The sequence below is a fragment of the Myotis daubentonii genome, chromosome 20 (genome assembly GCF_963259705.1).
Source record: "Myotis daubentonii chromosome 20, mMyoDau2.1, whole genome shotgun sequence".
Taxonomy (NCBI): domain Eukaryota; kingdom Metazoa; phylum Chordata; class Mammalia; order Chiroptera; family Vespertilionidae; genus Myotis; species Myotis daubentonii.
The window spans coordinates 746,841-883,885 of NC_081859.1; the positions used below are offsets into that span (position 1 = coordinate 746,841).

A 137,045-nucleotide genomic window follows, 5' to 3' on the forward strand; every position below is an offset into this window, starting at 1 on the left:
AGAAACAGACTCCATTGCGTGAACAGTGCGGCCTAAGACAGGGGAGGGAGGCGACTGCACCGCAGCAGCCAAGACTGGAGGGGACGGGGGGGTGGGGTGGGGGGGCTCCTGCCTCATCACCAGACACCTCGTCCCAGAGAAACAGAGGGTCCACAGGGGGTGACCGGAGGGCCTGGCGTCGGCCTTCGGGGAACCGAGGGGTGATGTCATCGCAAGGGCTTTGGCCCCACGGTCCTCGGGTCCCGGCCCCCCCTCTGAAAGGCCGGGTTCCGGAACTCTGAGGCGGAGTCGTAGCACGCGTCTTTGTCCCCTCCCCTCGAGCCCGCGCGCAGGGAAAAACGGTCGGCACACTTCCAAACAGAACGGGGTATACGTAGGAGCTCATCTCCCCCAGGGACCCACCAGCTAGACTCTGCGAGTTTGGAAAGATACCACCATCCCTTTCTATAAAGGATTTTATTTTATCGCCATGGCTGACGCCTTCCGGATCCAAGCCCTGGTGTGGGGAAAAGGAGCCGTGTGGGGACTTAGTTCCCGGTGCTGTCCCTTCATCGTGCCGAACTCTGTCCGGGAGCCGAGCACGGCGAGAGAGGGGGCCTCTCTGGGGTCCCAAAGCCCTGCACCTGTCAGCTGCCCTGGGGAAGGGGGCTCTGGCCAGGTCCTCAGGCCCAGCAGTGCCCTTCAGAACTCACATGAGGGCTCAGAGTGGACACACACTCCACCCAGCTGGCTGACGAGCCCTGCCCTGAGCCGGCAGGGACCCATTTCAGGGCCCCGCAAGCTTCCTGGGAAGGTGGTATTCAACGAGGAGAGAGGTAAACACTCTCCTAACTCCCTCCCGCAAAGCAGCACACGCCCCTTTCCTTCCCGTGTTAAATGCCAGGAGACACACACACACACACACACACACACACACAAGGCAGCACGAGAAAGGGGACTCGGGAATGAATGTTAATGTCAGAATGATCACCCAGGGCCCTGGCCGGTGTGGCTCAGTGGACAGAGCGTCGGCCTGCGGACCGAAGGGTCCCGGGTTCGACTCCGGTCCAGGGCACGTCCCTCGGTCACAGGCTCGATTCCCCCGGCCCCAGTCAGGATGTGTGCGTGCGGGAGGCAACCAATCGGCGTGTCTCTCTCACATCGATGTTTCTCTCTCTCTCTGTCTCTCCCCCTCCCTTCCGCTCTCTCTAAAAAAATCAATGGGAAAGTATCCTTGGGTGAGGATTAAGGAAAAAAAAAAAAAGCAAGTCCAGCCCTGACCGGTGTGGCTCAGTGGACAGAGCGTCGGCCTGCGGACTGAAGGGTCCCGGGTTCGATTCCGGCCAAGGGCATGTGCCTTGGTTGCGGGCACATCCCCAGTGGCGGGATGTGCAGGAGGCAGCTGATCGATGTTTCTAACTCTCTATCCCTCTCCCTTCCTGTCTGTAAAAAATCCATAAAATATATATATTTAAAAAAGAAAAAAGCAAGTGCACTCACTCCTGTGAGCACTTTCTTCGTAAAACATTCTCCAGACCCGGCCACTGAGAAAACCAGCCGGGCCCGGCACTGGGCGGACCGTCCACACCGTGTTCATTTCCCACGGCACCGCCTCCCTGCAGCCTCGGCATTTTGATGGGTGTCCTCACGCGGAGGCCCCACCGTCTCCCAGTTTACCCTCCGCTCTGCCAGGCCCAGGCCGAGCGGACACGCACACACGGACCCTCACCGTGGGGGGGCGGGGACCAGGTGGCGGCCCCACAGGCCCCCGATCGGGTTGACTGAGGACTCGTGAAGATATAAAGTTGATGCAGCCCGGCCGCCGTGGCTCAGCGGCTGAGCGTCGACCTATGAGCCCGGAGGTCCGGGTTCGAGTCCCGCTCAGGGCACAGGCCCGGGTGGCGGGCTCCATCCCCAGAGGGGGGCCTGCAGGAGGCAGCCGATCCACGATGCTCTCTCATCATTGATGTTTCTCTCTCTCCCTCTCCCTTCCTCTCTGAAATCCATTTTTAAAAATATATTTGAAAAAGGAAAAAGACAGTGGTACGAGGGCTCAGAGACAGGGATGAGCACCGTAGAGCTGCCACAGGGCACAGGTGAGTCGAGATACCTCACGGAGCCTCAGGAGACAGGCAACAGCGACAGCAAAGGGCTCCTGTGACACACACACATGTACACGCATGTACATGCATGCACACACATGCACACACACACAGACATCGGGTCCCATGCTGGCCTCCAATCACCGGGTGTTTTATTGTTAATGCCCAGGCAGGTTCGAGACACAGATACACTGAACAGAACACGTTGGTCGTCTTCGTCCGGGAGGGCCAGGAGCTGTGCGGAGGGGCCCCCCCTCAGCCCCCGCCTCCCCGGACGGTGGCCGTCCCGGATGGAGCCATGTGGTCTGCGAGCCAGCTTTGGTGAGGACGGGAGCCGGGGTGCTGGAGGAGGGGAGAGCACAGATACCAGTCTCAGGGGGGCTCGATTCTCCTGAAGGGCCTGGAGGGGGTTCGTGTGTGAGAACGTAGCGGTGGGACCCCGTGTTTGTTTCTGGAGGGGTCCCGGCAGTCTCCACCGAGAAGCAGGTGCGTGGGCAGCCAGGGGCGCTCAGGTGTTCTGTTCCAGGAGCCCCGGGTGAGCGTCCTGGGGGATATAGCACCAGGAGGAGGCTGCACGTCCACGCTGGCCACGCGGCTCCTTGGGGAGACGACCAGCCCCCCAGCGAGGAGTTGGGGTGCAGGACTGTAAACAGGTCCGGAGGGAACAGACTCTCGGGAGGGAGTGGTGGAGACCTGGGTAAAGACAGCAGCCGACTGAGAGCGGGGGGCAGGGGGTGCACCCAGGAACGGAGACGAAAAGTTGGAACACGAGAGGCCTCGGGCATCCGCCGGCCGAGGATCCGAGTGATGAACCGCACGGTGGTCCCCCGGGGAGACCGGGGTCCCTCTGGGGGGCGGGTTCTGAGGCAGCTGGAACCGAGGAAGGCTTCTCCCTTCCCGTTTCTCAAGGCGCCAGTAACACCCCCGGGAGAAGGCACTGGCTGGGCAGCACCAGGAGATGGAGGGAAGGGCTCTGCCCGCCCCCGACGGAGGTGGCGCCGTCAGTCGGAGCCCGGCCAGGGGACTGGAGCTGGGACGGCGTTCAGAGGAGGCCCAGGTGCCCAGGAGGCCGGTCTGGTCTTCGCTTCCTCCCCGATGGGATCTTCCGGGCCCCGGGGGCCTCCCGGTTCCACAGAGCAGGGGCCTTAAGGCAGCGACGTCAGCACCATCCCCGGCCAAGCAGCCCGTCCGGCCGCAGAACCGCACGCGCCACGGCCGGGCTGGTGGGGGGTCCCCGGGTGTCTTTACAGATGGAGGACCGGGCAGCGACCGTCTCCGCACGGAGGACCCCGACGCCCCTGGGGGCACCTGGGCAGGTGGCAGCAGACACGTCCTGGGGGACCCGCCTGGGGCTCCGCCTGCACCGAAATGAAAATACTCCGACGTTTAGATTCAGAGGCACCGACGCCTCGCGGGGAGGCAGAGGACCCGGCCCGGGGGGCTGTGGATTCCGAGACTGTGGTCTTGTGCGCGGGAAGGTGGAGAGCGGGCGCGTGGGCCCGAGGAGCCCCCGATGCGACGGCCTCGCCAGACCCTCGGCCTGCACGTGGGCCCACGGGAAGCAGAGCGCCCCCCGCGTGCGCACCAGAGAGAAGATCCCTAGCCCTTGAGGCCCATGGCAGCGGATCCGGGCTCCCCTCTGGTCTTCCGCTGACCCTGAAGGTCCAGGGGTGAGGGGACGTGCCCAGGTCCCGTCTTCCTTTAAAACTGCTCGGCGAGGGCGCGTTGGATGAGTGAAGGAGACGGCCCGGCCTCCAGCGCAGAGGCGGCCCAAGGCGGATCCCTCTGTGGGAGCGCCTCCCGTGGGCGTCCGGTCGCATGAGCCCTCGCCCCGCGCAGAGTGACGGCCGGCGAGGGAGGTGGGTTCCGCCAGTCGAAGCGGCCGCCACCGGGGCCGAGCGGAGGGGCCCGGGGTCCTGGCTTCCGGGCGTCCACGGTGAAGCCGTCAGGATGGGGGGTCGCATTCTCGTGCCGCCGGCCGGCCGCCGAGCAGCCCACCTTCCTCTCCTCCGAGGTCTGTGAACCGGGAGCCCCCGGGAGCCCGAGGCCGGAGCAGGGCAGGCGCCTGGCCGGTGGTCAGCCGCTCCGAAGGAAACCCGCCCGGGGCAGCAGCCCGAGGAGCGTCCGGTGAGCAGATGGGAAAGAAAAAGCAACGGCCAACAAACCAAAAGGAGAAAAGGAAAATAAATAGGCAAACGGGAGGGAGAAAAATCCAAACAAAACCAAAAACTAAAAACTAAAAAAAGTAGGGTTTATTGGTGCTCGTGTGCGTGAAAGGAGAGGGCTCGGGACCGAGCGCCGCCTGTCTCCGAAGGCTGTGATGTCACGGTGGGAGGCTGTGAGGTCACGGTGGGAGGCTGTGATGTCACGGTGGGAGGCTGTGAGGTCATGATGGGGGGGGCGGGTCTGGCGGCTTCTGAGCCCTGGCACCTGCTTCTCTCTCCAGCTTCCTCTTTGCCATTTTTTTTTTTTTTTAAAAAACCTTTTACAGATCGACTTAAACATTTTTTTTTTAAACCACATGCTTCTTTTTCTGGGCTCCAGCCAGATCTCGGGAGGTGGGGCGGGGGGAGCGTTGGCAGTGGCGATGGGTCCGGAGGGGTGTTCCGGGGTCCCGGGGGCGCCGCCTCCTGGATGTCCCCGTGGGACCGTCTTTCTCAGAGATGCTCTCGAGAATCGCGTGGGCTTGGCGGACGCGTCTGCCGTCGTCCGAACCGTCCCCAGCGAGCCCAGGGGTCCCTCACTGAGACGGGGAACGAGGGGGAAAGACCCGGCGTCATCCTCTCGTCTTTTCCCCAAAGTCACGAGAGGAGGCCGGCGAAGGAATGCTGGGGACACGCGTCCCCCGACGCCGCCAGCCGGTCCTTGCCGTAAGTTCTCAAAGGTGCAGCACCGAGGAACCCTCCGCCTTCCCGTGCCTCCGCCCCCTCCAGGGGGCTCTCCACGGAGAGCCATGGCTGGGGGCGGGGAGGGCGGAGGGGTGCGCAGGGAGCCGCTGCCAGCGTCCGTCCTGCCGTTTGCCCGTCCGTCCGACCGTCCGTCCGGGGTGACAGGGCCCGCGGGGCCCTCAGAGCGTGGCCTGGAGGTTGGGGTCCAGGATGGTCTCTCGATCCGGAGACTCGATGTAGTTGGCAGCCTCCTGCAGCTTCAGCAGCATGGCCATCTGAGAGGGGCAGAGAGAGGGACTCGTGAGGGCGGGGACGCCGTCCCGCCCAGAGAAGGGGGTGGAAAAAGTCTCCACGTTGCCCCGGCCGGGGTGGCTCGGTTGGTTGGGCGCCGACCTATGAACCAGGAGGTCACGGTTCGATTCCCGGTCAGGGCACAGGCCCGGCGACCCCTGCACCAAAGGGTGGCCGGTTCGGTTCTGGGTCCGGGCTTATGCCGGGGTGCAGGCTCAGGCCCGTACCCCCCAGGGCCCCGCCCATCCTGCCCCCTGCCGCCCTCCGCCCTCAGGGAACGCGGGGAGGTGTCCATCCTGCCACTCTCTCTCGCTCTGACCTCAGGATGCTCCCCACTCACCAGAGGGTCCGACTCCAGAGAACTTGGGGTGCAGTCTTTGACCGTCCTGTCCTCGGGGGGCGAGGCGATGCTGTGAGGGCCCACGGTGGGCGGGGGCAGGTGGTACAGCTTGGACTGGTCCTGCTGGGCGGAGGGCCAGGGGAGCGTGTCCCGGACCCACTCCACCGGGTCCTCCCAGGCGGCTTTCTGTCCGTGGACCTGGGGAGGAGGGGAAGGGGGGGCGGGGAGAGGGACCCCCGGATCAGAGGCGCGGCCACGCAGTCTCCCGGCGCGGCCGGTCCTGCCCCGGATGCACGCCCTGAGCTCCGACGCCATGGAATTTTCTCCGCGTTCCCCAACCAGGAAGGAGGTGGGTGCGACTCGGTAAAACCGTTTTGCCGGACAAATCGGCAGGTGGCATCAGGACCGAACACGCGCAAACCTTACGACCCCAGAATTGTACTTTCCAAGAAGGAAACTCTTTCGCTTCAGAAATAAACGCCTTTACATTGTTTTGGATTTTGTCCGGCCGGCGCGGCTCAGGGGTTGAGCGTCGACCTGTGAGCCCGGAGGTCGCGATTCGATTCCCGGTCAGGGCACAGGCCCGGGTTGCGGGCTCCATCCCCCAGTAGGGGGCGTGCAGGAGGCAGCTGATCCATGATTTTCTCTCATCACGGATATTTCTATCTCTCCCTCTCCCTTCCTCTCTGACATCCATAAAGATCTATATTTTAAAAAAGAGAAAAAAAGGAGAATTTCTGCCGCCCTGGGAGGGGACGGCCTGAGCCCGGGCGGGGCGGGGCCGCGGGCAGGGCTCACCTTGAGGCCGTCCTTGGCCCCCTCCTGCAGGTAGGGGATGATGGAGTTGTTCCACAGGTCGATGAACCAGGTCCGGAAGTCCTCGATGCCGATGGGGCAGGACAGGAAGAAGCAGGGGCCTAGGAGAAGCGGGGGGCTTGGAGGGGCCGAGCGCCTGGCCGTCCCGGCGCCCGCCTCTCTGACGCCCTCACACCGGGCCGGGGACAAGGGGCGTTCCAGGGGGGCCTTTCTGAGGCTGCTCCAGAGCGGGGGGGGGGGGGGGGGGGGGCACGGAGGGCTCGGCCGGCTCTCTCCTGGACCCTCCCAGGCCGGGCCGGGTGAGGGAGTGAGGGGGTGAGGGAGCCCTGAAATCCCCAGGACGTCCCTCCCGTGTCCCATCCGTCCTGGGGGACACAGAGGGAGGGGCTCGGCGTTCCGAAGGCTGGCGGATTCACCCAGAGCACGGGGCTAACCGAGCTAGGACCGCTCAAGCGACTCGGAGGTTCTAGTCTGAAGGTTGTCACATTGCCGCCGCCGCGGCCGCTGTGATGCCCAAGACCCCAGGCAGGCCCAGCTGGGCGTGGCTCAGGGGTTGAGCACCGGCCCAGGAACCGGGAGGTCACGGGTTCGATTCCCCGTCAGGGCACATGCCGGGCTGTGGGCTCGATGCCCAGTGGGGGGCGGGCAGGAGGCAGCCGGTCCATGATTCTCTCTCATCATGGATGTTTCTCTCTCCCTTCCTCTCTGAAATCAATAAAGATACGTTTAAAAAAAGAAAGGGCCCGGGAAAAAGGGGAGCTCCTCACAGGGGGCCTGGCGGGGAGGGGAGCCATAGCTGCTGCCCCGGGAGGTGGGGAAGGGGGAGGGGGGAGAGGGATGAGAGAGGGGAGGGAGAGGGAGGGGGAGGGGGAAAGGGAGGGGAATGGGGAGAGGAATGGGGAGGGGAGGGAGAAGGGGGAGGGCGGAAAGTGATGGGGGAGGGGGAGAGGGAGGGGAGAGGGGAGGGGGAGCGCACCGATGAGGAAGTCGGACGTGCTGTGCTTCTCCAGGAAGGTGTGCAGGTGGTACCAGAGCTTGGGCACCCAGTCCAGCACCCGCAGCAGCTCCTCCTTGTTGGCGTTGACGTCGCTGTCCGACTCCAGCAGCTTCCGCCGCAGGTAGCGCACCAGGAAGCCGTTGGCCGGCTCCACGTTGTTGGAGAAGGTCAGCATCCTGCGGCCGGCCGGGGGCAGCGGTCAGAGCGGCCCCGGGGGCGCCGTGGGGTCGGGTCCGTCCCCTGCCGGCCTGTCCCTCCCGCGAGTGCCCTCCTGGCTTCGTCTCGGGGCACAGAGGGGTCAGCTGACCTCGGGGCAGCGGTCATGGGCAGGCGGAGCTGGTTCTCCGGCCAGGGACCCTCCTCGGACAACCGGCCGAGCGGGGGTGCGGGCAGAGGGCCCGAACCTGCTGCGTCTCCGAGTTTTGTAATCCCTCCCCCTCCCCTCCTCCTTCCCCTCCCATCATCTCCTCTCCCCTCCCCCAGGGCCCACGTCGGGGCCCCCCCGATTCCCTCTTCCCAGCCCAGACGGCCCTAGACGGCTCTCAGGCCATGTCCTGGGACGGAACGAGTGTATCGACTCGGGGGCCCCACGCTCACCTGAAGCTCAGGTGGAGGCCGTGATTGGGGGTCATTTTCACCGGCTGATTCGTGGTCCCGATGATGTAGGGACTGAGGGGGAGAGAGAGCGCGTGAAAGGATGTGCTGAGAGGCGTGGGGATGCGTGCGGCCGGCCGTGGGCACTGCCCGAGGAGAGGCATGGGCTGCCCGGCCCCGCCCCCGCCCCCGGCCCCGCCCCCTGCTCACCACTTGTGGTACTTGCAGGTGAGCGCCCCGTTGACCAGCTCGCTGATGGAGCCGGCCTCGCTCAGGTCGTCCAGCAGGATCACCAGGGGCACGTCGCCCACCCCCGTGTCCCGGTCTATCTGGTTGGCCAGGTTAGAGAGATAGAGCTGCAGATCCTGAAACAGCAGGGGCCAGAGGGCAGAGGGCAGGGGTCAGCACTCAGGAGCCTCGGCCTCAGCCAGGGGGCCCGGGGGAGGCTGTGTTAGCCCTGGACCTCCCTGGACCCCAGGCCCCCCGACATCTGACGTGTGGCTGCAGACGCAGGGACAGCGACGGGAAGTGGGGGTTCATGGGTTGGCACCGGACTGGCCTCCCCCCTCCCGAGGGAGAAACAGGATCGGGGCGGGGCCCCATCCTCAGCTAATGCCCAGCCCTTCCTCCCAGAAAGCCCAGGGCCAGCGAGCTACACGGAGGAGAGGGGGAGGGAGGGAAGGGAAGGATGCGGTGGAAATGGGGGGTGTGGCTCGAGGAGCCGGACAGGCAAGGGGAGTGTGTGGGGGGGACGGAGTCTGGAAAGAGAGGTTTAGCCCAGCCGGCAGGCGAGGCTCAGGGGTTGAGCGTAGACCTAGGAACCAGGAGGTCAGGGTTCGACTCCCGGTCAGGGCACAGGCCCGGGTTGCGGGCTCCATCCCCAGTGTGGGGCGTGCAGGAGGCAGCCGATCCATGCTTCTCTCTCATCATTAATGCTTCTATCTCTCTCTTTCCCTCTCCCTTCCTCTCTGGAATCAATAAAAATTTAAAAAGAAAAAGAGGTCTAGAACAGGGGTTGGGACAGGGAGGGGGCAGGAGGAGGAAGACTGAGGCAGAAGTGGGAAGGGGTTGGAGACAGAGGGAAGGGGCCCCGACAAGGGGGGAGGGGGGCGGGTGCAGGAGAGGCGGGCGGGGCAGAGGGAAGGGACCCCCCAACAAGGGAGGAGGGGGGCGGGTGCAGGAGAGGCGGGCGGGGCAGAGGGAAGGGACCCCCCAACAAGGGAGGAGGGGGGGCGGGTGCAGGAGAGGCGGGCGGGGCAGAGGGAAGGGACCCCCCCAACAAGGGAGGAGGGGTGGCGGGTGCAGGAGAGGCGGGCGGGGCAGAGGGAAGGGACCTCCCAACAAGGGAGGAGGGGGGGCGGGTGCAGGAGAGGCGGGCGGGGCAGAGGGAAGGGACCCCCCAACAAGGTGGGAGGGGGGCGGGTGCAGGAGAGGCGGGCGGGGCAGAGGGAAGGGACCCCCCTGACAAGGGAGGAGGGGGATGGAGGGCAGGGCCCACCTTGCAGGACAGCTGGTGCATGTTGAAGGTGCTGACGATGCCCTCGGTGACCTCGCGGCCGGAGCGCTCCACCAGGTACTCGGCCAGCCGGTTGGTCAGGTAGGTCTTGCCGGTGCCGCTGGGACCCGAGAGGACCAGGCGCCGGTGCTTGAGCAGGAGGCTGACGTAGTGCTGCATCATGGGCTTGGGGATCAGCGTCTCGAACACCAGGCTGTCCACGCACTTCTCCTTGAGACCTGGGCGGGCCCCACCGCGTGAGTCTCGGAGGGGGGGGCCCGGGGCGTCTCCCTCCGCATCCGGGAGCCCACGGGACCCCAGAGCTCCGGGCCACGCGCCCCGGGCTCCACAGGAGGCCCCTAACCCTGACCCAGGGCTGACGGCTGGGTGGTGTTTTTAGGGACCCAGCCTCACGGGCTGTGAGCTCCGGGTCCTGGGTGGACTGGGCAGAAATTTCCCTGGGAACCCGGCTGGTGTGGCTCAGTGGTTGAGCATCAACCTAGGAACCAGGAGGTCACGGTTCGATTCCTGGTCAGGGCACAGGCCCGGGTTGTGGGCTCCATCCCCAGTAGAGGGTGTGCAGGAGGCAGGCAGTCTATCATTCTCTCTCATCACTGATGTTTCTCTCTCTCCCCCTCCCCTCCCTTCCGCTCTGAAATCAATAAAAACATATTTTTAGAAATGTATGTATTTTCCATCCGGGTTAGTTGCACCCCAGGGTGCCTGCCCGAGGCCCTGGAGGGCGGACTGCACCGAGATCCCCAGCGATCGCTGCTGAAGGAACACACGGGGGTGGGCTAACCGACCCGCCTCCCCGTCCGTCCCGCCTCCCCGTCCGTCCCGCCGCAGCCACGGGCGAGGCTGACCTTTGAGGGAGACCGAGATGTTATTGACCCCTCGGCGGCAGGGCGGCATCTCGGGGGGCTCGGCGTCCAGCACCCGCTTCACGTGGCTGATGCTGTAGCCCTGGATGGACTCGGTGCTGAGCCCCAGGGTGGAGGCTGGGTCCATCTTAGAAATATAGTCCTGGCCGCCGAGGGGGAAGGAGGCGGCGGTGAGGCACGGAGGGGAGACAACACACACGGCCACGCAGGAGAAACAGCAACGTCGGGGCGGACACGGGAGACGGAGAGGGAGGGGTGGGTTCCCACTCAGCATGTCCCCAGGAGGGAGCCAAGCTCCCAGGCTCCCCCTCCCCCAGCACGAGCACCCCCTTTACCTGGAACACCTGAAAGACGGCCTCGTCCAGCATCTTCCAGTCGACCTTCCCGCTGACCTTGCTGCACCCCAGGAAGAACTCCTGCTGCTTCAAGTCCTGTGGTGCCAACCAACGCAGAAGTCCGTGAGCCTCGGGAAGGTGACCCCAAGGACAGGGAGCCCCAGACCACCCTCGGGCGTGGACGGCTCCGGTTTTGGGGGTGAGGAGGGGAGGCCAGGTTTTCTCGGAAAAGGATGGGTGTCGCCGGCCCGGCGCCCGAGGCTCTTACCCCGCGGATGATGTGCTGCGGCGGCATCCTCACCACCACCCGCAGCGTGGCCTCCTCCTTGGCGCCGCAGGTGCTGATGCCGTCCATCGGGGACAGGTCTGCGGGCAGCGAGCGGGGCCGTTGGTGCCAGGGGCACCCCAGGCTCTCCTGAGCCGCCTCCCAGACACCCTCCTTCCCACCTGACTCTTTATTTTTAAAAATATAGTTTTTATGGCCCCGGCCAGTTGGGCTCAGTGGATAGCACGTCGGCCTGCGGACGGAGGGTCCCTGGTTCGATTCCGGTCAAGGAATGTATGTTTTATTTTATTTTTTAAAAATATTTATTTTATTGATTTTTTACAGAGAGGAAGGGAGAGGGATAGAGAGTTAGAAACATCGATGAGAGAGAAACATCGATCAGCTGCGGCCTGCACACCCCCTACTGAGTACATGCCCTTGACTGGAATCGAACCCGGGACCCTCGAGTCCACAGGCCAACGCTCTATCCATTGAGCCAAACCAGTTAGGACAAGGAATTTATATTTTAAAATATATATTTTTTATTGATTTCAGAGAGGAAGGGAGAGGGAGAGAGAGAGAGAGAAACATTCATGATGAGAGAGAATCCTTCATCGGCTGCCTCCTGCATGACCGCCCCCAAACTGGGGATCCAGCCCACAACCCGGGCATGTGACCCTGACCGGAATCGAACCGTGATCTCCTGGTTCATAGGTCGACGCTCAACCACTGAGCCAGGCCGGCCGGGCTCACAGAGAGGAACGGGGCGCCCACCCCAAACAGTTAACGAGGCCCTTGTGTCTCGGGGCGCAGGCTGCGTGGTGTGGGCCGCCCCCTTCCCTTCTCCAGGGGACAGGGCTCCTCCCAGCCGTACCTGTGTCCGCGAGGCTCGGGCTGAAGGAGTGGGTGAGCGCCAGGCCCAGCGAGCGGCGAGGGGACGAGAGGGCGGACGACCCAGGGACCTGCCCTGGCGTGGACCCCGACGAGGGGCCCGGGGCGACCTTCAGCCGGTCGTTCTCGGCCTTGAGCAGGTCCACCTCCAGCTGCGGCCAGAAGAGACGGGGTCGGGGCCGGGGCCGGACGGAGCGGCCGAGCCCCCGGCCGGCGCCGCCACCGCCGCCCGCACTGACCTGCATGTTGTGCATGGTCTCCCGGAGCTGGTCCAGCTGGTGGGCCGAGTTCAGGGCCTCCAGGCGGATGTCCGTCAGCTTCATCTCCTTCTCCCACAGCTCCGAGCGCAGCTCCGACACCTCTTTCTTCTCCGGCTCCTCCTCCTCGCCGGCGAGGAACAGCCTGGTGTGGGGGGCCGTGTGCACGGGGCCCCTGCGAGAAGCGAGCGAGCGTCAGTCTGGCCGGCGTGGCTCAGGGGTTGAGCCTCGACCTATGAGCCGGGAGGTCAGGGTTCGATTCCCGCTCAGGGCACAGGCCCGGGTGGCGGACTCGATCCCCAGTGTGGGGCGTGCAGGATGCAGCCGATCCGTGATTCTCTCGCATCACCGAGGTTTCTATCTCTCTCTCCCTCTTGCTTCCTCTCTCAAATCAATAAAAATATATTTAGAAAATAACAATGAACCCTAGTTGGTTTGGCTCAATGGATAGAGCATCAGCCTGCGGACCAAAGGGTCCCGGGTTCGATTCCGGTCAAGGGCGTGTACCTTGGTTACGGGCACATCCCCAGTAGGGGGCGTGCAGGAGGCAGCTGATCGAAGTCTCTCTCACATCGATGTTTCTCTCCTTCTCTCCGTCTCTCCCTCTCCCTTCCACTCTCTCTGAGATTCAATGGAGAAATGTCCACGGGTGAGGACACAGTTACCGGGTAACTGAGAGCGTGGCTGGTGGTCAGCAGTGCCAGGGAAGGGCCCGGGCAGAGGTCTTCGGGGGGCACCGCGGGCCCAGGGTCTGCTGGGCTGACGGCCAGCTCTGGCGGGGGTTCACGCAGGCGGGGGGCCGGGGCCAGCACTCACTCGGGGGCGTCGCCGCCCGCGGAGGACGAGGCGGAGGACTTGATGGAGGGCGAGGCGGTCTCGGTGGCCCCGTGCTGCAGTTTGGGGGACGAGGGGGCGGAGGAGTCGGGGGTGGCGATCTCCTCGATGTCCGAGTAGGAGGACGCGGACTTGGGGCCCTTCTTGATGCTGAAGGCTTTGTTGAAGGAACTCCGAAGCTAGAAGAGAGCAGAGCCGGGCAGAGGGAGGTGAGGGCTCCGGGAGCAGGGAGACCACGGAGCGCGGGGCGGTCGGGGCGTCGGAGACGGAGGGTCCCCCGGGCCGGCCCCGCTGCTGCCACCGGCACCCCCTCTCCAGGGCTTTGCTCGACTCACGGGACCTGAGCAGAGGGGCCTAGAAATCAGGGCTGAGCCCTGGCCGGGGTGGCTCCATGGACAGAGCGCCAGCCCACGGACTGGAGGGTCCTGGGTTTGATCCCCGGTTCAGGGCGCCTGCCCGGGTTGGGGGCTCGGTCCCCAGGGGAGGGCTCGGTCCCAGCCCACATGCATCCTCTCCCTTCCTCTCTGAAATCAATAAAAAATATATATATATTTTTTTTTAAAAAGGAAGAAAGCAATCAGGGCTGAGATATAGTGGGGGGTCTGGCTGGCGGCTGTGGCGGACGGGGGAAATTCATGGGACTTCTCTTGCCCCTGGGGGAGCTGGGAGGGACAGGGACGCCCCCAGGGCCACAGGGGACAGCCCACGGCAACCCAGCCGCCGCCGTCTGCAGAGACCACTGCCTGTGCCACCCGGCCTCGCTCCCTGGGGCCGGGGTCCAGCTCTGACCAGGCGCAGCGGACCAGAATCTATACACCTGTCAGCCCGAAACTGCCCAGGTGGTTCTGTGGACACGGACAGAACAGGGGTGTCCACAGACGTTTTCTTTAACGTCTCTGTGCTCAGCACAGCATGGACTGGGAGCCACCCGGTCAGGGCTCTCTACCGTCCCCGCTCACAGCCCCCGGAGTAAGGGACGCTTCCCGGCCTCTCCTCGCAGCACGGGGGACGCTGTCCTGGGACCACAGCGTGGGGGGTCTCGGGTGGCGATCAGAGCGTGGGGGCTGGGGTGTGAGCTCGAGGGGCCAACCAGGGTCCTGCGGTCCCACACCCGCTCACATGCATCCACACGCATGCACACCACACGGGGACACGGATGGAAGGGTGGGCGGCGAGACGGAGTGAAGGGGGGGTCGGAGGCCGGGGGATGAGAGTAGACCAGACCTTTGGGACAGTGAGAAGAGGAATCTGCCCTGGCTGGTGTGGCTCAGTGGATAGAGCGTCAGCCTGCAGACCGAAGGGTCCCGGGTTCGATTCCCGGTCGGGGCACGTGCCCGGGTTGCGGGCTCTATCCCCAGTGTGGGGCATGCAGGAGGCAGCCGATCCATGATGCTCTCTCATCATGGATGTTTCTCTCTCTCCCTCTCCCTTCCTCTCTGAAATCAATAGAAATATATTTAAAAAACACACACACTCACACACAACAAAAACAAGAAAGATCGCTTTCAGGGCAGGAGTCCGTTTGATGGATGCTGTGACCAGGGGCAGACGGGGTCGGGGGACAGAACGGGACCGTGACCTTCCCATGGGCCCCTCCTCTTGCTGGGGATTGCGGGGGGATGGGGGGGCAGCTGTGGCCGGACCATGCAGTGGGGGGAGCCGGGAGCTCGGGGGGATGGTCACGGTTAGTTTTACGAGCGGCCGGTCGGTCTTTGGGGGGCAGAGCTGCCGTGGAAATGGGGGGGGCATGGCGCAGGAAAGAGAAGACAGGGGAGGAGGGGGGAACCACGTCTCTTACCTCATAGACCTGGAAAAAAATGGGGATTGAAGTCAGCGTTTGGAAGGGGGGGGAGAGAGAAGAAGCAACACTTAATCACGTGTCCCGCACGGCAGGTCCCTGCCTGCCCCACACAGAGGTCTGGGGGCCAGTCCTACGGACCCGGGCCGCGAGCTGGGAGCCCGCACAGGGGGCCCCCTCCCGACCGCCGGCCGCGGGGGACGGGACGGTCAGCCACGGGCCGTGGAGGGTCACCCGGGGGGGATGAAACCCGGCCCTCTCTGGGCCCGGTGGCTTTGGAAGGAATCGGAAAGTTCCACCGACACCTCTCCGAGAAGCAGAGGACGTGGTCCCGGGAGCATGTGTAGGGCGTCCCAAAATTCACGCCAGATTTGAATTCTGCGCGAGCATTAACAACAACAAAAATAAAAGCCTAATTTTACTCGGTTGATTGGATCAGATTCTCATCTCTGTGGCCCTTTGATGTCAATCCCTTCCATTGGATCAGCGTCACCAAGGACCAATGATGGCCCAGGAGCAGGGACAAGGAAGACCGACGAAGACCGCGGCTTTGCGTCTGTGCCAGCAAAGCCGTGGAGGCCACGGACCCGCGGTGCGAGTCCATACATAACCCTAGACTGTGTCCTTTATGAATCAATAAAAGATGTACAATTGTTCATGATAAACCTGTGTTTTCTATCCAAATTACTTCCTGCGTGAATTTTGGGACGCCCTATAGCATGAATGGCTCTGTTCGGGATCCTTCCCTCCACACCGTGGCCGGAGGGGGGCGGGGACCCCAGGGCACCCCTTCTGCCGACAAACACCTGAGCTGACCCGTGAGGAGAGCCCGGGAAGCAGGCCGGAGGGGCGGCCTCGGGACACGTGGGGAAGGACCGGGAAGGAGTTAGCACAGTGGTCGGCAAACTCATCAGCCCACAGAGCCAAATATCAACAGTACGGCGACTGAAATCTCTTTTGAGAGCCAAGTTTTTTTAAACGTCAACTCTATAGGTAGGTTTAACCTTGTTATGAACTTAGTTAGGGTGCTCCTAAGCTGGCCTTTGCTAAAAACGTCCTCCATCTGACGGAGGTACGATCGCTGAGGCCGACCCCTTCCAGCTCTCCCATCCACACTCGTCTTGTACACTTGTTTCGTCCGTCTCCTTCCCGAAAACCGACTTCGGCGCACGGGCCACGAAGTTTCACCCGCGCCCGCACGTGGTGTTTTGTGGAAGAGCCTCACTCGAGGGGCCAAAGAGCCGCCCGTGGCTCGCGAGCCGCGGTTTGCCGACCACTGAGTTAGCAGAACCCGCTTGGAGCAGGCGTGGCGATCCAGGGGACCGTGTCCCGGTGACTCCTGGGAGGGCCCGCGCCCTGGCTGAGGGGGAGGGGAGGTGGCGCCAGGCTCTACCCGTCTCGGTGCCCCAGCCCCCAGCCCCCCGACCCTTCACCCACCCAGCTCTTCTTCTTCTTCTTCTTGGCGTCGGCGTCCTTGCCGCTGCCGATGCTCGAGTGGCTGGTGATGCTGTTGAGGCTGGAGATGCTGTCGGAGGAGTTCTGCCGCTTGATCCGCAGCTCTGGGGGCGGGGACGAGGGGGGCACGGACAGGCTGGGTCACAGACGTGGGGCGCAGGCAAGGCGGGGCCGGAGGTGGGGGAGAGGGAACCGCCCAACCCCCGGGCCCACATAGTCCCGTCCGGGTCACGCTTTTTGTTGTTGCTGGTGAACCCTCACCAGGGGTAATTTCCCATCGATTTTTAGGGAGAGTGGAAGAGAGAGGGACGGACAGAAACATGGATGTGAGAGACACACCGATGGGTTGCCTCCTGCACGTGCCCCGTCCAGGGCCCTTCCTCTCACCTCTCCCAGCCCCCCCCCCCCCGCCCCCCGGCCTGGGGCTGGCTCTCCTACCTTTGGGCGTGGTCTCCGAGGCGTTGAGGGCTCCCTGGATGACTGCCTGGGCCTCTGAGTTCTTCTTCTTCAGGAAGTCAATGGTTTCTCGCAGATCCAGCAACTCGGTGTCCTGAGAGAGACATGGAACAGTGTCGTTGGCTGGGATCAGAGCACCTACTGTGTGCTAGGTGATAGGATGGGCACCTGCTGTGTGTCAGGTGATAGGATGGACACCTACTGTGTGCCAGGCGGTAGGAGGGGCACCTACTATGTGCTAGGTGATAGGATGGACACCTACTGTGTGCCAGGCGGTAGGAGGGGCACCTACTATGTGCTAGGTGATAGGATGGACACCTACTGTGTGCCAGGCGGTAGGAGGGGCACCTACTATGTGCTAGGTGATAGGATGGACACCTACTGTATACCAGGCGGTAGGAGGGGTACGTACTATGTGCTAGGTGATAGGATGGACACCTACTATGTGCCGGGTGACAGGATGGGCACCTACTGTGTGCCAGGTGATAGGATGGACACCTACTGTATACCAGGCGGTAGGATGGGCACCTACTATGTGCTGGGTGATAGGACGGGCACCTACTGTGTGCCGGGTGATAGGATGGGCACCTACTATGTGCCGGGTGACAGGATGGGCACCTACTGTGTGCCAGGTGATAGGATGGACACCTACTGTATACCAGGCGGTAGGAGGGGTACCTACTGTGTGCTGGGTGGTAGGAGGGGTACCTACTATGTGCCGGGTGATAGGATGGGCACCTACTATGTGCCGGGTGACAGGATGGGCACCTACTGTGTGCCAGGTGATAGGATGGACACCTACTGTATACCAGGTGGTAGGATGGGCACCTACTATGTGCTGGGTGATAGGAGGGGCACCTACTATGTGCTGGGTGGCAGGAGGGGCACCTACTATGTGCTGGGTGGGAGGATGGGCACAGGTGTTCTATCAGTCGTGCCACAGAGAATGGGGAATCGGGGTGGCTTTATTAAGGGGCAGGCTGAGCATTCAGGGTGACAGAGGGAGAACCGGGCACGGGGCGCTCGGCCCCTCACCTTCTCCTCGGCCGTCTCCGCCAGGTGCCGCAGGCGGGAAGTCATGTTCACCAGGCTCTGCTCGAACGCCGCCACCAGGTTCGCCTGGAACAAGGACACAGGGGGCCCTAAGGCTTGAGGGTGGGATGGGGGTGGGGGGTGGGGGAGATTGACAGGGACGGAGTTTAGCGGATCTCCCGTCTCAGAGCTGACACGCTTCTTGGGGGCTTTGAAATAGAGATCTCCCTGAACGGATGAGGCCCACTCAGACTCCTTCTGGGGGGAACCAGCTTCTTTTTTGTTAAATTTTTTATTTTTATTGATTACAGAGAGGAAGGGAGAGAGATAGAAACATCCATGATGAGAGAGAACCACAGATCGGCTGCCTCCTGCATGCCCCACACTGGGGATGGAGCCCGCAACCTGGGCCTGTGCCCCGACCGGGAATCGAACCCTGACCTCCTGGTTCACAGGTCGACGCTCAACCCCTGAGCCACGCCGGCCGGGCTCCTGACGGGAGCCGAGGAACCGCCCCGGGGGCCTGGCATCACGCCTCCCGCCTGAGGACAGGGCCACGACCTCAGCAAGCCTCGGCCTCGAAAATGCAGAACCTGTGCTGTCTGGGCTTTTGGCTTGTTTCGTTTTAAGCCGAAGGGAACTTCCAGTTCCAGGAGAAATCGGCCCCTGAATTCACATCCTTGGCCCCCGCCCAGCCCGACAGCCGATGGCGGGCAGCCCGCGGCCAGTGAGAACACCACTGTTCTCTCCCGGGCGCCTCCCCCGCCAGCGTCTCCCGGCCGTGAACCTCCTGGGCTGAGCAGGCCCTGACCCCGCTGCCGCCTGGGTGCAGGGAGGGACGAGAGGCTTCTCATACAGATCACAACCGTGTAAGTTCCCACGAGCAGAAAAAAGCACTTAATCCGAGCTTCAAGCAAAGCATGTACAACAGCTCCATCGAGGGCTCGGGCTGCCCGGCCGGCGTGGCTCAGTGGGTGAGCATCGACCTGTGAACCAGGAGGTCAGGGTTCGATCCCTGGTCGGGGCACGTGCCCAGGTTGCGGGCTCCATCCCCAGTGTGGGGCGTGCAGGAGGCAGCTGATCCATGATTCTCATCATTGATGTTCCTCTTCCTCTCTCTCTCTCTCTCTCTCTCTCTCTCTCTCTCTCTCTCCTCCCTCCCTCTCTCTGAAATCCATAAAACATATATTTTTAAAAATAAATAAGTGGAAGACTTGGGAATCAGAGAAGAAAGAGAGCGGCCAGTGTGTGAAGGGACGGCTGTTGAAAAAAAAAACACAAAAAAACGGGAAACACGGAAGGTCCCGGTGAGGGGTCTCCTCCCCGACTCGGAGGCGAGAGCCGGGGCCGACAGCTGTGCTCCCCGGGGAGGAAGGCGAGAGGAAGCAGAGACACGGCCCCTCCCGGGCGAGGAGCGCTTGGATCGCTCCCCGGATCCGGCTCAGCTGGTGTTTACAGCTTTGGGGGAAAATGAGTCTTATGTTCTCAGCTCGGCCACGCGGGACAAGCGACGGCAGCCTGGCCAGGGCGGGCGGCCTCGTTTCTCCCCGTCTCCCGGGGTGGGGGGGCCAGGTCTGAAGAAACAAGACGGTGCTCGCCTGGCCCGGCCGGCGGGGCTCAGTGGGCTGAGCTTCGACTCAGGAACCAGGAGGTCACGGTTCGATTCCCCGTCAGGGCTCAAGCCCGGGTTACGGGCTCCATCCCCAGGGTGGGGCGTGCAGGAGGCAGCCGATCCATGATTCTCGCTCATCATTGATGTTTCTCTCTCTCTCCCTTCCTCTCTGAAATCAGTAAAAAAAAAATATTTAAAAAACCCCGAAGACAGTCTCTACTGATTCCTGCCCATGGCCGATGGCTTGGCTGTGCCCAGCTCCACCCAGAACCGCTGAGAACAACCCTTGTTCTTTCTCTGGGGAGTTCAAGGCCATCGGGCATGAACCCCTCCACAGGTACCGCTTAGCCGGGGGGCAGAACGGTTCTCAATAAAAGTTGAGACTTCGAGCTGGGGGGCCGAGCCCCAAGCCTGGTCTGCTCCCTTGGCGTCCAAGCCCCGGGCATGCTCAGGAAACCACATCCCCCCGCCCGCCCCCCGGCCCGGGCCGGGCCCCACTCACGTTGGCGGAGAGCTGTGACGTCAGGGTGGCCACCTTCTCCTGCGAGGACTCCAGCTCCCGGCGGAGCTTGCGGATTTGCTGTGAGAAGGAGGAGAGAGACAGCTTAGGCGGCGGGACGGGGAGGCCCGGGGGACGTGCCGTGGAGGGTGTCGGCGAGCGGGACGAGGCTGGGCGCCCTACCTCGGACTGCATCCTCTCCTCAGCCTGGAGAAGGGAGCGTGGAGGAGGGGGAGGGAGAGAGAGAGAGAGAGAGAGAGAGAGAGAGCAGGTTACCCGGAGCTGAGCAGGTTATGCGGCCGGCGGGAACGCGGAGAAGCAAGGCCTGAGGTCCAAAGGGGCCGAGACGGCTCCCAGGCCCTGGCCCGACTCGGGGCTTAGATCGGGGGTTTCTCTAAGGTTCGCGTGCAGCCAGCTCCGTGGGGGCCCAGAAGCAGGGAGGACCCTGGCTGACTGGGACTCACCCTCTCTGACCCCAACGGGAAGTCAGAGCCCAGACCAGGGGCAGAGGAATGCAAGGATGGAGGTGCCGTGAGAGCCCAGGGCATTGCACACGCAGCCAACTGCGCACACGCGGTCAACTGCACACACACAGACAAGCGCACACACGTGGTCAAGCGCGCACACACAGACAAGCGCACACACCGTCAAGTGCACACACGGTCAAGTGCACATGAGGTGAAGTGCAGACACGTAGTCAATTGCACACACAGTCAAGTACACACGTGGTTAAGTAAGTGCAGACACGCGGTCAACTGCACACACACAGACAAGTGCACACGTGGTCAAGTGCACAGGGGGGGCTCTGGAATGCACCTGGGGACCCCCGTCACCGCCCCACAAATGCCTCCCCCTCCCCGAGGTGCGGAGCGGGCTCTAGGACCAGGGGCTCTCCAGCCTCAGAGCAGGCGGTAGGGGTGCTGGGTGCTTGCAGGCCAGACAGACCCTGAGCTCCCAGGCACCAAAGCTCCCAGCCCGGGCTCCCCCCCAGGTGCCCAGGCTGCAGGGGGGACGAGGGAGGAAGGAGGAGACGGGGTGCTCTTACCGAGGAGTATGTGGAGGAGGCGCTGGACGCCAGGGACAGCACGGAGCCGTGAACTGGAAGAGAAAAGAATGGGGTGTTAACACAGGCCTCGGGGGCCAGTCAGGGGACCCCGGGAGGAGCCCTGAGGCGGGAGCTGGTACTGACAGGCAGGCACCTGGAGCCGACAGAAAGAATAGAACTGGGACCCGGCTGGAACCAGAGCCCAGAGCCGGTTGGGTCTGCTGAGCAGGGCGGCCTCCTCCTGCACTGACACTGCCCTGGGGGTGGACCCTGGCTCGGCCGGGTCCGAGGGGCGCCGGGGCCCAGGAGGGAAATGGGGTGTTCGCGGGCAGGTGCCCAACGGAGCCGCACCGAGCAACCCTGCTGCCTGCCCGCGCCTCCACTTAGCACGGGGTTCGTGCTAGAATCCCGGGACCACTCGACGAAAAACCGGCCGGCGTGGCTCAGTGGTTGAGCGTTGACCTAGGAACCAGGAGGTCAGGGTTCGATTCCTGATCAGGGCACAGGCCCGGGCTGGGGGCTCGATCCCCAGTGGGGGGGCGTGCAGGAGGCGGCCAATCCGTGATTCTCTCTCATCGTTGATTTTCTCTCTCTCTCCCTCTCCCTTCCTCTCTGAAATCAATATAAGCACATTAAATAAAAATAAAATCAAAAGAGAAACGTCTGGTGCAAAAGCCTTAGAGAGAACTCGTGCGTGTCTTCAAGCCACGAAGGCGCGGCCAGCCCCCAGGAGCCTGGCCCGCTCCCCCGCGGAGCCTGAACCTGGGCCTCATACCATGGCAACCGCATCCTGCCTGACGCAGACACAGAGCATCCTTGGGAGAGGCTCGCGCTGCCTGGCTCCTCCCTACGCGCTGCCCCGTGACCCCGCGTGACCTCGCGGACTCCGGAGCCCGTCCACGCTCACTCCCCTCCCCAGCCCCAAGGTTTCTGGGCCCCCAGACCCTTCTCAGGGGCCGGGAGGAGGCGCTGAGATGGCCCCGTGCGATGGGCTGTGAGTCATGTGGGTGGGGCAGCCGTGTGGGCGGTGGTGGCGGGTGGCGGGTGGCGGGTGAGGGCCCAGCGGAGCCGGGATGAGCGTGAACCGCGCCGCGTGAAGTCTCACCGTCGTCCGCGGGGTCTCGGAAGGATCCCGACCGGATCATGCCCTTGGGTCTCTCGGCCAGGGACAGGGTGCTCCCCGTTTGGGAACCGCTGTACAGCTCGAAGGCGGCCTCGTGGGTGGGGATGCTGTTCGAGCGGGTGATTCTTGGCGTGGTGGCCGCCGAGGGGCTCACTGGAAGGACAGAGGGGGGGCGGGAGGGGGCAGGAGAAGAGGCAGGGTCACCGGCGCTCAGGGCCTCGGATGGGACGCCAGGGGCGGGAGGAGGGCGGGGGAGGCGGGAGGTGGGGTATGCAGGCCAGCAAGGGGGGTGGGGCTGGGGGGCACGGGCCCTAACGGACGAGGACCCTGCTGTCTGTGGTCACGGGGGACGGCGTTTCCCTTGGGCAGCCTGGCCCGGGGGTGTCACGTAGGCTGGGGGCCTGGCGCTTGTCCCGAAACCTTCACATCCCGTGGATGTGCCCAGACACAGGGACGCTGTTCACTAAAACACACAGGGGGGCGGGCCCGGCCGGCGTGGCTCAGGGGCTGAGCATCCACCTATGAACCAGGAGGCCACGGTTCGATTCCCCGTCAGGGCACAGGCTCGGGTGGCGGGCTCCATCCCCACCAGTAGTGGGTGTGCAGGAGGCAGCCAGTCCATGATTCTCTCACCATGGATGTTTCTCTCTCTCTCCCCCTCTCCCTTCCCCTGAAAAACGAAACAAAACAAAACAAAACAAACAAAAAAACACAGGCGGCTGCAAGGACGGAGACCAGACCAAGAAGACTCGGATCTGAGAGATGCAAAGAGCCGGCTGCAGAAGGGGCTCAGCCAGGGGGGCCGTGGGGGCGACCGGACGGGGCCTCGGACTCTCCCTGCGAAGGCCTAGGTCACCTTCACGCTCAAGCGGCCAGAAGCCTGGCCTCCCTGCCCAGCATCCCCGCGAGACGTCGCCCGAGGGAGCAGGTGCACGTCAGGGCGGGTGGGGCCTGCTCCCGGCTGCCCCTGCTCGGGCCACAGCCTCAGGGCTCACCCCACATGGAGCCCCCTGCCCACCCCCTCGGGTCCTCCTGTGCCCCCTGCAGGTGGATGGCCGCCCCTGCACAGGGATCCACGCACAGTGGGACTGCACATCGCACAGTAGGACTACACATCGCCTGACCCCGCGACTGCAAACTGATGGCTGCCCAGCCCCGCCCCTCAGCCAGCAGCGTAAACCCAGTTTCCCTGTGTGGCCCCAGGTGCAGACGGAACACGAGCCGACCCGGCCCTGCAGGGGTCATCCTGCCCCATCTCTGAATCAGAACCCTTCCTTCTTGCCCGGCCGGCATGATTCAGTGGCTGAGCGTTGACCTATGAACCAGGACAGTGGTCGGCAAACTGCGGCCTGGCAAACCATGGCTTGTGAGCCACATGCGGCTCTTTGGCCCCTTGAGTGCGGCTCTTCCACAAAAAATACCGGCTTCTGCGCATGGGCCACGAAGTTTCAATCGCACTGTACGTGTGCGCCCGCACGGGGTATTGGTGGAAGAGCCACACTCAAGGAGCCAAAGAGCCGCATGTGGCTCGAGAGCCGCGGTTTGCCGACCACGGAATTAGGAGGTCATGGTTCGATTCCCCATCAGGGTGCATACCCGTGTTGCCGGCTCGACCCCCAGTGGGGGGCGTGCAGGAGGCAGCCGATCGATGCTTCTCTCATCATTGATGTTTCTCTCTCCCTCTCCCTCTCCCTTCCTCTCTGACATCAATAAAAATATATTTTTTTTTTTAAAAAAGAGAATCAATCCTTCCTTCTTGCCTGGCTTCGGAAAGGGGTGGCCGGCAGGGGTCAGAGGCTATGCCCTCAGGGCAGGGACGGTGCTGGGCCAGCCCAGGCGGGGAGGGACGCTGGGCTTCTCCGGGTTTGGAGGCAGAGCCCGTCCTTGGCCGTCAGCCGGCCGTCCCTCCTTCCTCCCTGCAGCCCAGGGATGACACCTGGGCGTGGGCTCCGCCCTGGCGGTGGCCGCCACACGGGGGTCTGCGGCTTCCCCTGCCTTCGTTCAGGCCCCGAAGCTACGAGGGTGCACAGCGCCTGCCCGCCTGCTGGTCAGAATCTTACAGACTTCGTCTCCGTCTCATTTTGGGTGAGTAGACTCAGGCACCTCGTGGCGACCCGCCCCCCCTGCCCCCCCCCGTGCCGGGTGCGAGGCTGCGACACTGACCGACGTTGGCGAGCTGGCCCTTGGCGCTGAGGGACAGGGGCAGCGCGGGAGGCGACGGCAGCTCGGCCTGGTCCTCGGGCTCGGGCAGCCCCCCGATGGTGTGGGAGTGTCTCCTCTCCTTGGGCTCCTCCTGGGACTGGAGCTGGTACCTGTCGGGCGGACGAGGCAGCGGGACTCGGTTCGGGCGACGGCAAACCGGGGTCGGGGGGGCTGGCGTGGAGGCCCCGAGGCAGGATGAGGGGACAGGGGAGCAGGGAGGGGCCCCGAGGAGGGAACCACAGCGGGGGTGACTGGGCGAGCTCCGCAGGCCCTCAGGAGCCCAGGGCGTGGGGGGCAGGCGGCAGAGTTACCTGAGCCCCTTCTTGGGCAGCGTGTTCCGATCCCGCTGGCCACTGTGGAGGAAAAGCAAGAGAAGCGTGTGGGCCCCTCGGAGAGGCCTGAGTCCGGGGCCCTGGGTTCGAGGGACTTGATCGCAGACAATCAGGCTGTCGGCCCCACTATCTCCACAAACGATGGAAGACGCCCCCCGCCCCCAACACCCCAGCTGAGAAATTCATCTCAACTGTTCAATGCTTTCCCCTGATCGGAAAGCAGGGTGTGGGAGCTACGGAGAAGGTCACGCTATGGCAGATGAAACCAGGCCATGATGTCATAGAAATGATGTCATAGAAATGATGTCATAGAAAGCAAAGGATTTCTGGTGACAGGTCAAGCTAGCTATGTGATTTTTTTTTTTTTGTAAAGAAAAGGAGGAGGCAGGGGGAGAGAGGGAGGGAGGGGAAGAGGGAGGTAACAACGGGAGAGACACACATCGATTGGCTGCCTCCCGCATGGGTCCCGGGGAAACGGCGACCGAGGCACGTGCCCTTGACCGGGAATCGAACCCACGACCCTTCAGTCCCCGTGCCGAGACTCTAACCCTGACCGACACCCGACAGGGCTCGCGAGGCGATCTGAGTTAAGTCATCCGAGGTCTGAGTGCACCGGTCTCCCTCTCGATAAGACACTCATTTAAAAACCAAACAGCGTCCTTCCTATTTCACGGATTGGGGAAGCAGGTGACATTACTTGATGTCGGTTAAAAACACACACATTCCAGCCGGGGCAGCGTGGCTCAGTGGTTGAGCGTCAACCTAGGAACCAGGAGGTCACGGTTCCATTCCCGGTCAGGGCACAGGCCCGGGTTGCAGGCTCGATCCCCAGTGAGGGGTGTGCAGGAGGCAGCCGATCCATGATCCTCTCTCATCCTTGATGCTTCTAACTCTCTCTGCCTCCCCCTTCTTCTCTGAAATCAGTACAAATATATTAAAAAAAAAAATTGAAAGTGGCCAAGTGGCCAGCGTCCCGGAGACCTCCCCGCGGACAGCTGGGACTCAGGACGGATTCAGACCGAGCTCTGCCCCTGTCCACCCACCTGTCCACCTGCCCGGCACGGGGGCTCCCGCTCCAGGCCAGCTCCTCCGCCTCCTCCTCCTCCGGGGGCGCGGCCGGGGGCACGGCCGGGGCGGGGCTGGGGGCGCCGCTGGCGAAGGCGCCAGGCAGGCTCATGGGCATCTGAAGGGACTCCATGCTCCTGTGCAGGCCGGAGAGTTTGGGGTACATGCGGGCCTCCTTGGGGACGCTGAAGGCGCTCATGAGCTCCAGGCCCTGGGAGAAGCTGGCGGAGTTGATGTTGAGGATGGGGGCCGGGCTGGGGGTGAAGCAGGATGGGAGGGGGCCCCCGGCGGCCGCGCTGGCCGCGTGCAGCTCCGGGAGCTTCGGGGCGAGGGTGTCGCCGGCCGGCGGCAGGTCCAGGCTGTTGGAGTTGACCTTGTCGAGGTTGGCCAGCGAGGGCGGCTTGACAAAGCTCTTCACGGCGGCCCTGAGGCGGGAAGACGAAAACGGAGTGTTTAGCAAAAAGGAGTCAGAGAAGCCAGAGGCGGACAAGATCCTGGGGAACAAGTCCCCGTCCGGTTTCCTTCCTTTCTGGCTTCGTGCTGAGTCCGGGGGCTTAGCCCAGCGACAGAGGCCGGAAGGAACCCTGGTATCCGGCTTGGGATCCCCTCGAGTCCTATTTTTCCTTTTTTAAGTATATTTTTATTGACTTCAGAGGAAGGGAGAAGGAGAGAAACATCCATGATGAGAGAAATTCATGGGTCGGCTGCCTCCTGCACGCCCCCCACTGGGGATCGAGCCCGCAACCCGGGCCTGTGCCCTGACCGGGAATCGAACTGTGACCTCCCGGTTCCTGGGTGGACGCTCAGCCCGAGCCACACCGGCCAGGCTCCTTCGAGTCTTAGAGTGGGGACAGCACAGGTGTGTGATGACTGTGAATAAATGTGTTGAAACCGCCCACCCAGGTGCTGGAGACAGACGCGGGGAACAGCACCAACAAGGAACTTTGAAGGCAGTTTTGGAAGAGGGAGAAGGAACTGGGATGCAGGGAGTGGTGGAGAGGCCGGGACCCTAACCCTAACCCTAACCCTAACCCAGAGCACAGCGGCCAGGCCAGGCCTCCCAGCCCAGGGCGTGCGGGGATCTGTGACCGGGTCGGAGCAGACGGACAGACAGGGGCGGCGGCGGCCGGCCGGGCAGGTACCTGACGGGGGTGGGCGGCAGCTCGGCCAGCTTGGCGGCCGGCGGGAGGCTGGCCTGGCTCTTGGGCGTCGTCTCCGGGGAGCCGACGCTCTTCAGGGAGATGCTGTCTCCGTCCAGGGCCACGGCCTTGGCCTTGGCCTTCTCCTTCTCCCGGTCGGTCTGGTTGACGGGGACCGGCACCGCCCGCCCGCCGGCCACCTTGGTCGGCTCCTTCAGGCGGGAGGGCACGAGGCCGGGCTGCTTGGCGCCGAGCAGGCTGGGGTCGATGCTGCTGCTGACGGGACGCGGCCCGGCCCGGCCCCCGGTCACGCTCATGGCGCTGGACTTGGCGGGCCGGGGCAGGCTGCGGTACTGGATGGCGGACCGGGCGCCGGGCGCCAGGAAGCCGGGCTCGGGGCCGTTGGACACGTCCAAGCTGGTCTTGCGCCCGCCCACGGGTTTCACGGGGATGCCCGAGGACTTCTGGATCTTGCCGAGCGTGGCGGAGCCGCCCGTCTGCATGACCGTGGCCGTGCCCGTGGCGGGCGGAGGCTTCTTGTAGCCGAAAGAGCCCGAGGCGGAGGGCCGGGCGATGCCCGAGGGCGGCTTCTTGGCGTCGGCCAGGCGGTCCCGGCCCGCGTCCGAGGAGGAGCGCTGCAGGCTGGTGTTCCTCACGGCCAGCTTGGCCTTGTCCGCCGCCTTCCCTTCCGGTTTGCCTGGGAGAGGCAGGAGGTGAGGTGAGAGTAGGTGGGATCGGTCCACAACACAAACATGCTTTTTTTAAAAAAAAAACAACAACTAAATACATTTTTATTGATTTCAGAGAGGAAGGGAGAGGGAGAGAGAGAGAGAAACATCCATGAGGAGAAAGAGTCATGGATCGGCTGCCTCCTGCACGCCCCACACTGGGGATGGAGCCCGCCACCCGGGCCTGGGCCCCGACCGGGAATCGAACTCGAGACCCTTCAGTCCGCAGGCCGGCGACGCTCTATCCACTTCGCCAAACTGGCCAGGGCTTCTTTCTCTTTTTAAAGGAACATCCCTTGCCAAAACCGGTTTGGCTCGGTGGATAGAGCATCGGCCTGCAGACTGAAAGGTCCTGGGTTCGATTTCGGTCAGGGGCATGTACCTGGGTTGCGGGCACATCCCCAGTAGGAGATGTGCAGGAGGCGGCTGATCGATGTTTCTCTCTCATCGATGTTTCTGACTCTCTATCCCTCTCCCTTCCTCTCTGTAAAAAAATCAATAAAATATATTTTAAAAAAATAATAAAGGCACATCCCTGCTCTATTATTATCATGCATTTATTTTCATTCTCACCCAAGGGAGTGAGGGAGAGTAGTTTTTTCCGTTGATGCTTTAGAGGGAGCGAAACGGAGAGGGAGAGACGGAGAGAGAGAGACACAGACGCGAGAGAGACATCGACTGGTCGCCTCCCGCTCACACCCCGACCAGGGCTGGGGGCTGAACCTGCGACCAAGCCCTGTGCCCTGGACCGGGAACCCAACCCACATCCCAGGGGCTGGCCACCGCTGAGTGGGGAGCCCCACAGAGACAGGCCTGACCCCCTCCACCCCCGCCCCCGGCTTACCCGCCACCTTGAGGGCGCTCTGGGCCGTGTGGGTGATGGGCGACGTGACGGCCACGGGCGGGGTCTTGCCCTTCTTCAGGGACCCGGGGTGGCCCAGGCTGATGGGCTTCTTCAGCTCCGCGACCTTGGCCGCGTCGTCACCCCCCTCGGGCCGCTCCCTGCGCCACTTGGAGCCGCCCGACTCCATCTTCAGGCTCCCGCTGTCGTAGTCCAGCTTCCGGGGGCCCTTCTCCTCCGACTCGCTGAACCAGCTCAGCCCGCTCTCCGCCAGGGAGCGCTTCTCCGAGTCCGTGCGCAGCTGCCCAGGAGAGGGCGGTGTTGGCGGGGACGCGCGTCAGGGGACGGAGGGTGGACTCCAGGGTGGGCGGCCACGGGGACCCCTATGGCTGCTGGGGGGGGGGCCCTGCTCCTCCCGGTGGAGGCTTACGTCCACCCAGGGTGCCCACCCACACCGGGGAGTCCGGCAGAAGGCATCCCACGCATCCCATTTCTTTAAAAGATGAGCCCTGGCCGGTGTGGCTCAGTGGATAGAGCGTCGGCCTGCAGACCAAAGGGTCCCGGGTTCGATTCCGGCCAAGGGAATGGACCTCGGTTGCAGGCTCCTCCCCGGCCCAGGCCCTGGTTGGGGCGCGTGCAGGAGGCAACCCATCGGTGTGTGTCTCTCACATCGATGTTTCTCTCTGTCTTTCCCTCTCTCTTCCCCTCTCTGAAAATCAATGGGGAAATATCCTCAGGGGAGGATGAACAAATTAAAGAAGAAGAAACATCCATGATGAGAGAGAATCACGGACCGGCTGCCTCCTGCCCGCCCCTCCATTGGGGATGGAGCCCGCAACCCGGGCCTGTGCCCCGACCTGGAATCGAACCCTGACCTCCTGGTTCATCGGTCGAGGCTCAACCAGCTGATTTCTTTTCCTCTCGGGTTGGAACAGCTCCACGTTGGTGTGGGCACGGCCTACGGCCCGGCTCCCCCAGCAGCTGACGTCCCCGGTGACTGCGTGGGAACCTCGGCTCCCCCCCCCCCCCCTGCCAGCTCGCAAAGGGCGTGGCCGGGGCGCCTGGGACCCAGCCCCACGGGGCGGGCGGGGGCGTGTGCACACCTGCCCCGGCCTCGGCCCCGGCTGCTCTCCCTGAGGTGCGGGGCCGGGGGTCTGCGAACTCACGCACCACGATGGTGGAGCTCCTGCGCGAGGCCGTGGGGGTGGTCGGGAGTGAGTTGAGCGAGGAGCTGGCGTTGAACTCTTCCGAGCTGAGGTTGTCGGAGGCATCGCTGAGCCCGCTGCTGATCGAGCTGCTCTCATCCCAGCTGCAGGGGGGAGAGAGGGGTCAGCGGCCGGAGAGAGAGAGGTCAACGGCCAGGGAGAGGGGTCAGCGGCCGGGGAGAGGTCAGTGGACGGAGAGAGGTCAGTGGACGGAGAGAGGGGTCAGCGGCCGGGGAGAGGGGTCAGCGGCCCGGGAGAGAAGCAGGACGTAGGATTTGCACACACAGACGGAGAGAAAGCTTGGGGGTTAGGCCTGGGTTTGCAGGCCTCGTAATTCGGCGACGCTTTTCTGTAAACGCAGCCGACGACGGTCTGTTCTGGCAAAAGCAGCCGCTCTCTTCCTCAACAGAGAGGCGCACGGGGATCAAGCTCATTACACAAGCCAACCCCTGCTCCCTGCAAACAGCCTCCATTCGTGTTTTTTTAAATTGACTTCCAAGAGGAAGGGAGAGGGAGAGAGACAGACAGAGAAACATCAATGATGAGAGAGCATCATGGATCGGCTGCCTCCTGCACGCCCCACACGGGGGATCGAGCCCACAATCTGGGCATGTGCCCTGACCGGGAATCCAACCGTGACCTCCTGGTTCCCAGGACGACGGTCTATCCACTGAGCCACCCCGGCCAGGGCGTCCTCTATTCTTTTCATTAAGTTAACCTCCGGCGCTAATTCCTGAAACCTCCACCGAGGGCGTAGGAACGGCAGATTCCCCCTCTTGCTCTCTCTCCCCCGCCTCCTGCCACTGATGCCCCGGTGTTGGGGACACACCGGGGCACCCCTCTCCTCTGCAGGGCGCACACAGGGCCGTGCGGAGGCCGGCGCATCTGGACGCGGCCCTGTTTGTGTCCACGCAGACACACGGCCAGGCCCGGGGCAGGCACACCCTCCCCGCTGGGAGCAGCAGGGACGCTCAGGCGGCTGGTGGCTAGCACTGGCCACCCTCCCAGGCTTCTCTCACGCGGGCCCCTCCCCACGGGTCAGGGCCAGCCATTCCACAGGCGTGAATGGCCCGGGGTGCGGGCGCGCCGGCGGGCAGGGCGGACTCGCTGTGACCACAGGGGGGAAAATCCTGCCGCTTCCCCAGGCTCTCGGGGGTCAGGCTCGGACACGGAGTCCGCCTCCTCGTGTCTGGAACACAGACGCCCAGTGAGTCAGTAACCAGGACGCTGACCGTGGGGGGGGGGGGGAGGGGGGGGCAGGACCCGGAGACCCGCGGCTCCGCACCCTGGCACAGGGCCGCACGCTCCTCCTCTAACGACACAAGACCCCCGACGGCTCAGCCCGCCGGCGGCTGGGGCGGCCAGCGCTTCACGGACCCGGTGGATGCGACCGTGTCAGCGGCACCCGCACGGCTCACTGGGACCTCGACGTGGGGAAGGGTGATTGCAGGGTGGTGGGCGCGGACGGAGGGGCGAGGACGCCGGAGCCGCGAGAGGCTGTTTCCGAGCTGCGGCAGGACGGACGGACGGACGGACGGACGAGAGAGAAAGCAGAGCCGAGCCCAGGCCCGGTCTCCGTAATTAGGACCAACTGTGGGCGAGGAATGCTGACTCGGCGTTCTCTCGGGTTTCAGAGCGTCCCCTCCGCCCGCCCCTCCTCGCCTCTCACAGGGGGAGGGAGGGAAACAGGCTCTTTCCTCGCCTTTCCCCTTTTTAAAAAAAAAAAAAAATTTTATTGATGTCAGAGAGGAAGGGAGAGGGAGAGATAGAAACATCAGCAAGGAGAGAGGATCATGGATCGGCCGCCTCCCGCACGCCCCACACTGGGGATGGAGCCCGCAACCCGGGCCTGTGCCCCGACGGGGAATCGAACCCTGACCTCCTGGCTCACAGGTCGACATGTGGATGCTCCACCACTGAGCCCCGCCGGCCGGGCGCAAACGGACAACTTTAACAGCATTTCCGTGATCGGCTTCCGCTCTGACCGAGCCGCTCATGGCGGGGGGGGGGGGGGGGGGGGGGGGGGAGACAATGGCGGGGGTGGGGGGGTGTTGACAGTGGCAGGCGGCCGCGCGAGCCGTCTTCGCTTGGGCCAATCCGGTGGCTCCTCCAGCCACCGACCCCAGCCAGACCCGGGACACTATAGCAGGTCACCTCGCATTCGAACCTCCCTCCTCCACCATCCCCCTCCCACCCCCCACCCCCCACCCCCCCCCGGAAAAAACCAGCCCCTACATTCTTTCCTGCTGTAAAGATTTCCAATAACAGCACAAGCCTAGCCGTTAATAATAGGCCCCGACATGTCAATTACGGGGGCCTCCGAGAGTATAGCTTCACGGAGGGGGGGGGAGAGGAGGGGGGTGCGAGTCACCAGAGGCAGCAGGGACAGCTCCCCGGACAGGCACGCGGAGCGCAGGCCGCCGGGAGGATCTTTCCGTGTCAGCCACACCACGACGCTGCCCTTCCTCGCCTCTCTGTCTCCCTCTCCACCAACCTTACAATTAAACACCCGCGGCTCCGTCTTCCCTTACGTTTCTAGAGAGCAAGGGGTGGGGGTGGGGGGTGGGGGAGGCAGCCCGATCATCGGTTCACTCCCTGCACTCTGTCGTAGTTGGCCACCGGGGCCACGTGTGAATCCTGAGTTTTCTTTCTTGCCAACCGGCCCGTAAACACTTACATCCCCGAAACCCTCAGAGTAAGAACGCTCATGCCCGGCCGGGGTGGCTCTGTGGTTGAGCGTCGGCCTAGGAAACAGGAGGTCACGGTTCGATTCCCCGTCAGGGCACAGGCCCGGGGTTTTGGGCTCGATCCCCGGTCGGGGGCGTGCAGGAGGCGGCCGATCCATGATTCCCTCTCATCACGGACGTTTCTCTCTCTCTCTCTCTCTCTCCCTCCCTCCCTCTGCCTTCCTCTCCGAAATCAATAAAAAGTAAAAAGAGAAAGAAATCGCACCGAACGGGAGTTTGCTTGTCCCTTTGATCCAGGCTTTGAGGAAGGTGGACTGGCTCTCACCACGGGGGCCGGGGGGCCGGGGGCCGGGTCAGTGACCTGGTCTGGGGGGACGACCGTCTCCATTTTACAGACGCCCTGCGCCTTCCTCTTCATCTCAAAAGTAACCGCCTTCTGAGCTCAAGTCCTTCGTTCACGGGTGGCTTCCCCTCCCCGACATGGCCCCGTGAGGCCGCACCGAGGGCTGAATAGGACATTGTGCGTGGGGTCAAAGGTCGGCGAGGGGTAAAAGACCCCCCCCCCCCCTCTCTCTCTCTCTCTCTCTCTCTCTCTTTTTTACGGGGAGCCTCCCATGCAGGGGAGATTGAGCCCATCTCCCACCCATTCCAAAGCCTCGGACAGAAAGGAGGAGAACAAAAAAGCATCTTAGCTCTGAACCCCTGAGTGGCAGCCGGGAAAGATCTTAGAAAAAACAAACGCCGTGCAGGTGTTCAAGGTAAAAAAAACAAACCAAAAAAACAAAACAAAAACCCCCACAAAACACAAAACGCTCCCTGCCCCAGGCAGAACATCCCGGCCACTGAAGGATGAATGGAGGGAAAAAGAATTAACAGGGAACCGAACAGATGTGGGCCGCCCCCGCCGGTGTGGCTCAGTGGATAGAGCATCGGCCTGTGGACGGAAGGGTCCAGGGTTCGATTCCGGTCCAGGGCACGTACGTCGGGTGCAGGCTCGATCCCTGGCCCGGGTCAGGCAACCCATCGATGTGTCTCTCTCTCTCTCTCTGTCTTTCCCCCTCCCTTCCACTCTCTCTGAAAAATCATTTGAAGGGGAAAAAATATCCTCGGGTGAGAATGAACAAAAATAAGTAAATAAGTGTATTCGCGAATAAAAACAAACACAGACACAAATAAAAAGACAAAAAAGTCTGGCTGGGTGACGGCTGGCCTACCCCACAGGACACCAACCCTTCCCCAAGCTCCGCCCGCCCCCTCCTGTTCTCCAGGCTGGGAGGGAGGGCGTCTTTATTATCTGGAGAGAGGTACCTATGGGGGTGGGGGGGGCGGGGTTGGAACCGGTGCTGGGCGACGCTGCGTGGAAACCTCGGTTCTAAGGCTTGACGATCAGTGTGGGGCTTTTGGCCTAATCCTTAAAGAAGTTAAAAAAAAAAAAAAAAGGAAGACTGAAATGAAAATAAAAGAGAAAGTTCATCAAAATCCGACGGGTCTTGTTTCTGGGGAAGGTGCCTCAGGCTACAGACAGCAGCACAAACATGTCTTCCCGTCAGTCGGTCTGTCTGTGCTCCTAACCCTCCCCGGCTTAGGAGGGGCCTGGCGGCGCCCCCCTTGGCTTCCGCGTGGAAGCCGCTGAAAACCTATTTTTAAACATCACGCAGTCGGCGGATCCGCAGGCCCAAACCCCGGTCGTCCAGGAGGGTCCTGGAGGAGGATTTAAAATAAGCCCCGGCCGACGTGCCAAGCCCGGGGAATGAGAGCGTCAGGCGTGTGCGTGTGCATGTGTGTGCGTGTGTGTGTGTGTGCGTGTGTGCGGGAGCACGGGTCCTGCTTTACGCACGCGGCTGCTCTATTTCAGGAGCTACGAGTGGACCGGAGCCAAAGAGCCGGCAGGGACACGGCGCCGGGTACCTGTGGTCCGGGCAACCTGGGCAGGATGTCCTGTAAGACGGGCGGGAAGCCGCTCGTTGGCGCTGCTGTCCCAGCCTCTGGTCCTATCACAGGCCGCTGCTGGCCGGGGCTGGAGCCCTCTGCCCCGGGGGTCTCTGTGGGATGAGCACCCCCAGCTTCCTGCCTGAAGGACACGGGAGACTGCAGGAGAAGAGGGGTCTCCAGGAGCGACCAGACCAGAGGCACGTGAGCCGGTGCCTCTAGCTCAGCGGTTCTCAACCTTCCTGACGCCGCGACCCTTTCATACGGTTCCTCGTGTTGTGGCGACCCCCGATTTCATCGTTACACATGGAACATCATTAAAGCACAGTGATGAATCCCCAAAACAATATGTAATTATAGACGTGTTTTCCGATGGTCTTAGGCGACCCCTGTGAAAGGGTCGTTCGACCGCCAAAGGGGTCGCGACCCACAGGTTGAGAACCGCTGCTCTAGACTCGTCTAGAGTCTAGCTAGAGCCAGCCTCCAGGGACAGGACGGGAGGGGAAGGGTGCAGAAGTCCCAGGCGTGGGGGGTCGGGTGCGGGAAGTTAGCTGCCTCCAGCGAATGGAGGGAAGGGCTGGTCCCAGCTCAGCTCATCCGAAGCTGGTCACGGAGATACTGGGGGGCAATGAAGCCATCCGCCCTGACCCCTCACACCTCCAGCGGCCTCCTGGGGCGCTGAAAGGAAGCCCCCCGCCTACAGGGAGGGGGTCTCTTTGATGCCCCCTCCCCCCTGTGGGCCCGAAACATCCTTTTCACCAGGAAGGTTTAGAGCTGCCCCCTGAGCCAAGGCCTGGGCTGAGCCCTCCGCCCGCCTCCCTGAGGCCTGAAGCCAGGGTCGTTATATTTTATAGTCACCTCCGGGCCATGGAGGGCTGACCTCCACTTTAACAACATCCCTGCCGCCTGCCAGCAATCCTGAGCATCCGGTCTGGAAGAAAGGGAAACCACAGGCGGCCGGCCCCACCCACAGGGCCCCACCCCACAGGCGGCCGGCAGGGTAGGTGAAATTGGCTGCACCCTGTCCCTGGGCTCCAGCAGGCAGGTCCCCACCTGGGCGCACCTGCCCAGGCGCCTGTTTCCGGTAAGGAGCTGGGTGAGTCGGCAGCCGCGGTGGCCCCAGGACAGGCACTGAGCTCCGGGTGCAAAGCCTGGGTCTCCTGGGGTGGGGAGGGGTGGGGCGGGGCGGGGCGGGGAGAAACCCATTCAACAGAAATGGTGGTACGACCCAGACCAGGCTGTGTGGGAAGGAAGGTGTGATGGGGTGGGGGGTGGGGGGCAGGGAGAGCAGGGGGTATAGAACCCATTGTATCTTTCCTGGGGCACCCCCAGTTTGATCTGAAGGAGGTTCTGGCTGCAGAAGTGGGGAGGTCTCCACCTCCTCCAGGGCCGGCTGACTAAGGGCTCAGCCCAGGATCCACTAAAAGTAAGACAGCGCCCCACCCCCCCCACCCCCCCCACCCCCGCCACCCCAAAGTCCCTAAATAAATCTATTCTCGGTCCATACACTGGTTCCTCCCGAAGACATCCCAGTGTGACTCCAAGGGTCCCACATGCCAATCCAGAGGGGGCTGCACGCAGCCCTAGCCAGTGTGGTTCAGTGGACAGAGCATCGGCCTGAGGACGGAAGGGTCCCAGGTTCGATTCCGGTCAAGGGCACTTCCCGCGGTGGCAGGCTTCATCCCCAGCCCCCCAGGCCGGGGTGCATGTGGGCGGCAACTAATGGATGTGTCTCTCGCACATGGAGGTTTCTCTCTCTCTCTCTCCCCCCCTCCCTTCCACTCTCTCTAAAAACCAACGCAGAAATATCCCAAATATCCCGGGGTGAGGCTTAACGAAACAGAAACACAGAGGGTGTTGCCGTCCTACTGGGTGGGGACTGTCCTACTGGGCGGGACGGATAGTGTGGGGCCAGCAGGACCCCCCCCCCGGGCCAGGCCCACGGCTCCTGCTCTGAGGCTAGGCCTGGGAGAGCCCTGGCCGCCCCCCGAGGAAGCCAGGAGCAGGCTGCGGGGTGCAAGCCGGGGCTCCTGAGGTGTGAGTGGTCGCAGCCCCATGCACCCCCTCACCCAACTTCCCGCAGCCTCAGGCCGGGCAGCCCAGGCAGGAGGAGGGGATGTGGGCACTGGGATGCCAGGAAGCTCCCAGAAAAACCAGGCAGCCACAGCCCCCTTTCTCGGGGTGCAGGGACCCCTAATCCGCTGACCTCCCTACTCCATGGGGGGCCTTGTGCCAAGTCCCCCCAGGGCACCCCCCTCCCCAGGTCCCCCCACCCCTTCCCAGAAGGATTGCGCCGGGGGTGGGGTCACAAACCCCACACCACGCCCCTCAGGTCCCCCCTTCTCCCCCCCACCTCCTCGGTTCAGCCCAGGAGGCACCCAGCGCTTCCGGGGTCAGGGGCTGCACGCCCCCCTGGAGCCCCCGGCAAACCCGCGCCCCGCCTCCGTACGGCCAGCGACCATCCAAGTTCAATCAACTTGTGCTATTGTCTCGGCTCCGTCCCCGTCTCTGGGGAGTCCCAGCGCCCCGCCTTCCCGCTCCCCGATCGCCCGGACCCCGCACACACCCACCCCGTCCCCACATGCCCCGGCCGCATGCACGCACCTGGAGGCCGCTGCCCCCCAAACCCCAGCTCAGAGGAGACCCCCGTCCCCCAGGCTGCAGCCGCGGTGGCGCGGGGGGCGGGGGGGCAGGTGGGGGCTGCAAACCGGACCCCACGACCGGGTCTGGGTGGGCGCGCGGGGCTCACCTGCGGGGGAGGCGCAGGGTCCTCCGCGCGCGGGGCGGGGGCAGGTGCAGCATCTTCCCGGCTCCGGCCATTCCCGGGGCGCCCGGCCCCGAACCCCGAACCCCGATCCGCCGCGCCCGAGCCCGAGCCCGCGCCGGGGACGAGGTGAGCGCCGGCCACGCGGAGGCCGAAGCCCAGCTCGGCCGGCCCCGCCCCCTCGGCCCCGCCCCGCCCCGCCGCCCTTAAAGCCACAGCGCCCCGCTGCCTTCCCTCTGACTCCACCCCGGGCCCAGGGCGCGCGGGCCCTTTAACGCCCGGGCAGGTAGACAAAGAGATGCCGCCATCCGCGGGGCCCGAGAGCTGGGGTGCAGCGGGGTTGGGGGGCTAAGACCCTCGACCATCAGGGGTGCAACGGAGATCGGATGCCTCCGCCCTGAGGAGCTGTGGGCGGGGTGCGGCGGGACCGGGAGCCGGAGGGAGCCGGGGTGCAGCGCGCCGGCGTGGGGAGCTAGGGGTGCAGCCAGGCAGGGAGCTCCGACGCTCCGGTGCCGGTGCCGCGGGTGCAACGGGGTCCCGGAGCCGCCGGGGTGCCGCTGGGCGGGGCCTCCACCCCCATCGGGGCTACGGCGGTTAACCCCTGGGATGCCAGCTGCGGCCCCGGGCTGCAGAGGTAGAGGGGCGAGGGCAGTGGCATTTCCAGGGCGCGGATGTGGATGGGGGTGGGCACAGAGGTGGAGGCCCCTGAGCGCACGCCACCCCCAGGGCTTCCTCCCAGCTGCCTCCTCGTCCCCTTCCAGGCTCCGGAAATTAATCAGAATAAATGCAGGAGCCAGTCCCGCCCCAGCGCCTGACCTGCTGCAGCGGTTCTCAACCTTCTGGCCCTTTCAATACAGTTCCTCGTGTGGTGACCCCCAACCATAGAATTATTTCCGTGGCTACTTCATCACTGTCATGTGGCTACTGTGATGAATCGTCATGGAAATATCTGATATGCAGGATGGTCTTAGGCGACCCCCGTGAAAGGGTCGTTCGACCGCCAAAGGGGTCGCGACCCACAGGTTGAGAACCGCTGTGAGGCCGAAGGTGAGGCCAGAGGCTGGCTGGGGGTCTGTTCTCCCCACCCAGGGAGAGGGACGCTGCCCACCTCCTGACAACCTCAAGGGGGTGCCACCCTGCATTTCTCCAGCACCTGGGACTGGACACTGGACGCCAGATGTGCGTGCTGGGAGGGAGCACAGCTCACACCACGCAAGAGGGTCTGTGCCTCCGTCCAGGGGGCATTTCCCGGGAAAGCTCCCTCCACGAGGTTTCAGTTAGAGCGAGAAGAAAGGGATCCGTGCCCGGCCGCTGTGGCTCAGGGGCTGAGGGTCGACCTAGGAACCAGGAGGTCACGGTTCGATTCCCGGTCAGGGCACAGTCCCCAGCGTGGGGTGATCTGTGATTCTCTCTCATCATGGAGGTCTCTATCCTCCCCCTCCCTTCCTCTCTGAAATCAATAAAAACATTTTTAAAAAGTGGGACCCAGTATCCGGGTTCTGCATGTTTTGGAAACGGTGCACTGATGACACCCACAATTTCTTTAAGCCACAGAGACACGGCGATGGCATTATTACAAAGCCGCCCCCCATCCACCCCCATCACAAGCACTGAACTGAGACGGCCTCGAACCAGCCTGGGCAGCGTTCTCTGGACTGGCCAGTGCCACCAGCCCTTACCACCCGCTCCTATGCCAGCCTGGGGCTCAGAAAGAAGGTTTGGAGGGTCGGAGGCACAGCTGGGGGTGGGGGCGCAGTAGATGCACAACGCCGCGTCCCAGAGCGCGGCCCTAATCCAGCTGCGTCTCTCGGCGCCGCTGGGCCAGCTGGAGGAAGGGGCCGCTCCAGCTGCGTGACTGCTCGGCAAATATTTACACAACCTCTGCGGAGACCTGCCTCCCCACCAGCGGAGAGGACACCCCAGGACCAGACAGAGCGCTACTGTTCAGGCCAGCTCAACACCCCCGCCCTCCCTCCAGCCTCAGGGTCTCTGTGTGGCTCTGAGAACACAGGGCAGATGGGACGATGGAGACAAGGGGGGGGCTGCTTCTCCAAGGACGGATGGACCCTGAGCTGGCCTCCCTGGGCTGTGTGCGCATGTGCGTGTGTGCACGGGTGTGAGTGTGCACAGGTGTGCCTGTCGTGCACACGGGTGTGCATGTATCTGTGGGTGTGTGCACGTGTGTGAGCATGCAAAAGTGTGCATGTGTCATCGTGCACACGGGTGTGCATGTGTCTATGTGGGTGTGTGCATGTGTGTGAGTGTGCACACGGGTGTGCATGTGTCTATGGGTGTGTGCATGTGTGTGAGTGTGCACAGGTGCATGGGTCTATGTGGGTGTGTGAGTGTGCACAGGTGTGCATGTGTGAGTGTGCACAGGTGTGCATGTGTCTCTGTGTGTGTGTGTGTGTGTGTGTGTGTGTGTGCATGTGTGTCTGTGATCTCCGAGCTCAGGTCCCTGGGCCGGAAACAATGATTTAGAGCAGCTCCAGCGCACACTGCTCCAGGCTCTCCATGCCCGAGCTGCGTCTCTGACCTCTGGGCCCCTGAACCCCGCCTCTCTGACCTCTGCATCGAAACAGAAACACAGTCTCCTTTGAGCCTCAGGGCCCCTCTCAGCAGCTGCCCCGCCCTCCAGGGTTGAGCACCCACTTCACTCCCCTCCCTGAAACCTGCCCAAGGCCTCCCTGCTGGCTCAGAAGGAAAGTACAAGACCCGCCCCCCCCCCCCCCCCCCCGCTACCTCGCGACCTCACTTCTGACCTGTCCCCTAACCCTGGCTCCAGCCACGCCGACCTCCCTGCAGGGCCCGGAACACGCACCCATCCTCACCACAGGGCCTTTGCACGTGCCGCCCCGTGCAGAGAGGCCTCCCCTGACCCCCATCTCCAAGAGCCCTGCCCATCCCTCGGCCCCTCCCTGCAGCCGGCAGCACCATCAGCACCACCTACTCTACCGTGTGACTTCTGCTGACAGCGTGATAAGCTCTCCCCTTCCCTTCCAGTAACACTCAGCAGAGCCTCAGCGTCCCGGGAAGCCCACCCCTGAGCCTGTCCACATGGCGGGTCGCCCTGGACTGGCCCTGTCATCAGACCCAGGGGGGCCGAGACAGAAGCCAGATCACGGGGCGGACGGAGGCGAGACAGAAAGGGGGACGAGGAGAAGAGGGGCCGGGAAAGGAGCTGAGAGAGGGCGGGGACAGGGGCCAAGATCTGTCCCTGAGTCCCAGCCTGGAGATGCCCCTCAGGGACAGGGGCCGAGAGAGACCCTTCCGGCCCGGCCGGCGGGGCTCAGGGGTTGAGCGTCGACCTATGAACCAGGAGGTCAGGGTGCGATTCCCAATCAGGGCACAGGCCTGGGTTGCGGGCTCCATCCCCAGCGTGGGGCGTGCAGGAGGCGGCCGATCCATGATTCTCTCTCATCATGGATGTTTCTCTCTCTCTCCCTCTCCCTTCCTCTCTGACATCAATAAAACCATATTAAGAAAAATAGATAAATAAAAGAACAGACCAACACAGAAAAGCACAAAGAAGCAGGGGCCCCAGGTCACTCGCGGGTCGATTTCCAACAAAAAAAATTTTTTTTAAATGAAAGACAATCTACATGAGGACTTTTATAGGCTTGGTTTTCCGGGGGGTGACACTTCCTGAGCTCCCAGCGTGTGCAACACGATATCCTATTTTTTGTTTTTTGCTAATTCTCACCCGAGGACATTTTCCCACTGATTTCTAGGAAGAGTGGGGAAGAGGAGGCGGCTTCTGATGGAAGAGGGGAGACAGTGGGCGGAGGGGCAGGCAGGTGAGCACGGTGGGTGGGGAAGGCCACACCCGTCTCTGCAGCCTCCTCAGCCTCCTGAACGCCTCCCGCCTGACTGTCAACCAAAGTGCATGTCATCAAACTCAGCGACAACCCGGCTGGCAGCGCGATTGTAGGTTACTAGGACACCGGGGAGGAGCCGCCGCTCCGCCCGCAGCTTCCGCCTGCATCCGTTGCCATGGCAGCCAGCATCCCTCCCGTGGGTCCCTCTGGGATACCTGGCTCCCCCCAACCTTCCGCCAGCTGGGTCTGAAGGGGCGCGGCAACCACGCAGCCGGATCCCACACCCCCACACCGACTGGGGAGTGTCGTCATTCTTCCTTTTTAAGGATCAAGGGCGGGGGTCTCTCTGACTCGACACCCTCCTTTTCCTTCCTACCTTCCCTCTTTTTTTAAAAAAAATATTTTTATTGATCTGAGAGAGGAAGGGAGAGGGAGAGATAGAAACATCAATAAAGAAAATCATGGATTGGCTGCCTTCTGCACGCCCCCGACTGGGGATGGAGCCCAGAACCCGGGCATGTGCCCTGACCGGGAATCGAACCCTGACCTCCTGGTTCATAGGTCGACGTTCTATCCACTGAGCCACGCCGGCCGGGCCATCTCCCTCCTTTTAGACCTGAGGCGGTTCAAGGGCAGAAACTGTTTCCTTCCCGAATCGAACGTTGGGGCCTCCCCGGCGTGGCCCCCGCCTGCGCCCCAAGCCTCGTGTTCCCCGCGCCAAAGCCAGGCCTGGTCCCGCTGCCCCCCGGGGGGGGGGGCGACCAGAGCGCAGCCGGGGAAGAGGAGACACGGGCAGAAGCCGAAGACACTCCTCTGCCCGCTCGTCCGACGTCAGCGGGCTCCCTTCTCCTGGTACAAACCCCCGCGCCCGGCGCAAGTGCGAGCGGATTCCTGCGGCTGGAGCTGGGTGGGCAGGTCGGGGTCCCTCTCAGGAGGGGGCAGCGGAGGCCCCGGCCGTGCTGCAAGGCCGGGCGGCGTCCCTTTAAGGCCTGGGCGCCCTGCCTCCGGGGGCACAGAGCCAGCCTGGGAGAAGGCAGGGGCCTCCGGTTTATTTTATTTGACATTTTTCAACGTCAGGGCACTTCAGAGCCAAGGAGGAAACACATCGCAGCTGCTCCAGAGCCTCAGGCACAGTTCAAGAGGACAGGCTGGGGCGGGGGAGACGGGGAGTGGGGGGAGACGGTGAGGGGGGAGACAGGGACATCCAGCCACACACGGAACAGGGAGCCGCCGGAGGAGCCACGGAGCCAGCTGTCCTCAACCCCCCCCCCCCCCAGTCTCTTCCAGAGGTGCCTGCTCGGCCAGCAGGAAGCGGCAAGAAATATGCAAAGTGATGAACAGCAAGGACCTACAACCGAGATTACCCAGCAAAGCTCTCCCTTTTTCTTCTTTTTTAATATATTTTTATTGATGTCAGAGAGGAAGGAAGAGGGGGAGAGAGAGAGAAACATCCATGATGAGAGAGAAGCATCGATCGGCTGCCTCCTGCACGTCCCCCTACTGGGGATCGAGTCGACAACCCAGGCATGTGACCTGACCGGAATCGAACCCAGGACCCTTCAGTCTGCAGACCGATGCTCTATGCACTGAGCCAAACCAGTTAGGGCTCAATAATAAAGATTTAAAAAAAAAAAAGAGAGAGAGAGAGAGAGAGAGAGAGACGGAGAGAGAGAGAAGGGACCTGCTGGCTTGTCTAAGGTCCCGTGGCCCTTGGCTGCTGAGCACACGACTCTGACCAACGCGAGTGGCGCCCCCTGGAGGTGTGCGACCTGTCGGTACTGCAGCTGGCTCAGCCTGGGACCCTGCCCCTCACCCTGGGAAGCTGGGGCACAGCCGCCCAGACTGCCATGTGCACAGACAGGCATGGAGACTTGGTGGGGGGGTAACCCCTAGTTAGAACAGGGGAGACGGCGCGGGGAGAGGGCGCGGGGAGGGCTGGCTGGTCCCCTCCCCCTCCGGGCACACGGGGCGCTGGACCCCCCTCCATGGGGGCCGAACCTCCCGCTCTGACCTGGGTGCTGGGATGGGGGGACAGATGGCTGCAGGCCTTATCTTCTTTATTATTATTTTTTAATTATTATTTTTTTTCCAATCCTCACCCGGGGATATGTTCCCATTGATTTTCAGAGACAGTGGGAGAGAGAGGGAGAGACAGAGAGAAGCATCGATGTGACAGAAACACACCGATGGGTTGCCTCCTGCACATGCACCGACCAGGGCCCGGGCTGGGGAGGAGGAGCCCGCAACCGAGGTCCGTGCCCTTGATCAGAATCGAACCCGGGACCCTGCCGTCCACAAGCCGCCGCTCTATCCACTGAGCCAAACTGGCTAGGGCCACACCTTATCTCCTTCAGATTACATTCCAGACCGAACTATTTTTAGAAAAACAAATTCCTCTTCTCCCTTCAAGAGGTAAAAGCGTCCGAGCTGTCACCTCGGACACTCGGCCGCCCAGTCGGGGTTGTCTACGGCATCACCGCGTGCAGTCCCCACGGCGGACGGTGTCGGGCGGGGAGCCGGGCCGGTGCCAACTTTTAAGTGGATCGTGGACACCTGGACAGCTCCCAGGGGGCGGACCGGGACGAGCATGAAAAGCCGCTCACTTCGGAAAATATGAAAACAGCCCGGCCGCCCCTCCCGGGCCCTCCCGCCCGGCACCACCTCTGAGGACGGGAGGAGCGGCCGGCCTCCGCGGGCCCCAGCTCCAGGCTGGCCAGCTGAGCCGAGTGCGAGTGAGGCCTGAGGTCGGGGCCTGGGATTTACAGGCCATAAACAACCCCAGATGCGTCAGCTGTTTTGCTCGGAGCAGCCTGCTCAGCTGGACAGCCCCGCCCGGTCCCTCCTGGTCCCTCCCGGGGTGGGAGCGGTGGGTGGGTGGCCCGAGATGTCTTCTCGCAAACTCGGAGGTTTTCCTGGGGAGAAGGCGTCCCTGCCGCTACCTGTGTGGTCCCTTGGGAGGTCCCAGCGAACCCAGCACCTCTTTCTCTCCATCCTCCCCACTGGCTCCCGGCTGTCGTCACCTCGCAGTGGCTCCACAAACCCCTCCCCGTCCACGGGGGCAGAAAAAGATAAGATGAGCCCGGCCGGCGTGGCTCAGTGGTTGAGCGTCGACCCATGAACCAGGAGATCCCGGTTCGATTCCCGGTCAGGGCACAGGCCCCGGTTGCGGGCTCCGTCCCCAGTGTGGGGCGTGCAGGAGGCAGCCGGCCGACCCATGATTCTCTCTCGTCATGGATGCTTCTCTCTCTCTCTCCCTCCCTTCCTCTCTGACATCAACAAAAACATATTTAAAAAAAGAAAGATAAGAAGCTGAGGGTCCTGTCAGGCAGGGACCGGGCAGAGGGTTACCGGGCTGAGGCAGCGGCCGGAGGGCACAGGGCGATCCGCAGAGGAAGGAATCGGAGGAGCAGACGGGGAGGAGGGGGGGGCACTGGGTAAAACGGGGACAGGGGCCGGGAACCCGGGAGGAGGCGGCACAGCTGCTACCGCGACCGGCTTCGCCCCCGCCCCCACCCACGCACTTTCTCTCCTTAGCAGCCTCTCGAGACAGACAGATGCGAGCTGATCACCCTCTTGGCACAAACGGGGAGGCAGGGGGGTCGCCCAAGGTCCACGCACAAGGGCTGGGACCAGCACTCTTTCCAGGGCCCCTCCCACCTACCAGCCTTTTGAAGGTCAAGGACTAGGGCGGGGACACCATAGAATGACAGCCACGGGGGCCAATGAGAGGAGGCATCAGCCCCCAGTTCAGCACAGAATGACAGCCACCGGGCCGGCGAGACGTTGGCCCTGCCCACCACACCCAAGTCTAGAAGGAGGACCAAGTGCATTTCAGGGGCGCCCAAGACCAGAACACGGGGGCCCCTGGCACAGCCCAGCAGACACATAGGGGATCCAGCCCCATAGGTCCCTCTGTGTCCCCCCCTCCCCCGCCCGCCCCCCGCAGAGCAGGGCCCGCCCTCACCCGGTGGTGATGTCCTCGTCCTCCGTCATGGTCTTGCCCATGAGGTCGCTGTCGCTCATGTAGCCGGACTTGAGGTCGCCGTCGTCGGAGTCCAGGCGGGAGATGTGGGTGAGCTTGCTGGGGCTGCGCATGGGCATGGTGTGCGAGTACTGGGCCCGCTCCCCGTGCGTGTACCAGGCGGGCGGCCCCTCCGAGCGGCAGCCCCCGCCCACCGAGGGCGCGTCGCCCGCCTGCAGCCGCGGGCTGGCCTGGCCGTAGCGCCAGGACAGGGGCGACGAGCGGTTGGAGAGGCTGGACATGCTGCGGGGGTTGGCGTCGTCACTGTCGTAGCAGGTCGTCTCCAGGGAGCTGGGCGGGCAGAGGGCACGGGTTCACTCGGGGCACGGCCGCCGCCTGCCCCCCTCAGCCTGCTCCCCGGGGCCTCCCACCTGCCCCTTGGCCACCTCCCCCGGGAGGCCCTCAGCCTGCTCCCCAGGGCCCCCCACCTGCCCCAGGCCACCTCCCCCGGGAGGCCCTCAGCCTGCTCCCCAGAGCCCCCCACCTGCCCAGGCCACCTCCTCCAGGAGGCCCTCAGCCTGCTCCCCAGGGCCCCCCACCTGCCCCAGGCCACCTCCCCCGGGAGACCCTCAGCCTGCTCCCCAGGGCCCCCCACCTGCCCCAGGCCACCTCCTCCAGGAGGCCCTCAGCCTGCTCCCCAGGGCCCCCCACCTGCCCCAGGCCACCTCCCCCGGGAGACCCTCAGCCTGCTCCCCAGAGCCCCCCACCTGCCCAGGCCACCTCCCCCGGGAGGCCCTCAGCCTGCTCCCCAGAGCCCCCCACCTGCCCAGGCCACCTCCTCCGGGAGGCCCTCAGCCTGCCCCAGACCACCTCCCCCGGGAGGCCTTGGGGTACTAATAGGAACCTATACTAACAGCAGAAGTGGCCCTGGGTCCATGTAAACAGAAAGCCAACCCGGACTCTCAGTTCCCTTTCCCATAACGGGAGACAGAAGCCAGAGGCCCGAGCTGCGCTCCCCCCACCCCCCTCCCCGCCCCCACCAGTCAGCTGTGTGCTAAAGCCTTTTGGCCTCCCCCCCTCTCCCCCCCTTCCCCCCCAGCATCGCCTGCTTGGGGGCGAGCTGCTCTGCTCAACTTGGGGGGCTGCCTGCTCAGAGTCAGTGGCCACCCGGAGGCTGAAGCTGCCGCCCCGGCCCTTCCCGGGGGGGGGGGGGTGAGTCACTCAGGGTGTGACCCTCTTGGCAACTAGGTGCTTTCTGCCTTCCCGGCATGGGCTGGCGGGCCACTGGTCAGCGCCGTTCCAGCCCCTTCCCGGGAGGGGGAAGGAGGAGGATGCTCAAGATTCCAGCCTGGCCGGCCGGCGTGGCTCAGTGGTTGAGCTTCGACCTAGGAACCAGGAGGTCACGGTTCGATTCCCGGCCGGGGTGTATGCCCGGATTGCGGGCTCGATCCCTGGTGTGGGGCGTGCGGGAGGCAGCCGATCTGTGAGTCTCTCATCATTGATGTTTCTACCTCTCTCCCCCTGTCTCCCTTCCTCTCTGAAATCAATAAAAACACATTAAAAAAAATAGATTTCGTCCACCAGCTCTCTAAAATGATGAGCCAAGTTGAGCCCTGGCCCACGCGGGGAGGAGGGGGGAGGCCGATGGAGGGAGCCCGAGTGCCAGGGCTCCCTGCAGCCCCACCATCCACTTTGGCTCAGGACCCCCTTGACCACATCCCTGGCCTGAGCAGGGGTGGCCCAGAGCACAGGGGGTCTGACGTACCATTGAGGCCATCGTAGACGCCTGGGAGCAGAGGGCTGGGGCGGGAGGATGGGATGGACGAGGGCAGCGGTTCTCAACCTGTGGGTCGCGACCCCTTTGGCGGTCGAACGACCCTTTCACAGGGGTCGCCTAAGACCATCCTGCATATCAGATATTTACATGACGATTCATCACAGTAGCAACATGACAGTGATGAAGTCGCCACGAAAATAATTGTATGGTTGGGTCACAACAGGAGGAACTGTATTGAAAGGGCCAGAAGGTTGAGAACCGCTGGACTAGGGGGACGAGTGTGGAAGGGGGAGAAGGGTGATTTGACCAGGAGAACTAGATCCCGTGGGTGAAAGCGACTGTGGCCTGACTTATTTTAAAATTTATTTCGGTGAGTCCTCACCTGAGGATATTTTCCCATTGATTGTTAGAGAGAGTGGAAGGGAGGGGGAGAGACACAGAGAGAAACATGGACGCGAGACAGACACATCGATTGGTTGCCTCCTGCGTGTACCCCGACCAGGGCTGGGGATCGAGCCTGCAACCCAGGAACGTGCCCTCGACCGGAATCGGATCCGGGACCCTTCAGTCGGTGGGCCGACGATCTAGCCCCTAAGCCAAACCGGCTAGTGGCCCGATTTCAGTTCCACTTCTGCGCCGTGGCAATCCCTCCGTGGGCCGGGATGGTGGAGCGGCGATGAGCTCCCCGTCACCGGGGGTATGTAAATGTACCCATGCTCTCACTTGGGCTAAGGAAGGCCTTTCTCCGTCCTGCTCTCATTCTCCAGCCCCAGGAGATGGGGAGGAACCGCTTTCTCGTCCAGCTGGAGCGGCGGCCTGTCCCCCTCAGAGCCTTCCCGTTTCACACGCCCACAATTTCCCAATCCTGGCGGCTGCTCGCTCTCTACCCCCTGGCGCTGCAGCATGAGCTCATCTGGGCAGCCCGAGGAGCCCGTGGGGGAAGTTCTGAGTCACCGAGGTTGTGGCCAGGATGCCCTGTGGGGGGGACGGGGGGGGGCAGGGGGCATTGCTGCGGGAGGATGATACTCAAGCAGCTGGAGGCTGCGAGGTCCCCAGGATGGGTGGAGGGGCGCACGCACATGGCACAGAGTCGGGGTGACACTGTGTGGGCCCCACTGAGCTTCAAGCCAAAGAGACAAGAGGGCCTGTGGCTCAGTGGTGAGCGTCGACCTAGGAACCTGAAGGTCACGGTTCAATTCCTAGCCAGGGCACATGCCCCGGTTGCGGGCTCCATCCCCAGGGTGGGGAGGGCACCTACGACCCTAGAAGGAGGGAGGCCTCAGAGCAGGAAGAGGGAAGCCTTTGGTGACGCCATGTGACCCATGGGGGGAGGTTACAGTGGGAAAGGGAGTCCGGAGGGCGGGGAGGGCCTGGCCCCTCGCAGCTCACCTGTGGGCCACCTGGGACCCGCGCAGGCTGGACATGGTCTCTTCCAGGTTCTGTCGAAGGTCCAGGACGTTCTGCACCGTCCTCTTCCTCTGGGACTCTGGGTCTGGGAGGAGAGAGGAAGCCGGTGAGCGAGGAGGACTCATCCCGGGGAGCCTGGGGGTCAGGGAGGCCCAGACGGACCGTCTCCCCAGGGGTCCCCGCCCCTCAGGCCGTCTAAAGCCCGGCACACATGCCTCTGACCGTTCTGAACCCTCAGCCTCGGGCCTGGCCGGCGTGGCTCAGTGGTTGAGCCTCAACCTAGGAACCAGGAGGTCACGGTTCGATTCCCGGTCGGGGCACACGCCCGGGATATGGGCTCGATCCCCAGCGTGGGGTGTTCAGGCCGCCGCCGATCCATGATTCTCTGTCATCATGGATCTTTCTCTCTCTCCCTCTCCCTTCCTCTCTCTAAAATCAATAAAAAAATATTTTTTAAGAGGAGCCCCCAGAAGCTGAGAGGACTGGAGAGGATCTGGACCGGGAGCTCCTGGCACAGGGCTGGGCACGGAGCAAAGCAACGCCCAGTCCCTTCCTGCCGCCTCCACGTGAGCCTGGGCTCCAGCACCTTCTGCCTCGTCCGATTCGGAGCCGGCTCAGGGGCCGTCTCCACGCCCGCAGGCCCGTGTCTGCCGCCCGTTTGGGTGCGAGGCACCCTCTTATTCCTGCAGCACGTGGAGGAGACAGCAGCCGGCTCGGATCCTAGAGGCTGCGTGCAAGTCCTGCCCACCGCCCCCCGGCCTGTGCCCTGGCGGGACCTCTGCTAATGCCCCGACAGCCACAGTTACGAATGCACAGTGGGCCTGGAGCCTCCCGGGTTCGTGAGGATGGGGGCCACAGACATCAGCTGCAGAGACCCCCCCCCCCCATTCCCAGTCCAGCTCCCCTCCATCCAGCTGAGGGCAGCAGGGAGGACGCCACCTTCTGCAGTAACAGGAACCGGCCAGCAGAGGGCGACAGCCCCCGCGGCCTCCCAAGGCCGACAGACAGCTGGGCTGGGCAGAAGCCACACCTGGTTCCCCTTACACAGCAGGGGGACGGGGAGGCTGAGCGACGGCTCTGGGGCCAGGTGGGCATCCAGCTGCCCCGGGAGGCCTGTGCCGCCTGCCACTCTGCAGACGGGACCCTCTGGTGGCCGCACTGCGCAGGCCGAGCCCCCCAGGAGCTGGACGGCAGCACAGACTGGTTGCTCAGGGCGTTTCATGGGGGGGTTGGGGGAAGAGGGGGGTGGCGAAGTGTCCACCTGGTGTCTGCACCCCTCTGTTTAAGGGGTCAACCTGCCGACCCCTCCCAGACTGGTTTGAGGACCCTGGGGCTGCAGGCAGGACCTGGGGGACAAGTGACCGGCTGGGGCCCGGGCTCAGAGGGTCCCTGGAGCTGCAGGGGAGCGCGGAGGGTGCCGTGCACTGAATGGGGGGACCAGGGGGTGAGAGATGCTGCCAGGAGGGGAGGTGGCATCAGGGACTTGGACCAGGCGGCACCGGGGCAGAGCGCATGCAGGGAGTCAGCTGGGTTGCAGACCCCCAATCAATTTCTTTTCGAGGTAAAACAAAATCTGCCAGGGGAGGCGGGCGGCGGCGGAAGCCAGACCCGGGAAAAATCACGGTACTTGGTGATCTAAGCCACGGAAGGCGAGGGGAGGCGGGGCGTTCTCCGCCAAGGTTACCAGCTGGGAGGGACCCCCACGGGAGAAAAAGAGCGGCCGCCCGCCCAGAGGCACTGGTGCAATGACAGGACCCCTGTCCCCTGGGGGTGGAGGGGGGTGGGGGGAAGGGGGGAGCCCAGCAGAGCAAATGGCCACAGGGTGAGGGGCCGCTTACCCAGAGGCCACAGGTAGAGGGGACACAGGCTGTGGGGGGTCGAGTGCAACCCGGGCCTGTGCCCTGACCGGGAATCGAACCCTGACCTCCCGGTTCATCGGTCGATGCTCCACCACTGAGCCACACTGGCCTGGCTCACGTCCACGCTTCCCCCCCCCCCCCCCCAAATAAATGACAAGCGACAACCGAGACCATCGAGCCGGACACGGCGAGGCCCCTCTGACGGGCTGGACCGCGTCCCTCGGGCCCCGGGAAGAGGCCCGTCCCCTCCGCAGGATGAATGAGACGCCGGATTGCCAGGAGACGGAGGAGGAGCGGGCTGCCGGCCAGGCCCGGCTTCTCTCTCTCTCCGGACAGCGGCCTCCAGCCAGCCCAGGCCTTGCTGGCCGGCTCGGCTCCGGCCCAGGGCGTCCTCGGGGCCCCTCTCCCTCCCCCGGGCCTCGTCCGCTCGGGAACCTGCACATCTCTGGCCTGGAACCACCTTCCCCGAGCGCCTGGCAGGCAGGCAGGTTAGTGCGGCCTCCTGCCAACACCCCGGCTGCGGGCGCTGCTCAATCAGATGCATCAGACTCCTCGGCCGGCCAAGTCCAGGGCAGGAGCCTGGGAACCAGTCACAGCCAAGCAGAGCGTCAGCAACCTTCCCTCCTCCCAACCCCCCTCCCCCCTCCTCCCTCCTCCTGCCCCCCCAACCCCCCTCCCCCCTTCTCAGAAGCACAGGTGTGGCACGGAGGCAGCCCCTGCCCGCCTCCTGACCCCTAACCCTAATGCCCCCGGCCCGGCTGGCCTCCCCCTGGAGGGGTCCCGTGGGGTCCCCTCTCCTCTTTTTTTAAAAACTATATTTGTATTGATTTCAGAGAGGAAGGGAGAGGGGGAGAGAGAGAGAGAAGCATTCGTGATGAGAGAGAATCATGGACCGGCGGCCTCCTGCATGCCCCACACTGGGGATCGAGCCCCCAACCCGGGCCTGTGCCCCTGACGGGGAATCGAACCGGGACCTCCTGGTTCATGGGTCGACGCACCACCCCTGAGCCACGCCGGCCGGGCCTGCGACAGGTTTTCAACAACAAAGCCAGCTCGCAGGACGCAGAGCCCAGAACACGGGCCCCTCGCCATCCACGGGTCTCCTGATGCACTTCTGATGCTTGTGCGCAGGACGGACCTGTGCTTAGGGACAGGCTGACGGTCACCTGCCGAGACCACCGTCCTGGACTCTTCCTGCAGCCGCTGTGGTCAGGTCAGGGCCGGGGGTCCGGCTGTGCGCCCCCTGCCAGTGGCCCTCAGCCCAGCTCGGACGGACGCGGGGCCCTGGCAGCTGGCGCCCCCTGCCCTCTGCCCCCTGGGGTCATCTATCTTTAAGGATGTGGAGGATGCAGAGGGGGCGCCCGGGCTCAGAAGAGAGACAGAGGAGAGACGGAGAACATGGGTTCTTTCTCCTCCAACGGACAAAGGGAGCCCCTGGCCCCCCGGTGTCCTGGCCCCCCTCCCACTCCGTGTACAGCAAGCTGATTCCCGTGCCCCTCGTCCAACTTGGGGGGCCCCGGTGACGACCCGGCTGCAGCACTCGGTACTGCCCATCAGTTGCCATGGGAACTGCGGCCGAGGATGCTCCTGGGACCAGGGAGCAGACCTGACTGATGGCTGCCTGCGCCTGACCCTCCCCCACTGGGAGGCCCATGCAGGGGACACACCATCCAGGCCACCACAGGCCTCCCCAGCACAAGGCTTCCGTGTCTCCAGGTGGACACGCGAGTCCTGGGCTCGGCATTCAAGGCCTCCTCCAAGCGACGTGCGGCCTCCCCTTGCATCACGCCCCACATCTGCCCTCCACCCTCACCTGCCGGCCGGCCGCAGCTGCCCCTCCGCGCTGAGGTCTCCGGCCCCGAAGGTGGACGGTGCCGCGGCCGACCCCACTGGGACGCCATCGCCTTTCCGCGTGGGTACAGCGCCATTAACGCCGAGGATGTCGGGGCGGAAACAATATTGGGGACCAGCTAGGATCGCAAGAAACGGGAGTCCTGCTCTGTTAACCGCGGCGGTTTGGTTCCGGTTAAGAAGGCACGTTCTAACCTGGCTGGGAGCTGCAGGCGGGACCTGGGAGCGCACCTGGGAGGGCTGTGATCATGGAAAGATGAACAGCCTTGTTGCAGAAGCCAGAGCCGCCAGCCCCTGGGAGACCCCCAGCCCTTTGCAGACCCCCAGCCCTTTGCAGACCCCCAGCCCTTTGCAGACCCACAGGCCTTTGCAGACCCCCAGCCCTTTGCAGACCCCCAGCCCTTTGCAGACCCACAGCCCTTTGCAGACCCACAGCCCTTTGCAGACCCCCAGGCCTTTGCAGACCCCCAGCCCTTTGCAGACCCACAGGCCTTTGCAGACCCACAGGCCTTTGCAGACCCCCAGCCCTTTGCAGACCCCCAGCCCTTTGCAGACCCACAGGCCTTTGCAAATCTCCAGACCTGTGAACTGCCCACTTGGCAGACCCTTTGCCTACTTCCCCACGTCATCCTTGTCCTTCTCCCCAATACAAGCAGCTGCTGATGGGGGGGGGGGGGTGGGCAGAGCAGATGTTTGCGGCTGGCCTGCTGCTCTCCCACGGGCGCCGGCAGGATTGGGATAAACGCTAAGTGACTCAATTCTGTGTCTGCTGCATTGGCTCAAGTCGCGACAGGCAGCCCGGGCCCTTCGATGGTCGGGTCACAAGGACACCCCTCTTGCTCCCACAAGTCCTGGGCTCCCACAAGCCCCTCACCCCTGCCCTGTTGATCTACAAGCTGGTCACAAACTCGCACTGAACTCTCCCCCAGTTTCCACTGGATAAACTGAGCCCCCACCTCCCAAAGGTCAGGGGTCAGCCGGCAACACGGGCGGCTGCCCGGGTCCCGGGCTCGGCTCCTCCCCGGGCCGGCCTCCCCGTTAACGGAGACAGAATTTATCCAAGTGGGAGCCAATTTAACTCTCTCTCGTCAGGGAGCGGGGGGTGGGGGGGGTGGGTTGGGGGAAGCGATAAAAGGACGTAAGACTCCCTGCTGTCAGCCAGGGACGCTAATGAATCCTTTGCTTCCGAAGGCGATTATCGGACAGAATAATTCATCGCCAGAGATTAATTGGACTAATTACGCTGGCTCTCAGAACCCCCCGAATCATTATTTTCTGTCGGGGCGGGCGGGTGTCAGGGGCGATTGTGTGATAACTGAGCAGCCCGCAGAAAGGAATCCTGGTTTTGAAGGGTGGGCGGGATGTGCGTATAAATGCCACGGCGACCGAGTGTGGGCTCTGATCTGGTTATGAGTTCCCCCGTGTTCCACGTGGGAGTCCTTTAATTCGGGGAAACATGATCCCTTCTCACGTCCCGCTTCTAACATCTACGCGTATCGCTTCTCATCGCCTGCCCCACACCCTCTTTCAGCAGGTTCTTCCAAACACCCCACCTCCTCCAGGAAGTCCTCCTGGATTTGACGGGAATGGGAGGCCCCCGCTGTGTGAATTCCCGTCCCTCCTGCAGCAGAGGGTCCCCGGCCCCCACACCCAGCCTGCCGGCCACCTCTCCCCCCATCCTTAAGATTGAGGGTCATTGCTCAGCGGGTCCGGGGTGTCGTTTGTACATGACTGCACACGCTGGCCACAGAGACCGCCGGGCACCCAGAAGGTCGGGCTGGGCACAGGGTGGATCTGAAGGGCACAGGGTGGATCTGAAGGGCGCTGCTCCTCGCTCAGCCACCCACTGGCTGCTTCCTGGGCCTGTCCCTCGTTTGTAAAACAATCATACGACATATCAAGCTTCGGGGCTTTCAGAGACAGACATGCACACGCTTTGATAGTCACCACAGGGGAAGGGAGCCAGGGAGGGAGCCGGCTGCCCGTGAAGATCCTGCCGCCGGCAGTGGTGGGTTGCAGACGGTCTGGCCTCACTGCAGGAAGTATCAGGTGTTGGGGGAACCAGAGCCAGCAGGGAGAGAGCAGAAACACCCCAACACGGGGTAAGGGACACCTTGGCCAGGATCATCGCGGCTGCCCACAGGGCGCCCCCTGGGGGCAGGGAGCGGAGTTGCCTCTCAGCCCAGGGGTAAGAGAGCCCCCCCCCCCCCGCCAGGTTTCTTTTTCTTTCTTTTTTTTAATATATTTTTTATTTTTTATTGATTTCAGAGAGGAAGGGAAAGAGAGGAATGGATAGAAACATCAATGATGAGAGAGAATCATGGATCCACTGCCTCCTGCACGCCCCCTACTGGGGATGGAGCCCGCAACCCCAGCCTGTGCCCTTGACTGGAATTGAACCCGGGACCCTTCTGTCTGCAGGCCGACGCTCTATCCAGGGCACATGCCCGGGTTGTGGGCTCCATCCCCAGTGTGGGGCGTGCAGGAGGCAGCCGGTCCATGATGCTCTCTCATCATGGATGTTTCTCTCTCTCTCCCTCTCCCTTCCTCTCTGAAATCAATAAAAATATATTAAAAATAAAAAAAGAGCAGGGGGCCCTGGTCTCGGGTTGCTCCAGCCTTGGCAGAGGTCCCTGTCCACTGTGGCCGAACTGGCCGGGGGTCTGAGCACCCAGGAAGCCTGCAGGGGCCACAGCAGAGCCGTCCCTGTCGGTTCTCCAAGCCGGTTCTCCGAGCCCCACCTCCACCTCCCTGCCCCCCAGGCCGGGGCGCGTTGGGAGAGGACCCCAGCCATGCTGACTGCGCTCTAGCGGGTGGGGGCTCAGGATCAGAATGAAGTTGACGCAAAGACAAGCAAAACAGGAGACTCCTGGCGGCCAGAGTCCGGGGGCTGAGGCTCGAAGCGATTCCTCGACGGATTTAAACGTAAAAAGGGCGAGAGCCAGAAACACAGCGCGTGACGCGCTTATTAACGACCCGATTATTCTGGCACAAGAACGCTTGGCTGGAGCGGACAGGAAGGGCTCGTCAGGGCCAAGGAAGGATTTGGGCTGGAGCCCGACACCGGGCTCCCCTCCGGGCGGGTGGCGGGGCTGGGGGAGAACAGCAGGGGGCCGCTGGGACCCGGCCTTGACCGTCCTCCTGTCTCAGCCGACCCCACTCCTCCCGAAACAGGGGCCCTGCCTGACCACCCTCCTCTCGAGGGTCCAGCCTGAGGAAGCCCCTCGCACGCAGTCCTGGGCGGAGAAAAGCCCGAGGGAGGGACTGATGGCGTCCCCAAGCCCGGCTTCAGCACACTGCCTCCCAGATCGAATTTCTCCCCAAGGGGCAGAGGGAGGCGGCGGGCACCACACACCACGGTCTCCGGGGTGTGGCCCTTTTTTCCGACGTCCCCAGCGACTCGCAGGCCTTCCTGTCTGGCCTGGCGGAGCCCCCCTGCCCCCCGGGACAGTGGGGAGACCCATCGCAAAAGTGGGGCTGGGGTCACGCCTTGTGGTCTGCGGGCACTGAGGCCCCTCAGTGACTCGGGAACACAGTCTGAGCATGAATGACAACGTGGGGCCAGGGCACTGGGCCAGCGAATTGCGGATTTTTTTTCTCCCCTCTTGAGGCCCCTCTCCCGACACCCAGCTTCAGAAGATGGATCGGGGGGCGGGGGGAGGGCGGACAAAGCCCCAAGAGGAACTCCAAGCCCAGGTGACTCGGACTGGGGGGCCGTGTAACATGATATGTACACACACACACACACACACACACACACACACACACACACACGTGCTTGTTAATCCTCACCCGAGGGTAATTTTTCATTGATTTTTAGAGAGAGTGGAAGGGAGTGGGAAGAGACAGAGAGGAACATCGATGTGAGAGAGACGCATCGACTGGCTGCCTCCCGCACGAGTCCAGGCCAAGACCCGGGACTGAGCCTGCAACCCGGGTACGTGCCCTTGATGGGGATGGGACCCAGGACCCTTCGGTCCGAGGGCTGACCCTCTACCCGCTGAGCCAAGCAGGCTGGGGCCAACGTGAGCTACAGACCACGAGAAATGGCCCTGGGCAGACCCGGGGTCCCGACGCACCCACTGGAGAAAGGGGCCGGGGACGGGAGACGCTACCCAACGGGCCAACTCCTCCGGCGGGTCAGGCAGAGCCGCCTCAGGGAGGGCCTCGGAGTTCCAGGGCAGGGCCCCTGAGAGCCGGGGTCACACAGCTCACAGAAGCGGGGTGGTGATCCTGCACTGTGGGTGGTACCCAGGAAGCTGAGGTTGGCCGGTCCGGCCGCCCCTGTCCGAGGGAGGCTCGGGGACCTGGGGACAGGCCGCCAGGGACGTCCGCCTGGCTGCTCTCACGGTTGTGTCAAGAGCAGATGAGGCCCTGAGAGATGCTGTCAGACGGTCACCATGGAAACAGGAGAGCTGTTTTGATGCTACCAGGTGCCTGGGGGGAGGGTCCGGGACAAGCCCCCCCCCCCCTCCAGGGACCTGAACAGGAAACAGACAGAATCCTGGGCCACGTGACGCAGCCACAGATGGTCCCCACCACCCTTTCTCTGCCGAAAACCCTCCCCCCAAATACTTTTTGGTTTGAGACAAGTTTCCATAGCAACCGGAGTCCCGATCAGCCAGAGGGTTACCATGGCGACTTAACAGGGCTCCCTGTCCACAGCTAAGGAGGGTCCTCGCACCCTGTCCGTCAAGCAAGGCTCACAAGAACGAAGGACGGAGGCCTGGTCTGCGGCACTGCCCGCCGGGCTCCCGGGCGCGCCTTCTTCCAGGCCCCAGGCAGGGGGCTCCCACCTGCTGTCTGAGGAGGGGCCCACGGCCGCCCCACCGTCTGAGGCCCCTGGTTAACGGGCTTGCCCTTCCCGCCCCAGGAGGCCGGAGGCTGAGGGCCTGCACGGCCTGTTCCTTGCTTAGAATTCCTGCTTTGGAGAAGCAGGGGTGGGCGTGACCAGTGGCGAGGTGGGCGTGGCTGGTGAAGGTATGGGCGTGGCCAGTGGATGGCTAGGCGTGAACTATGAGTGATGGGTGTGGCCGGTGGGGATGGGCGTGGCCTGCAGGGCTGGGCGTGGCCTGTGGAGGGCTGGGCGTGGCCAGTAGATGACTAGGCTTTAACTATGAGCGATGGGTGTGGCCTGTGGGGATGGGCGTGGCCTGCAGGGCTGGGCGTGGCCTGTGGAGGGCTGGGCGTGGCCAGTAGATGACTAGGCTTTAACTATGAGCGATGGGTGTGGCCTGTGGGGATGGGCGTGGCCTGTGGATGGCTGGGCGTGGCCTGTGGAGGGCTGGGCGTGGCTGATGGTGATGGGCCTCTACACCCCCAGTTGTGAAGGAGAGGCCTGGTTGGGAGGTGGCATCACAGTCTGGGGGGGCCGGTGAGCCGGTCCGTGAATAACGGACGCGTGTATTTCAGCTTCACAACCTGCCTCGCCCCCGCGGCACCACCAGCGGCTACTACGCCAGGGGAGGCAGCAGAAACGCAAGCTGCGCGCGTGGGCCTCCCGCGGCCGCCCCTCCCGCGCTCCCGCTCCGCGCCGGCTGCCGTGTGCCCGGCCCATCTGCGGCCCGGCCCGCCCGCGTGCCCACGCGCTGCAGAAGCGAAGCTGGGCGCACAGCTAAGCAGCACACATCCACCGGGTTCGCAGACACAGAAATAAATTTTCCAGACTTTTGTCACATTCCCACGGAGCCGAGCACAATAAGTTCATTAAGAAACAGCGAAAGTGTTTGTTTAAGCTCACTTTTTTTTTAGCCTGCAGAAGTGCTATGTTTAAAATGAACAGCAGTATTTTTTTTAATTTATTTTTAAAAGACTAGAGTCAGGCTGTTCTCTCCACCGGGGAAGGCCCGGCTCGCCCACCGGCAAAGTGGAGGGTTTGTCCTCATCTCTAGACCCCCCTCCAGTTTCGACCCTGAGACGGTGGGCCCGGGGGGTCAAGGACAAGGGCATGTCCTCCGAGGGGCCCAGCCTCGGCTGGATTCCCAGGTGTCCCCTGACCTTGCCCGGGAGTCTGGCTTCCCGGAGTGAGCTGGGCGCCCTCACTTCTCTTCTTGGCTCTTGATTTTGGTGCCATTCGGAGAAACCCTGACCAGCCACACGCCAGCGGGGGGTCCCTGCGAGTTTTACAAGGACACCTGCCTCCCGGGATCCTTAAATCCTCAAATCCGCGAGCCCACGCCACCTCAGGGTGTCGGGGAGCTGAGAGTCTGAGACAGGGCTCCCCCTGGGGTGGAAGGCGGGACCCCCACTTCCTCCCTTCCCCAGGGGAGTGGTGCCCTCCACCAGCAATGACCCAGGTGTCGCCGCCCTAGGGCTGGGCATGGACAGCGTGGCCTCATTGGTCCTAACGACCAGCTCTCCGAGCCTAACCTCAGTCCTTCCGCCTCGATCATTTCTCCTGATCCCTCCTCCGTGCAAATCGGGGACAGTCGCTCTCTCCCCATCCCCCTTCCCATCTGTCTTCCCCCCAGACTGTGTTTCCCACACACAGAGCTGCTTGAGATAATATACGATTTTTTTTTTTTTTTAAGGAGGAGGGAAAGTGTGGGGACAGATCCCCTCCCAGTTCTGTCTGGCTCCAGCTGACGAGTGTCAGTTTGCAGTCCCCGAACAGACAAGAAGCAAGAGGGAGGCGAGAGAAAGAGAAGGGGGGCGGGGCTGGTCTCCCCAGGCACAGACCGAGGGGCCGGGGGTCTGTCAGGGGGAGGGTGGGAATCAGAAGCCCCCTGCCCCCTCCTGTGCCGTCCCCACGGCCTCAGACCCCCTCCAGATGGGTAGGAGTCCCCTTCCCACGCACGGAGCTCCTTCAAGTCCTTAGACGGGTTTAGGGACGCGACATGGACCCCAGTCACAGTCACAAGTGATCAGAAGCCAGAAAGTACAAAACTGCCATCCCAGCCCGGCCGGCGTGGCTCAGTGGTCGAGGCGTCGACCTATGAACCAGGAGGTCTCGGTTCGATTCCTGCTCAGGGCACAGGCCCGGGTTGCAGGCTCGATCCCTAGTGGGGGACGTGCAGGAGGCAGCCGATCCATGATTCTCATCATGGATGCTTCTCTCTCTCGCTCTCCCTTCTTCTCTGACATCAATAAAAATATGAAAAGACAGGTGAGAAGACAGAAACTGGGAGAGGCCAGGCTCTCAGAGCTGGTGACACAAAGGCAGGTGGGGACCTCGAGTCCATCCGACCCCTTCCCCGGGGCACGCGACCCCTGTATCCGGTGTCTTTCCTCCCAGGTCCCCAGGAGAGGAAGGGGGTGGCTTAAGACGGCCGGAGCCGCTGCCAACAGCTTGGGCTGAGAAGCTGCGGGTTTAAGATTGGGACACAGAGATACCGTTTCAGCAGGAAACCGGACCGCGAGGCTGAGTGTGGGAATGTGGCGGGGCTCCAGGCCCTGGCTGGGTCTTCTGTGGCAAATCCCTTCCCGCCCCCATCGGACACCCCCCTCCAAAGGCGCGGCCAGCGGGCCTCCCCCACCCGACGCCCTGGCCCCGGCCCGGCCTCGGCTTATGGGAAACAGCGGGTCAGCGTCCGCCCGCCCCTGCACCTGTTCCCCTCGGAGACAAGGGCGGGAGCCTCCTTCTCCCCCAGATGTTCCCCGGCCGTGTGACCACAGGCCGCCGGGGGCGGATTTCATGCCTCAGCCCTGGGAGGGCCTTCCCGAGACCCCCAGAGGGGCTGTTGGCCGACGGAAGGACCTGGAACAGGGGCCCTGGGGTGGACAGAGGACAGACAGGCCCAGGGCCAGGCTCTGGATCAGGCCCGAGTCTCTAGGCCTGCCCAGAAATGAGGACGCTGACAATCCTGCACCCAGTCCTGCATCCACAATCCTGCACCCACAGTCCTGCACCCACAGTCCTGCACCCACAATCCTGCACCCAGTCCAGCACCCACAGCCCTGCACCCACAATCCTGCACCCACAACCCTGCACCCACAGTCCTGCACCCACAATCCTGCATCCACAATCCTGCACCCACAATCCTGCACCCACAGTCCTGCACCCAGTCCTGCACCCACAGCCCTGCACCCACAATCCTGCACCCACAACCCTGCACCCACAGTCCTGCACCCACAATCCAGCACCCACAGTCCAACACCCACAGTCCAGCACCCACAGTCCTGCACCCAGTCCTGCACCCACAATCCACCACCCACAATCCTGCACCCACAATCCTGCACCCACAATCCAGCACCCACAGTCCTGCACCCACAGTCCTGCACCCACAATCCTGCACCCACAATCCTGCACCCACAGTCCTGCACCCACAACCCTGCACCCACAGTCCTGCACCCACAATCCAGCACCCACAATCCAGCACCCAGTCCTGAACCCACAGTCCTGCACCCACAATCCTGCACCCACAGTCTAGCACCCATAGTCCTGCACCCACAGTCCAGCACCCACAGTCCAACACCCACAATCCTGCACCCACAGTCCTGCACCCACAATCCAGCACCCACAACCCTGCACCCACAGGGTTAACATGGGCAGGACAGGGCCCCCGCTCTGCAGCCTGCAGGGCTGTGAAACAGTCTGCACGTGACCCTGAAGAACGGCTCACTGTGAGGATGGGAAGGGGTCACACAGACCAGGGCTCAGCTCATCTCAGGGCCACACCGGCCTCGGGAGGAGGTTTCCGACCTGCCCACAGGGGACAAGGCCTGGATTCGGGCCTCAGGGGCGCTGGGAGCTTCCTTCTAGGGGACCAAACCCTGCAGCCGGGCCCTCCCCCGTAGCCCCAAAGCTCGGGCTGGGCTGAAGGGCCAAGCTGGAGGCCTTGCCCTGGGGCTCCTGGGGCCCAGGAGGTCCCTTGGGGGGGCAGCAGGAGCAGGGACACAGCCTGCTGAGCTGAGAGCAAACCCAGCTGGGAGGTGCCAGGCACTGGTTGCAGAGCCCTGCTGGGCACGGCCCCCTCTTCCTGCCCTGCCCAAGGGCCCCGGTGCAGCCTGGCTCTCCCCATGGGCACACCTCCAGGCCAGACCCCACGACAGCAACACCCATGGGACACCCTTCAGGATCACCCTGGGGTCCCGGGAAGGACAGGAGGGCGTTCCCAGCGCACCGGGGCCCGCCCTGCTCGCGGCCCCCACGCCCTAATCACAGGAGCGGCGCCCGGAGGCGTCCAGGGCCAGAGCTGCCGCCTGGACTTCAGACGGCTCCGCGGAGAAGCTGGCCGCTCTGTGGCCGCGCAGGGTATCATTGCGACTCTAAAATAGAGCCTGGCTGAGGTTTGGCTGGAGCCGGGCCGGGGAAGAACCGGGCGTCGAAAACGCATCTACGAGGACCCGCGCTGGCAGCCAGCAAGGGCCCGGAACCTGCCGGAGACGACGCTCTGGGGTGGCACCTGGACCCACAGGGGGGCCTGGGGGTGCCCACAGGGTCCTCCTCCTCCTCCTTGTCCGGCCAGAGGCAGAGATGCTGATAAAAGATGAAAAGCCCCGTCTCCCACCCGCCGGTTCCCGCTGCCGGTTCCCGCCGCGAGCCTGTGCCCACACTCAGCTCACAGCGGTGCCCATGCTGGCACCTCCTGGCACCACTCTAATCCTCTCCCGGCCTCCAGCTGGGGACAGACACAGTTCCTGGGGCCTCGTCCCTCGGCACCCCGTCCTCAACAGCAGCCTGACAGGCAGGACGAGCCCGGGAGGCCCAGCCCCAGAGGCGACGGTGCGGGGCAGGTGTGGGAGGTGGTGCTGGCTTTGAGGGCCGAGCAGGGTCCCACCGGCTCCTGCGCCGGCTCAGCCCTTCCTGTGCACAGAGGCAGGGCCCAGGCTGGGCTCGGGGACATCAAACGCATCTGGGTAATGCAAACAGGCTGGGGAGGAGGTCAGCCAGCGCCAACGAGAAACATATGTGAGCACTTCCCCTCCGCCGGCTGCTCACGGGGTTTCCAGGCAGCAGGCGGAGAGCCGGCTGCAGGGCCAGGGGTACCCAGTGGGTGCTGGGAAGCAGCAGGCCTTACGAGGAGGGGAGAGCGTCCCGGTGGGGGGCTGGACAAGGCTGGGCCCAGGTATCAGGGGAACAGGTCCGCGTCCCCCTTCCATCGTCTTATTTCAAAAGAAAAGACAGGGGTTTGGCCTCCAACACAGGGAACGGGGCCGGGAAAAGGCAGGCGGGGTCGCCTGGGAGGGTCCGGGCCACAGGTTTTGCACCCAGAGGTGCAAACTCTCAGGAGACAGAATCCGGGCTCAACGGGCTTCCTGACAACGAGTGCTTTCCAGGAAAACAAGGTAGTGAGCTCCCCGTCACGAGGAGTGTGTAAACAGAACACCCACCTGCCGGCGGTGCGGCAGAGGGATTCCTTCTGTCTCTAGGTGGGCGGCTCAGCCTGACGAGTTCCACGACGAGGCTCCCTGAGGCTCGGGGAAGGGTGAGGGGGCGGCGTGTTCTACACGGAAGAGGGACTCTCTCTGAGCGGGAGACGCGGCCAAGCGCTGCCGGGGCGGGCGGGCGGGCGGGCGGGCGGCAGGGGTGCCGAGCTGCAGGCGTGCACCCTGGGGGCTCCCTCAGCCTGGACACCAGGCCTGGCTCCCCCTGAGCCCCACAATACAGCCTGCTCCTGAAGTCTCCAGGTCGGAGGCCGTGCAAAGGGACAGGTGCCAAGGAGGCCGGGGACGGGAGGTCAGCCGCAGAGGTCGTCTCTGGGGCCGGCAGCCCAGGCTTGGGGACAGGGCAGGTGCAGTCACGGTAATGGATAGGGGGGGGGGGGGCGGGGGCGCACAGATGTGGAACAAGGGGAAGGTGTCAGAAAACACCCCAGGATTCCAGGGAACGTGGTCCCGTCACCCATCCAGTCCCGTCTCTCTGGGGTTTGGTTTCGGCTGGGAAGCAGGGATGCCCCAGCCCTCGGGGGTTGTCTGCAGTCTCCCCGCAGCCCAGGACCCGCCCTGACACCTGCTCCTGCAGCCACCGCCCCTCCGGGCAGCAGAGCCCAGCTGGCTGCCTTGGGACCCGAGAACCGGCTCAGGGGGGCAGGAGGCCACGCCTGTAGGTAGGGAGGAGCAGGCCCTGGGCGGGGCCCTGCAGAGAAGAAAAACTGTCTTTTTTTTATTTTTTAATACATTTTGTAAAAATTGATTTCAGCCCTGGCCGGTTTGGCTCAGTGGATAGAGCGTCGGCCTGCGGACTGAAGGGTCCCGGGTTCGATTCCGGTCAAGGGCATGCACCTTGGTTGCGGGCAGATCCCCAGTGGGGAGTGTGCAGGAGGCAGCGGATCGATGGTTCTCTCTCATCGATGTTCCTAACTCTCTATCCCTCTCCCTTCCTCTCTGTGTAAAAAATAAATAAATAAAATATATTTTTATAAAAGTTGATTTCAGAGAGGAAGGGAGAGGGAGAGAAGGATAGAAACATCAATGATGAGAGAGCATCATGGATCAGCCGCCTCCTGCACGCCCCCCACACCGGGGATCGAGCCTGCAACCCGGGCATGTGCCCCGACCGGGAATCGAACTGCGACCTCCTAGCTGGGGTCCTGGAAGTGGCCCCGTCCCGGGCCATCACCCCTCGGTCTCCCAGTCTCTGGGGCTCTCTCTCCGGTGGGACCCCAGTTCTCTGGCAGCTTCTGAGGCGAGGGAAGGGGCAGGGGCCGCCCGCCGGGACCATCTGGGCCCCAGCTGAGTTCCGAGAGGGGACGATCAGGTTTCCGCTCTCCCCTCTCGCTCCAGAAAAGCTCTTACTTGGTTACTTGGGGCTGCCTCACCGCCCCCCCCCCCCCCCAGAAACCGGGTCTTGGCAGCTTCTGGGTCTGGGAGGGTCCCCGGGAGGGAGCGTAACCTGACTCCGAGCCTCGCTGTGGGGAACAGACGCCTCATCCCAACCTGTCGAGGCGGACACCCCGGTCCCCACAGGCCACCCCGGTCCCCACGGAGGGCCATCCTGACAGCCCAGGACACCTCACCGCTCTGCGGGCTCTCAGGTCAGACCCGCTCTCCCGGCCCTGCGTCCATCAGTCCACCTTCTATCCCCACCCACCAGGGACCCACCGGCCAGGCAAGTTGGCCAGAGAGTGAACCCCTCTGTGGGGTCATCAGGTCAGGGCTGGTGGCCTGGGGGGGGGGGGGGCTCCTCTTTTTTTAAAAAAAATATTTTTATTGATTTCAGCAAGGAAGGGAGAGAGAGATAACTAGAAGCATCCATGATGAGAGAGAATCATGGACCGGCTGCCTCCTGCACGCCCCCTACTGGGGATGGAGGCCACAACCCGGGCCTGTGCCCTGACTGGGAATCGAACCCTGATCTCCTGGTTCACAGGTCGAAGCTCAACCACTGAGCCACACCGGCTTCTTTCCCTGCCGACCCCGCCCTCTCCACCTGGGGAAGTGGGAGGAGGTCTTCTGTCCTCATCTCCCAGGTGCTGGGTGGGAGGGGGGACCACACCGCTGGCCCCCGCCCCTCCCCTGCCAGCGTGGGGACATCTGTCAGGGAGTCTTAGCTTATTGCTTCTTTTTAAAAAATATATATATTTTTTATTGATTTCACAGAGGAAGGGAGAGAGAGATAGAAACATCCATGATGAGAGAGAATCATGGACTGGCTGCCTCCTGCACGCCCCACACTGGGCATGGAGCCCGCAGCCTGGGCACGTGCCCCGAACTGAACCCTGACCTCCTGGTTCATAGGTTGACGCTCAACCACTGAGCCAGGCGGGCTGGCAGGTTACTGATTCTGGAAAAGCAGTTCCCAGGCAGCCAGGTCCTGGGGGGGCCGGGACCTCCAGGGCTGGGGACGGCCCAGAGGCGCTAAGTCATCCCCCCCAGGCGAGGCCTGACCTTGAACAGAAGAGCCGTGCCCTCTGCTAGTCTGAGTTTCTGATGCTCCATCCCACACCCTCAGTCCAACAGTGGGCGCCTCGCGCTCCCCTGCCCACCCCCACCCCCAGTCCACCTGGTGCCTCCTCCCCAACTCCATTAGCGCCTCCCACAGCGGCCTCAGGCGCCCCCGCCCAGTCCCTCTCCATCACGCGGTGCCCATGCCTTTCCTCCGCCCTGGAATCGTTCCTCTTTTCTCTTATTGTCCGTCTCCCCCACTGGCATCCGTGGGCGCGGATAGCACACTCCCGAGGTCACCGGGTTTGCACCCCCACCCCCAGCCCCTCTTGCCCGGGCAAAGTCCATAGGCGGCCTCCTCCGCGAGGCCCAGAATCCTTGCTCCTGGTCAAGGGCTCACACGGGAATCTGGGGGTGCGGGGGAGACTGCGCCAGGGTCCACCGGCCTCCAGCGCTGCATTCTCCGGGGCGCGCCCCCGCCCCCCCAACCCCGTGTCCATACCCGTCCGCCTGTCACTCCACCACGCCGCCTGCGCCGGCCCCGCCCCTGCACACGCGCGCGCGCGGACACGCCCCTTCCCAGCCCCCGCGGGGCGGGCACCAGCCTGGTACCCGGGAAGCTGGTTCCAGGCGCTCAGGACCCACATCCCCGGGCGCCCAGGACCCATACCCCAGCCACCGCAACAAGTCCTTGGAGCAAAACGGCCTGCGGGGCTCCAGGCCCCGGCTGCCCGCCCGCCACCCGCGGACCAGCATGGTCGTGTGGGGTCCCCAGGCCCCGCAGCCTCGCGCCCTGCGCCACCCCATCTCCAGGCCAGGGATCCCGGGCAGCCAGCGCCGTGCCGGGCCGCTGGGCTCTCTGCACCGACTCCAGGCGCGAGAACAATGGGCCGCTCTCTGTGCTTCCTCCTCCGCCGGAGCCGGCTTTGTCCCTCCCTCCCCGCCGGCTCGGCTTCCATTCGCCAAAGGGCACCGGCTTCCCGGTCACCCAGGAGGCTCGGCGCGCAAGCACCACCCCTCTATGTCCCCTAAAAACCAGCCCCCGAAGAAGGGGTCTGGGCTGGAGCCGAGCGGAGGGGACAGGACGCGCAGCCAGATGCGCGCAGCTGGCGGACCGCCGGCCCCAGACCCTGGACATCCGACTCGCGCCCCCGCCGGGGACACACAGAGGAAGTGGGGCCCCAGCTCTGCTCGGGGCGGAACGGCCTCACATCTGCTTCCCGCACACACACGTGTCCCGGGGACCGGCTCTCCCCGGCTTGGCGCTCACAGCGCGCAGCCCGCAGCCCCACACCCCTGAGTCCCAGGTTCCGCCGGGTTAGGATTTGGGGGTTTAAGATGCGAGGGCGCCCAGGGGCTCGGTTCGTTCTGAGGATCTGCGCCCTCCACCCCATTGTCCAGCCGCACCTGCCCGGGGCCCAAGCCGCACGCGCGGCCTCCTGGTGACATTGCTAAGGAGGCGCGTGGCCTCCGCAGCTGGAGGCGGGCCAGCCCTGCACATCTGGGCGCAAGGCGCCCTCGGCACCACCGACCTGAGGTCTGGAGAGCCCCACAGTGGGGGCGGCGGGGGGAGGGGGAGGGGTGCGCTTTCTCCAGGTCTCCTCCAGCAGCTGGCCGGGAGGCAGGAGCGGGGAGGAGGAGGGAGGAAGCCGGGGGCGGCGGCGGGCTGGGTCGGGACTCACCCAGCATCTGGCTGAAGAGCAGCTGCTCTAGGTCCCCCAGCACCGTCACCACGAGCTCGGGGTCCACCTTGAGGAAGGCGCGCTCCTCCGGGCCCTTGGAGGAGGGCGCAGGCCCCGCCGCCTTCTGCGCCTTGGCCTTGCTGGACAGCAGCTCGTCGTCCGACTTGCCATCGTCGCTGACCGCGGCCTCGGGGGCCTTGCTGAGCGGTTTGACCTCGGCGTAGGGGCCGCGCGGGATGCGGCTGGGCTTGCCCAGGCCCGGCGCCAGCGGAGCCAGGGGGGTCTTGGCGCCGCCGCCGGCCGAGCCACCCTTGGCCTGGAAGAGCGAGTGCTCGGACTTGGACAGCGTCTTGGTCATCAGGGGGGCCTCGCGGCCCTTGGAGCCCGCCTTGCCCAAGCCCTTGGGCGCCTTGGCCATGTCGTCGCTCCACTCCGGCTCGTACAGCTGCAGCTTCTTCTCGGAGTCGGTGAGGAAGGACAGGTTGGTGAGCGACTTCTGCTTGCGCAGGTTGGAGGTGGGGTGCCCGCCGGGGACGCGGCCGTCCACGCTGCCCGACTTGAAGACCTTCAGCTCCGCCGCGCTGGCCTTGCCCAGGCCGCCGCCGCCGCCGCCGCCGCCGCCACCGGGCGCCTTGGCGCGCTTGGGCAGCATGGCTCTGCCGTCCGCCGCCGCCGCCTTCCTCCCGGGGTCCCGGGCTCCGTCCGCGCTCTCGTCGCCGCCGCCGCTCAGCTCCAGCTCGGGCTGCGCGCTCTTGACGCCGCTGCCCAGCATTCTGCCCGCGAGGAGCGCATGGAGGATCCGCGCGTCTGCAGGCACGGGGGCGGGGGAGCGCGGGGAGGAGGAGGCGGGGGAGGGGCGGGGAGGGGAGAGAAAGGACGGAAGGAACCGGGGAAGAAGGGAGAGAGGTAGGGCGAGGGCGGAGGGCGCAGGAAGGGAGGCGAGCCGAGCGCGCACAGGAGGCGACAGGCGAGGAAGGAGGCGCGGAAGGAAGCGGGGGAGAGGAAAGAGCGAGGAAGCCGGGGGAGGGTGGGAGAAGCCGGGGGCGGGGGGGGGGGGAGAGGAAAAGGGCGGGCGGAGGAAATACAAATTAAAAATGTAAAAAAAAATCAATCCAAGAAAGCACGGAAGCCCCAAACCCAAAGCCCGGGCCCGCCTGCTCGCCCTGGGGCCCGGGGGCACGCGGCGCTGCGCCCTGGCCGCTCCCCGCAGCCTGCCCACTGGAGCAGGGGCTGCGGCTGCGGCTGGGCTCCGAGCAGAGCCGGCGAGGGAGGAGGGAGGGAGGCGGGCGCAACCGGGGAGGGAGGAGTGTGCGCGAGGGAGGGGCGTGGGGAGAGGGCTGCGTGTCTATTTCTGGCTTCGAGGGGGTGGTATTTGCCGGAGAGAGGCAGGGGCGGGTGAGTAGGGGTACGGGAGTTGTGGGGGCGGGGGTAGCGATAAGGGTGCCACCAGTTTTCCTCCTCCGTTTGGACTCAGACAGGAGACATTCTCCACCCCAGAGTCGGGTGGGCAGGGTCTGCCATGGAGATGTGGGGGTGCAGGTAAAAGGGACTGAGACCGGGCAGCTCTGAGCAGGAGCCGGGGTTCTCCTGGGAGGGGGTGGGGGAGTGATAGCCAGGCGACTGGCTCCCCGACACCCCTCCCCCCAAGCCTCTGGTTACCCCCTCCCCCAGGACACTCCCAGTCCCACCTGGTTCAGTCCTGGAGGCACCAGGCTGCTCCCCTGAGGACTATGGTTTGGAGACACAGGGCCCAGGGTTAATGGGGTCCGGCGGGGGTGGGGGTGGGTGGGAGAGGGGTGCCAAGGCCTTGAAGGAGAAGACTAATCCTCAATATCAGGAGGTCGGTGCCCGTGCTAAGGAACGGCGTGACCTTGTCAAAGTCACTGCACCCTCCGGCTCTCCGGCTCTCAGGCTCCTCCTGCAGTGGTTGCAACAGCAGCCGCACAGGTGAGGGGACTCGGGGGGCGGGACGTGAGGTGTCCACCAGCCTGGCGAAGCACAGGGAGGCCCAGGACGGGCCCCTAACCTGCCAGAGCTACCGTGGGGGTGCAGACACCAGCCCTTCTCACGCCCCTTCCACCTGGGCCCAGGGAACAGAGATGGGGGGTGTGCAGAGGCACCGGGAGCGGGACCCTGCCCATCCCCCCAGGGCCTCCCAGGCCAGGCCAAGCTCCCTCCCGGCGGGAGTGGCTCAGGGGTTGAGTGTCGATCTATGGACCAGGAGGTGATGGTTCGATGCCCAGCCAGGGCACATGCCTGGGTTGCGGGGCATGGCACCACGAGGTCCCTTTAGGCGGATCCTCATGGCCTGTCGGTTGCCACCACAACCCCAGGCTCCACCTGGGAGTTTCCGAGGCCCCTCTCCTGGTCTGCACCCTCCCTGTCCCCGCCTGGTATTCCAGGCGGCTTTCCCGATTCCCCCCACCCGTTCTCTCGCCTGCCAGCACAGCCTCTTCCTATTTCGGGGCCTACTAAGTGCTGGACTTGGGCCTACTAAGTGCAGGGGGCGGGGGTGGGGGGGAGAGGGCTGCTCTCCAGGCCTCAGCCTCCCTCTCTCTGTCCTCTCTGGGACCTGACCCTCCTCTTCTCCGGGTCATCTGACTGCCCCACCCCCTCTCGTCATTCCTGGGCGCCTCCTCTCCGGGGATGTCCTATGCCCCCAATCCCAAGCCCTCTCCTTCCCTTCAGCGAGTAGGTCGGGAAGTCCCGCCACTTCAGGAAGTGAGGTGCTAGCCCCCGCCATGCCCTCTGCACCCCATGTTCCCTCTGCACGACCCCCTGCCACGCTCATCTCAGGAGCTCACTCAGTGGGGATCCCCGTGATCGCCGTTCCGACCCCCCCTGACCGCGGGTCGCCTTCCCCCAGTCCCTCTCTAAACGGTCCTGCCAGGTGGGAGTCGGTCCCTTGACACGGGCACCTCGGACCCTGGAACGTTCAGACGCGCCCTCCTGCCACCTCTCCCTCCGTGGCTCCTTCTCCATTCCTTGCACATCCCCGGAGTTTCCCACCATCCCTTGCTGCAGGGGGAGGCCCTGCTGCCGTGGCAACAGCCATTCCCAGCACCGGTGCATGAAGCCAGTGCGTGCAGAATGCTTCCTCTCGAGTGATTCCTAAAAAGAGAGGGTCCTCCCTGTCACCCCAGCCCCAGCCCCAGCCCCGAGCCCCTCCCACTGGCAGGACGGGCGGGTCCACTTCAGAGATGCAGCCGGCGGAGGGGAGCCATGATGAGGGCAGGGAGGGGGCGCTGTGATGTGAGCGTCAGCCTGCAGACTAAAGGGTCCTGGGTTCGATTCCCGGTCAAGGCCACGTGCCCAGGTTGCAGGCTTGATCCACAGTGTGGGGCGTGCAGGAGGCAGCCGATCCGTGATTCTCTCTCATCATTCATGTTTCCATCTCTCTCTCCCTCTCTCTCCCTCACTCTGATATCAATTTAAAAAAATTTAAAAACAAAAAGGAAGATTGAATCCTGGCCTCTACTTATTGGTTCTGGTGGTGACGGGCGGCACAGGCGGCGACTTTTCGGGCTTGACGGCCACTTTGGTAACTTCCCGACATCCGTGGCCAAAGCCTTTATTCCTTCCATTGTGTTTCCATCTTTGGTTGGTCTTCTGATGGTGGATGGGCTGTTTCTCAAAACCCATCACAGCTCTCTGCACCCAGTGGGCTCTCAGGAGTCTGTGGTGAATGACGACGGACGAAATGATCGAATGCGCGCCTCAGAGCAGATGTGTGGGGGACGTAAACAGCCGTGACCTCTCCGGACCCGTGGGAGAGACGATGCAGCTGGTGAGCTGGAAGGGACGCCGGGCTCTGGGACAGGGTCCCTGCGACACTTCCTCTCCCTCCTCTGCTGCCCGGGGCCAGAGGGCGGCCAGCAACGACCTCTCTTCGTCCCCGTGGACGGAAGCCCCTTTCTTCCCCCGCAGCTGTGTGCTGCTCTGCTCAGAGGCACAGGGAGAGTTTTCCCACACCCCTGGGAGACAGGGGCAAGAGTGGGCCAGGTGTCCTCGGGCGGCCGGGGTCACGTGGCTGCCCCAGCTGGAACCCGAGCCCCTGTCTGCCACCTGGAGAAGGAAAGGGGCAGTGGACACAGGGGTCCCACATGGCGGCACCAGCTGACTCACACCCCTGGGGGCCTCCTCCAGGAAGCCCTCCCAGATTGACCCGCTGGCTTCCTCCCGGCCCCGTCACCACCTTCGCTCTGCCAGGGCGGGCGGCGTCGGTTACTGAGACGTTTCTGTGGACCCAGTGGGGCTTGGGCTCTGTCCCAGGAGATGCCCCTTGAGCTCCGGGCTTGGGCACTTGTGGGCCTCGAGCTCGGGTATTTGGGTTCAGAAGAGATCTGCTGTCCGCCTGTCTGATGGGACCACGAGGTTCAGCCCACTGAAGGCTGCTGTCCGGCCAGCCCCTCGATGCCATCATGGCCGCCCAGCAGGGCTTCCCCCGCGTGCGGACTGGATCCAGAAGGTCCCTCAGGCCCGCCGCCCGATAGAAGTCTTGTTGGGAAGACGTAATGTTGCCCAGTCTCTCTGGGTGAGCTCCTTGGGGCCAGAAACTTAAAGACAACTGCAAGGAGGCACCTGTGCACACCTGGACCCGGACCTGGACCAGGACCCTGGACCCGAACCCGAGCCGGAACCAGCCGGGGACAGACGCCTGGCCCTTTAACCACCCCCATGACACAACCGGGCGCCGGGCTGCACTCCCCGTCTCGCTCGCCACCTCCGTGCTCTACGGGTTTCTGTTAGGTTTTCAAACGAGGCGTTGAGCTCACAGAGGTGCGCCACGGATCCTCCATCCGCGGGCGTTAATAGAATAATCGCTGGCAATTCCTCCGCGTCTGAACACGGGGGCGGATGTCAGGAGCGTTCCCCGGTGCGCTGGGCGGGCGTCTGGGTACCTGGTGCGAACTTCCCTCTCCCGCGGCCCCATGTCACCGCACGGGGAGCTGCCCCCTGGAGCCCAGGGCCTGGGGCGGGAAGGGGGTCCCCGGGCTGTGCCCTTGTCCCTATCCCTGCTCCCAAACCCACGAGACACGAAACACGTGACTGTGGCTTAAACATGGGGTCGGCTCCCCGCGGGACGAGGAGGGAGGAGGGAAGCAAACCCGGACGTGAGGCCGGCCCGGCCGCCCTGCTCTGCACGCAGCGGCCTCCGGGGGCGGCTGGCGGGGGCGGGCACCTCGGCTCGCCTGTTCCGATGAGGCAAGGCCCTCGTCCGTGTCCCTCGCGCTCCCTCCAACATGCCACCGAGTGGAAGTAATTAAGGATCCGTGTCAACCTCGGGCGGGCTCCCCCCGCCCCCCGCACGCGGCCTCGCACATGTGGGCACAGTCACGCCAGCCCGGCTCCCCGGCTTCCCAAGCGGAGACCCGACGGACGGACGGACGGACAGACAGGCACCGCTTTGCACGGCTGCGCCCCCGGGGGGATGGGCAGGAGCACAACCAGGTGGACTCACAGGGCGCTTACCCGGGGCAGAGGCGGAGGGAGCAGCCGGGTAGGGATGCCCCCCGGGCATCCAGAGGCCAGTGCCAACAGCCTGCTGGTGGGCGGGCATCCTGGGAAACCCTCTCCCTGCCCATCAGCGCTCCTGCCTCATTGGGGCACTACGTCCAGGCCGACAAGTAGCAAAGCAGAGCCAGGCTAAGAAAGGTCCCTTGAGGACATGGTCCCCCCAGATGCCTGGATGCTGCAGGGACCTGAGTCGCGAGACAGCTGCGGAGGGAGACGGACCAGGTCCCCCAACCCAGCCTTGCCCACCGCCCCCCCCCCGTCCTTGGGGCTCCATCTCCCCACACACCAATCAACAGCGCCAAGCTAGGGGACGGGGACCCCGAGAGTTCCCAGACCAGGAGGGAGGGGGTCTGAGCGACAGAAGAGAGCCGACGGCCCCGTCATGTCCACACGTGGACAGGAAACCACGTGATCCGTGGCTGGGAGACGGCGGCACGCTACCATCTACAATGCGAACCCGACTCTCCTACGATGTCGGGGACAAGCCCAGGCCCCCCGGGGTGCCTGCTCAGCTCCAACACGGGCGGCCACTGGGAGGCCCTCCGGGAGCCAACAGACTCTCCAGGGTGAGGTCGCTGGATGAACCCCGACACGGTGACCTCCCTGAATGCACGTCACAGTCTGATTCATCCCCACCCCCCTTTTTTTAAAATTTAGTTTTACTTTTAGAGGAAGGGAGAGGGGGAGAGAGAAACATCGATGGTGAGAATCCTGGACCGGCTGCCTCCTGCACACCCCCTGCAGGGGATCGAGCCCACACCCCGGGCCTGTGCCCTTGACGGGGAATCGAACCCTGACCTCCTGGTTCATCGGTCGACGCTCGACCACTGAGCCACCCCGGCCGGGGCTGATTCCCCTTTTCCCCCAGTGGTGAGCTCAGCGCTGGATAAGGCCAACCCTCCCTGATGGTCTGTTGACTGAACGACCGACCGACCGACCGACCAAACGAATGAACGATGAGACGGCCAGGCCCTGCGTGAAGTCCCCCCAGGATCCCGGCACTCTGCCCCACGCGGCCACACACACACACACTTCCAGGTCCGGCTGGCGAGGGGTCTCCCAGCAGACAAGCCTGGGGGGTGCCCAGACCCCCCCGTTGGTCGGATGACAATCTCGCCCGCGCCCCCGCCCCCATCGGTTCGGTGGCGACCAGTGGCTCCCTCCACGTGGCGCACATCAGGAAGCGGTTACAGTGACAGCGCGGCCGAGGTAAAAATAGAGACATAGTTTCCCCGTGACCACATGCTCATGCCGAGGGTGTCGGGTGCCAGCGAGGCTCCCTTTCCGTGTCCCCCGCCGTGCCCGGCCCCCCGCGTGCCTGCTCCCGGCGGGAGGCGGTGGCTTCCTGTTTCGATGCCCGGGCTCCACCCCATCGCCCGCCCTCTCCTCCCCGAGTCACAGTGGCTCTGAGTCACCGCCTCCAGGCCCGAAGACGGCTCAGGGGACCCCGATCCCACGCCGCCCGGGGCCCCCGACGACCTGCCCAACAGAGGACAGCGAGGTCAGGCTGTGTCCCCTGCCCACCGGCTACTCTCCTCTCCTGACCTTGAAGAGCTCGCCGCCCAGATGGGAAGGCTTAGCTCTGGGCTGAGCCCCAAAGCTTAAACGCAATATACGCGGCAGACGCCCCCGCCCCCCGTGAAGAGAGGGACCCCCCACCCCAGGAAGAGGTCCCTCCCCCGCAGCACTCACCCACGCAGGAGACGCCGTCCTCCGTCCTGCCACGGGGGGTGGAGTAGCCGTCCACGGCCCAGCTGCCCTGGGGAGGGGGGCCGGGTTCAGGCTCGGTCTGCAACCTGCCGGACAGGGAACGGTGGTCACTTGTGGCTTTGACGCCTCTCCACGGGGCTGGGGGACCCCTTAGAGCTTGGTACCTGCACCCCTGTGCCCGGGCCGCCCAGAGGCTGCAGGTGTCTTGGCAAAGTTGGGCCTCGGAGTAGGAGGGCCTGACCTCCGGTACACTCATTCATTCATTCATCCACTCACTCATTCATTCATCCACTCACTCATCCATTCATTCATTCATTCATTCATTCATTCATTCATCCACTCACTCATTCATTCATTCAGCCACTCACTCATTCATTCATCCACTCACTCATCCATTCATTCATTCATTCATCCACTCATTCATTCATCCACCCACTCATTCATTCATTCAGCCACTCACTCATTCATTCATCCACTCACTCATCCATTCATTCATTCATTCATCCACTCATTCATTCATCCACTCACTCATTCATTCATTCGTTCATTCATTCAAGACGTCTACTGAGCCACTGGCCGGGGCTGGCCCTGGGATGCCCGGGGAGCAGGCAGTGCCTGCCCGTGTAGAACAGCACTGTTTCGGGGTCTCACACGGATGCCTGAGGCCAGTCGCCCGATTCCTACGTCACCCACGGGGCTTGGGGACCTCAGGCCAGGGGCGCTGCCCAGGGCTCTGCGTGGACTACGGCCCGTGCATCACAGGGACAGGCTCCTTAGGCCAATGCCAGACCCCTCACGGAGCGAGGGGACACCCACACCGCCCCCCAAGGCTGGCCCCGGTCCGGGCAGGGAGGGAGGGGGGCAGCAGGGGTCGGCTCAGCCTGGGCCACTCGACTCCCAGGAGGCTGTGCGGTGCTCGGCCGGTGGGGGCAGCGGGCAGGGTGGGGTCTCTGGGCACCAGCTCCCAAGGGCACACACAGGCCACTCGCAGGAACAAAGACGGAGGAGCCTTCATTACAGGCAATTACCCTGGGCTCCGGGAGGGCCCGCCCGCCACGCTCACTGTCTCCAGCTAAATGGGCCCTTTGGCGGCTGGGCAGGGGGGGGGGGGGGGGGGCGGGCAGGGGGGGAAACTGACGCTGGTCCCAGGGAGGGGCGGGGCCAGGGCACCCTGTGCATCTCCAGTGCTAGGAGATGGCTCTCTCTCTCCAGTTTTTCTTTTTCTTCTTTTTTAAAAAATATGTTTTTTTTTTTTTTTTTATTGGTTTCATAGAGGAAGGAAGAGAGAGAGAGAGAGAGAGAGAGAAACATCCATGATGAGAGAGAAGCATGGACCGGCCGCCTCCTGCACGCCCCCCACTGGGCATCGAGCCCACCACCCGGGCCTGTGCCCCGACCGGGAATCGAACCCTGACCTCCTGGTTCATAGGCCGACGCTCGACCACTGAGCCACGCCGGCCGGGCAGCTGGTTAACGTTTAAGTTGCTCATGTGTTTGGCCCTCGGACGATGTTGTAAATGCCCACACGGCCGCTGGCAGGAAACAGGTCCCCACCCTGACGGACCAGAAGGCAAATCCTGACCCACAGCAGGTGAGCCGCAACCATGATTAGGGACAGGGGTCCTCTGTTGCCATGGTTACTGTTGCCATGATGATAATGTCAGGGTCGGGGAGGGGCTGCTGAGGAAGGCGGGGCACCTCTGAGCCTCCAGGGGCTCTGCACCTCCCACCCACAGCCGGACCGGGTCTCCCCCACTTTCCCGCTGTGTGGACAGTCCCGCCCGTGCTGGACGCTGGCCGAGGCCTGAACCGGACGGGAGAAAACCAACCACCCTACACGCCTGACACCACGGCCCAGAGGCAGCCTGAGAAGCGAGGAGCGGAGGTCAAAGGCCGAGGGGGGGGCGTGCTGCAGGGGGCAAAGGGACGGTGGCTGAAGATCCCACGGGGCCACTCGCAGGGACCGGAGGATCCAGACGGAGGGACACGGGGGCCTCCCTGGGTCCCAGGGGCGGAGTATCCAGGGGGTCAGGGTGGCCGGGTCAGAGGAGGGGCAGGCGATGAGCTCCCCAGGGAAGGGCTGTCCGGCACTGACCGTGACGGGGGCCGGCTGTGAGGACAGAGCGGGGGGAGCGGGGCCGGCTGGCTCACTCCCCGGGGAAGCAGGTCAGGGCTGGGAGCTTTGCAGGAGCCGAGATGCCGGCGTGAGGAGCAGATTTCCACGAAAGCCGAGATCTGCGGCTCCCAGGCAGCAGATGGCACGTCCTTGGCCAGGAAGCGGGCAGGACAGCCCAGCCCGGCCTTGGCAGAGCTGCCCACGGCACCAGCTCCAGGCCCCGCAGGGTGTGCTGGGCTCCTGCCTGCCCGCCGCCACTGTGCCTGGGGGCGTCCCGGTCCCACCCCTCCCTTGCCCAACCCATGACGCGACCCTTTGGAAAAGGTCAGATTCTAAATCCGGCTGAGACCCTAACTGGTGTGGACAGAGCGTCGGCCTGCGGACGGAAGGAAGGGTCACGGTTCGATTCCAATCAAGGGCACAGACCCGGGTTGCGGGCTCCATCCCCAGCAGGGGACGGGCAGGAGGCAGCTGATCGATGATGCTCATCATGGATGTTTTTCTCTCTCTCTCTCCCTCTTCCTTCCTCTCTCTGAAATCAATACAAATATGTTTAAAAAATAAAATAAAATAAAAAGTAAAGTGTGGTGTCCATCCCGGCCGGCGTGGCTCCGTGGCTGAGCATCGACCCATGAACCAGGAGGTCAGGGTTCGATTCCCCGTCAGGGCGCATGCCCGGGTTGCTGGCTCGATCCCCAGCAGGGGGCGGGCAGGAGGCAGCCAATCGATGTTTCTCTCTCGTCATGGATGCTTTTTTCTCCTCCCTTCCTCTCTCTAAAAATCAATAAAGATTTATTTAAAAAATACAGTGCACACTCTAAACGAGGCCTGCGTGCGGGTGGAGAGCCGTGGGACCCCAGGCACCAGGGACGGTGCTACGAGACCCCCTTAGACCTTCCAGGAACCACGCACCCTCTCGGCTTCTCGTGTGAAAGGTAACGTTTCCTGTGGATCCCACCCCCACCCCCCGATGCCGGTGCCGCCTCAGAGGCCCCAGTGTCCGGGGAACGATGGAAAAGCTTTTCTACACCCACAACGCGAGCGTTCCTCCTCCCAGGAGCATAGGGCAACCCCCAGGAAGGCAGGCCCATCTGGAAGGCACGTCGTTTGCGTGTTCTAGCCTGTGCCATAGTCATTACGGTCTCGTCACGCAGGGTGACACGTCCAGCAAGCCTGGGTTCCATGAGTCATGTCCCGGGCCCTCCCCCCAAAATAAAAAAGATAAATAAACACGGTGGCGTTGACTTAATGCGGTCATCTGAGCCCCGAGTGATGTTTTCATTGGAAAAGCACCGCTGACTGGGGTGCCCGCTCGGCTAGGCTGTCAGCCGGCCGCGTCTGAGGGACGCCGGGGCGGGGGGGGGGGGGGTCCCGGCGAGTGGCCCTGTTGCTATGCACAGTGGCCCGGCCACCGCCACCTGCCACGGCGGCCGGCCCTACGGGACCACGGGAGAAGCATTACGTGCGATCCCTGGCACGCCGGGCGCAGGCACAACCATGCAAGCGGCAATATGGTAAGTGGAGGGAGCGAGAGAGAGAGAGAGAGAGAGGGCATAACAGAGTGACCGACAGACAGACAGACGGACAGATGCAGGCACTGTGGGCCCAAGAGGAGGAGGAGCCATCAGGACTTCCCTCACCATGACCTGAAGGCCCGGTACCCACGACAGCGATGCAGCCTCAGGTGAGCTGGGCAAGCCTGGCCTCCCTACCCGTCTACCCACCCGCGACCCCACCGGCTGTAAGGGCCTCCGAAGGCCCCGACACAGGGTCTCACCGCGTCCCAGAGGGAGGCGTGGCCGTTCCAGGAGTCCGCCTCCCGGGCCGCGGTCGCTCTGCCGCGCCCAGAGCTGAGAAAGACCGGAGCTCGGATAGATTTCCCTACGCTCCCAACCCCTGGGCAGCTCTGGACCCCCAACTCCGCGGGCCTGCCCTGCCCACTCCTGTGCGTTCTGGGCCCTCTGGGCCCCACCGGCCACTCACCATCAAGGGCCCTTTTTTTAAAAAATATATATATTTCAGCCCTGGCCGGTGTGGCTCAGTGGCTAGAGCGTCAGCCTGCGGACTGAAGGGTCCCAGGTTCGATTCCGGTCAAGGGCATGTACCTTGGTTGCGGGCACATCCCCAACGGGGGGTGTGCAGGAGGCAGCTGATCGATGTCTCTCTCTCTCATCGATGTTTCTCTCTATCCTCTCCCTTCCTCTCTGTGAAAAAAATCGATAAAATATATTAAAAATATATAGATATATTTCAGAGAAGAAGGGAGAGGGAGAGAGAGAGAAACATCAATAACGAGAATCACGGATCGGCTGCCTCCTGCACGCCCCACACTGGGGATGGAGCCTGCGACCTGGAATGACGCTCAGCCACGGAGCCAGGCCGGCCGGGATCCAGGGCCCTCCGCTTGCCCCGCCCGGGGCCCGCTGCCCAGCTCACCTGTACTGGAACGGGGCCACCGTGGCCGTGATGGGCGGGCTGTGCTGATGGACTGAGGAGAAGCTGATGGCCCCCGGAGCCAGCGAGGGGCGTCTGCCCTGCACGGGGCTGACGGCTGGAGAGGGGGCCCCCGGCGCTGCCCCAGCCTCCAGCTCCGAAGACACAGAACTTCTATGGCTTCTGTCTCGTTGATCGTCTCCTGGGCCGTTAGGGGCCCTGTGGCTGTCGGGAGGCGCTGGTGCCTGGGTTTCTCCGAGAGGGCTCGTCCGGGCTGGGCTCCGGCCACGGGCCTGGCGGACGGGAATCCCTTCCCGGGCCACCATCCTCCGTCCCTGCGTCTCCCCAGCTCTCCTGGGACCCGCCGGGCTGGGCAGGGTCGATTTGGGGGTCACCCGGGGGCTGCTCCATGGGGAGCCGCAGAGGCCGTCCGCAGCCTCGGCCGACTCTCTCCCCACCCCGCACGGCTTCGGGGAGCCCCGCCCCCGGGCGGCCTTAGGCGAGGAGCCTCTGGGGTGGCCAGCGGCCTTGCCCAGCCTCGGGGAGGCCGCTCGCTGGGGGCTCAGGGCCGGGCCGGCCTGGCGCGGGCGCAGCTGGGGGGAGGCGCCCGGGGTGTGGGTCCGCGTCTGCGAGGCGGCTCGAGGCACGGGGATGGAGGAGGCGAAGTGCGGGCGGCTGGCCGCGTTCACGTTGGCCATCCCGTTCATGGTCAGCGGTGCGGGCTGCCGTCCTGCGGAGAGAGGAGGGAGCGAGACCGTGAGGCGCGGCCCCCCGCTTCCGCCCCTGGGCGTATAAAGAGGACGCTGGGCCCAGCCAAGTGGGACCCAGCGCCCCCCGTGCCCAGCCCTCCCCGTCCTGCCCTCTCATTCCCTCCAGCCCTGTTGTGTTTCAGTCCCACACGCTGACGGTGCAGCACCTGCCACGGCCCCGGCGTTGGTGCCGCTGCTACTGCCATTCCCGTGTCCCGGACAAGGACTCCCAGCACCGAGCGGCCAGGAACTCGGGGCGATCCTGCAGCTGGTGAACCGCCGAGCAGGGGTCGGACCCAGACCGTCTGGCTCCAGCCTGTGCTGTGACTCCCCTGCCCCGATGCTCCCCCTGAACCCCCAGCCTCCCTCGGCCTCTCCACCCCCACCCCCAGCCTTTCAGCCCCGGTCATCCGACTCCAGCCCATCGGGGACTAATGGAGGCCGTGGCTAGGGGCACAGCCAGCCCAGAGCCAGGAGGTGCCTGGGGCGCCGGCTCCCTCGGCTCTGAGGGTGGTGGGGAGGCGGAGAGGGGAGGCCGGCGTGGCTCAGTGGTTGAGCATCGACCTACGAACCAGGAGGTCGGGGTTCGATCCCCGGTCAGGGCACAGGCCCGGGTTGCGGGCTCGATCCCCAGGGTGGGGCATGCGGGAGGCAGCCGGTCCATGATTCTCTCTCATCATGGATGGTTCTCTCTCTCCCTCTCCCTTCCTGTCTGAGATCCATAAAAATATCTTTAAAGAATAAATAAGAAATAAAAGTCTGCAGGTGGGACTCGCGCTGGGTCCCAGGCCTCCCCCGGGGGCGGCATAAACCTCCCCTGGTGCCGTGTTCACAGGCTTTGAAACAGGAAGGAGACGCCATTCCTGGCGAAGGACGGAGTGTCTGGCTCCAGCTTAGGGGAGTGTGGGCACAAGGACACGTCCCGGAGCCCGAGCCCCGCTCACCCTCCCCCCCTCACCCTCCCCCCCCCGCCCCCCCCCCCCCGCTCACCCTCCCCCCGCAGTGCAAATCCAGCTGCTTCCCAGCTGAGGTCCTGAGAACGTTACTCAACCCCAGGCCTCGCTCCTCCTCCATCAAACAGTGACAATAATGATAATAATAATAATAATAATAATAAGCTTCCTGAGAGTGCTGCGATGGAGATTCCGTTATTACAGGAACACGAGCCTGGCCCGGGACAGGGTGGGCGTGGCCGGTGGCATAGGCCTTGGCCGGAAGCTGAGGAGACCAGGGCTGGGCAGGGGAGGGCGGGGGCCAGGCCTCCCAGTGCTCGCCTCGCGGGGCTGGCTCCCGGCTCAGGATGGGGACCAGGCCCGAAGCCAGGCCTCCGCCAACGCCCCCGGGGTCGCCTGCAGCCTTAGACCCGCAGACCCTCTCCTCCCAGGCCAGACGGCAGCCGGTTCTCACAGGAGAAAGACAGGACGGGCCCCGGTCATCGCAGGCGACGGAATCAGGTCAGTTTCCTGGCACGTGAGGGAGCCAGGGCCGCGATGCCACCTGTCCCACCAGCCCGGCCTGTTTCCCCGAACGCTGCACTGCCCAGGCCTGGGGTCGCGGGGCAGGCCCCTCACTGTGCTTCCCTGGACAGTGCCCCAGCCTTCTCTTTGTTTAAAAAATATATTTTTATTGATTTCCGAGAGGAAGGGAGAGGGAGAGAGAGAAACATCCATGAGGAGTGAGAATCAGGGACTGGCTGCCTCCTGCACGCCCCACACTGGGGATCGAACCTGCAACCTGGGTCTGTGCCCTGACCGGGAATGGAACCCTGATCCCCTGGTTCATAGATCGATGCTCCATCACTGAGCAACACCGGCCGGGCAGAGCCTGGCATTCTAAGTGCCCAGGCCCCTGGGGAGGTGCCCCACGGTCAGCCCAGGGGCCACCCCGGCTCATTTCCTCTCTCCCCGTCATTACTTCCTCCAGCCGGGTTCCCGGGGGTCTGGCTTCTCCAGCAACAGCTCAGATTCCAGATGGGCCCGGGGCTGCCGGAGGGGGCGGGGCCTTGCGGGAGGGGGGGTGCGGGTGGGGGGCTCATCGCAGACACAGAAACCGGAGCCTGAGACGACCCCCGGGCGGCCGGCCAGGTGACCGCTCTCCCTGCAGGCCTGTCAGCTACGTCCTCTCACACCCGCTGATGACTTCTCCCCCTCGGCTGAAATCCCCCCCGTTCTTCCCAGATGGCTTTTCCAGGCCGGCAGACGGCGGGAGGGCCGCTCACCACCCCCACGTACGTCCCAGGCCCCAAAGTCCAGGGCCACCGGGACCTCCAGCCCGGGACCCTGCCAGCGGCGACAGCGTGTGGCCCGGTGCCTGCCGGGAGAGCCCGGCCAGTGTGGCTCAGTGGTTGAGCGTCACCTATGAACCAGGAGGTCACTGTTCAATCCCCGTCAGGGCACAGGCCCGGGTTGCAGGCTCGATCCCCAGTGTGGGGTGTACAGAGGCAGCCGGTCCATAATTCTCTCTCATCATGGATGTTTCTCTCTCTCTTCCTTCCTCTCTGAGATCAATAATAAATATATATATAAATGTTTAAAAGTAAATAAATAAAAATAAACAAAAGCGCCCGTGGCTCCCATCCTTGGCCCCCGCAGGAATGTCCCCAAGCCGGCATCTCTCTCTCTACCTGCAGACCCGTCCATCACCTGACCGGTGGCCTCATGGGGTTTGGTTTAGGGAATATTTGGGGCACCTTCTGGGGACCGCGAGAGCGAGCAAGTTATTGCCGGAAAAACTGCACGAATGTCCCGAGACACGGGGTCTGGCCTCCCCCTCCCACCACCCCCCAACTTTCCCCCATCTCTTTGGGCAACCCTTGTTGTCATGGAGACACTAACACAATGGGGCAGGTAGGAAGCCTGTTGCCTGGCAACGAGATGCGGGAGGAACAGGATTGGCTGCCGAGGCCTAAAGGAGCAGGAGGGCTGAGGAGGGAAGGTGGGGAAGAGGGAACACCCTGGGGGGAGAGGGAGAGAGAGAGAGAGAGAGAGAGAGAGAGAGAGAGAGAGAGAGAGAGACTGGGAGGCAGAGGAGCGACCTGGCAGGGGCCCGGCTCCCGTGTGCATCTGCCGTGAGGCCGACGCCCTGGGTGAAAACCGCAAAGCAAAACAAACACACACGGATGTGTTTTCATAGCTGTGTTTACAGGGCGCAGGCCGGACCGGGAGCCGGACAAAGAGAGGCTCCTGATCGGCAGGGCGGGAAAATTCTGCCGGGAGACGCATGCACCCGGGGGGAGCCCACCCTTCCGTCAGCCCTGGGCGCGAACCGCCGCTCAGCCCACACCTTTAAAAGAAAAATATCTGTATTGATGTCAGAGAGAGGAAGGGAGAGGGAGAGAGAGAAGCGTCCACGAGGAGAGAGAATCATGGACCGGCTGCCTCCTGCCCGCCCCCCACTGGGGATGGAGCCCCCAACCTGGGCCTGTGCCCTGACGGGGATTGAACCGTGACCTCCTGCTTCACAGGTCGACGCTCAACCACTGAGCCAGGCCGGCCGGCGCAAGCCTTTCTTAGTTAACACGCATTCGCCTACACGTTCAGCTCAGGCATTCCGACGTCACCTCCTTCAGGAAGCCCACCCTGACCTGCTGGGGGGAGCTCAGTGGCCCCCTGAGCCCCCACTGCACTAGCTCATCAGCCAACCTGGCTCTTTGGCTCAGCTCCCAAGCTGAGCTTGGGCTTGGGCTCCTGGAACCCTCGGCCGTGCCTGGCGCCTCGAAGACGCTCCGTTCCGTAGCTGCTGGAGCAACCCGGCGCCCCGACACCTCGGCGCTCTGCGGAGGGCTGCACCCTGCTCCCCCGTGAGGTGGGGGGGGTGTGCGGGGCGGGGTGGGTGCAGTCTGCCCAGGAACAGAGGCTGCAGGAGTGGCACATGGGGGAGGGAGGGCTGGGAGAGGAAGCGGACTCACAGCCAGCCAGGAAGGGTCCCCACCAAACAGGAAGCCGGGGGGAGGCTGGGCAGAGCTTCCGGAGACGGGAGGGGGCGGGCCGGGCCCACAGCTGGACTGGCCGCTGGTCCAGCCGCGGATCCCGCTCAGCCTCGGCCCAGGGGAGCGAGGGGGGCCGCAGGGGGGCTCCGTACCCAGCGGGGAGGTGTCGGTGGCTCCTCTCCGCCCACTCTAACCAGAGGCCCCAGGGGCGCGTTAGGAGGTGATGTGATAGCTTGTGGTTTCCAAGCCGAGACAGCCACAGAGCCCCCGGCAGGACAGCCGAGCGGCTTTGGGGGGAGGCGGGAGGGCTGGGGAGACACCGTGGGAGGTGTTTGGCGAGACAGGTTGGTGCAATCAGGGGAATGGTGCCTCGGGTGGTGGAGGCCGGGAAGCCGGGGTAGAGGGCTAGGGAGTGCAGGAGGCCAGACCCCCTTGCTGCTCCAGCCCACCCCACTCCCGGCCGGCGGGGCTCAGCGGTTGAGTGTGGACCTAGGAACCAGGAGGTCGCGGTTCGATTCCCGGTCAGGGCACAGGCCCGGGGTGCAGGCTCCATCCCCAGCGGAGGGCGTGCAGGAGGCAGCCGGTCCATGATTCTCTCTCAGCTGCTTCTCTCTCCCTCTCCCTCTGCCTTCCTCTCTGACATCAATAAAAAGCAGCATCTCCCCCCGGCGGGAAGCTCTGGGTCCCCCGGGGACAGGACGTGTCTGCGTCCCCCGGGTCTGTCCTGGAGCAGAGAGGGGGCGGGAGCCGGGAGGGCACAGACGGGCCGGCCAGCACACCTTCCCCGGAGGCCTGCTCCGGCCCCTGTGGTTTCAGCAGGCTGCGTGCTGGACAGCTCCCAGCTCGCGGGCGCCAGGGCTCAGCCTGGCGCTACCTTCTCACCAGGCCCTGCCCCAGGCACTGCCAGCCAGGCCGCTGAAGAGGGAGGGGCCAGCCCATCCTCACCCACTGCCCCTCCCTTGCCACCCGCGTGTCACAGAGAGAATCCATTTCCCATCCTCTCTCGAGGGACCATGCCCACCTCCCCGCCTTCCCTTCGTAGCAACCAGACCCTCAGCTCCCCTGGGATCCGGGGGCCAGGCTTCCCATCCCAGCAGCCCCTGCTCCTTCCCACGCAGTGGGTCCCCCCTTCCTCAGGCGGGGAGAGGGCGCTCGGTCACAGCCTGTCCCCCCACTGCTCAGCCTGACCCTGAGCCTGTGGCCCCGCCTGGAGGGTGCCCTGTGCTCCCTGGGGCTGTGCAGGAAAGGCAGCCCGGAGTTTGGGGGCGGATGGCCCCGTCATTCTCAATCTGCCCCCCCCCCGACTCACTAGTGGGGGTGGGGTGGGGTCCTGGGAGGGAGAAGTGGGAGCCCACCTCTCAGGCCAGGGGAGGGGTCACACCTGGGATGGGTTCAGGGTGGGGCTGGGGGTCTCCCTCCAGCCCAGAGCCTAGGGGGCAGGCGGCAGAGCTGCAGGAGGAGGTGGGCAGCCCCCTATATCTGCATACATTTGCATGCATTTGCATAAGCTCACCTCCCAGCGCAGCCTGGCTCCATACCCTCCCTGCTTAGGCTGGGAGTATGGGGGCCACGGAGCCCACGGCGCCCTGGCTGGGCCCCACTCAGAGAGGCTGTTCCCTGCTCCCCGCCTAACAAAGAGGCTTCCCCCCCCCACCCCCCCGGCACACGCCGCCCCGTCTGACAGCCTGTCACTCACGCTGCAGGGGTGACACCTACACAGCCCCCTCCCCCGCCCCCTCTCTCCCTGGAAGGAGGTCCTGGGTGGGAGACAAAGATCAGAGAGAAGCCCTTTGTCTCGCAGAAGAGAAGGGAGCCGGACCCGAGACCCCTCCTGTCCTCAGGCCCCACCGTGTCCCAGTGAGAGGAGCCGGCCGACCGCGGAAAACACGGCGCAGGTCGGGGTGCTGAGCGCGCAGAAAAGACAGCAGCAGCCTGGCCGGCGTGGCCCAGGGGCTGAGCATCGCCCTAGGAACCAGGAGGTCAGGGTTCGATTCCCGGTCGGGGCACAGGCCCGGGTTGTGGGCTCCATCCCCTGTGGGGGGCGTGCAGGAGGCCGCCGGTCCATGATTCTCTCTCATCATGGATGTTTCTCTCGCTCTCCCTTCCTCTCTAAGATCAATAAAAATACTTAAAAAGAAAAAAAAGCAGGAGAAGGGGTAGGGGTGCCAGTCGGGGGTGACACTGTCCGGGGTTATGGGCGAGTCAGTCACCTACACCTCGCTGCCCCCAGCACCACGGTGCCCACCCCTGCCACCCAGTTCCCCAAGGGCAAGGGGCCTGGCGGACTCAGCAGGCGGGCGAGGCCCCGCCCAGCTCCCCGCAGCCCTTCCTCAGGCATCAACACCGGGTCCTGGGAACCAGCAGGGCAGGGCCGCAGGGGCTGGGAGCAGGGGCTGGCGGAGAGGTTCGGAAGGGGTGGGATGCTCAAGCGACCGCACACGTCTGTACGCCTCACGGCATCTGGTCTCGTGGGCGTGACGCCCCCCTCAACCCGCACACACGCAAAGGCAGGCGGGACTGACTGTCAGCCAGCGGGGCTGCCAACCTGCAAAACCCAAGCCCCTCCGAGCAGTGGGAGGCGCCGGCCCGCCAGGCCCACCCCGACCGACACCGGCACCGCCCTGGGCTCAGCGACTTGCGCGCGCTCTCTGCAGGACTCTGACCGCGGGAGGGTTGTGGGCCAGGACACAGGCGGGGCTGGCTCAGTGGCTCCAGAAAGCGGACCGTCTGAGCAGCGTCTCATGCGCTTCCACGGCTGCCCGGGGCAGGAGGGGAGAGGCTCCCGGGCTCAGGAAGGTCAAGGTCGGCCCGAGGTCGGCCAGCCGGTCTGAGAGCCTCGCCGGGCCGGCTGTCTGTGGAGCCGGCCTTTGGCTCTGGCACCGGCGGGAAGGGGTTACCGCCGCCCGCTCTGGCGTCTGCAGGTGCCCGTCTCCAGAAAGGCCCTCAGCCGGCCGTGCAGACGACGGCGACGGGCGCGGAGAGATAACGGGCGTTCTGTCCTAATTGCGGCGGAGAAACAGGGCCGCTTGTTGCGGGGCTTGGACAATGAGCACAGCTGGGGCGCAGGGCGGCTGAGCTGGGGACGGGCCTGCCCCCGCCGTCTGCTCTCCCACAGGCTCAGGAACCAACGCCGGGCCGGGCCGGGTGGAGGGGGGGCGCTGAGGAACCCCCACACAGGCTGAGCCCCAGACCCAGAGGTGCAGCTCAAACACCAGCCGAGCCCGAGGTCACACAACCCTGAAGAGCCAACGCCAGAACTCGAACCCAGCGCATCTGAGCCACTATAGGATCACGGCCCCTCTGAGACTCTCTGGGACGGAGCCAGCCGTGGGCTGGGCGGCCTGGGCTGCCCGGAGACTGGGTGGGTCAGGGCGGCCAGTGGTCTGTGGACACGCTCCCTCTCCCCCCCCTCCCCCCGGCAGGGTGGGCAGTGGCGGCCTCCGGGAGATAAGGGCTCTCGGGGGCAGTGGAGGCCACACAGAGGGCAGGGCTGGGCTTTCTTGCACCGTGCCCAGGGCGGCCACATCTGGCGCAGCCACAGGGCCGGCCGGGGCAGGAGACCATTTGGGCCTCCCTCAGCCGTCAGGCAGCATCCTGACTGCGAGCTGGCGAAGGAGCATGTGAGGGGGCGGGGGAGGGGGCGAGGGAGGACCACAGATCGGTTCAGAACCGCGCGAGGAAGAGCTGGCCCAGGGCAGGGCTGGGCAGGGGCTGGACACACACGCACACGCACACATACACATGTGCGCGCACACACTTATGCACAATCCACACAGCCACTGCGTGTGCATGCACACATGTATGTTCACACACACGCATGCATGCACACACACTCTCTGCAGAAGAGAGAGCCTCGGCCAGCAGCCGTGTTCTGGGAACTCGGTGCTCGGGGGTCGGTGCCCTGTGGCCGGCCTCGGCCTGACCTCCGCTGTCTGTGTGTCCTCCGAGTGAGTCAGGGTGTCTGGCCTGCAGGGTAGATCCCTCAGGGACTGGCCCTGCGCCCTCATCATTCCATCTGGGCTTGACCGCCACAGCCCACACCACGCCAGGCTCTAAACAAAGCCCGACTGTGGACTTGAAGGGGGGCTGGTCCGTGGGGCCTCCCCAGGGATGACAGCTGCTTCCTGGCCAGTCCAGAGGCACAGGCCCCAGCGCCGTGTCCGACTCCCTGCCCTTCTCTTTTCTTTAAAAACAAACAAACAAAAACACTTGTATGGATTTCAGGAGGAAGGGAGAGGGGGAGAGAGAAACAGCCATGCTGAGAGAGAATCATGGATCGGCCGGCCGCCTCCTGCATGCCCCACACTGGGGATCGAGCCCACAACCCGCGCCTGTGCCCTGACCAGGAATCGAACCCTGACCTCCTGGTTCCTAGGTCGACGCTCAGCCACTGAGCCACACCAGCCGGGCCACCCTCCCTGCTCTTTCACCCCCATGGTCAGTGGGCCAGGCAGGCCTGAGATGACCCCCCCCCCGGCAGGGACAGGGCGGCCACAGGGCCCCTCCTGCCTGGCAGGGTGGGGTGCACGCGGACACGGCGGAAGTGGGTGCTGAGATTCCCTGACGTTCGGGAAACCCGAGGGCCTTGTTGCCTTAGCGACGGGCGACCGGGGTCAGCGGGAGCAGAGGCAGCTGCAGGGCTGATGGTGGAAAACAGCCCACACGTCGGCCTGGCTCTGGGCATGGACACCCGGGAGGCGACGCTCCCCGACACCTGGGGTCCCGGGAGCTGGCCTCGCTTAGAGCAGCCCTCAGACAGAGGCGCTGCTGCCCGGGGCCCCTGAGTCCTGGCGGCGGCTCCTCAGGCCACAGCCCCGGTCCCTTAGACAGACCCTCAGGCTGTGAGCAGGGGGAGGAGAGTTTATGTCCCCCACCCCACCCGGGGGCACCAGGCAAGCGTTCCACGGCCTCTGGGGCTCTTCCAAAGGCAGATACCCTGAGGGTGGGCTGGCCCGCCCCCCATGGCTGACCCATCCTCCCCATGGCTGATCCGTCCCCCCCACCCCGTGGCTGACCCATCCTCCCCATGGCTGACCCGTCCCTCCATGGCTGACCCATCCTCCCCATGGCTGACCTGTCCCCCCATGGCTGACCCGTCCCTCCATGGCTGACCCATCCTCCCCATGGCTGGCCCGTCCCCCCATGGCTGACCCGTCCCCCCATGGCTGACCCGTCCCCCCATGGCTGATCCATCCCCCCCATGGCTGACCCATCCCCCCCATGGCTGACCCATCCCCCCATGGCTGACCTGTCCCCCCCACCCCGTGGCTGATCCGTCCTCCCCGTGGCTGACCCATCCCCCCATGGCTGACCCGTCCCCCCGTGGCTGACCCGTCCTTTGCACAGGCTAGGCCTGCAGCCCCCCGACCTTGCCCCAATTCTTCATGGACTGTCCCGCGTCCGTGGGTGGAAGCCGGCCAGCCTGGTGTGTGACAGATTCGGGATATAAATATTCCCCAACAAAGCGCGGTGTCAGCCTCTCGAGCGTGTGAGCTCAGACGGGGCCGAAAATAGCAGCCGGCGCGGAAACCCACCTGCGGGACCCGCAGCCGCCCCAGATCGGAGAGGCGGGCCGGGCCGGCCAAGGAGGGCGCCTGCCGGCTCTCCCCCAGCTTTTCTACGTTTGTTTTTGTGTTTGATGAACTTTTTCGCGGTGGTCGTAACATCAGAGGAAAGTCCCAAGTTTTAGTGCAAGGAACCCTCCCTCCTCCACGCCCCCCCCCCCCCCCCCCCGCCCGGAACCATTTCAGGGTATTGCTGACAGGCCATCCTTCCCGACGTGTGTTCATTTCATTTGCCACAGTCAGAGCATCCTGCGGACACCCCACACCCTCCCCCAGCGGAAAATGACACGGCTCAGCCGGCGTGGCTCCATGGCTGAGCGTCGACCTATGAACCAGGAGGTCACGGTTCGATTCCCCATCAGGGCACAGGCCCGGGTTGCGGGCTCCATCCCCAGTGTGGGGCGTGCAGGAGGCAGCCGATCCATGATTCTATCTCTCTCTCTCCCTCTCCCTTCCTCGCTGAAATCAATAAAAATACATTAAGCCCTCGCCGGTTTGGCTCAGTGGATAGAGCGTCGGCCTGCGGACTGAAGGGTCCTGGGTTCGATGCCAGTCAAGGGCACATGCCAGGGTTGCTGGCTCGATCCCCAGTGGGGGGAGGGGGGGTGCCGGAGGCAGCCGATCAATGATTCTCTCTCACCATTGATCTTTCTATCTCTCCCTCTCCTTCTCCCTTCCTCTCTGAAATAAAAAAATATATTTTTTTTAAAAAAGAGAGAGGGATCCTTTGGAGCCTCGAGCACCACGTCCCTATGCTGACACCTTGGGCACATGATGTCATTTGCACACACAGTAGGTCCACATTGCTGGTTCTCACGCAGACGAGTCTCTGAGAACTGCTGCCCGTAGAATAACAGGGGTGGCAGAGCCCTGCGCTGGGCGGCTCACCTGCCCCTGACGGGCAGGGAGCCCCATGAATCTCAGCAGGTCGGCTCCCCTCGGACCCAGCCCATGCCCTCGAGTCGGGGGTGGTGGGGGAGGAGGGCAGCCCGGTCAGAGAAAACAACAGCGGGGTCCCCGTGCCAACAGAAGCTGGCCCCCCGCGGGCAGGGTGGGGTGCTGTCGGCGCCCCAGCGACAGGCAGGAAGGGCAGGGCGGGGGGAGGCTGGGTACCCGTTTCCAACCACCACCCCGTCCAGATCCTAATCGGGCAAGATCCTAATCGCGCCGTGAGCAGCAGCTGGTCACCGCCCGTCTTCCCGGGGCCGGGGTGGGGGTGGGGGTGGGGGCTCGCACGGTCACGCCCCGTGGTCTGGGGAAGACGAGGGAGGGCGCGGAGGGTGGAACCCATCACGGGATTCGCACATGAGCGACCTTAGAAGCCTCGCGTCTCTCTAGGGTTCCGGTGGGGGTAACATCACAACAGAGCACAGCACACACCCACCAGGCCGGGGAGAGAGAGAGAGAAGGTGCAGGAACTGTGACCGGCCTGGCTTCTCGCGTCCGGGGTTATGTTTCTCTCTCTCTCTCTCTCTCTCTCTCCCTCTCCCTTCCTCTCTGAAATCAATAAGAATATGTTTAAAAATAAATAAACAAAAACGGCCGTGAACCGCGCTGCGGATCCCGAGGCCGCCTGGTGACAGAGGCGATGCCTCTCCCCACAGAGGCGGCTCAGTGCCCGCAGCGCCCGCGGGGGACCTGCCCGCCCCGGGAAGAAGGGCCCTTCTGTTCCCCTGCGGGCTCCTGAAGGCACGGCCCCGGGATGGTGCGGGCCCCGTGCCCGCTGCTGGCAGCCGCCCTCGCACGGCACAAGGAAAACTGTGTCTCCAGGGCCTGGAGGGGAAGGAAGCTGCCAAGATCAGGGTCAGTATCTTCCCAGGCGGCGTAGGCGGGAGAGACAGAGGCCGGGGGACACCAGGACCCGCCCCTCTCGCTCAGAAAGTGGCGTTCGCCGTGGAGTCGGTCGCCAGTGGCACTCGGTGCGTGCCAGTCACTGACGTACGTTACCTTTCAAAAAACACATATTTAGCCCGGCTGGCGTGGCCCAGGGGCTGAGCGTCGACCTAGGAACCAGGAGGTCAGGGTTCGATTCCGGCTCAGGGCACAGGCCCGGGTTGTGGGCTCCGTCCCCAGCGCGGGGCGTGCGGGAGGCAGCCGGTCCGTGATTCTCGCTCATCATGGATGTTCCTCTCTCTCCCTCTCCCTTCCTCTCTGAAATCAGTAAAACATCTGTATGTGGTTTTTTTGTGTGTTTTTTTTTATATATATTTTATTGATTTTTCACAGAGAGGAAGGGAGAGAGATAGAAAGTTAGAAACATCGATGAGAGAGAAACATCGATCAGCTGCCTCCTGCACATCTCCCACCAGGGATGTGCCCACAACCCAGATACATGCCCTTGACCGGAATCGAACCTGGGACCTTTCAGTCCTCAGGCCGACGCTCTATCCACCGAGCCAAACCGGTTTCGGCAACATCTGTATGTTTTATAAAGAATGCTGACATTTGGCTGGGAGGGTGGTGGGTAGCTGGAGCTGGAACCAGAATCGAGAATAAGAATTTATGCGCTGGCCCAGGGCTCAGCTGGTTGGAGTGCCGCCCCCAGGTTGGGGGTTCAACCCCCAGACAGGACACAACAGAGAATCAACCAGCGAATGCATAAACAAGTGGAACAGCCCTGGCCGGTGTGGCTCAGTGGATAGAGCGTCGGCCTGCGGACTGAAGGGTCCCGGGTTCGATTCAAGGGCATGTACCTTGGTTGCGGGCACATCCCCAGTGGGGGGCGTGCAGGAGGCAGCCGATCGATGCTTCTCTCTCATCGATGTTTCTAGCTCTCTATCCCTCTCCCTTCCTCTTTGTAAAAACTCAATAAAATATATTTTGGAAAAAAAAAATGATACGCCCAGCAAACTGGGAGCAAACGCAGAGCCAGGAGCACTGATCCAGCCCCCCCCTCTCCCCCAACCTGCTCACGGGCCCCACCACCCCCACCCGCCAGGCGGGCATCTGCACCCCCAGCCCCAGGTCCGGTCGGAGAGGAAGGACCATACACAGCCCACTTCCAGCCCGAAGATGCCCAGAGGGTGGGGACCTCTGGCTTTTGCTGGGCAATTGCTCCCTCTGGTGGCGGCAACGGGAAGTGCATGGCGCACAGACAAAAGGGGACCAGCTGGGCTCCCGCCCCTAGCATCGCTCCCCAGCCTTTAACTGGGCACCTCAGGCCGCAGCCCGGGTCCCTGCCCTTGGAGCAGCGAATGGACAGCACCAGCCTGGTCCCGAGGGCTCCTGAACGGACAAGCCCGCCCTGGGGAGAGGCGGCCAGCTGCTCCCTCTGCACAGGCACAGCCCTCCAGGGCATCTGGGCCACAGCTGAGTGTCACCCCCTCAGGACCCTGCCGCGGGCTCGCCTCTCCGGGTGCTCGCCTCTCCTCGCCCGCAAAGCCGGCTCTGCCCAGGGGCCCGCAGCCCCTGCCCACAGGGGCTGAGCCTGCAGCGGGCGGGGCGGCCGCTGGGGAGGGTGTGTGCCCGGGCACCCATGTGCCACCTCCATCCTCGCTCTCTGGACTGGGTCTCCCTGCCCAGACCCCTCCTGGGTCTTTTTCACAGGATGTTCTCACAGATTAAAAAATATATTTCTTATTGATGTCAGAGAGGAAGGGAGAGGGAGAGACAGAGAGGCATCCATGCAGAGAGAGAATCATGGATCGGCCGCCTCCTGCACGCCCCGCACTGGGGATCCAGCCAGCAACCCGGGCCTGTGCCCTGGCCGGGAATCGAACCCTGACCTCCTGGTTCCTAGGTCGACGCTCAACCCCTGAGCCACGCCGGCTGGTTCTTGAATGGCCGGCCCCGGGCAGAGGCAGGCCTGGTGACCCCTTCCCCTGCTGCCAGCCTCCGGGCCCCCCACTCCCCTCTCCCCGTCTTGGCCTCACTTTCGGAAACACCTTTTTCCTGCCCGCGGTCACCGAGCTTCCTGGCAGGAAGGGGCCTGTGAGTCGGGAGGGCTATTCAGAGCGCTAGCCCTGCCTCACAGAGGTCGGGGCCCGGGGCTGCCCGGGAAGATGCCCCGGACGTGATTTCAGAGGAAGGGAGAGGGAGAGAGAGAAACATCAGTGAGGAGAGAGAAGCATGGACCGGCCGCCTCCTGCACGCCCCACCCTGGGGATCGAGCCCACAACCCGGGCCTGTGCCCTTGACCTGGAATCGAACCCAGGACCCTTCAGTCCACAGGCCGATGCTCTATCCATGGAGCCAAACCAGCCAGGGCCTCGCTCATCATGGATGTTTCTCTCTCTATCATCTCATCTCTGAAGTCAATAAAAATATATATATTTTATATAAAGTCAGGGATTGACATTCCAGTGTCTCTCTCTCTCCCAGGGTCTCCCTGGGGCTCTGCTCAGCGCTGGCGGCTCGGGCCACTGGGCACGGCTCTTCCTGGCTGAGATGCCAGGTGTCCGGGCAGACCGTCCGTGGGGACCCACTGCCATGGAGATGCGCCCCCCCACCCCCCGATCCCCATCTGCCAAGGCCTGTATTCTGGCTCATGGGCTGAGCTCACTATTTCACACCCACCACCTTCCCGAGAGCTTTGCCGTGGCCACATCTGCGGCCCGGCTCTGTGTCCACGGCCCTGGCAGCAGCCTGGGCCAGGCACTGAGCCGGCTTCGCCAAACAAACCCCCGGCTGTCCACTGCCCCTCCCCCTCCAAGGGGCCCGCAGTCCAGACCCAGCCGGGCCCGAGGGACCGTGCGTCTCCCACCCGTCTGACCCTCAGACAGCGAAGCTCCTCAAACACCCCTCTGGGGAGACATCCACCCAGAAGCGCGGTCTGCAGGGCTGGGGGAGGGGGGGGGCGTGAATGTTGGCGACACCCTTGCCTTCGTCCAGTCGCTGTGCCAAGCCTGTGTTTACCCTCAAAGGACCCTGGGCGGCGGGAGCCAGGGGCATCCAGGTCGGGGTGAGGGTGATGGCGAACGTGAGCTCTGTGCCTCATGTTTGAGACACCCCCCCACCCCCTGGTGCCCCTCACGATACTGTGGCCCGGACCCGCTGCCCAGCCGGCGCCCGCCCGACACAGGCCCGATCCCCGCACGACTTCTGTTCTCAACTCTGAGGACCAGGTGAGAAACGGATCCATGTCTAAGACATTCGCTGGCACCCACCGCGGCTCTGACTCCGTGAGATCAGCCCCAGGGACACCCCGGGGGACGGGCTCTCGCGGAGCTTTCATTACAAGGCAAACCTGAAGGTCGTGTCAACACAAACGCAAGAGCAAAATGAACGCTAAACACAGGTCTGTCTGCAGTTAGTGGTTGAGCGTCGACCCAGGAACCAGGAGATCAGGGTTCGATTCCCGGTCAGGGCACAGGCCCGGGTTGCGGGCTCGATCCCCAGTGTGGGGCGTGCAGGAGGCGGCCGATCCATGATTCTCTATCATCATGGATGCCTCTCTCTCTCTCTCTCTCTCTCCCTCTCCCTTCCTCTCTGAAATCAATATATATATATTAAATATATTTTATTGATTTTACAGAGAAGAAGGGAGAGGGATAGAGAGTTAGAAACATCGACCAGTTGCCTCCTGCACACCCCCCACTGGGGACGTGCCCGCAACCAAGGTATATGCCCTTGACCAGAATCGAACCCGGGATCCTTCAGTCCGCAGGCCGACAATCCATCCACTGAGCCAAACCGGTCAGGGCAAAATATATATATTTTTTTAAATTGAGTAGAGCGGATGGATTGGGTGGGCACGGTGGCGTGGGCTGCACAGGACGTGCCTAAGGAGCTGAACCACCTCCATGAGCAGGTGGGCCTGGCCTGCGTCTCAGCCGCCCGCCCGCCCGCCTCCCTTCACGTCCCCAGGGTCACAGGAAGCCGAGAGGCAACATCCCAGGCCCCTGGAGGAACTGGCCTGAGTCAGCTTCCCCGGAGGCAGAGGGGCCAGATTCGAACTCGAGGCTGTTTACGGAAGAGGGTGGTTCTCACTTGAACTTCGTTGGGGGTTTCTAAGTGGAAGGAGAAACTAAAAGTGCTTTTGGCCCGGCCGGCGTGGCTCAGTGGTTGAGCGTCGACCTATGAACCAAGAGGTCAGGGTTCGAGTCCCGGTCAGGGCCCACGCCCGGGTTGCGGGCTCCATCCCCAGTAGGGGGCGCGCAGGGGGCAGTCGATTCTCATCACTGATGTCTCTCTCTCTCTCTCCCCTTCTCCCTTCCTCTCTGAAATCAATAAAAATAAAATAAAAGTGTTTTTAATTATGGTTTTGTGATGAGGGGCCAGGAAGAGGCACCGGCCGCCAAGTATTGCCACAGTTCTCAGTTCTCCGCGTCCCCAGGCTGGGCTGTGGTTGGTCCCATCACCCCGACAGCCCTGCTCACCCCCCTCTCCTGCCAACGGACACGTCACCCCTGGACGCGCCGGGAGAGGGCACGAGGAGTGCCAGGAGGGCTGGGCGGGGCGGGGAGGGGCCCAGCTGCATGGCTCAGGGCCCATCCGTCCCTCCTTTAAGGGAACCAGGGCGGGAGGGGCAGCCGTCTCTGGACTTGGGCATTGTAGCTTTTCTAAAGGCCAAACCCTTTAAAAACTCAAAGGACTTTTAAAATAGATTTATTATTTTTTTTATTGACTCCAGAGAGGAAGGGAGAGGGAGAGAGAGAGAGCTAGAGACATCCACGATGAGAGAGAATCGTGGATCGGCCGCCTCCTGCACACCCCCTACTGGGGATCCAGCCTGCAACCCGGGCACGTGCCCTTGACCGGGCATCGAACCCTGACCTCTTGGTTCATAGGTCGATGCTCAGCCACTGAGCCTCGCCGGCCGGGCCCTAAGCTCTTTTAAATACCGCCTGGCGAGTCACGGCGGCCAGGCCGGAAGAACTTTAAGAGAGAAGCGGCCCTCTTGATGGGAAAAGGGGAAATGAAGAGACAGATTTTCAAAGACGGACAGGAGGAGCTTCTCGCAGGCTGGCTGGCGATCTCTCCGGAGGGGCCGGGTGAGGGAGGAAGGAAAGACGGTTCCTGTTTCCAGCTCCCCAGGCTCCCCAAGGAGATCTCAGAAAAGGCCCGAACTTCAACAGCTCACCCGCTCGCGGGCGAATCAACCTGGTTACGGACCGGGCTCTTCAGGGGGAAAGGGATGAAGACTCATCACACACACCTGCCTGGCAAGGAGCACAGGGCACCTGCACGGGATGGGGGGGGGGCCTCTCCGTGGTACTTGGATCCCCCCCCCAATTGTATTCATCCGGCAGACATTTATAAAGCGCCGACTGTGTGCTGGGCACTGCACCCAGTCAGAGAGGGTCTCTGGCTGGAAGGCAAGGAGACGAGGCCTGTGCACACCCCCCCCAATGATCCTCTCTCATCATGGATGTTTCTCTGATTCCCTTTCTCTCTGAAATCAATATAATTTTTTAAAAGAGGAGAATGTGAAACCTGCCCCGAGGGTGCCCCCGGCGGGGGACTGCTCCCTCAGGAAATCCACCCCCGAGACTGGAGCTTTTGGCCTCCCAGCCGGGCCGCTCCCAGCTCCATTTCACAGAAGTGAAAACAGAGGCAGGAGTTTTCACTGAGGCCCTGTCTGCTCTCACATCCTCCGGGCAACACAGGCAACAAACACACAACGACCCGCAGAGAGCAAACTTCCCCCAGAAACCCACGGGGAGCTCGTCTTGGGGACGGAGAAAACAACACCCGTGTCCCAGCCGGTCCCTCTCTCCATCCCCAACCGAATGCCAGAGACACCCACCCGGTTCAGAGCGGGACAAAGAGCACTCATGGGCAGCCCGCCGGCTTGGCTCCGTGGATTGAGCATCCGCACCTGGACTGCAGGGTCCCGGGTTCAATTCCCATCAAGGGGCTGGTGCCTCCGTTGCAGGCTCCTCCCCGCCCCCCAGCCCTGGTCGGGGCATGTGCCGGAGGCAACCAATGGATGCGTCTCTCTCACATCGATGTTTCTCTCTCTCTCTCTCTCTCTCTCTCTCTCTCTCTCTCTCTCTCTCTCTCTCTCTCCTCTCTCTCCTCTCTCTCCTCTCTCCCGGGGGTGAGGATTAACAGCAAAACAAAACATTCGTGGGCAGGCTGGAGTCACATGCACCCCTGCCCTGACCAGGAGGGGCTCCCTGTGTGAGCCCCCTGCGCCCCTGTGAGTTGCGGGGAGGGGGGTGGGGACCCCATGTACCGGGAACCCGCCGCCGCCACGAGAGGGAAACGCAGGCAACGCTGAGCCCCTCGGCCTCCTCGGATTTGAAGGATTTGAACGGGCCAATGGCCTCCCGGTGGCTGAAACAGGAAGCCAGATAACAGCAGGCGGTGCGGGCGGCGCGCGCTTACCCAGAGCCGGCGCCAGCTGCGCCCCCGCCGCCCGGACAAAGTCCCCAGGACCCAGCAGCCGACTTCCCTGTGCGGGGCTGGGGCGGGGGGGGGGACAGGGCACCCTCCCTGGTGGGGGGCATCACCCCTGGACAGCGCCCCTACCGCCCCCTCCCCTCTGCGCCTGGCTTCGGCTCGATCCCGTGGGCTGGGTCTGTCCGCGCGGAGGACAGAAGGGACCGCGAGGGCCCGAACCCCGAGCGCCCTCGGGGGAGCTCTCGGCGGCGATCACCCGACCTCTCCCGCCTCCTCCAGGTTGTCCCCCGGGATCGCGATCCCTGGACGCGCGCCAAAGAGAGCAGCGCGGGGAGACGCGGGGACAGGGGGGCTCTGGGCACAGGTCCCCTGGCCCGGCGGTTCCGTAGCACTCGCCCCGCGGGGATGCGAGGAGACGCGGCTGGGGCGCAGGGTGAGGGAGCTCCGGGCGTCTCCGACGGTGGGGTCTCCACGCACTTTAAGCGGCGGGTCTTCCCGGGAAGGGAAACTGAGGCTCAGAGGTGGGAGTTGGCTCCTCCGGTGAGTCAGCCCCCGGATGGGACGCGCAGCCTCGTAGGGACGACGGGACTCAACTTCCCGGGCAGCCGCTCCCCCTCGTGTGATCCCAGCGCCCCTGCCGGGCCGGGCCTCCCCGGGCACCGCGCGCACCTCCCGGGACTGGCCCCAGCCCCCCCACCCCCCACCCCGAGATCAACCGGGCGAGCCCCGCTCAGTGCACCCCCCGGCCCCGGCCCCCGATCCCCCGGCCCCGACAGCCCGGCGCGGGCTACTCACCGGGGCGCGCGCGCTCGGGTCCTGGAGTCCGCGCCACGGCCGCGCACAGCCGCGCATCCCGGGCAGCGCCGGCCCCGGTCCCTCCTGGCCTCGCGGAGAAAGTTGCTGGCGGCCGCGGGCGGGGGCTCCTCGCGCTCCGGCCTCGCGCTCGCACTCAGGCGGCCGGCCCGGCCCACCAGGCGGAGGGAGGCGCGTCCAGAACAAAGTGCGTCCCCCGCGCCGGGCGGGGCGGAGCCTGGTGACCCGCTGCCCCGGGCGCGCGCCGCGGCCCCTGCGCGCCCGGCCCTCCCCGCCCCGCCCGCCGCCGCCTCCCGCGCGGTCCCCGCCGAACTCGCCCAGGGTCGGAGGCCCGGGTCCGAGCAGAACGGGTCACTGCCGAGCCCACCCACCCCCGGCCCTTTCCGCCGGCGCTTCCCGCCCCGCCTCCCGGGCGCGGAGAGGCGGCTGCGGGGGGCGCGCTGGGCCCGGGCGGCGCAGCGGAAGCCCGAGCACAATCGAGCCTTTCCTGCGCCCCGACCCGCCGCCGCCGCCCGCACGCGCCCTCGGGCCGCTCAGTGGGCGCAGGGCCCGGGTCGCCGCGCCTGGCTCCCCCCGCACCCCCCTCCCCCCGCCCCGGGCGCCCCCTCGCCGAGCCGGGGACAGGGTCCGAGCAGAACGGAGGCCCCACAAGTGCGGGCAATAGTAGCTGCTCAGTAAAATGCGTGACTTCGTCCCATTTCCTGACTCGGCCTCCGCCCCTCCCCTTAAAGGGCCGTGGGGGGCGGGGGGGGTGAAGAGGGGGGCAGGGGGGCCTTCCCTGATCGCCAGGAGGAGAGGGACCCGCCAGCTTGCTCGCCCTGACAACCTTGAGGCTGATTCATGTCCAGGGAGGTGTGTGTGTGTGTGGGGGGGGGGGGTTGGAGATGAGGGGGGCGCGCTGAAATGGGAACCCCAAAAGCCTGCTCCCCGGGAGCAGTCGGGGTGCGCACCCCTGAGTCCTGCCTGAGCCCCTCCACATCCAACCGGTCAGGTCACGGTGGCTGGACACAGGGAATGTGGGGACAGTGCCCTCCCCACCCCCCCCAAACCGGAAGGAGGGCCCAGGCCACGGCGCTGTCAGGGTTAAGTCTCTCCCACCATGAAGGTCTGGGCACACAGGTCTCCCTGCCCTGCTCCCGGGTCCCCAGGACGAGCCAGTGGCATGTGGACAGGGTGGGGGCAGGGGATAAAGGCCAGGGTGGTTGGGGAGGCCGGCAGGCGGGCAGAGGGGGTGAAACTGGGTGCATGGACTGACCGGAGCAGCAGAGAGAAGCCGGACTGTGGCCTGGGCTGCAGGGTAGGAGCAGGGACACCCCCCGCCCCCCATCCCAGGAGCCGGCCAAGTGCCTCCTTGTGATGGAGTTTTCCTCCAAAGCCAGGATGACTCAGGGGCTCTGAATCAAGCAAATGGATTTTCCTGAAAACGACCATCGATAAGAGGTAGAGAGAAGCCGGGGCCTGGCTTGGGGAGAGCAGGGTGGAGGGGGGCGGGTGCCGGGGAGTGAGATTCAGGGGGGACGGGACCCTGGCCACTCACCATGGCCCCCACCCCGAACCCCACCCCAGCACCTAGAGGGTGGCCTCCAGGCCCTGCTGACCTTACGAAGGAGACCCCTTAACACTCAATAGCTCCCCTGTGCCCCTCCTCAACCGCCGGCTAGAGCCAGTCCCCAGTGGGGGCAGGAGATGGTTAACAAGAGGATGAAAGCCAGCGTGGCAAACGCGTTTTAAAACATCACCCCATGCCCCGCTGGCCGGCGTGGCTCAGGAGCTGAGCATCGACCTGTGAACCAGGAGGTCACCGTTCGATTCCGGGTCGGGGCACATGCCCGGGGTTACAGGCTTGACCCCCTGGTGAGGGGCGTGCAGGAGGCAGCCGATCGGTGATTCTCTCCCATCATTCATGTTTCTCTCTCTCTCTCTCTCCCCACCCCCTTCCTCTCTGAAATCAATAAAAATATATTTAAAACAACAACAACAACAAAGAAAACATCAGCCCCGGAGCCTGTCGCCCCCATAGCCGCTCAGGCCTGGCTGGAGGTGAGCTCTGGGGGCCCCAGGAAGCGTAGGGAGTGACATTTCCAAGCCCAGCCTCGCTTCCTTGAGGTCGGTGGCCTGTTCTGACGTGTCTGGGCCCGTGGGGGTGGGGGCTCTGGCTGGACTTTGGGGACTGGAGCCGGCAGCCCTCCCCGTGGGGCCCCGTCCACGAGCGTGAGGCCTTGGCAGGCTGTGCAAACAGCACTCAGCCTTCTTGTCCTGAGCATTTAAAACGCCACTCAAACTGCGAGGCGGAGCCCGAGGGAGCCTCTGGTGGCCTGCGCTCCGGGCACAGGGCAGGGTGGAAATTCACCGGGCATCCGCGGCTGCTCCCTGCAATGCGTCACCTCAGTTTGCAGCAAAAGGGGTGTGGGCGCCCAGGGGACAAGGCTCGGGGGAGCGCTCGGTGAGGTAATGGAGCAGCAGGAGAGGTTTGTACCAGCTCGGGCCGAGGGCACCAGCGCCCGTCCCGGCCCCTCCCCCCCACCCTCCTCACGGGCACTCCGGCTGTGGGCTCAGTGCTTGGAAAGCCACGACTGAGAGATGGAACGCCAGCCATCCACAAATAACCCGGCCCTTCCTTGTTTATTTCAAGGACATTTTTATTGATTTCAGAGGGAGAGGGTGGGAGAGATGGAAGCATCAATGAGAGAGAATCGCGGATCGGCTGCCTCCCGCGCGCCCCCTCCTGGGGATCAAACCCGCCCCCCGGGCGTGTGCCCTGAGCGGGAATCGAACCGGGCACCCTTCGGTCGCAGGCCGACGCTCTGTCCACTGAGCCACACCAGCCAGGGCTCACCTTGTCCTTTCTAACTCAACTCGTTACCCAGGAAGGGGCTTCGTGGCGGTGGGATGGTGTGGGGCCCAGGCAAAGCCGGGGTCCCCATCGAGGCCACTCTGGCCCCAGACTGGCCCCCGGGTCCCCGGGAGAAGGGCCGCCCGCGCTGATTGCTGGAGCTGACGGGGAGCGGAGAGGAGTCTGTGGGGAACGGGCTGGTGCAGCCATGAGTGTTTTATGAGAGCGAGCGAGTCCTTGCCTTATCGGGAAGCCGGTTCCTCCCTCCCTCTCTCTCTCTTACCAGGAATGAGATGCGCCAAAAGCCATCAGTGTTTTTCCAAAGATGGCTTTTGAAGAGGAGAGCTTCTCCCGGGGAAGGGGCGGGGGACGGTGAGAGGTGGGGCTGCCGGGGACTGGCCGGCGGGCTGTCCCCTTTAGGAATCGGGCGCGGTCGTGCCACGCTGGGGGAGAGAACCGTGGTCGGCACCGGCCAGTTATTTAACCCACTGAATCCTGGCAGCAACGCCAGGCACCAGGAACCACTTTAATGCCCAGTTTGCAGGTGGAGAAATTGAGGCCAAGTTGCTGGGAACTCCCAGCTGGTACCCGATGAAGCCAAGTTTTGGGGTTTTTTGGTTTTTTTAAAAAATATATATATTTTATTGATTTTAGAGAGGAAGGGAGAAGGAGAGAGAGAGAGAAATGTCAATGATGAGAGAGAATCATTGATTGGCTGCCTCCTGCACGCCCCTTACTGGGGATGGAGCCCGCAACCCAGGCCTGTGCCCTTGGCAGGAATCGAACCTGGGACCCTTCAGTCCGCAGACTGATTGATGCTCTATCCATTGAGCCAAACCAGCCAGGGCAGCCAAGTTTTTTTTTTTTTTTAATTTCTCTCTTTAAAAATAAATTAATAAGTATATTTTTAATTGATTTCAGAGAGGAAGCGAGAGGGAGAGAGAGAGAGAAACATCAATGATGAGAATCACTGATCAGCTGCCTCCTGCACGTTCCCTACTGTGGATCGAGCCTGCAACCCCAGTCGTGTGCCCTTGACTGGAACCCCTCCCTGCGTTCCAGGTCCTGTGTCTGCAGGGGAGAGGGGCTCCAGCTGCCCCGAGGGCCGTGGGAAGGGCCCTGTCACCCTCTGCCCCTTTCACACACTACACCCCGGCCCCGGGGGATGCGGTGACTGACGGGCCTGCTGCATGCGGCAGCTTCTCCCCATGTGCCTGGCGGCAGCTGCCCCACGGGGCCCACACCTGTTGCCTAGATCAGCTGTTGCTACCCCCTCCTGGGGAAGCAGGCCAGGTGCCCCGGCTTGGCTCAGGTCCTCCTTTCCAAAGGCAGGTGGGAAGGTGTGGCATCTGCCCATCACAGCAGCCGCACCTGGAGGGCTGCCTGGAGGAGGCGGGGCCCGGGGTCTCAGCTACAGACTGGATGGTTCTCTGGTCTCTCCACCATCACATGGGGACCCCCGCCCCCCCAGCTGTCCTAGGAGGTGGGGACGCTGTGGGGCTCAGCAGCAGTGAGGCCCGAGGACCAGGACCAGGGCTGGGGGACGGCTGAGCCTGGGAATGAGCGCAGAACTCGCTCTGTGTGGCCGCCCGGAGAGAATTCCATTCCCCACCGAGCCTGCCTGCGCGGGGCGTGGACTGGCCGGCACCGTGGGAGCGCCCGGACGCGGAGCCAACCCCGAAAGCCAGGTCTCGGAGAAACTGTCAACGAGGCAAAGCCAAGCCACAGGGCCCCTGACGTCCAGACCTGCGCACGTGCCAACGCACATAAAACCTCACAGCCCAGCACAGACGGGGGCCTCGGCCTCCGCGCCGTCTGGGATCGCACCCACGCCCACGCGTCTCGGCCTCTCCCCGTCCCCATCCCCCGCTCGCTCAGGGCCAGGCGGCCTGGACCTCCCTCCCCGCGGGCTCGGAGCCGGGCCCAGGCCTCGGTGGGAGGAGCGCGGGGCTCAGCGTCAGCCCGGGCGGGGCCTGGGGACCGCGCGCTCCGCCGGGCGCGGCGCACGGCTGACCCCTGCCGGCGCTTTGCTCTCTGCAGCCGCAGGGGACGCCCCAACCTCGCCATCCTTTGGGAGGGGTGAACCCCAGCTCAGAATCCCCTCCTATGGAGTCTGAAGCACCTTTAAAATAAAATTAAAATAAAATAAATAAAATAATATATAAAATAAAATAAATGAAAATAAATAAAAATAAAATAAATAAAATAAAATTTAATAATAAAAATAAAATTAAATAAAATAATAAATAAAATGAAAGTAAAATAAATAAAATAAAATAATAAAATAAAATAAAATAAATAAAATAATAAAATAAAATAAATAATAAATAAATAAAACAAAATAAATTACATATACTATATATATTGATTGATTGATTTCAGAGAGGAAGGGAGAAAGAGAGATAGAAACAGCAATGATGAGAGAGCATCATGGACCGGCTGCCTCCTGCACGCCCCACGCTGAGGACGGAGCCCACAACCGGGACATGCGCCCTGACCCGGGAATCGAACCCTGACCTCCTGGTTCATTGGTCGGCGCTCAACCCCTGAGCCACGCCTGCCGGCCAGGCCTCAACCCACCGACTTAAATGTTAATCTTATCCCCAAACACCTGGGCAGAAACACCCAGAACCACCTGAGCAAACCTCTGGGCACCCCGTGGCCCCGGTCGAGCTGACACCTGACATGTACCCTCCCCCTACGAACACCTTGCAGCTGAGCAAGTCAATCGGCCCAGATACAGGAGAAGTTCCCGCGTTGCGTTCCGTCCGCTGACCTGAGAAAACCCCAGAACCACGCGAGAGCAACAGAGAGGCCCGTTGTCGTGCCCAGCTGCTAAGTTTGGGGCGATTTCCAGCAACCGATACCCCAACGCTGCCCATCCGATGCCTGACCACCTGCACGACCCGCCCCTTTGCACAGGTAACGCCGTCCTCCCGCGGGGATTCCCGCCCTGCGGCTGCGGAGCGGTGTCATTCCCAACTCCACCAGCAGGTGGCAGCCCTGCTCCTGCTTCTCACTTGGCAAACTAGGAGTTGAATTTATTTATTTTAAATATATTTTTATTTATTGCAGAGATGAACGGAGAGGGGGAGAGAGAGAGAAATATCAATGAGAGAGAGAATCATTAACTGGCTGCCTCCTGCACGTCCCCTACTGGGGATCGAGCTTGCCACCCAGGCATGTGCCCTTGACCGGAATCAAACCCGGGACCCTTCAGTCTGCAGGCAGACGCTCTATCCACTGAGCCACACCAGCCAGGGCGAGATGAATTTACTCATAAACTATCACCGAAACACCTGCCCCGTGGGAGGCACTTCCTGGGCTGCCGAGGAGAGCAGGCTGCTCTGTCTCGACTTGTCTCTGGACCGAAAGTCCCCAGTCCTTCCTCTTATCGTGGAGTCTAACTTCCCGCCACCCACCCGGCCCAGGTGTTGCCTGAGGCCAGCATTTCCCCTCTGCTTCCCTGCCCTGACCCTCTGCTGTCTGGCCCGGTGACCACAGAGGAGGTGGGAGCAGAAAAGGCGGAGTGTCCGGGAGGCCAGGGATGGGACTGCATCCCTAAGGGGGGACCCTCCCCTGAGCCTTCAGCCCCTGCCTGTGGCCACAGCTGTCCAGGCCTCGGGGCTCAGGATATGGGAAGGTGCACAGTATGGAGCTCCTTCCCCCTTCATTCCCGGCAGCCCGCGTGCCTGCACACACTCCCAGGCGGGAGCCACCCCTCCCCCCATACACATACAGACACACGCATGCATGCATGCACACACACATGCACACGTGCACATGCACACACACGCACACACACCCCACAGAGGCCTGTTCTCAGAGGCAGCAAGTAGCAGGGAGGCTGCAGAGGGAGCGGAAGTAGCTGGTGGCTCAGGCCCAGGGGCGGGAAGAGGAAGTGGTCACTTGAAAAGGCATCCAGGCCGTTTCACCAGCCCTGAGGCTCCCCGAGAGAGTTCCCCAGCTCCCCTGGCCCGCCTCGGCCTTCACAGTGCACCCGGTGTTGGTGTTCAGGGCCCCCTGTAGTCCCCCCACCACCATTCCTTTGGAGATGGATTTCCCCATTTTCCTGCCTCCAAGCATTTAAAATATATACATGTGTGTTGATTTCAGAGAGAGGAAGGGAAAGGGAGAGAGAGAGAAAAAAAAACAGCAATGATGAGAGGGAATCATGGATCGGCTGCCTCCTGCACGCCCACCCACTGGGGATGGAGCCAGCCACCCGGGCATGTGCCCGGACCGGGAATCGAATGGGAATCGAACCCTGGCCTCCCAGGTCACAGGCTGAGCCACGCGGGCCAGGCTGCCTCCAAGCATTTTACCTTCCTGGACCCCCAGACTTCCCCGCCTCTGTGTTGGCCTGTTGTCAGGCTCACGTCCCCTGCAAACCCCCAGGAGTCCCAGGACCCGTCCTGGGGAACGTGAGTCCAGAGACTGAGGGTCCCGTCAGAGCCGCTGGGCCCCCCTTGCCTTGCCTTGTCGCAGCCTCAGAACGCAGGGCCGGCCCAGAACCACCCAGGAAGATCCAGAGCCGGAAAGAGCCGGAGACGGCGCATCCCCACGCTGGCCCAGAGGCCGCCGGGACTCCTGCCACTGCCCAGGGCAGCCCTGACCACGCCGTCGGTGCAGAGCAGGGGCTGCTGGCGGCTGGGCAGGCCTGTCTGGTCCCGGCTATTTAACTGGGTCAGCCAGGGGCGCTCTGGGCACCTCCCAAGGACTGACGACGGCCTGTGATGTCAGCACCAGGCCCATCCCTGTGCGTCCGGTCGACGACCCGCACACCTTTCGTCACCTCCACCCCAAAGCCCTCCCTGACCCCTGAATCTTTTCTACCAGCAAAAAGGCTGTGGAAATCCCAGCCCAGGGCCGCGCAGGGAGGCGTGGCGACCGCAAGGTGGAAGGTTCTGGAAAAACAGCAGATAAGGCAGGGCCGGCGAGACATCCCTTATCTCCAGCTCTGTCTGGACAGCTCCCAGGGCCGGGGTCCTGACACCGTCTTGGGGTGGACGTGCTCGGGAAGCGCACATCCTGGTTGGCCCGGGGCAGTCCTGTGGCTGAGGGATGGCGTCCAGAATCATGGACACAGGCCGCCTCGTCCGTGGCCCTTCGAAGATGCTGCATTTTTCACAGATGACGGGTCCGCTGAAGGCTCAGAAGACGGTTAGCATTGTTAAGCCATGAAGTCCTTTTAGTGTTATATATGGACCGGCTGCCTCCTGCACACCCCCTATTGGGGATCCAGCCCGCAACCCAGGCCTGTGCCCTGACGGGGAATCGAACCTGGGACCCTTCGGTCTACAGGCTGGCGCCCTATCCACTGAGCACACCGGCCAGGGCGGCGAAGTGGGGTTTTGAAGGCAGCACAGTGTTAACGTGAAAAAACCATTGAAACCTGTGAAGAATTTTTGTGAGTTTATTTGAGCCAAACTGCCGACATAGGCCGGGAAGCAGAACCTCGACGAATTGAGATGGTGCACCGGAGAATGGCGGGGTTACGTTCATATTTATACATTGCGATGGAAGGAGGGACGTAGGTGGGTTACATGAAATTCATCGGTGACAGATTAAGGAGGAGGGAGAACAATTAACATGATAATGAAGGAATCTGTGGTCTCTGTCCTGGGACTCAGATACAGGGAAGTCACAAGTTACCCCGACATTTCAAGGGTATCCTATCATAGATGCAAAAACACAGATAGGCTCAGGAAGGTAAAGGTTGACCTTGTCCGTGAGGATATCGGCTTCGGACATGACTCCCCACTAGAACCTGTTTGTAGTCAGATATCTAATTTCCAGACCATCTTTTGTGGTGATTTTAGGTCTCTGAGTTTGCAAGACTGCCACGCAGGCCTCCCCTGAGCTTGTCAGGTCAGCATGTGGCTCCTTCCGTCCACAACGGGCTGGCCGGTAGGTGTGTGTGTGTGTGTGTGTGTCAGTCCCACCCACGTGTGCAGGCCCCCACCTCTCAGCACGGCTGGGGTGTTCTCCTTGGATAGCAGGGAACCCTGGGGACACCAGAGGAGGCGGAGGAGGCGAGTTAACACTGACTGAGCATCATCGTGTGTGTGTTTGGGGGGCGGCACCCTGTCCTTCAGGACCTCGTCTGTCCCCCACAACACCCTGGGCATCACCCCCTTTCACAGAGGGGCTGCGCTGAGGACCAGGGCTCAGCTAGTGCGCGAAGGGGCAGGACCCCAGCTCAGACCTGTCTCGGTCTGGCGCCCAAATGTGTCCCTCACCCCTTGCCGCCCGGGCACCCAACAGCGGGAGCCCCCCAACTCCCCGCCCCCCCCATTCCCTGCGGGTGCGAGTTGATCAGGGTCTCAGATCACGTGTCCACCTTACCATCTGGCTGACGGGAACCCCGTGGGAGGTTCTGAGCGCACAGTGGGTCCACAGGGCCGGCCGGAGCCGCGTCTCTCCCCTCCCACTGCACCCCCACCTCCACCCCGTCACCTCCCCCTCCGCGGCCGGGGTCGGGGAGGGGGGGCGCCCCGCGGGCCGGCGCCCTGACGTCAGCCATTAGAGGGCTGAGTGCAGAGCCCTCAGCGGGGCGGGGCCGGGACACGCCTTCCCGGGTCGGCACAAAACGGCGCGCGCGCGGGCGCACGGGACACCCGCTGCCGAGCGCTTCCTGCAGAGCCGCCCGACCCGCCCGCCGCAGGTGAGTGCGCCCGGTGAGCGCCCGGTGAGCGCCCGGTGAGCGCATCTGCCGAGTGCGCCCCGGGACGCGCGCCCCCGGGCCAAGCCGGCTCCAGGCGAGGGCGCCCCGGCTCCTGCGCTGCGCCCCGGGCACCGCGCGCCCCCGGCGCCTCCGGGTCCTCCCGCAGCCGGCAAAGTTGGAGGGAAAGTGGCGCGGCCGCGGGCGCGGAGGGAGGAGCAGTTGCGGCCGTCAGCCCGGCGGCGGCGCTTCTCTTTCCGGGAGGCGCCGGGTCCCTCCCCGCCGGGGCGCCCACGTGCCCTGAGCCGGGCGCCGGGCTCCCCCGCCATCCCCTGGCCCCACCGCAGAGCAGGGGGCCCCTTTGCGCGCCCCTGACGCCCACGGTGCTCCCCGCTCCCTCGCGCTCCCGGCCTGGGGAGACGGAGTGGGTTTCCACTCCGCAAAGAACCGGGTGGAAGCGCAAGGCCCCCCCCCGCCCCCCCCCTCCACCACCCACGAGCCTGTGCGAATGGGGCCGGTTTCCGAGCCCGAATAACCCACAGGGGTGCTTGGTGGCCTCAGTCCTTGAAGGGGGGGGGGGGGCTGGTGTTGAGCTCAGTTACAGCGAGTTGCAATATGTTACCCAGCATGCAGCGGCCGGGCAGGTGTTTCGTTGTTTTGTTTTAAAATATATTTTTATTGAGAGGAAGGGAGAGGGAGAGAGAGAGAGAGAGAGAGAGAGAGAAACATCAAGGATGAGAGAGAATCATGGACCGGCTGCCTCCTGCACCCCCACACTGGGGACGGAGCCCACAACCCCGGCCTGTGCCCTGACCAGGAACTGAACCCTGACCTCCTGATTCATAGGTCGACGCTCACCACTGAGCCACGCGGGCCGGTGGGGCTAGGCAGGTGTCTGTCCGCTCACAGGCGGGAGAATATTCTGAAGGTCCCTGTGCTGGTCATCTGCTCCCGCCCACGGTCCAGCCCTGGGGCAGCAGGTGAGGTCAGGCCCTTCCCTGGAGGCCTGGGCTCCAGCCAGCCGCCCACGCCCTGAGCCCTGACCTGTGGGGTGGATGAAGGACAGGCCCCTCCCAGCCCAGAGGGCTACCCTTGGGGTCCTGTGATGGCAACACCGGGCTGTCCACTGGGCCGGACCGGGAGAGGCACGGGAGGCTGGGAGGGATGGTTGGAAGGCAGACTGGCTGCTTCTTGACTTTGTGTGACCTCGGACAAGCGACTTCTCGCTGCTCAGTTCCATTTGGGGTGGAGCGCAGGGACTGGGGACACACGGGGGTCGGCCACTGTCCTCTCCCTGACCCCCCCTCCTCCCAGGTGGGGTTTTGGGGGGGGGACGGTGAATGTGCTCAGAGTCCCCTGCTCTCACTCAGCTGTGGTCATCCTCTGGCCAGAGAGCGGGTCCTCAGCCCCCGGCTGCCCTCCGGTGGCCTTCTCGGCTGGGGACTGACCCTTGGACTCTGGGAGGATGTGGGGCTGGAGGGTGGACAGGGAAGAAGTTTATCTGGCAGAGGGTGTGGTCTGGGCCAGAGGCGGGGGAAGGGAGCCCTGTCCCTTCAGAGGGTCCGGGGAGGACACGGGAGGAACTGAGGGGCAGACCCACCCGCGGGCGGGCGACGGGGCTGCTAGTAAAATGTGACATGGCACCCCCCCACTACCCTGGCCCCCCCCCAGGTCTGCCCCGGCCCCTTCCTTCCTGTTCCCCCGTGTTTTCTTTCTTAATGGCAAGCGTCTGTCTCGGGAGCCAGGGTTCCGGCCGGAGCTGCAGGCTGGGAGCTCCTCACTGACCTGGGGTTGGCGATCAGTGAAAGAGGTGGGTGAGGAACGGGGTAGGCATGGCTGGTGGCGGAGGAGCTGGGACACGTGCAAACCTTGCAGACGGTCACCCGCCAGCTTTTCCCAGGAGCAGCCAGGTGAGGGGAAACGGCATTTTAAAAAAATATGTGTTTTTATTGATCTCGGAGAGGAAAGGAGAGGGAGAGAGGGAGAAACATCCACGATGAGAGAGAACCACGGATCGGCTGCCTCCTGCACGCCCCCTACTAGGGGATCCAGCCCGCAACCCGGGCATGTGCCCTGACAGGGAAAGGAACCCTGACCTCCTGGTTCCTAGGTGGATGCTCACCCACTGAGCCACACTGGCCGGGCTCTGTGGGTACGTTTTCGTCAGGTCTGATGTGTGTTTGAATTTGGGGGCCAGGTTTGCAGGAACAGAGTCCGCTTGAGGGAAGGGACCCACACGCTCACACACACACACACACACACACACACACACACACACACACACACACAGGAGCTGCTGGGGTGGGGGAGGGCCGGGGTCCTGCTGACAGGAGCCTGTGGCTCCCAGGTGTCAGTCATCGCCATGGTGACGCCTGGCTGCAGACGTTGCTTCCCAGGAATCCGTCTGACGTCAGCGCCCAGGGATTCCCATGTATGGTAAAGTGTGTAAATACGGAGGCGGCCGCCTTCCAGGCTCTGGCATTTCCAGAGCTTCCCCAGGAAGGCTGGGCGGAGTCAGTCCTCCACGCCTCCCGGGGGGTCCGCAGGGGGAGCGGCCCAGCCCCCCGGCAGCCAGAGCCCCCTGCCCAGGGTGTCCAGGGACTTCCCGGATGGAGCTGCCTGGGATGCCGGCTGCAAACACCCTTTCTTATTTTTTATTTAATAAGAGAAGAGTGCTAACTTCTATTTAATTTTAATTTTTTAAGTATCTTTTTATTGATTTCAGAGAGAGGGAGAGAGACGGGGAGAGAGGGAGAAACATCCATGATGAGAGAGAATCACCGATCGGCTGCCTCCCGCACACCCCACACTGGGGATCGAGCCCCCCACCCGGGCATGTGCCCCGACCGGGAATCGAACCCAGGACCTCCTGGTTCATAAGTCGACGCTCAACCGCTGAGCCAGGCCAGCCGGGCGGTAGCTTGTTTTTAAAAATGAATTAAAGGGAGATCATTCAGACCTGTCAGCAGGGGATCAACCGATGGTTACCCCTGGACGCTGGCATCCTTCCAGAGGAAAGCAAAGAAACTTGATCCGTCGATTCCTCCGGGAGACGCATGAGGCCGCAGGGTTTCCTGTAAGGGTCTGGGCCCCTGCGTCTACCTCGGCCGACCTTCCGATTTCTGAGCTCCCAGGGGGCAGAGCTGAGCGGTGCCAGGCGTTGGGGGGCCGGCAGAGCTGGGGGCCACGGGCTGGGGTGAGGCCGGCTCCCTGCTTGGGGAAGAGACTCGTGTTCAGGGCTCCGAAGCAATCCTAGCGAGCCCGGCCGGGTGAGGCTCAGCCCTTGAGCTTTGTTTGACCCAGGAACCAGGAGGTCACAGTTCGATTCCCTGTCAAGGGCACATGCCCGGGTTGCAGGCTCGATCCCCAGTAGGGGGCGTGCAGGAGGCAGCGGATCCGTGATTCTCTCTCATCATGGATGTTTCTCTCTCTCCCTCTCCTTTCCTCTCTAAAATCAATACAAATATATAGAGTGTCCCAAAATTCATGCAAGAAGTAATTTGGATAGAAAACACAGGTTTATAATTAAAAATTGTAAATCTTTTATTGATCCATAAAGTACACAGTCTAGGGTTATGTATGGAATAGCACATCGGGTAAACGGCCTCCACGGTTTTGCTGGCACAGACGCAAAGCCGCGGTCTTCGTCGGTCTTCCTTGTCCCTGCTCCTGGGCCATCATTGGTCCTTGGTCATGCTGATCAAATGGAAGGGATTGACATCAAAGGGCCACAGAGATGAGAATCTGATTCAATCAACCCAGTAAAATTAGGCTTTTATTTGTTGTTGTTGTTAATGCTCACGCAAAATTCAAATCTTGCGTGAATTTTGGGACACCCTATATACAAGGAAATAAGGAATTCTCGTGAGATGTGGGGGCGAGGCTGAGCCGGGGTCTCCACGTCGGTCGGCCACCTGTCCCCTGCCAGCGACCATCCCTCTCCAGCGAGGTCTCTCCCTGGGCTGGACGGTGCCACCTCCAAGACACGGGCCCTGGGCCCTGAGCCGGGGGCCCCGCCTCCCGCCTCCCTCCCCTTGGCTGCCCTCCTGACCCGGGGCCTGCGGGAAGGGCTGGGTTCCGTGTACCTGGCCGGATACCACAGGGCTCAGGTAACGTGAGAGCACGTCCCCGACTCCGCAAACACCTGACAGGTCCCGACCGGACTGCGTGCGTGGGTGGGTGGGGACCTGGGCTCGGCCCAGACGTCGCTCAGGGGCCCCGGGGACGTGAGCTACTGGACGGGGAGAGGTGGGGTTTTTCCACTGGACACAGGGCCCCGGATGGAGGATGGAGCCGGTGTCGCTTGACTGGTTGGAGTAGAGGAGGGTCTCCTCCGGGCATGTAAGGACCGTCCACCTCTGAGATGGTTTCTCTTTTTTAAAAAACATTTTTATTGATTTCAGAGAGGAAGGGAGACGGAGGGAGAGGAAGAGAGAGCACAACCTGGGCCTGTGCCCTGACGGGGAATCGAACCCTGACCTCCTGGTTCCTAGGCCGACGCTCAACCCCTGAGCCACACTGGCCGGGCAGCAGCCCTGAACTCTCGCTGAACCAGGCAGCTGGCCCCTGGAGTCCCCATGGCAGGAAGGGCGGGATGGACTGTGGGGGCGGAGGGCTGTCCCGGGGGATGAGGGCGCGCAGGCCCCAGGAGGGGTCCAAGGACGGTGCAGAGTCAGGTGCCGTCGGGGAAACCCTACCTGCGGGTGTGTCTGGGACGTGCGTCAGCTGTGGCCCGTCCAGGACTGCACGGGGGAGCCGGCCGCATGCAGCGGTCAGTAACCCGCCACGGCCGCGTGGGAAGGGATGGCGGCCCCAGCTCCAGCCCCCACCCCCCCCCCCTGCTTCGCGCAGCCCCCCTAGCTCTGCACAGGCCTGACCCACCACTTCCTCCGGCCAGGCCCTGCCCTGGGCACTGAAGGGCTGACTCAGGGATTCAATCACCAGGAGGTGAGCCCCGCCAGTGTGGCTCAGTGGTTGAGCATCGACCTTTGAACCAGGAGGTCACGGTTCGATTCCCGATCAGGGTGCATGCCTGGGTTGCGGGCTCCATCCCCAGTGTGGGGCGTGCAGGAGGCAGCCAATCCATGATTCTCTCTCATCATGGATGCTTCTCTCCCTCTCCCTCTCCCTTCCTCTCGGAAATCAATAAAAATATTAAAAAGTAAAAAACCACCAGTGGGTGAGGCACAGGAACAGGTGATGGAGCTAGAAAGTGAGTGGAGGCTGTGCCGTGGGGGATCCTCAAGGGGTTGGGCGGGGGCTTGATGTTCTCAGGCACTAGGGAGCCACTGATGGTTGTAGAGCTGAGGCAGCCGTGGGCGGTGGATTGGGACAGAGATTCCAGAAGCTGCGTCCTCGGAGTCCCTGTCCCTGGGGATGTGTTCGGTCATAAAGGGACCGGCTCAGCAGTAAAGGGTTTGTTTTTTTTTTCTTTTCCCTTTTTTTGTTGGTTTCTTTAACTGGAAAATGCAGAGAGGGTTTGGCTGAGTTTGGTGGCTTGATGAGGTCACCGCACACTGGGGTTTCTTTGTCTCTCAGCTCTGTGTTCCCAGCTGTCGGCCGCCTCCCGGGCCTGCCTGCCCCTCTGGGGACAACGACCCAGAGTCCCTTGCTCCCCTCTCCTCACTGGGGGGGGGCTGCTTCCAGAAGGTTCTCTTAGAAAATCAGGTTATTTCTTTCTTCTGAGCCCCCACGGTTTCCTTCTTCTGTATCACTGTCCTAAATACGGGGTATCCTGGCCCATCGGGGAGCCAGGAGCCAGGGATGGTTAGGTTAGGCCGGGCCACGCTTTGTGGCTGAAAGTTGGGGGTCGCCACCAAGAAAAAGGTCCGCAGGCCGACGCTCTAACCACTGGACACACCGGCCAGGGCCGGCCTTCTCTCCTTCTATCTCTCCTGGGCTCGCCTGTCCCGGGCAGCCTGCGTGCCCTGGTCCTGGGGGTTCATGCCCGTCTCCGTGCCCAGGTTCACGATGCCCAACTGGGGAGGAGGCAAGAAGTGCGGGGTGTGCCAGAAGACGGTGTACTTCGCCGAGGAGGTGCAGTGCGAAGGCAGCAGCTTCCACAAGTCCTGCTTCCTGTGCAGTGAGTCGGCCTGGCCCCCGGTTGCCATGGGCACGGGGGTTGGGGTGGGGGGGGCCCCCCAGGGCCGGGCCTGTCGGAGCCCCTGGGAGCTGGCCCCGTGGGATGTAAACAGCTTGACATTTGGCTGCAGCCCCGGCTTTGGGGGGGGGGGGGCGGGAAGCACTTAAGGGCCCTTTGTTCCCCTTGGAAGCCGCTCTCCAAGCCGACACAGGCCAGGGCCAGGGCTGGAGGGGGCGGCGGGCGCGGGCCGCGTGCCAGGCTGCGAAGACGCGGTTAGGAAAACTTTCCACTCGCTCTCTCCGTTCTCTCTCTGCCACAATCCCGTGTCCTGGGAGAGGAAGGCGGGCCGATTGTTATCCTGGTGCGGAGGCCCCGCCGGCCGCACCCCTGGCTGCCCCTTCCCCTCCCTCTGGGCCAGCCCTCACCTCGGTCACGTCCCTGCCTGCACCCACCGCCTGGGACAGGCCCCGGGGAACCCCAGCTCCTCGGTGCCCGCTCCCAACAGCCCAGAGCAGGGCTCACTCCCATCCCAGCCGGGACCAGGGGAGCAGGCAGCGGATGCCCTGGGGTTGGGTGCCCAGGGACCCTGCCTCCTCCCCTTTGCTGGCTGGTGCCCCGGCCGGGCGTGTTTTCCCAGCTCCCAGGAGAAGGCGTCCCCAGTTCATTGTGATCGGAGCTGAGGATCTGGGTTTGAGGAGGTGACAGCGTCAGCCGACAGGTTGCCCTGGAAGGCGGGCAGAGGGGACGCTGGGATGGCCCAGGTTTCAGCCAGTCCTGTTGTCAGGGTTTGTGTCGGGCCCGGTGCATGAAATCCGTGCAAGGGTAGGGCCCCTAGGCCTGGATCGGGGGCCTTCCTTCCTTCCACGCCGCCCCCTCGTGGTCAGCGCACGTCATAGCGAGCGATTGAACTACCGAGGGCACAATTTGCATATTAGGCTTTCATATATATAGAAATTTTTATCGATTTCAGAGAGTAAGGGGAAGGGAGACAGAGAGAGAGAAACATCACGGAGGAGAGAGAATCATGGATCGGCTGCCTCCTGCACGCCCCCTGACTGGGAACCGAACCCCGAGACCTCCTGGTTCATAGGTCGCGACGTTCCATGACTGAGCTACGCCAGCCGGGCTGTGGTGGGGATCCCAACGCAAGGAGCTTGGGAAGCGAAGCGCCTAAAGGAAGAGCGAGTGTTCCGCAGGGACCTCAGGGAGACGGGGTCACAGAGGAGACCCCGCAGGGGCCGAAGACCCAGCCCCCGGCCCTCCTCCTGCGTCACAGGAAGCACCCTTCCGAGAGTCTGGGGCGTCTCCGTGCCAGGTGCCTTGCGATCCAGGGTGGGAACCAGTTGGGCCACCTGCTCGCCAGGCCTCTCCCCTGGTGGATGGAGAGGGCCCCGCCCCGGCCACAGGGCCTGATGAATGAGGAGCGAGCGAGCCCTGGTCTGCCTGCCAACGGCAGCCTCTTATCAGCAGCAGCTCACTTCCTGAGAAATGTTCAGGCCGCTTACGTTTTCAGGGCGACCAAGAGGGCTCGGGGTTGGCCAGGATGAAGGTCTGGGCTGCTAGGGGCCCGTGTTGCTTAATCACTGACGAGGAGGCCAGCTGTGGCCAATCCCCCCCTCCCCGCCTCCCATCCCCCCCTGCCGTCCTGCCTGTGGGGGTGGCTGCGGGTCAGGCAGTGGAGGGGAGCCAGGAATTCAGGGGCGAGGGCGTGAAGAGGTGTGGACGATTAGAAACAGTTGTGCAAGGGAGGCCGTGTGGTCCGGACGGCGTGGCTCAGTGGTTGAGCGTCGACCTAGGAACCAGGGGGTCACGGTTCGATTCCCGGTCAGGGCACAGGCCCAAGTGGCGGGCTCCATCCCCAGTGTGGGGCGTGCAGCAGGCAGCCGGTCCGTGATTCTCTCTCATTGATGTTTCTGTCTCTCCCTCTCCCTTCCTCTCTGAAGCCAATAAAATATATATTAAAATAAAAATAAAGTCAAGCGGTGGAGCAGGGCTGGAGGGGGTGTTGTGAAGCTGACAGCCCCGCGTGGGGAGCGGCTCAGGTCCCTGGGGTCTGGGGGATCGGAGCTCAGGGGGGGCGGGGCGGGTTCCGGTGCCCAGGACGGCCGCGGGCACTCAGCCGCCTGTTTGGAATGGAGAGGGTGTCGCTTTCCTCGGGCCGTGAGACGCGTCCAGCTCGAGCTCAGGAATTCAGAGTAACCCACAGAGTCGCAGGACTTTCCCTTCTAAGGAAGAGAGAGGCCGCGGGGCCTGGGCCTGGCTGGCGTGAAGGGCCGTAGCTCCCGGCTGGCCAGGCCCGAGTGTGTCCCCAGTGAGTCCCCCCCTGACCACGCCGGTCTGGCTCAGCGTGGCGCCTACATTCCCTTTCTGGGTCTGGGACGGACAGGAAGGCAGGATGGAGCAATAGACGAACTCGGGGAGCGTGGCCTTTGACACGGGAGCAGGGACGGAGGGGGCCTGCTCTGGGCTCCTGTGGCCGCGCACAGTAGGTGTGTTGCGCACAGTAGGTGCATAATACATGTGATCAGCTGGCAGGAGTGCTCAGCTCCTCGGTGGGGGACCCGCTTCCTCAGCTCTTGTCCTACGACGTTAATTTGGTTCCGGGACATTCCTTAAGTATCGGGGTTCGGTCCCTTCAAACTCGTGGGGAGGACAGAAAGCCCTGGAGAAGCCCTGCCTGTCCCCTCCCCCTCCCCCCTCCCTCCTGCCTCCCAGGAGGTTTAAAGCTGGGCTCCTTGCAACCGGACCCCCTCTTGCCTTTAAAGGGCCAGCCCCTGTCCCTCTGAGCCCCAGGTTGGAGACTCCAGACTAAATAAGGCCCCTCTTGTCCTGCCCTCGAGATCCCCACCTCATTCCAGCGCTCCGGGCAGCCCAAATACGGAGCTCCCCGGCGCCTCCCTGGGGCTTGGCTCCGGACGCAGGGAACAGCAGGCCAAGGCCTCCAGCATTCCCTTCTAGGGTGGGAAGTTGGGACTCGCTTCCTGTAAGACCCTGAACGAACTGGGAATTCCAGGACCCGGCAGGCAGCGGGCGGAGGAGGGGTCTCATCCCACGGGTCTCCCCGGCGGGCGCCCTGGGAGCTCAGCCAGAGGGGACCCAGGGCCTGTAGTGGGTCCTCAAGGGGCTCCCTGCCGTGCGGACTGAGCCCCGACTTCTAGATCCTGCTGACAGCCGCCCGCCATCGGGCTCTGCTCTGCCCGCTCTCCCTCCCAGAGCCCTGTCCTGCCCACCTCCCACACTCACCCGCTCAGGGCCTCCCCTTCCCACTCCCCACTCCTCCACCCCCCCATCCCGTCAGCACCCCCAAGTGCTCCCGCTCCTCAAGGTTTCTTCTTGGCCCAGGATGTGGTCAGGGTTCGATTCCCCGTCAGGGCACAGGCCCGGGTTACGGGCTCCATCCCAGTGCGGGGCGTGCAGGAGGCAGCCGGTCCGTGATTCTCTCTCCTCATTGCTGTGTCTCTCTCTCTCTCCCTCTCCCTTCCTCCCTGACATCAATAAAAATACACTAAAAAAAAAAAAAAAGAAAAGGAAATGTGTTTTAAAAAATAATAATAAATAAATACTAAACCTCCTTTTGGGGTGCATGGCTTCACCTGCACCCCCGCCCCCCAAGTCGACACAGATGGTCCCCCCTGGACCCCAGTGCTGGGAGCAGGAAAGCCCCGCCCTTCTCTTCCTTCCTGTCTTTTTTCTCCTCTCCTGTCGGGACACGGGACACGTGACGTGGGCAGAGTGAAGGCCTCCCCGGGCTCCGAGGCTGGGCTCAGCCTGGCTGCTGCCTCCTCCAAACCCGGGGAGGCGCGAGGGCTGGGTGGGGGCTGAGGCAGAGCCGCGGGGGCCTCACGCGCTCCGCCCCCCCGCCCCCCGCAGTGGTCTGCAAGAAGAACCTGGACAGCACGACCGTGGCCGTGCACGGCGAGGAGATCTACTGCCGGTCCTGCTACGGCAAGAAGTACGGGCCCAAGGGCTATGGCTACGGGCAGGGCGCCGGCACGCTCAGCACCGACAAGGGGGAGTCGCTGGGCATCCGGCACGAGGAGTGAGTACCAGAGACCCCCACCCCCCGAGACACTCTCAGCCGCTGCTAGTTACGCATCGACGGCTCCGAAGGCCGATTTCCAGCGTCTTCGAGGGGCCCCCACAAAGTGCCAGGCCCATCGGAGGAGCTGGGGTCCCGGGGGAAGTAGCCAGGCCGGCGCCTTCCTATGTGGCCGGTTAGAACTGGGAGGGAGGCCCCCCGGGAGGACTCGGTCCCATGTCCCCCTATTTTTATATGTGTGTATTTTTATTGATGTAAGAAGAGGAAGGGAGGGGGGGAGAGAGAGAGGGAGAGAAACATTGATGTGAGAGAGGATCATGGACCGGCTGCCTCCTGCACGCCCCACACTGGGGATGGAGCCCGCAGCCCGGGCCTGTGCCCCGACCGGGAATCGAACCCTGATCTCCTGGTTCCTAGGTCGACGCTCAACCCCTGAGCCACGCCGGCCGGGCCCCTGTTCACAGATGAGAAAACTCAGCCCAGTGTCAGGGACTTGTCCGGGGTCCCCAGCCGGTGAGGGTCTGAGCCAGGCCGGCCTCTGCCATCTGTCCCTTGGGAATGCTGCAGGGCGTCTGCCACCAGGTCCCCGGCACCCGGTGACCCCTGACCCCTGACCCGCTGTCAGTGGTCCCGTCCGCAGCCACCCCGGCCGGCTCCTCGGCCCCGGGGGATGGACGGACGGAAATGACTGACGGGAGGAATGAGCTGCCACGTGCCAGCCAAGGTCGTGACCCAGGGGAAATGACTGGTCAGCAGGTTCGTCCCGGAAAGAGTCCGAGAGCGGACAGATGGCGGGAATGGGGACGAGGCGGGCGGATCTCAGTGACGAGGTGTGAGATGATTCCCGCTGGTAACCAGGCGACTGGGGGCCGTAGGGTGTTTCCGGGGAAATAGCGTAACATTGTGGGGCCCTGGGTGTCCCCATCGGGGACATGGGAGACCACCCAAGAGCTCCCCACGGCCCTGGCCCTGGGGAGCCGGCTCGGAGAGCTGCCCCCCGCCCACCCCGAGTGAGATGGAGGCGGGGTCGTGCCCACGCGATGCAGACCCACCTCGTCCTCCCTCCTGCAGGGCCCCTGGCCACAGGCCCACCACCAACCCCAACGCCTCCAAGTTCGCCCAGAAGATCGGGGGCTCTGAGCGCTGCCCCCGCTGCAGCCAGGCCGTGTACGCCGCCGAGAAGGTGATCGGCGCCGGGAAGGTAAGGCGGCCGCCCGGTCACGGGAGAGGGGAGGGGAGGCGGGCCCGTGACACACCTTCCGGACACGTGGGTTCCTGGACTTGGCACGTCCGGCTGTCGCTTTTCTTTCTTAAAAATATATTTTTATTGATTTCAGAGAGGGAAGGAGAGAGAGAGAGAGAGAGAGAAACATCAATGATGACAGAGAGTCAAGGGTCGGCTGCCTCCTGCACGCCCCCCACTGGGGATGGAGCCTGCAACCCAGGCCTGTGCCCTTGGCCGGAATCGAACCCTGACCGCCTGGTTCATAGGTGGATGCTCAACCCCTGAGCCACGCCGGCCGGGCTCTGTGTTGAGGCAGGAGAGGTTGCAGGAGCTCCCCTCCCTGACCTGGGCTGAGAAAGAAACCTTAAGGAGCAGGGCACTTGGGGGTGTCGACTGGGGGGGGGGGGCGAGGCCCTGAGTGGGTTTGTATGTGAGTCCTCCTCCAGCTTGGAGAGCTCTGGGCAGGGCTCCAGGCAGGGTGCTGGGTGGGGTTGGGGGGTTTGGGGGCCCCCCTCCCGTGTCTCCGTCACTGGGAGGAGGAGGCAGTGTGCAGAGGTCTGGCGGCCAGGAAATCGGAGTTGGTCCAGTTTGCTCCCTTGCTCCAGCCCGGGACGGGGGCTGCGCTGAGGGAGGCTCTTTGCCCTTAAAAGGCCTGGTTCTGTCGGGCCTGGTGCCGCCTGCCTCCTGCAGGGCCGCTGCACCTCCGGCCCTGAGCCTGCGGCCGCTGGAGCTGGTCTCTGAGGGGCCTTCCAGCCTGAGCGGCTCCGTCCCGGCCAGGCTGCCCCCCTGGGCCCTGTGCGGGGGGGTCCCCCCCACACCCCGCTCCTCTGTGGGCCTTCCCTGCCGAGTTCAGTGCACGTCACAGGCCCGTCCTCCTTCCAGAGTCACACCAGGCGCCACTGGCTCAGGGCCCCTCTGGCCAGGCCAGCCCACCAGGAAGGCTGCTGGGGGAGGGGGGACCGCCAGTTCCTTCTCCTTTGGGTGAACGAGGCCCCCCGTTGTAAAGGTCAGAGGTCAGGCAGCCCCCGCGTACCTAGTTCCCACGCTCATTCTGCCAGGTGGGCAGAGGCCCCGGAGGAGGAAGCGGCTGAGGCCGTGCAGCTGGTAAGGGCAGGGCCTGGGCAAGCCCGTGCCCACCCCGCTGACCCCACGGGTCTGGAGGAGGCTCTGCTGGCTGCACCGGTCACCAGGGTGGGGGTGGGGGTGCAGATTGGCATGCGACAGGGCCCTGGCCTGCAGGAGACCCTGCTCACCTGGGCCGGGGTCACCCTCGTCCCCGGGGGCAGCACTAACGGTGGGCCCCCTCCCCCCGCAGTCCTGGCATAAGTCCTGCTTCCGCTGCGCCAAGTGCGGCAAAGGCCTGGAGTCCACCACCCTGGCCGACAAGGACGGCGAGATTTACTGCAAAGGTGGGTGTGGCATGGAGCGCGGCCTGGGGGCCCGGGGGGGCGGGGCGGCGATGCCCTGGCTCCGGGTAAACCGGCCCTGAGCATCTCGTAGCCGCCCCACCTGACAGAGGAGGCAGCCCAGAGGGAGGCCTGGCCAGAGCCTGTGGGCCATGACCTTGGGACTGTGACCTTGAGGCCATGACCTTGGGACTGTGACCTTTGAGTGGCACATGGGCTGGGCGGGCCGAGCGGGGGCCCGGCCCTGGTCCGGGGCTGTCCCCGCAGACAGCGCTGTCCTCTCTGTTGAGGGGGATGGACAGGGCGGGGCCAGGACCCTCCTCGCTGTGGGGTTGGGGGGCTGCAGAGGTGGGGTGCGGGGACGTCGCTGCCACAGAGCCCGGCGGGCCCTCGGGGTGGCGTGTCGGCAGGGGGTCTCTCTCTCCCCGCAGGATGCTACGCTAAGAACTTCGGACCCAAGGGTTTCGGCTTCGGGCAGGGGGCGGGCGCCTTGGTGCACTCCGAGTGAGGCCGCCTGCCCTCCCCGCCCCCCCACGTGCCGTCTCCACCACCCGCTCCCCGCAGCCTCGGCCACCCCCGGGACGCCTCTCCTCCGCCCTGCCCCCCCCCACGTCACCCGTGACCGGAGCGTGGTGTCTGGCCCCCTCTGGTTTGGGGGCAGCCTGAGGTCCCCCCTCAGGGGCTCCCCCTGGCCGGGGCCTGCGCCGTCACCGGCGGGAGTCTCCGTGGTTTTAGCCTCCCACACCCGCCCGCAGGCCTCCGTTCTCAGCCTCCTCGGCTGAGCGTCCACCATCATCTGAGCCCACATCTCGGGGCCCAGAGGGGAGGCTGTGGTTCTGACCCCAGAGCTTCTCCTCTGCGAGAAAGAGGGAGTCCCCCCCCCCCCGCCCCCGCTCAGGAGTCACCAGGGCGGGGGAGGGGACAGAGAGGCATGAGAACCTCTCCCCTAGGCCATGACCTTTGAGTCTGTGACCTTTGAGGTTGCGACCTTGAGGCTGTGGGGAATGGGTGTCCTTCCCCGGGGGGTGGGAGAACACCCAGGTCTGAGAACCCCAGAGTCCACACATAGTCTGACCTCCCCAGCTCCCCGTTTGATGGGGGTCCCCATGAAACACCCCAGGACCCACCCCTGTGTATCAGAGGCCCAACTCTGAGGGAGATGGCTCTGCCCCTGACCCGGGGTCCCGGGGCTGCGGCGACAGCGGCCCCCTGTCCACACACACCCAGCCCGGCGCCCCGCTGCCATGCCGCTCGCCCTCACCCCAGTCCTCGTCTGGACACCCCTCCCCTCTGCACCCCGAGCTCAGGACCTTCCTGCCCATGCAGGGGTCTCGCCCCCGCTGCCCTCCCCTCCCCTTCCCAGGACCCTCTCTGTCCACGTCACCCCTCCCTTCCAGGCCCCCAGATCAGAGCAGCAGGAGCAGGGAGGGGTGGCCACGATGCTCCCAGGGACAGAAAGAGGACTAGACGGACGGAGCTGGGCCTGGAGGGCTGCGGGCCTGGGCTGTACTCAAGCTGACCCCCCACTTGGTCAATAAAAGCCATCAGAACGGAGCTCTGGTGTCAGGTCCACGTCACCGCCACTGCGGGGGGGGGGGGGGGTCAGGAGGGAGCAGATTGGAGACTCCATGAGCGGGAGGAGCGGGGGGTCTGGGAATGGAGGGGTTTGTTCTTGCGCTAAAGCAGGAAGTGGTTCTCACTGAACCCCACATCTGGGCATGTCACTGTGTGGACTTTTTTAAAAAAAAATAAATTTTTATTGATTTCAGAGATAAAGGGAGAGAGAGAAACATCCATGATGAGAATCACAGACCGGCTGCCTCCTGCACGCCCCACACTGGGGATCAAGCCCACAACCCGGGCATGTGCCCTGACCGGGAATCAAACCGTGACCTCCTGGTTCATGGGTTGACGCTCAACCACTGAGCCACGCCAGCCGGGCAAGGACTTTGGAATTTGAGGGGCTCGGCAAGGCCCCAGAACCCCCCCGGGTTGGAAAGCCCCAGTATGAGAGGGGAACTCGGCCACGGGAACTTCCCTGTGAAATCGAGAGCTCGCTCTGTCCGGGGATGGAGGGCAGGGCCTCGCCCACGCCCAGCACTGTCGGGCCCTGCCTTCCTCCCTGCAGCCTGCTCTAGTAACACACTGTGGACAGGGTGGCCCATCAGCAACAGAAATTCATTCCTCACGGCCCCGGCCGGCCTGGCTCAGCGGTTGAGCGTCGACCTATGAACCTGGAGGTCCCGGTTCGATTCCCGGACAGGGCACAGGCCCAGGTTGTGGGCTTGATCCCCAGTGGGGGGCGTGCAGGAGGCAGCTGATCCATGATTCTTCTCATCGTTAATGTTTCTCTCTCCCTCCCTCTCTGAAATCAATAAAAATATATTAAATTTAAACAAAATAAAACAATGAGCAGATACTTCACTAGTAATAGCAACAGGCCTCCTGAACATCACACCCCGACCGCCAGACCCAACCTTGGCCCTGGCAGACCCCCTCCCTGGCCCTGGGGCGGGACCTAAGCCTGTATGGGACCAATCAGGAGTGCAGGACTGGAGGTCCGGGCCAGGTGACTGACAGGTAACCTAGCGGGGGCGGTTCAGAGGGTCCAGCTGAATTCCAGGAAGGGCAAGGTCTCTGGGTCCAGCCCGGGCTGTGGCCCACGGATTGTTTCCAGGAGGGTTTGTGCTGGGGGAGGAGGGAGGAGGGAGGAGGGATGGGTGGATGGGTGGGTGGATGGGTGGATGGGTGGATGGGTGGATGGGTGGATGGATGGATGGATGGATGGATGGATGGATGGGTGGAGGGATGGGTGGATGGGTGGGTGGATGGATGGATGGGTGGATGGAGGGATGGGTGGATGGGTGGATGGGTGGGTGGACGGAGGGATGGGTGGATGGGTGGATGGGTGAATGGATGGGTGGATGGGTGGATGGATGGGTGGATGGATGGGTGGATGGGTGGGTGGATGGGTGGATGGGTGGATGGGTGGGTGGATGGGTGGATGGATGGGCGGATGGGCGGATGGGTGGATGGGTGGGTGGATGGGTGGATGGGTGGATGAATGGATGGCTCCCCACATACACCTGGATCCTCTTCTGCTCTGGGGGAGGCCCACAGGAGAGGCCCGAATGGGGGTTTGAGACCCAAAACTGAGGACAGGCTGCCCTCTGCTGGCTGCTTGGAGCAGGTCTCTGCACCCCAACACTAGGCCAATCCTCCTGCCTCTCTCGCCTTCCTGAGCAGCCCGTTGTGTGGAGGGGGCTGGACGCACCCCTTGGAGTGAAACCCGGACCCTGGCCCGGAAGCCCCTGAGCGCAGTGTAGTTGTGCGGGGGGGGGGGGGGGGGGGCAGGAGAGAAGGGACGGCACCTGCGGGGGTGGGGTTGGGGGTGTACCTTGCAGGGAGCAGGGCGCGCCGCCAGGTGGCGCTGTGGCGTCGGAGCAGGAGGCCGGCGCCCAACCCGCACATCCCTCCCCTCCCCCTGGGCCTGCGGGCGGGGCTCACCTGGAGGCCCAGGTGGTAGCTGCTCCCGGGGAGGGTTTCCGGCCACCGGGCCTGCGCACTCACACCGCCGGGACCTGGCCCAGGAGGGGGCGAGGAACTCGGTGCCCATTCAGGCATTGCCTCCCTCGGCCTCTGCGCTGGGTGCCAGGGTGCAGGGCGGCCGGAGGGCGCATGGGGCAGAGCTGCCGCCTCGTGGGAGGCCAAGTTCAGGAAGCCTCCCTCCTCCCAGAGCCCTGGCAACCTGTCTGGGGCACCTGGGGGCGGAGGGCAGAGACCGTGGAGCCCATGGAGGGGTGAGGCCGGGAGGAGGGAGAGTGGGGGGTGGACCGCTGTTAAGTGTGGGAGGGGCCCACGCCTGGATCAGGTGAGGGGGTGGCAGTGAGCCCCAGCCTCCTGCCACCCCTGGTCCCATCTCCAACCTCCCCCTCCCCCCAATCATGAGAATCACTTGTGGAGCCTTTTAAATATATTGATTTCAGAGAGGAAGGGAGAGGGGAGAGAGAGAACCATCAACGAGGAGAGAGAATCACTGACTGGCTGCCTCCTGCACGCCCCCTACTGGGGATTGAGCCCGCAACCCAGGCAGGTGCCCTTGGCCGGAATCGAACCCGGGACCCTTCAGTCTGCAGGCTGATGCTCTATCCACTGAGCCACACTGGCCAGGGCCCCAGGCCTCCTTTAAAAGAATCCGTGGAGGTGGGAGGAGTCGTGCCAGGACCATAGCAGTAGCCAGCATGCACTGGGCACACACTGCGGGCAGGCGCCGGTCCCCCTGCTGTCTTATTGATTCCCACGTCAGCAGCCGAGTGGTGATGGGTCCCTGCATCCCAGCAGAGGGGGCTGAGCTTTGGTGAAATGTTTTCAGCAGCCGCGTCGCCGTCACAGGCAAGCAGGCAAGCCGTGGCGCCGACCCTGGAGCCAGCCGTGTGGCTCTGGCCTCCTCCCCTCTGGGCCGCCATCAGAGCCAGAGGAGCGCTCGCTTCCCAGGCCGCAGGGACCTTGTGAAAATGCAGATGCCGCCCGCCCGCCGGGTGCTTGGGGTGGGGCCTGGGACCAGGCTTCTCCCCGCGGCTCCCAGGCAAAGGCGGCGCTGATGCTGTGACCCTGGCCGCACTCCGGGGACCCGCCCGCCTCGCACGCTCTGAGTTTACGGGCCCAGGAAGACTCGCCCCAGAGGCCAGGAAAATTCCGGAAGCAGGTCGTCGGAGCAAAGCCCTTCGTGGGCATTTTCGTGCCCGGACAGGCCCTGGGGCGTTTCCGAAGCCGCTGCCCTGGGGCCTCCTCGCTTCCACTCTGCTGACCGCGGCCCGACTCCTCCAGGGGGTCTGACTCCAGGGGGTCCGACTCCTCCAGGGGGTCCCGGGCCCCAGGGGCGTGTTTCTCCCGGCCTCCTGGCGATGCCCGAGGGTCCCTGGCGGCCACACTGCTGGTCCCGCAGGGCTGGGCACTGGGTCACACGTCTCTTCCTCCTCTGAAATGAGCGTGCCCTCCCGGTGTGGCCTGCTCTGGGCTCTGAACGGAGATGAGAACTGTCCCTTGTGAGCAAAACTCTTTAAGAGCCTCCGGGGGTGCCCTGGCCGGCTTGGCTCAGTGGGTAGAGCGTCGGCCTGCAGACGAAAGGCTTCCGGGTTTGATTCCCGGTCAAAGGCACGTGCCTGGGTTGCAGGCTTGATCCCCAGCAGGGGGCGTGCAGGAGGCAGCCGATCAGTGATCCTCTCTCATCATTGGTGTTTCTCTCTCTCTCTCTCTCTCTCTCTCCCCCCCCCCATCCTCTCTGAAATCAATAAAAACATATTTTTTAAAACTTTTAAAAAAGAGAGAGCACTGTCCCCCCGGTGGCCAGCCAGTCCCATGTCCCTGCCCCTCAGCCCAGGGTCCCCGAGGACCAGGGTCACGCCAGGGAGGCCCCTTTGCCCATAAACACGAGCGCCCAGAGGCCAGCACGATCCGGGAAAAGGGGAGAGCCTGCAGGCCCCGACCTGAGCCCCGAGCCCACAGGCCCCGACCCGGCCGGACCCACGCGGGGATCAAATGCCCGTCAAGCCCAGACTCGGCCGCGGGCGAGGGGGCAGCGGGCGCCCTCCAGACCAAAGGGATCCCCGTGAGTCAGGAAGGTTATGGGGCTGGAAGGCGATGAAAGAGTGAGCGTGGGAGGGGATTTCCAGCGAGAGCGCCGGGCGCGGAGCAAGCCTGGGCGGGTTGGCCCGGGTGCTGCCCGCTCCAGGCCTGTTGCAAGGGAGCCCGTACGCCCAGAGCCTCGCTCAGAACCTCGGAACCTTGGTCCGTTGTTTCCCTCCGAGGACGCCCACAGCTCTGGAGTGGAGGGTCCACAGCAGGTGGGGGGGGGAGGCCAGCGGGGGGGGGGGAGCTTTCCCAGGGAGAGGGGGCACCTGTGGGTGGAGGGTGGGTGCAGAAGCAGGGCTGGGAGCACACCTGGGGGCCTGCCCCGTCTGGATGGGGAGGAACTACCTGACCCTGGGAACCTGGGTCAGGCTGAGGAGGGAGTAGTATCAGGAACCTTTAAAATATATATATATATATGTTTTTATTGATTTTACAGAGAGGAAGGGAGAGGGATAGAGAGTCCGAAACATGGATGAGAAAGAAACATCGATCAGCTGCCTCCTGCACACTCCCTGCTGGGGACTGAGCCCGCAGTCAAGGTACATGCCTTTGACTGGAATCGAACCCAGGACCCTTCAGTCCACTGGCTGATGCTCTATCCACTGAGACAGACTGGTTAGGGCACCTTTTTTTGTTTTTTTTAAATATATTTTATTGATTTTTTACAGAGAGGAAGGGAGAGGGAGAGAGAGTTAGAAACATCGATGAGAGAGAAACATCGATCAGCTGCCTCCTGCACACTCCCTACTGAGAATGTGCCCACAACCAAGGTACATGCCTTTGACCGGAATCGAACATGGGACCATTGAGTCTGCAGGCCGACGCTCAATCCACGGAGCCACACCGGTTAGGGCAGGGCACCTTTTTTTTTTTTTTTTAATATATTTTTATTGATGTCAGAGAGGAAGGGAGAGGGAGAGAGAGAAACATCAATGATGAGAGAGAATCATGGATCGGCTGCCTCCTGCACGCCCCCTACTGGGGATCGAGCCCGCAACCCGGGCCTGTGCCCCGACCGGGAATGGAACCGTGACCTCCTGGTTCCTAGGTCGACGCTCACACTGGCCGGGCGCCGTTGTTTCTTCCCACCTTGTCCTGGAGGCCACCGGAGGGGACCCAGGCTCCCTACTGCCCGCGGTTCCCGGGACGCTGTGTCACCGAGCGCGTTCCAGCTGGACCCAAGGGAATGACGGCCTGACGGGCAGATCGGCTTTCCCGGGGGGGGGGGGGGGCAGGGGGAGGGGCCGCTCTGGCTGCAACCAGGGCACATTCTGTCCAGCAGCCCGTGTGCAGTCAACAAGTCAGTACGAACGGAGCGCCTCCGGGCCCAGCACTGCCCCAGCCGAGGGCCCCCCAAAAGGCCAAGTTAGGGCTCCCCTCCCAGGGGCGGGGCGGGGGTACCCCAGCAGGGAGGGAGCACCAGCCCCTGCCTCCTGCTCCTCCTGGCTCCCCAAATCTCCTCGATCCTTCTCACGGCCCGAGGAATCCACCCCAGGCCCGAGCCGCTCCCCGATGGGGAAAGGTTTAGAATGAGTCATCGGCTCCCGTGCCAGGAGGCAGGTCATGAGACGGGAGGACAGGACTCCCAGGTCCCAAGGACTGCAAGGGCCGGGGTGGCGTCACCAACAGAGGCCGGGTCCTCTCGGCCACCCCGCATTCCCATTCCGGCTTTGCCATGGACAAGGCTGTGTGGCTGTGCTGAGGTGGCTTGACCTCTCTGAGCCCTGGCTTGCTTTCCTCCTGGTTCAGAGGGCCCTGTGGCCCTGCAGAGCCCCGGGGGCTGTGAGTTGACGGGGGGGGGGGTGGCTGTGGGGGGGCTAGAGCGAGCCTTTAGCGTCCCAGGCCCCGTGATAGGAGAGCAGCGAGGGACAGGTGGAACCTTGAGTCACGGTGGGACTGTGCCCGGCTGGGGCGCTCGGGGGAACTCCCGGGGAGGGGTGGAGAGAGGTGGGGGCCAGAGAGAGGAACCCCAAGAGGGCATCACTGGCAGATGGCTGAGAGCTGGGGGGTCCCTGAGTCAGGGCTGTGGGCGCCTTGAGCGCCCTCCACGGCCACACTCCAGGCCTCAAGGGACACCCATCTGGGCTACCCCTTCTCTCAGGGTGCTGCCCACTCTCTCCCGAGGGGGGTGGGAAGGTCACTGTCCCTTGTGTGTGGGGTCCCCTGCAGCTCCTGGGCTGCAGAACTGGGGTGGGCCAGGCCGGTGTGGCTCAGTGGTTGAGCGTCGACCTATGAACCAGGAGGTTGAGGTTTGATTCCCGGTCGGGCACAGGCCCGGGTTGCAGGCTGGATTTCCAGTGGGGGCGTGCAGGAGGCAGCCGGTCCATGATTCTCTCTCATCATTGATGTTTCTCTCTCTCTCGCCCTCTCCCTTCCTCTCTGAAATCAATAAAAAGATATTAAAAAAATAAAGAACCAAGATGGGACATGACAGCCTCGCGCCCCCCCCCCCCAGGGTTCGGAACCCCCTCCCTCCCACCCTGGACCCTCCATGTCCCCGCTAGGCTCCGCCTCCTTGGGCAGGAGGGTGGAAGCGCCAGGTGTGGCTACAAAGAAATCTCGTTATTGCCATGACTACACTATCTCCACCATCATCTGTCATTAACACTCAGTGACAGGTCCTTAAGACGAGGCAGGGCCTGGCAGGCCCACCGGATGGGGCGATGGGGCGCAGTGGCCAGCGTCCAGGGTCCCCATCCCCCCTAAGGCAGTGGAGGTGGGGGAGGGGGAGATCACATTTGTTGAGACTCTGGGACTCGGGGAGGTGCCTGGCCCTGTCCCCGGCCTTCCACAGACGTTACCTGACGTGCCCGTCAGAATCCAGGCGAGAAGAAGTGAATCCTCCCATTTAACAGATGGGGAAGGTGGAGGAGAGGGACGCTGCCCGAGGTGGGCAGGACTCAGAAGGGCGGGGAAGAGTCGAGGTCTGAACCCAAAGCTCATGTGTGTGTGTGTGTGTGTGTGTGTGTGTGTGTGTGTATACACATATATACTGTATATATATAAAGTTTATTGATGTCAGAGAGGAAGGGAGAGGGAGAGAGAGAGAGAAACAACCACGATGAGAGAGAATCATTGATCTGCTGCCTCCTGCACACCTCACCCTGGACATTAAGCCCACAACCCTGGCATGTGCCCCGACTGGGAATCGAACCCTGACCTCCTGGCTCATAGGTCGAAAGCTCAACCACTGAGCCACACCAGCCTGGTCACACAAAACTTTTTAGGCAGAAAAGAGAGGGAACCCCCTCACCCCAAGTCTCCCCCCAAACTCAGTCCAGGGACACGGCCTTTCTCTTAGGAGGGGGAGCATCAGGCCTGGGGCTGAGCCGTGTGTGATGGAGAGGACTCTGGGCAGTGAGACCCCCAGGTCACCCCGGCGTCCCTCCTGCCCCCGGGGGAGGCTCAGCGACCTCCGGTTCCTGTTCTCTCCTCCGTTCGCACTGGCTTCTCTCCGCCAGGCCCAGGCCCCCCTCTCCGGGTGGGGGTGGGTCTTCCCAGCAGAGACAGCTGTGCCAGCCTCTCCAGGGCGAACTCAGCGGGTGAGGGAGGAACCCCGCGCGGATTCCCGGATTCCTGCCCGGACCCCAGATCTCGCGCCTGTTTCTCAAGGCACAAGCCCGGGGTGGAGGGGGTGGCCCGGCTAGGAGAGCGGGCCGCGGCTGCGAGGCCAGGTCTCGCGCAGGCACCCAGCAAGCGCCAAGCCTGCCCCTCGGGAGCAGCGACCCCCCCTCTCCTCTCCCCACGAGCCCGGAGCAGCGGCCAGAGGCCCAGGCTGTGGTGTAAGCGGCTCCCTCTGGGCACCAGCCCGCTCCCCGGAGGCCCCGCCCCCGGCCCGGCCCCGCCAGGCGCGCTGCGCGCAGGGGAGGGACCGCGGGCAGGAATGCGCGGCGCAGGAGGCAGCGCGGGACGTGCAAGGGCAAGTTCCCCGAGCGGCCTCCCTGCGCGCAGACGGAGCCGGGGCGAGCCAGCGAGCTGCGGGCCGCGAAGCCGGGCGCACGGGGCCGAGGCTGCGGCGGGCGCGGGGTGACCAGCGCGCGTCCTCGGGGCGGCGGGGCGCGCGCACCGGCGGTCGGGGCGCAGGGGGCGCGCGCGCGGCCGGCCGGCGTTCCCGGTCCCCGGCGGCGCTCCCGGCTCCCGGGCCCGGGCCCATGACGGCGGCGGCGGCCGTGCTGAAGGAGGGCGTGCTGGAGAAGCGCAGCGGCGGCCTCCTGCAGCTCTGGAAGCGCAAGCGCTGCGTGCTCACCGAGCGCGGGCTGCAGCTCTTCGAGGCCAAGGGCGCGGGCGGCCGGCCCAAGGAGCTCAGCTTCGCGCGCATCAAGGCGGTGGAGTGCGTGGAGAGCACGGGGCGCCACATCTACTTCACGCTGGTGACCGAGGGCGGCGGCGAGATCGACTTCCGCTGCCCCCTGGAGGACCCCGGCTGGAACGCGCAGATCACCCTGGGCCTGGTCAAGTTCAAGAACCAGCAGGCCATCCAGACGGTGCGCGCCCGGCAGAGCCTGGGCGCCGGGACCCTCGTGTCCTAAACCGCCGGGCGTGCGCGCTGTGGTGCCTCCCCACCTCCCACCGACTCGGGGCCGCCGGAGTCACATGGGGTAAGCCATCTGGGGGGGTGGGGGAACTGGGCGCTCTTTCTCTCCTTACCCCCCTCCTCCCCTTTCCTTGAGACAGAATGGGGGACTCCTGCCAGCAATCCCCTTAAAAGATGGACCATCCGCTGGGCTGGTGTGGCTCAGGGGTTGAGCATCGGCCTGTGAACCAGGAGGTCACATAGATTCCTGGTCAGGGCACAGGCCCGGGGTTTTGGGCTTGATCCCCACTGTGGGGCGTGCAGGAGGCAGCCGATCCATGATTCTCATCAATGTTTCTCTCTCTCTCCCTCTCCCTTCCTCTGAAAAAACAAACAAACAAAACAAAACAAAAAACTGCACCAAGCTAGGGCCAGCAGAGATGAGGAGCTCAGGGTCTGAGCCTGGGAGGCCTGCCCTCCCCCCCCCCCCAACTGGATGTCCCGTGGGGACCAGGCAGGGGCGCCCTGCATGCATCTGGGAGACAGATGGGTGGGACAGGCCTCGCCACAGGTTGCTTCTGCCATGACTCAGTGGAGAGAGGCTGGGCCGTGGCTTTCTGGGAATTGGGAGAACCCCACGTGGGCTGGCCTGAAGCTTGCCCCCTCCTGCTGGATGCACGCTCCTCCTAGGAGCTGGGAATCGAGGCAGACAGATCCCCTCTGTTAGCGGGGTCAGTGGGGCTGTGGACAGACCGAGGAACCCCACTTGCTAGGTGGGGTCTTACGGGGGGCGCTGGGCTGGGCTGGCCCGGGTTCCACCACCCGTTGTTTGTTTGTTTTTAAACAAATCTCTATGGATTCCAGGGAGCAAGGGAGAGGGAGAGGGAGAGAGAGAAACATCCATGATGAGAGAGAATCATGGATCCGCTGCCTCCTGCACGCCCCACACTGGGGATGGAGCCCACCACCCAGGCCTGTGCCCTGACCGGGAATCGAACCCTGACTTCCTGGTTCCTAGGTTGACGCTCAACTACTGAGCCACACCGGCCGGCGTCCACCACCTTTTGTTGGCAGTGGGCCTAGAGCTGAGCTGCTGGGGATCCAGGGGAGTTGGCGGTGGGCAGGCCAGGCCATCGATGCCCTGAGTGCCAGCCAGTGCCCAGCGGGGCCAGAGAAGCTGGGGCCGGGTGGGTGGTGGGGGCAGGAGGGGGCCATGGTGTGTTCATGGAGATGTCTTCATCTTCTGTGAGCACTAGGGCAGAGGGCGGGGGCGGATTAGTGTCCGGAAGTCCCAGGGGAGGGACCAGGAATAGAACCTGGAGGGCAGGCCTGGCTCCCAGCCCCGTGCCCTCTCCCCCAGATGCCACTCCCTCCCCTGGGAACCAGGGCCGAGGCTGGCGACGGGTTGGTACCCTTTCGGGTTTTTTCTCTTGTTTTTGTTTTGTTTTTCTAAATATATTTTTATTGATTTCAGAGAGAGAGAGAAACAGCAGTGATGAGAGAGAATCATGGATCGGCTGCCTCCTGCACACCCCACGCTGGGGATCAAGCCTGGGACCCAGGCCTGTGCCCTGACCTCCTGGTTCAGAGGTGGACGCTCACCCACTGAGCCACACCGGCCGGGCTGTAGCATTCCGGTTGTAAACCCCCCTCACCCCCCGCTCTTCTCCTCACCTCCCTGCCCTTAACAAGGGGAGTCCCCCTGAGCACCCCCCCCCCGATCCTCCTGTGGACGCCTGCTCGCTTGGCGTGGGGGTCGGCCTAGGATGGACCCTCATTGGTCCCTCAGGTGTGGGGGGCAGGGGTCCCCCTGTCCATCACGGTGCGTGGTGCAAGCACTGTTTTCTCTGTTTGTCCCCGTGCGCAAGAGGCTGGAAAGCTGGTGTGGATACTCTTTCTTTCTTTCTTTCCTTCCAGCGTCCGGGCCCCTTGGGTGCGCGGGCCAGGCCGCGTCACGGTCACGGTCACGTGCAGGAGGCATTGGAGCTGAAGGGTCAGGTGGCCGGCCCGGGAGGAGGGCAGAGGCCACGCGGGGCTGAGGATGAAGATTCAGCCCCTGGACACTGGGACTCTCAGGACGTCCCCGGCGCGGAGCCTGCTGGCCACGGGCCCGACTCATGGATCGCGGGGCCCCGCCATCTGTCCGGCAGACGGCTGTCCGCCCCGGCTCGGTGCCCGCCCGGAGGAGGAGGGCAGTGCCCCACGGGGCGCCGAGCCTCAGGACACAGGGGCCGGCCTGACCCCCAGCGGGCACCACCTCTGGACTGACCTTGGTGGGGGGAGCCGCTGGGTCTGCCGCCCGCGCGCGGGGGGGTGGGGGGGTCTCCTGCTGCTTATGTCCCTCTGGGACCCCCACCCCTCCAGGCCCCCTCTTCGCATACGTCTCCCCCACCTCCTGTCCTTCTACCCCGCCCTGCGGTGCTAGGCCTGGAGGGGCTGGGGGGTGGGGCGGGGGGTGGCCCTTACCATTTCATGCCTGTCCGTCCCTGAATGAAGGCGCCCTGCCCGGGGCAGTGCCCACGCTGTCTGCCGAGTGAAGTTCTTTGCCCGCGAAGACCCACCAGGGCCGGGGGCATCCCCGTCCTCACCCCGCTTCCCCGACACACAGTCTGTTCTTTGTTTTTTTAGAAATATGTTTTTATTTGTTTCAGAGGAAAGGGAGAGGGAGAGAGAGAGAAACATCCATGAGGAGAGAGAATCATGGATCGGCTGCCTCCCGCACGCCCCGCACTGGGGTTCGAGCCCGCAACCTGGGCCTGTGCCCCGGCCGGGAATCGAACCCTGACCTCCTGGCTCCTAGGCCGACGCTCACCACTGAGCCACACCGGCCGGGCAGGAGTGTGTCTTTTTAAAGATGTGACCCCGTGGGGAGAGGCCGTCTCTGCCGGGAAGGGCTCCGCCTGCTTCCCGGGTCCGGGGTGTCCCCTCGGTTCCGGGAGCTCCGGATTCGGAGAAGGAGCCTGGGCCTGGGGATGCCCGGCGGGACCGCAGAGTGGGGTCAGGGCCTCCCCGCGGGCGCCAGAGGCCGGGCAGTGCCAGCAGACACGCACGGGATGGAAAACTTTGCTCAGCTGGACAGCGGGGAGAAGCTGTGGCCACTGTCTGGCGCCCCCCTCCCCCCGCCGGCCCTGGCAGCCCGCCTCCCTCCTGCCCACCCGCCCGCTGCGGCTGCCTGAGTCATCCATGGGGCCAGGAGCCGGGCAAGTCCTGGCCCAGCGACTGGGAGGCTGAGGAGGCCTAGGCTGGGGAAGGGAGGGGGGCTGAGGGGAGACGGGGTGGCTCCGGCCGTGCAGGGTGCGTGGGGCCGGGGCTGAGGCCTCCAAGAGAGTCCGAGCCTCAAACAGCAGCAGGAGAGAGGGTGGCAAGCCTACCGGGCGCTGTGGTGTGGAACCCCAAAACCCACCCTCCCCAGAAGCGGGGTGCACAGGCACCCCGTGGGGTCGCAGTGAGCCCCGGCTTGGCCCCCTCCCGGCTTCCTGCCCGCGTCTGCGCACCGCGGTCCACTCGAACGTTTTTCCCCCCAAAATGCAGCTCATTCTCCTCGGGGAGCCCCCCAAGGCTGCAGAGGGAGCAGCCTGGGCCCCTGGGAAGCGCCCCCCCGCAGACGGAAGGGCCGCCCGCGGGGAAACCGGGGTGCTAGCAGCCGCCTTCCCGGAGTCATTGTGAGGATTAATTGAGGAAATGTCTGCGAGGAGATAAGACGCGGAGATACGGACCATAAATGTTTGTTGTTACAGCGCGATAACCCTCGTCCGCCTTAGAGAGCCGCCTCAATTAGCCCCGAAGCAGCAGCTGCCAGGCCCTTCCCTAATATGGGGGAGCCGCGGAGCCCGGGGCTCGCACCCCTTCGAGGTAACTGTCCGCGTCCTCAGGACGCTCAGAGGCGGGAAGGCGAGGCCCCCCGACTTGGACGCCGGGGCCCATGCCGGCCTCGCTCCCACCAGGGGCCTCTGGTGTCAGCACCTCCCCGTGAGAAGTGAGGGTGGCCCGGCCGGCGCGGCTCCGTGGTTGAGCCTCGACTTACGAGCCAGGAGGTCAGGGTTCGATTCCCGGTCGGGGCACAGGCCCAGGTTGCAGGCTTGGTCCCCAGTCGGGGGCGTGCAGGAGGCGGCCGATTCTCTCTCGTTATTAGCGGGGTCGGGGGCTGCCCAGAAGGGGAGAAACTGAGGCACAGGGCAACCCAGCACCACTTTCCCACCTGGAAATTCAAGTCTGAACCCCCAGACCCGCTTCCCAGCTGTTCACTGTCCCCAAATGAGCAGAGGCCCAGGACGGCGGGCAGGGCCGGCTCAGCCTCACACCATCTCCGCCTGCTCCCGGCCCCGGCCCCGGCCCCTCGGTCCTGGCTTCCCCGGTGGCGCCTGCGTGGGAGGCCCTGGCTGCGTGACAGGGGCATCTGGCGGCCGATCCAGGCCCCTGCCTCTTCTCTCCCTCACACCACGTCTTGCCCCGGCTCAGACTCCCCCCTCCCCCCCAGCTGGGGAGGCTGTAAGTCCACACGCCCACGCCCGCGCCCACGGGAAGCAGCTGGGCCCCAGGCACCACCTGTGCTCTAACCCTTTCCAGCCTGCGGACCCCTCCCTGGGCCCGAGCTGCTGCCCACGTGGGTGGGGGGGCCCCAGAGGGTCTTATGTCCGCCCCCGCTGCCAGTCGCCAGGGGAGGGTCAGCTGAGCTCCCACCGTGGCTGGCGAGGACGTGGTGGCGGGAAGGGGGTCTTTCGGGAGCCGGGACCCTGTTTCTCTTCGGCGGAGAGTGAATTCCGCATAAGTGACCGGAACGATGCTGACATGCCCAGCTGTCCCAGGCGGTCCTCCCGCCCCCTCCCTCTTCTGACGTGGGGTGCACTTGGGGACGTGATCACGGGCTGAGGGTGTGAGGACCAGCTGGGAGGGGGCCCCCCTCTCCATGGGGACAGGGGGGCCATCTGAGTGGCAACGACCTCTGCCCTGTGGCCTGGGAACAGTGTCACAGCTTCTTAGCGACTGTCTTATCTTCCCCCACCGCCTGGAGCGGAGACCTCCCTCCCCACTTTGTGGGCAAAGACATTGAGGCCCGGCCAGCCGGCGTGGCTCATGGTTGTGCATCGACCTAGGAACCAGGAGGTCATGGTTTGATTCCCGCTCAGGGCACGTGCCCGGATTTCGAGCTCGATCCCCAGTTAGGGGCGCGCAGGAGGCAGCCGATCCATGATTCTCTCTCTCCCTCTCCCTTCCTCTCTGGAATCAATAACAAAATATTTAAAAAATACGAAGATATTGCTAATCCAGAGACAGCTAGCGATTAGCTCAGCGTCACACAGCGATGGTGTGATGTGAGAACTAGGGCTGTGGCCGGCCGGGCGCCGGGGACACGCAGGCCATGGCGGGCAGGAGGCCGGGGCCAGCCTCGGGGGGGTTTAGGTCCTGCCCTGGGCGACCAGGGCTGGCGGCGGCGGGGCAATGGGAGATGTTACTGACCACCAAGGCGGGCAGGCACGCTGCTGGGGGCACTGCATGAACGGCGAACGATTCCCTTCATCAGGACAGCGAAGGAAGGTGGGTAGGATGGAGGCTGTGAGGGGGCAGGGCACAGTTCACAAGCCTGGAAGGTGTCCGGCCAGGGGGTGGGGGTGGGAGGGAGTTGGTCCAGGCTGTGAGCCGGCCGCTGGCCTGATCCAGATGGACCCCGACGGGCCCCTCCCCCAAGCACAACAGAAGGACAATAGAGCCAGAGAGGCTCCTCCTGGGCACAGGACGGACGGGCGGTGCCAGCCTGCCCAGCAGGACAAGGGGCCCTTGTGTCTCGGCCTCAGATCCTGCCCCACCCTCCTGGCCTGGGGGTGGTCAGCCTTGTGGGGGGGGTGGTCGGAAGTTTAGATGCTGGGGTGGGAGGAGGCCGGGTCACCTGGAGGTCTCAGGGAGTGTGGGGGTCGTGGGGGGGGGACTGGGGAGCCAGGTGGGGGTTTCTGGGGCCTGGAGGAGGCTGCGGGGGGGGGGGCTGCCTGGCGGGGTCCCCTCCGAGCAGAGGGAGCAGGGATGCTGAGTGATGATCTTCCGCGTGTGATCCTCAGGCCCTGGGAGGCAGACACCGAAGGGGTGGTGCTCCCATTTTATAGATGGGAAAACCGAGGTTCAAAGAAGCCCTGGCCTCACCCCAGGCCACCCAGGGAGGAGGGGGAGCTGGGGTTGCCAGCAGCTCTGGGAATGGTTAGCAGGTGGGGCGAGACGCTCATTCGAGGCTGAGTGGACTCAGGATGCGGGGGGCCATGTGAGGAGTGGGAGTCCGGCGCCCCCTCGCCCACCTGTGCCACCTACTTTTCCTACCCCCCCCCCATCCCCGGGCTCCGGGGAGGGAGGTGCGGGGTCCCGGCCCACAGCCCGGCTTTCCTCAGCTTCTCCTTGAAATTCCACGCACCCTGGGCGTTTGGCAGGAGCCCTGAGCTTCACGGAACAATTTGTCTTTCATGGCGCATCTGCATCAATCACCCCATTGTTCGCCCGTGCGCCGCGGGCCGGGCTGTGAGCGCCCCCTGGTGGCCGGTCTGCACCGCCCCGTCCCGGGGCCTCGGGTCTGGGCTGTAACAGAGCTGGGAGCGTGGTGAGCCCTGGGCCCACCTGTCACCGGGCCGCATCTCCTCCCGGCTCCATCTCCTCCTGCTTGTCCCCAGGGTAGTCCTTCACACCCTAGTGAGAGCTAACTGCCCACAGCCCCCCAGACCCCACCCCACGCTCCACCATGCCCCTGCGCCACTCACCGCTCCGCCTGCTCATGGGGTCCTGATGTCTTTCCTCCTTGGCTGCCGGGGCAACTCCTAAACTTCCTAAAAACCAAACCAAACCAAAGATCTAGCTCAGGGGTCACCGCACCCTTGGGTGAAGCCTGTTTGGGGTCCCTTCTGTACCAAAGCGCACGTTCTTGCGCGCATCACGTGCTCCCTCTGGCGGCGAGGGGCAGAACTTCACCTCCGGCTCCTGCGCACAGGCCAGGGCAGGCCGGACTGAAAACTAAAGGGTGTCCCAAAATTCACGCAAGATTTGAATTTTGCGTGAGCTTTAACAACAACAAAAAACCCCCACAAAAGCCTAATTTTACTGGGTTTATTGAATCAGATTCTCATCTCTGTGGCCCTTTGATTTCAATCCCTTCCATGTGATCAGCATCACCAAGTACCAATGATGGCCCAGGAGCAGGGACAAGGAAGACCAATGAAGACCGCGGCTTTGCGTCTGTGCCAGCAAAACCGTGGAGGCCATTGACCCGATGTGCTATTCCATACATAACCCTAAACTGTGTACTTTATGAATCAATAAAAAATTTACAATTTTTAATTATAAACTTGTGTTTTCTCTCAAAATTACTTCTTGCGTGAATTTTGGGACACCCTTTCCAAGCGATTCCATGCAATTTCCTTATGAATATTTCCCTAACTGGTCATCTCAGGGGCATTTTATTAATCCGGGAGACCACACCCCCCAGAGCTCGCTGCAGCGGCCAGCCCCGCACTGGCCCTCGTGGACAGAATGAAAAGCCAGGCTGGAACCAGGATGATAATAATA

At 63.8% G+C, this 137,045-nt stretch overlaps 3 protein-coding genes across 12 annotated transcripts; 2 read left to right on the forward strand and 1 right to left on the reverse strand.

Moving 5' to 3' along the window:
* Positions 1–4,313: 4,313 nt before the first annotated feature.
* NAV1 (neuron navigator 1) lies at positions 4,314–97,434 on the reverse strand. Of its 9 annotated transcripts, XM_059677863.1 has the most exons (32): positions 97,099–97,432; positions 77,780–78,506; positions 73,210–73,313; positions 66,001–66,807; positions 47,826–47,928; positions 44,663–45,010; positions 29,466–29,604; positions 28,299–28,596; positions 26,730–27,423; positions 25,566–26,012; positions 24,502–24,543; positions 24,152–24,300; positions 21,971–22,141; positions 20,866–20,918; positions 20,004–20,027; positions 19,824–19,901; positions 17,713–17,796; positions 16,660–16,771; positions 16,204–16,325; positions 12,951–13,147; positions 12,117–12,309; positions 11,861–12,029; positions 10,990–11,087; positions 10,722–10,817; positions 10,369–10,528; positions 9,506–9,741; positions 8,218–8,372; positions 8,011–8,082; positions 7,393–7,589; positions 6,399–6,517; positions 5,601–5,798; positions 4,314–5,244 (listed from the first exon to the last, which is right to left on the reverse strand). In XM_059677863.1, exons 2-32 carry the CDS (start codon positions 78,481–78,483, stop codon positions 5,149–5,151), a joined length of 6,465 nt encoding a protein of 2,154 aa, XP_059533846.1. In that variant the 5' UTR covers positions 78,484–78,506; positions 97,099–97,432; the 3' UTR covers positions 4,314–5,148. The 9 variants fall into 9 exon arrangements, with proteins under 9 accessions (XP_059533846.1, XP_059533848.1, XP_059533847.1 ...); XM_059677865.1 differs by lacking the exon at positions 21,971–22,141 and having other exon boundaries at positions 97,099–97,434; XM_059677864.1 differs by lacking the exon at positions 20,004–20,027 and having other exon boundaries at positions 97,099–97,431.
* Positions 97,435–106,464: 9,030 nt separating this feature from the next.
* Positions 106,465–120,307, forward strand: CSRP1 (cysteine and glycine rich protein 1). Of its 2 annotated transcripts, none has more exons than XM_059677892.1 (6): positions 106,465–106,616; positions 112,577–112,695; positions 116,566–116,734; positions 117,806–117,935; positions 119,275–119,368; positions 119,797–120,307. In XM_059677892.1, exons 2-6 carry the CDS (start codon positions 112,584–112,586, stop codon positions 119,871–119,873), a joined length of 582 nt encoding a protein of 193 aa, XP_059533875.1. In that variant the 5' UTR covers positions 106,465–106,616; positions 112,577–112,583; the 3' UTR covers positions 119,874–120,307. The 2 variants fall into 2 exon arrangements, with proteins under 2 accessions (XP_059533875.1, XP_059533874.1); XM_059677891.1 differs by lacking the exon at positions 106,465–106,616 and adding an exon at positions 107,572–107,593.
* Positions 120,308–128,883: 8,576 nt separating this feature from the next.
* Positions 128,884–132,029, forward strand: PHLDA3 (pleckstrin homology like domain family A member 3). Its single transcript, XM_059677900.1, has 2 exons — positions 128,884–129,594; positions 131,427–132,029. Exon 1 carries the CDS (start codon positions 129,148–129,150, stop codon positions 129,523–129,525), a length of 378 nt encoding a protein of 125 aa, XP_059533883.1. The 5' UTR covers positions 128,884–129,147; the 3' UTR covers positions 129,526–129,594; positions 131,427–132,029.
* Positions 132,030–137,045: the final 5,016 nt, after the last annotated feature.

What these genes read in the sequence shown, in the direction of transcription:
- NAV1 (XM_059677863.1), bottom strand. Translation starts at nt 78,483, where the DNA reads ATGAACGGGATGGCCAACGTGAACGCGGCCAGCCGCCCGCACTTCGCC. An exon ending in GACGAGGACATCACCACCGG is followed by an intron (nt 29,605 to 44,662) that starts GTGAGGGCGGGC and finishes TCCCCCCTGCAG; the next exon opens with CTGGGATGAGAGCAGCTCGA. An exon ending in CGTCACAGCTCTCCGCCAAC is followed by an intron (nt 17,797 to 19,823) that starts GTGAGTGGGGCC and finishes TCCTTGTTCCAG; the next exon opens with GCGAACCTGGTGGCGGCGTT.
- CSRP1 (XM_059677892.1), top strand. Translation starts at nt 112,584, where the DNA reads ATGCCCAACTGGGGAGGAGGCAAGAAGTGCGGGGTGTGCCAGAAGACG. An exon ending in CAAGTCCTGCTTCCTGTGCA is followed by an intron (nt 112,696 to 116,565) that starts GTGAGTCGGCCT and finishes CGCCCCCCGCAG; the next exon opens with TGGTCTGCAAGAAGAACCTG. An exon ending in AGGTGATCGGCGCCGGGAAG is followed by an intron (nt 117,936 to 119,274) that starts GTAAGGCGGCCG and finishes CTCCCCCCGCAG; the next exon opens with TCCTGGCATAAGTCCTGCTT.
- PHLDA3 (XM_059677900.1), top strand. Translation starts at nt 129,148, where the DNA reads ATGACGGCGGCGGCGGCCGTGCTGAAGGAGGGCGTGCTGGAGAAGCGC.